The following is a 144,179-nucleotide window of genomic DNA, read 5'->3' on the forward strand; positions in this document are numbered from 1 at the left end:
CAAGAGGGGAGCACCTTCTTGACCCTCCCATCTTCTGAGGCATTTGGGGAGGCTTCAACGAATGTGTTTTTGCGTATGGGGGTGGCGGCCTCCCGCCGACTTCACTCTGAAGCCACAGTTTTTGCCACGTGATGGGGTTGACTTGGCGGTGGATCGACTGAGTTGGAGATTGAGATGCAGAGCATGGAAAAGGATGGTTTTGGGTTGGGTGGCAGGATTTTGTGCCGAGTGTGTGAGCTGTTGGAGAGGTGGACCTTGTACGTGTGCTGGTTATGGGAAGATCTTGGGCCAAGACATTGGGGGCTAGTGTTGATGATGGCTTAGGCCACGTCCTTTGGGAAGTTAGTCGAAGGATCCCATTATGATTTTGCTCATTGGTTGGCTTTGAGCTTCGACATGGTTTGGTGCATATGTGATCGTTCACATGTGCAGTTTGGCTCAGCTTGCTCTGTTGGTCTCGTCTTGCTTTGTGCCATGCTCTTTTGACAGAGCAAGGATGGGCTTTGTGGTTTGGCAATGGATCAACTGCATTGTTTTTTTAGTGATGGCCCCTTTGAGGCCAGTGATGGAGCTGCATGCTCCGCTCATTGTACGGCTGGCTTTAGTATACAGTGTTGTAGCTCTCCTAGAGGGGCGGATTTCTACTCGAGGGTAGTGTAGAATCTCGGTGGCACCCCTACAACAAAGATGTGTAGGTTACTTGGTTTCTCGAGGGTGTCTCCCTATTCAATTAGGGATTGTTGGAAATTCCTTTTTTGCTGCTAGTATCGAGGCGGCTCCTCTATCAACTGGTGTATCTCTGGATGGTTGAATTTGGATATGGTGGTGTTGCTTGAGGTCTCATGCATCTGTGGCTTGATATGAGCACAAATTTCAATGCAATTTAATGTTTTGTTTTTAATATATATCGACTCACAATATTGTGAGTTGTGCCAAAAAAAAAAAAGACACTCGACACGTACAAGGTTAAATATTGTATGTATGTTTGTAATGTTTTGATACTCTAAAGAATTTGAATCTCATGTTCAACAACTATGTTTGAAGATCCACCATTATGCTTCGAGTGAGGGGTCTCCTTGCTTTATAGAGCAACTCCATATTGCACTGGTCCCCTTGGATCTCTAAAATATTGGGGACCGCCGCAAAGCCCCTACTAGATAGAAACGGCCAGGAATGTGAATAATAAGGGGCTCGTTCGACTAGAGCAATTTTGGGATGGCAACAGGAAGTGCTGGAAAACTGTTGAATCTTTAGCCATCCAATTTCAACTGAATGGCTTTGAGATCTTACTAGTCTATAGGGTGATGAAAGAGCTTGATAAGGTGGTGATGCTAATTTGTGAATCCAACTTTGAATGGGACGCTTGGAGATGGCCTGGGAGTAGCCTCTTTTGGAAACCACATTCTAAAGGCATCTACCATGCATTAATGCACGAGGCTAATTGGTGTAGACCCCTCAACAAATTATGGAAGATGCACTGGATGGAAAAACGGTGGGAGGGAGTCATGGAGAACATCTGGAAGCCAAGGTGGCCTCAGTATATGAAGATACTTCTATGGAAAGTGATGTGGGGTGCTTTGTTGAGGCGTAAAGATGCAAGAAAGAGGAATCGGGTCCGATCGTTGCTCGGGGTGCAGAATAGCTAGTGAAGACCTAGCCCACCTTTTCATGGGATGCCAGGCAATCAATGGCATGTCTGGGAAAATATGCAAGTGGATTCAAAGGACATGGAAAATTAAGTTCTTCAAGATTGATCAGTTCTTTGGTAGTAGCAGGTTAGGAAGTCCTATTCTTCTTGTCTGCACTCAAATAATCAGGTTCTACTTCTTTCACCATATTTGGCAAGCAAGGAACTACCACGTGTTTGAGGGGGATCTGGCTATGGCAAGCTTTTGTGAAATCATACAAGAGAGCAGAGTGACGATCCACAGGATCGGAGGCAAACAAGCCTCAGAGGACTGGTCTGGAATAGTATAAGTCATGATGACATCTTCTAATAAATAAAGCCTAGGAGTAGTTGTGGTTTCTCTGTCAAGCAGAAAACTTGTAATCCTTTGACTCTTAAGGCTCGGTCTGAGCTCGAGGTTGGTGTATATTTCTTATGTTCTTAATACTATCCACTCACAATTGTGAGTTTTGCAAAAAAAAAAAGGGATCCACCATTACGGATAGGTCCAATCACATTCATGGAGGTTATTCATCTACCAGAGGACTTGGATGTAGCAAGGTAACAATTTTGATATAGTAAAGTAAATAGGTTTTTTAAAAATCTATCTAGACTAATAGCCTTTTGTTTGGTTGTAGGTTACAATATTATCCACGGTATATTTCATGTCGCATATGATCAAAGATTTCCCTGCTATATCCAAGTTGCTATCTAGAGAGGAGTTAGGCCACATATCACAATTTGTTGTAGAGTTAAGCATAACCCATTCAATCAATGATGTGTTTGCTCAAAGTCTTAGCCATGGTAGTTGGTTCCTACATGTTTGTGTTTTAGGGTGTCTTCCTCCAAGGAATGGTCGACGTGTCTTACATCATGGACCATGGGTGGTATGATATTGTGATAGGGCATGTCGCAGGCTATGATTTAGAGGGTAGAAACCTGGAGTCTCTACATTTTGGAGATTGTTATGTTTGATGGACTTACAAGAAATATAACCTACTCTTTATCTTCATGTGAAGTTAGTATGAGTTGTTTGCCTAAGTCACTCCATGCCACCACCAGATGTGGCACCGCTTTACAATGTGAACAATTGTGGGGTTTTTTTTTTTTTGGGAGGGGGGGTGGGGAGGGGCGGGGGGGGGATTTGAAAGGGAGCTTCAAGGCTTTTGGTATGTGAAGATTATTTCTTAATTAAAGAGATTATTAGTGTTGTAATCATTGTACTTTCTCTCTCTCTCTCTCTCTCTCTCTCTCTCTCTCTCTCTCTCTCTCTCTCTCTCTCTCTTCTCTCTCTCTCTCTCTCTCTCTCTCTCTCTCTCTCTCTCTCTCAATGTAGGGCTTATGTAGATAGTGTTTGCATGCCTAAGCACCGCCAGCGGTGGTGCCTTTGCCAAGGCCCTACCGTTGTACTATCGGTAAGAGTGAGTGAGACGCATTGTAAGGCAGGTCACACGAGTTAGTGATCACAGAGTCTTACCATAGCCCGAGCGAGATTTCTCGAGCGAACTAAAACCCGAGCAAGAGAGGCCGATCAACTTGTGAGTGAAGCGGCCAACTACCAACAGTAAGTGCACGAAAGAAGACTACATGTCTTGAACTCTACTGGCACAACTGGCTTTGGGTGAGAGTTCTGACTCTTTGGAATGGTGGGGTAACTGGGGTTGGATCCTTGCAATCCAAAATAGAGGGGAGAGGAATTGCACGTGGAAAAGGGGCTTCCTACTACCTCTCATGATAGTGGCAGGGTAAATGTGGGTCTCTGGAATCTGTGGGTGCTCTAGCGTGCTTTTGGGTTTTATTTTACGCCATCACCTCCTACACCAAGGACCACACGCCGGTGTGCGGTCCACTATGAACAACGCTGGGGATTTTTTTTTCAAAACTTGACAATATTGCTCACGGGTCCAATGTTTTTTAATCGTTAGATTTCAAACTTGCCTTTAAGAAAATTAAAAAAATTACAGGAAGGACGTGTGGTCCAATAGCAGTCATGTGGTCCAATAGTAGTCATTGTGTCAAGCTAAAAACCCCTTTCTAAAAGGAGTGGTGGAACGCTCCCATCAAAAAGGGTAACTTTTCCTCCTTTAAGTGTAGCTACAAATATAGGGTCCATGGAAAATAGCTATAGAGGAAAAAATTAGTATTAGAACGCAAGGGTAGATCCACACTAACAAAAAAAAGAACACTTTTGAAATTTTTTCTTATAAAAAAGAGCTCTTCATTCTCTTAGTTTTTCTATTTTGTTCAACATCATAACATTCTACGGGATTGACACATAGCTAGGTTTCATATGTGCACAAGATTGCTGCCTCTACTAATAGGGCGAGTAATTCACAAGAACACATCATTCCTCCCACTATTATTAAAACATTGTGAAGTATGGCAACATCATGTGCTTCTATTTTCTTGTCTTTGCTCAACTAGCTAGGTGTGAAATTCAAGGCAGAGGGAATATTATCCTTTATATCAATCACACACCAATGCGCCTAGCTAAGTTTGCAAACTGTAGGCAATCCAATAGAATCTAAAGATGTAGAATGTTTTTGGAGAAACTAAGGAAAAAGGACCATTTTTCCCAAAGGAAAATTTTCAAAATCTTTCTAATATCCATTAGAGAATGAGATATGGTCTAGATGTGGTGTGGATGTTCCTATAAAAAAGGACATATCAAAATGTGTAGTTGATCCATTAGGAGTACCTATTGATGGAAAAGGTGGGGCAGTTTTAGTTCATATGCAATCAAAAGAGGCATACATGGCTAGAGCGTTAGTCTCTCACCTATCTATGTGTGACTGCGAAGCTCCCACAATCTCAGGATGGTGCTATCTAAGTGCATCTATCTTCAAATGCACCAGTTGATATTGTGAAATGTGGTGAATAAAATGGAGTCACTTTGCATATCTCCTTTGTTTCATGCTAGAGCTCGAGTTGGAGGAAGCTGCATTATGTAATTCTAAACTTCTTATGTTTTTCTCACTTCCGAAGGTCATGACTGCTAATAAAAAGGGTCCAATGTTTACTGCCTTTTTGCATATACACCGTGAATACACACGGTAATTGGCCTCGATATCATTGTCACCATCATCGCACCTGTTTGTGGGAACCAAAGTAACGCAAACTTCATCACGCTAGATATCATTCCAAAACCACAATAGTGCTATCACCCACTGCCGAGTTCTTCAAAGCTCACTATGTTGAGATTGTGTTATCACGATCATTGTGGGAATGAGTGGATGAGCATGCATAGAGGCAAGTCGTTGACCCGCTACTGTGCTCCTTTCAGTGTCATGTTGGACTCTCTCTCTCTCTCTCTCTCTCTCTCTCTCTCTCTCTATCTCTATCTCTATCACTATCATTAGTCACCCCTTTTGAGAAGTTTCTACTCACATGTACACATTGGCATCCATTGTATATAATAAAGTGGTCATTAGTCTCTATCATTAGTCACCCCTTTTGAGAAGTTTCTACTCACATGTACACATTGGCATCCATTATATATAATAAACTGGTCATTGGTCTTGAGAGAGAGAGAGAGAGAGAGAGAGAGAGAGAGAGAGAGAGAGAGGCTTGATCAACTTTAACAAGAAGCCTTGCAGCCGCTAAAGCAATCACAGGAGCAGGCCAACACTTTGGATGCAACAAATCCACCTCCTCCTCCTCCATCTCCGCCTCCACAGCCACCACCGTCACCACCTCCTCCCAGCCGCCGCCTCAGCTGCTGTACACAGGCCTGTACCCCTACTGTTATATCCATACCCTCTCTTGTACCCATGCTCATACCCTACGTAGCCACGCCCCCTTCTGCCTCCTTAGAAGGCCTGCACTCAAGAAGTTGCCACTGCAGCAGCAGCCGAGAGTTTGCGCAGTAACCGCCCACGCTAGCCTTACATATGCATGTTGACTTCTGAGCCTCGTTGGCACCCTCCACGTACACACACACTCACACAACAAACACACACACATGCAGTCGAACATCAATGGAGTACATCGCAATGCTCCATTTACTAAGCAACATCTACGTAAAGGACGTACGGGCCATGGCTTGACCAGTTGGGGAGTTTTTTTTTTCCACACACAGAGATCACGCATCAGGATTGGGACAGGAGGCGCGACAGAAAATTTTCGGCTGGCCCAGAAGGGGGTCTGTTTCCAGGGTTCTGTTGGCAACCGTTGTGATACCGACGGTTGTGGTTGCTGGCCAGCTTGGACTCCGTAACTACCACGATCGACGGGCGCTCCGTCAAGTTGGCACGGTTCTCCCTCTCTCTCTCTCTCTCTCTCTCTCTCTCTCTCTCTCTCTCTCTCTCTCTCTCTCTCTCTCTCTCTCTCTCTCTCTCTCTCTCTCTCTCTCTCTCTCTCTCTCTCTCTAGCACTGCGCGTTGACGCGCGCCCTTAAAGAGAGTTTAAGTCTTGAGAAAACACACCACTCTCCTCGATCTTTACGGTCTCTTAGGATAGTTTCCTACGAAGTTAAAACTCTTGTTCTTCTCCTCTTTGTCCCTCCCTCCCTCCCTCCCTCTCTCTCTCTCTCTCTCTCTCTCTCTCTCTCTCTCTCTCTCTTACTCTCTCCGCGCACCGGCGTACACCTGTGAAGGCAGTCCAAGGCCCTGTTCAAATGAACTCGTTCTCTCTCTCTCTCTCTCTCTCTCTCTCTCTCTCTCTCTCTCTCTCTCTCTCTCTTTCCCCCCAAAGGTTGCATTAGAGACATTGATGTCTTACATAGCACCGAAGAAAATTGGCGGTTTGGCCTACGTCTAGAGTATTCTTGACGAGTACAACCTCTTCAAAAGGGATGATGACAGGTCAAGGGATGCCAACCTTCTTGAACATTTCCTCGGTTTCAATGGCCTGCAATTGCTTAAGGATGGATTTGTGGATGTCTTGAGCATTGAGGACTAAGCCATCAAGGCTTACCTCCTCCTTGCCATTAGTGTAAGTAGAAGACACAAGGGGAGGGGTCTTGTCTGTACGGTGCTTGATGAGAATTTGGCACTTGGGGTTGCTGGATTTGCGCTAAAAACTCCACGGCTAATGCAGACCTCACATCGAAGGTGTTGAACTCGATCTTCACTTTGCTTAGATGCTTCAACATCTCTCTCTCTCTCTCTCTCTCTCTCTCTCTCTCTCAACGTACGACATTGGCGTGCACCTTTTGAAGGTTTTCACACCAAATTACACTACATTTCTCCAAAATTTGTGGCTTTTCTTACCTTCAAATCTAAAATCTAGAGGTAAATCTCAAAATTTTAGGTGGGATCACACTTAACCTAGGTTTTTTGAGCATTAACTATAAATGAATCATCTTATGTCCTCTGCAAACCGAAGCTCTCTCACAAATCTTGCTCACTCTCGAGGTACTCTTTTCCTTTTACGCGGACCAAGTGCTCCACAAAACTAAGAAAAAAACATTCACTGTCGAGACATTTTATTGGGTCAAAGTAATTTCAATCAAAATTGTGTTGATGGATTGGACATAATTTATTTATTTTCCTAAAATAAAATATTTTAGCGTCTTCAAAATTAAGAATCTCGCATTTTAAAAATTGGTTTATATTTTTATATATTTTAGTGTCTTTAAAATTTAGGAACAGTAAAGCATTTTAGTGTTTCAGATGATTTAGAACCCCAATAACCCATCTTGAGCGAGCCTGCAGTAAAAAATGATTAAGGACATAACCATTTATGGACCAGATCGAGCATAGCCACAAGCTTATTTATATGAATTTGCTGCGGCAAACATGGCAATGGTCATGCTTCCGAGTGTTAAGCGTAATTTCTACCTTAAAGGGGCAAAGATGAGCAATGCCTGTGGTATGTAAGTCCTTGCCTAGAGATTATTAAAGCAATGATCTGTTGCCTTGCATGCTAGAAATTTGGTCAGTCTCACCCATTCATCGATGGCAAAAATGGGTTTACAAAGTCGATGACAGAAATGGGTTTGCAAAGTCGATGTAAGATGGCGTGTTTTGGGATTCTACAAAATCAAATAAGCAGATGTGTGCAATTAATTAATGATGGCTTACATGAGCTTAAGCACCGGGTTGTCACACCATGTTTTTGGGGTTGCAAAAAATACATCGCATCGGGTTTGAACCCCATGGGGGTTGTGGAGGATTATGTTTGGTTTTGCATTTACTTTGGTACACTATCCTCTATAGAGTCACTACTGAGGTCTTGATCTTTGCTTTTTTATTTTATATACTCGTTCGGTTACTTGTTCGCTCGAAAGTACTCGTTCAAGGATTGGGATTCCTCGTGATCATAAAGCAAAGTGAATTTGATAATAGCATTAGAAAGAGTAAATCTTTTGTAGACTGTAGTGTGAGTAGCTTGAAAAGACATACCGTTGGACAAAAGAGAGCACCCATAGAGTTCGTAAGGTGACAGTATGCGCCAACAATTCTGGACTAATTTCTTTGAGGCAAATCAGGGGAGATTCGTGATCTTTAAAAAGGAAAATGTAAGGCAGAGCCAGCTGGCGGTAGGCGAGCATGTGAGAAGGAGGTCGCAGGTGGCGAGCATTTAGCAGCAGGTGTGGTGTGTGTGGCAGCCCATCCGACCTCCACGCATCGAGGGTTGTACCAGTAATAAATTTTTTTATATCAGGGAGGGGGGCATGTGATAAGCCCATGCATGATGCTCCGAGGAGAGCACCAGTTGGCAGAAGACAGCTGTCACGGAGATGATTGGGGCAACACCTTGACGGCCCAGATGTCGGAGTGAGACGCATCGAGGCGGAGGACAGAGTTGGCGGCTTTAGGGCGGGGAGAAGCACGGAGAGGCCACAACAGCCTTTGATTTTCTTTATTGCAATGCACAAGCCCGAATGTGAAAGCATGAAGAAAAGAAAACGATATGTAAGGAAAGCGTCCGCACTCACTATTTCAAAAATTGAAAAGACGATAGCTTGATACACAGCATTTAGTCACAAGCGGGATTTAGTCACAAGCATGACTAGCTTAAGATGAAATGAGCTTGAAACTTGAAAGTCGTCCTCCTCCTAGCCCTGTATCGATAAGGTTCTAGATTTTGCAATGTGCTAGACATTCTTTCCTTCTATTAACAAGGTAAAGAGCATTGTGAATTGACTTGTTGTTTACGATCACATGGTATTGTGTTGACAAGTGTAGAACAACTTATTCTAGTCTCTTCTTCATCTCTCTCACACACACACACATACACACACAATGACGAGGGCCCTTAGGGTCATAGGGACAATGGAGAGAGAGAGAGAGAGTTGGGGGGGGGGGGGGGGGGGGGGGGGGGGGGGGGGGGGGGGGGGGGGGGGGGGGGGGGGGGGGGGGGGGGGGGGGGGGGGGGGGGGGAGATGATATAAGAAGAAGTAGAGAATTTGCCCAAAAGACTTCAAATTAGGCGTATAAAGAGAGCACATCATGGTCTCAATCTAATAGCATGATCCGTAGACGTTGGAATAGAAACTCGGAGGTGGAAGATAGAATCTCAGCAGCTCCGTCGTGTCTCGTCGTTGCATGCAGCTTACTGCCTTGTAGTGATGGCGAGCTTGCAAGCCACCGGAAGTTCTCAATGTTGGGCTACTATGATAGTAATTAGCATACCCTCTCATGCTTTTGTTGTCTTCTCTGCAACTCTCTCTTTGGGGGTGATTCTCTTTGATTGCTGAAAATGGGAGATCGGCATTGTAGCTATTTGTGCGGCTATGGCTACCTTGATTCCCGGTGCTAGTGCAATTGTTAGAAGTGTGGCTATGTCGAAGGAAATCGGATTCTGTTGCAAAGGAAGTGCGATTGGAATCAACTTGAGCCGACTCCTTCTCTTCTTCAACGTTTTTGAGCTTTTGCACTCGGCGTTTGAGCCTGAAAGTGCGCAATTTGCGCAACACAAATGATATCCAACTCACCTTCCGCTTCGTAGGCATTCCATGAGCTGCAGAGACTTTCTGCCCACATCTCCGATTCGTCTCTTCTACTGAAAGAGTCAAGTGGGCTCTGGAGCATGCAAGAGAGGAAATAGTGGGTCGCATTGTAGGGCGCAGATGCAGAGAGGAGCTGGGCGGAAGCGAAAATGGAGATCGACTTGCAGGGAGGTGGCTTATCGGAGGGGGAAGCTGCAATGGCGAGCTTGATACAGCACTGGGTACTGAGAAAAGCCTCAATGCTGGGGATGAGGGACTATGCACAGAAGCAAGCTTCAATGGAGATCTCGAGGAGGAGCTCGGGCGGGGGGTCTCCCAAGTGAAAGAAGAAGGTGAGGAGTTGTGTCTCCGAGAATTGGCCCTCAGCAAATATCCACCTCGCTTGAAGAGTGCTAGTTTAGCAGGCAGAGATTGAGGGCGTCCTTTCTTCTCATGGTCTGATCGATTTGCAACAAAGTCATGGGAGAAGTAGATCAATGAGTCACTTGAAATGCCTTGAACAACATCACATTGTGAGGAGGCCCCCTCTCTATTGCCTTCTACATCACATGAGAGTACCATATCACTCTCGCTAGGAGAGCTCTCCACACTAATATTGAAACGCCCATCCCTTATGGATGAAACTCCATCTTCATGTGTAACACTCCTTATGCAAAGAGCAAGCTTCTCCCCCACACAAAATGCACACACCCCCACTCCACGGTGATGAGGGTGCTCTGCACATGCAAACCTCATCTATGGAAGGCTGAGGAGAAATGGTTCTAGCACCACCGAACAAAGGGTAAAGAGAACTAGTAGCGTTTGCATGGTCGATTGCAACTCCAACCTCCCCATGTGCGGCTATCACATTTTGAAAGGGTTGGCCTCAAACAGTTTAGGACCATGATAATCACGACTTTCGAACAAGTAACCACGAGTTTCAAACAATGAACCAAGAATTCAAGGTGGGGTATTGAGAAGCTAGAAACACACACCAATCAAAAGCTAAGAAGCGACCTTAGACTACACACGAATTTATTGAAAACTCCAAAAATGATCATAAAGCGAAGTGACTTTGATCTACTTGGCACGAGAACGAGTAACCTTTTGGAGTGTGAGTAACTTTGAAAAGACATACCATTGGACAAAAGAGAGCAACCATTGAGGACCAAAAGAAGCTTTTGCTCACCCACATAAATAGTTGGTGAGGTGACATTATGTATTATCTATCAAGCGCGAATGTGAAAGCATGAAAGAAAGAAAATGATATGTAAGGAAATTTGCACTAACGGGGACACAAAATGTGGGCATGCCTTTGTCTAAGAGACAAAAGAACTAGTCGGTAGTTGGAAGCGTCCGCACTCACTATTTCAAAAATTGAAAAGACAATTGCTTCATACATAGCATTTGGTCACAAGGGGGGGGGGACGCATGACTAAATTGAAATGACCTTGACAAATCCTCGAGTCCTCCTCCTAGACTAGACAAATCCTCTAGTCCTTCTCCTAGCCTTATCAAGTCGTGTATGATAAGGTTCTAGATTTTGCGACGTGCTAGACAATTCTTTCCTTTTGTTAACCACGTAAAGGCAAAAATAAATAAAATCTCAGGTAAAGAGGATTTCAATTTTCCCTCGAGGTCACAGTTCGCCCCTTTGTAATGTAAATTTCTCTATTGAAATTTCATTTGACATTTTTTTTCCCTAGTGAAACGGCGCCGCCGCCAAAGACGGCATGGCCCTTCTTACCCTCAAACCCCTTGCTTCCACTCCCTATTCAAAGAGGGTTTTGGACCACTAGCCAAAGTTATGAGATAACAAGATCAGAGATGCCTTGGGCTATTTTTATTAAAGTTGCGCAAACGTGGGGAGAGCCTCTCGAAGAGACCAGACAGTAGGAGACATTCACAAAGGGCAATCACTGATTTCTTTAGACTACGTAAGTGGCATTCATATTAGCAGGCATCACAATAGACTTCAAAGGAGGTTACAGATCTGCATGTGGAGTCGGCTAGACTAATAAAGAACATTACTAATGGTTTTTCTCGAACACAGGCTGGCTCCAAATGGGATCATCGCACTAAACCTATGTATCTTTCGAGCACCGACTTTGATGCGGGCTATCAATTGGGTGGTCTAGATGGACATGAATAAGTAGGGACAGAGAGAGAGAGAGAGAGAGAGAGAGAGAGAGAGAGAGAGAGAGAGAGAGAGAGAGAGAGAGAGAGAGAGAGAGAACAGATCTATTTGGAAAGTTGGGGGATGGTTGCAGCTGCTGCAAGAACCCGTTGTACAAATGTGTAAAACGGATTCTCACAGCTACAACCATCCCCCAACTTTCCAAATAGCTCCAATCTCTCTCTCTTTCTCTCTTTGTACAACGGATTCTCATAGCTACAACCATCCCCCAAATTTCCAAATAGCTATGTTCTCTCTCTCTCTCTCTCTCTCTCTCTCTCTCTCTCTCTCACACACACACACACACAATTTTGGATGCTCGTGTACAGGTGGTCATTTGTAAACCACCAAGGCCTACACCTCACGAAGAAGGCAGCTTCCAATCGTGCCGAAAAGGGAGCCTGTCTCTCTCTCTCTCTCTCTCCTCTCTCTCTCTCTCTCTCTCTCTCTCTCTCTCTCTCTCTCTCTCTCACACACACACACACACACACACACACACACACACAATCGCAAGTGGTTGTGGCTCTCTCTCGCTTTGTCTTGCGTGGTCTGTAGTCAGTAGAACCCCAAGGTCCACACCTCACTAAGAAGGCAACACCCAATCATGCGAAAAGTGGGGACTGGGTAGCTATGGCGGGCATCAGAAGGTTTTTACACTAAATTTCTCTAAATTTCCTCTGCTTTAATTTAAAATTTAGAGGTAAATCCCAAAATTTGTCGGTGGGATTACAATATACATAGGCTTGTGGTGAGCACCGACCCAGATGCAACTTGACAATCAGGTGGTCAAAATGGACCTGCAATCACACATCGCACACCTCGATAAGCATGGACCCGCAAGGGGGGGGGGGGGGGGGGGGGGGGGGGGCTAGAGGCTCCAATACTCAATAAAAATGTTTCTCAGCTTAATATCATGCCGTTTTCAATCTCAAAAATGCCGGTTGGCGGCAAGGGGAAAATGAGAAATTCCAGCCCAAAATGGAGAAAAATAGCTTTAAAACCCAAAAATGATAACTAATTTTCTAAGATTTCCTCTCAGCAAATTCAAGGAAAGGAATTTTGTATGTTTGGAAAAACGATTTTTCCCAAACACTGGCTGGCTGTAGGTGGGATCATCACACTCAACCTATGTATCTTTCGAGCATCGAATCACATGTGGGCTGCCAATCGGGTGGTCGAGATGGACATCGATAAGCAAAATATGCATTCTCATCGATAAGCAAAATATGCATTCTCTCTCTCTCTCTCTCTCTCTCTCTCTCTCTCTCTCTCATATACACAAATGCAGGCACAGTCATAGCAGTGTTCTTCGGGAAAAATGTGTCTCAGCTTTATATCGTGTCATTTTCAATTTCAAAATGCCAGTTGAGGGCAAGGGATAAAGGAGAAATTCCACCCAAAATAGTGTAAAAACCTAAAATGCAAACCTATTTTTCTGAAATTTCCTCTTGGCAAAATTCAAGGAAAGGAATTTCGTATGTCTGGTAAATGATGTTTCCCGAATATTGGTCCGCACTCCCGAATCCACACCGAGATTCTCTCTCTCTAAATTTTGTATGTTTGGTAAAATGATGTTTCCCAAATACTGGTCCACACTCCCGAATACACACCGTGATTCTCTCTCTCTCTCTCTCTCTCTCTCTCTCTCTCTCTCTCTCTCTCTTACACACACACACACACACACACAAAGGAGAATTCCACCCCAAAAAAGGCAAATATGCCTAAAAATAATGTAACGATTCATCTCCAAAATGATGTTTCTCGAATACTGATCCACACTCTCGAATCCACACCGTGATTCTCTCTCCCTCTCTCTCTCTCTCTCGCGCGCGCAAAGGAGAAATTCCACCCCAAAAAAGGGTAAAAATAATGAAACGATTCATCTCCAAAGCCTACATAACCAAATCAAATCCTACTTTTAGCATCTTGTATTGATAGACAATCGGCCTTCTTTATTCAATCTCACAACCAAGGGTATTTTAGGAATTTTGAAAACTTTGAAGAGCATTTTGGGAATTTTGAAAACTTTTCTTGCATTCACTTTAGAATCCTAAAGTGAAGTTTCACCTTACATAATTTCAATAAATTTTACACACACACATATATATGTTTTTTGGCATGTGGAAGACCATAGGGTTCATTGTGCAAGGTTTTTGCAAGACTCAAGCCGGTGGATTCTTTGGCTGGATGAGCGCCACATGGCAAGGGTCTTTGTAAAATAACTTTGTTGTTCTTTTTGTTTCCTTACATCACTTTCTTTGAGAGACAAGTGTTCCTAAGGCATTCAAAAGTCTTCTGAATAGAAAGCTAAAACTTTGGAATAGAAAGCTATTCTCGCAGGCAGCATTTATGAGAGTTTGATCTTATGATGCAATCTTCGAGAAAGTCCTTTTTGTCTAAGCGACAAGTTTCCTCTTTATACAAATACAAAATGGAGATACTATTATAAATTTTTAAATTTACAAAATATTCAAACTATTTTCTAGTATATTTTATCGGGTTTTTTTTCCTTTGCCATCCTTTGCAACCGGCTAATCTCAATTTTCAATCGGCTTAAACTTAAGCTCAAACACATCTTTCTCAAACACTGAGGTATTGATAAACGATTCTCTCATTTGAGGATTTTTTTAAAAAATCACTTCACTAAATTGTTTAATTATTTTATATGCTTATTTGAAAGCATTAAAATATTCTTTTGTTTGATTTTTAATGTGTCTTTTTATTTTACTTTCTTTTTGTTTTATTTTGTTTCAAAATACTAATGTGCAATGTACACCCTTTATCTTATTATTGGGGCTCTTTCATAATATATAAGCCATTTGCGAGTAGCGAGTATCGACTACAAGAACATTAAAAAATGGTATGATTGAGACTTACTTTAAATGTTATTTAAATCTTATTTGTTTTCTCTCACATAGCCTTATGTAGACCATAATGAACTTTCACATTGTTTTTTGGGGACTCCATAAGACCATTGTAAAAGGGTTACATTTTGGATGCAATTGTGAACCATTGGTTAAAAAGCTTGTTGATTAGTGATACATGGCAACAAACTATCTTTTTTGGCTTTTTAAAAGAAGCCTTAGAGATGTGTTGGGTTACTATACTTTCAATGTTTTCATTGATGATTTAGACTTACCTTAAATGTTATTTTGGTTTTAAAGTATTAAATGGATATTTTTATTTCGTCTTAATTCTAGTAAGTTCTATATTACATACATACACATACACACACACACACATATAAATTAATTAGCATATATATATATATATAATATAATATATATATATATATATATATTAATGAGCAAACCATGATAAAGAGAAGAAAATCGGTGCAATGATGTAAAAAATTAGCTCAAAAATCCTACAAATTTCAAAAAATTTACTAGTATATTTGGTTTGCTTCTTTGCGAGAGGACATTCGATCGCTTAATAAAAGAGACATTCTTGAATAGTGCTTCACCTTCTATAATTCTACTTAAACTCAACCTAAAGATTTTATTACTTTCTTATTGTTTTAGAAAGCCATTGTGATCCTTTCACTTGTTTCATTAGTAAAACGGCACCGCCTTTGGCGGCGGCATGGCCCCTCTTACCCTCAAACCCCTTGCTTCTACTCCCTATTCAGAGAGGGTTTTAGAACACTGGCCAAAGTTATATGATAACAAGATCAGAGATGCTTTGGGCTATTTTTATTGGAGTTGCACAGACGTAGGGAGAGCCTCTCAAAGAGACCAGATAGTAGGAGACACTCACAAAGGGCGATCAGTGATTTCTTTAGACTACATACGTGGCATTCAGATGAACAAGCATCACAATAGACCTCAAAGGAGGTTACATATCTGCATGTGGAGTCGGCTAGACTAATAAAGAACATTAGTAATGGTTTTTCTCGAACATTGGTTGGCTACAAGTGGGATCATCACACTAAACCTATGTATCTTTCGAGCATCGACTTTGATGCAGGCTGCCAATCGGGTGGTTGAGATGGACATGAATAAGCCGGGACCTATAGAGAGAGAGAGAGAGAGAGAGAGAGAGAGAGAGAGAGAGAGAACGGAGCTATTTGGAAAGTTGGGGGATGGTTGCAGCCATGAGAATACGTTTTACACATTTGTACAACGGGTTCTTGCAGCTGCAACCATCCCCCAACTTTCCAAATAGATCTGTCTCTCTCTCTCTCTCTCTCTCTCTCTCTCTCTCTCTCTCTCTCTCTCTCTCTCTCTCTCTCTCTCTCTCTCTCTCTCTCTCTCTCCGTGCTTATTCATGTCCAATGAAGCCCCCTTGTCCGACCGCGTTGAGCCCACCATTCGACTTGCTCTATCTGACGGAGCAAGCGAGCCTAGCCACAAAGGTAGAGCGCTTGTAGGCAAGATTCTCGGCACCAGACCTAGCAGAGGAGATCTGCGTGACCTTCTCGAGGCCCGCCTTCTTGCACAGGTGGGAAAGATCTTGGACATACAGATCCTTGGACGAGGCTACTATCAGATCAAGTTTGGGACCTCCGAGATGGCGTCCAAGATCATCGCCATGAGTCCCTTGACCATCGGAGCAGTTCGAGCCCACTTTCGACAATGGAGACATGGTTTCGACCTTGCATTAGATGTGTTGGTAGAGGAGGCAGACATTCCCATCTCCGTCTGCTTTCCTAGTTTGCGGAGGGAGTACCTACCACTTTTGTCCAGGATGGGCTCAACGATTGGGACCCTCTTGGAGACACCTTGCACGACAACCTCAGTAGCGGCCAAGGCGGCCGCCATTCCCTCAGTTCGCGTTCTGGTTCGGGATATTCACACTCTCCCGAAGGTCATCCTCCTTCCTCGGGTGAGTGGGCGTTGGTTTAGACAAAGCGTGGAGTATTTGGGCCTCCCAAACCAGTGCTTCATTTATCGATAGATGGGACATCTTGCAAAGGCCTGTCCACGGAGGAGGTCCCAACCTACACCACAGACTCAACCCCAGTCTGCAAAGGCTGGCCAACAGCAACAGGTAGAGACACAGAGCCAATAGATAGAGCCACCCTCCGATCCTGGGGCTCCAACGGAGGAGGGATGAGAGCAGGTTCGTGGTCGGCGCCGGCAGGGACCATAACGACAGCTTGGCACTCAGAGTGGTTCTCAGGTGCCTGCCTAGCAGCAGCGGGTTCCCACGGGGAACCGATTTGGTCCTCTTGACCAGGATGAGGTCCTTGCTTCAACCCCCACCTTAGCTTCACCCTCGTCAGCCTGTCCTCCCCCCGAGCTCCCCATTTCTACATCAACCTTCCCTCTGCCCCATGTTCTCGCGCCGCCTATCCCACTCCTCCCCATTCTTCTGTCGACCCCCTCTGCTCCTACCCCCCCCCCCCCCCCCCCCCCCCCCCCCCCCTTCCTCCCCCTTCCAGTTCCATAGTGGACTTAGGGGCAGGGGTATCTCCGGCTGCTAGGAGATCTCTTGGCAGCACCGTTGCCACGAGACGCTTGGCGAGAGAGGGACTGCCTTTCTTGCAACCCCCTCTACAGGTACAGACTTCTCCCTTTGCAACAGTCCCTCGAGGGCTGACGAGCTTTGATATCCGGCACCGATGGGACTTCTTTGCCTACAACTTTACACGCTTTCTCGGCGACTCCTCTTCAGACCTTGAGGCAGTGTGCTTTAGGGTTCATGTTTTGTTCCTTGCAGCTAGGGGGTAAAAGGCCTTGGACTTAGCAGTTGGCTTCTCTTTTCCCCTTTGCGGCAGGGACAATGGACCTTCGACTCAGTGTTGGAGCGGATGCATACATAGACCCTAGATTTCTCTCATGACATGCGAGACCTAGGAGTTATAGACATGCTTTTTACTCTGTGGCCATTAGCCAAGTTTGCAGTGACTCCTCTAGATGCAGCAGGATGTAGACACATTATGGTTCACTTCTTTGTTGATACTTAGTGCTCACCATGCTATGTATATATTCATGAGGACTCCTGGACAGAGGAGGTTGCTTTACATATGGCCCGGGCTACTTGGGCTTGGGCTAGACACTCTCTACAGTCACACCTATCTAGAGGACGCTCGGATGCGGATTACTCCCATCCAAGACAACCTCGAAGATAGCACGTTTAGCTGCTACAGAAGCATCCGTTCTTTCTCTCTCCCTGTGAGGATCGTCTCATGGAATGTACAGGGATTAGGTGGGCTCCAGTTTTAGTGGAAGAGGGGTCGATTGAGTCAGGAGCTTCAGCATTGCCTTGTGGGAGGAGAGATTGATCTTCTTATGCTACAGGAGCATCATTTATTTGAGAGCCGCATTAGACGATGTGGTTAGCTCTTACATGGACGATATGATACTTTTTGGTCAGCTGCTTTTGGACTTGGAGGCATCCAAGGTGGGGTATGTATGACTATTGCAGAGTCTCTACAGTAGGCCATTGTGGGCAGAGGGATTATTGTGCCAGGCAGGGCTCAGTGGATCACTATGCAGGTTCAAGGTTGCCTTGTGGGCTTCCTGAACATATATGCGCCCAATGTGGCGAGTGCACGAGAAGAGTTTTGGTCACAGATTGTTGAGTCTCTACCGCAAGCAGAGCATTGGTGCATTGGGGGTGACTTCAACATGTTGGAGGACCCTTCTGACAGAATTGGTGGTAGCCACGCTACTGTGCAGGGAGTTGAGTTGGCAGCTTGGGAGAGGTTTTATATGACTCTGAGGGTTTCGGATGTGTGGAAACATTCTAGCTTTGTGAGGCCCTCAGACATCCTGGCCTTCTCTCGTTCGGACCGTAGAGTGGGAGGAGTGAATCTATTGCGGATAGATCGCTTCTACACTAGTAACTTGTTCTGTGACTTGGGTGGGACAGTTTGCATTCTGGCAGGGACTTCCTTCTCAGAACATGCACCAGTGATCCTCACAGTGACAGATAGGAAAAGGCAAGGGAGCACGATGATACGCATCCCTGCGAGGGTCTTGTTGGACTCTGCACTCAGAGAGCGAGTGGAGGCTCTTTGGATAGAGAGCTTGGACATGCAGGATTCTCCTACTGACATAGTGGCCTCAAGACTAGCTCAGCTTAGTCATTTCTTTCTCCAGGAGTCCTTGACTCGCCTGATTGCAACGAGAGAGGAGGAGAAGCATCTCACACGGGGTGTTGCTTCCTTGCAGAGGATGCAGGAGCAACATCCAGACAGTCCTTGGTTGGAGGAGCAGTTATAGCAGGTTCACCAGGAGCTTGTTAGCACAGAGGATCAGTGCATGAGTTTTCTTTTCACCGACTAGCAATTCAGTGGACGCAGGTGGGTGACAGAGTGACTGGTGCTTTCTTCAAGGCAGTGGGACCTTGGCATATGCATGCCAAGGTCAGTCAGTTGAGGAGGCCCGACGGGTCGGTTGCTTCTGAGCCAAAGGACATGCGTATAATTGCTACTGACTTTTACAATGAGTTACTATCTGCATAGCCTCAGTCATAGCATCAGGATGCATGCAAGAGTAGGTGTGGGCACAAATGCCTTGCCTTGTGACTGAGGAGATGCGTCAGAGGGTTGAGCTTCCACTTCAGCTTGAGAGTTGCACACGGCTCTTAGTGCACTCTCCCGTGGTAGCTGTTCAGGTGAGGATGGCTTGACTCCCACTTTTTTCTTGGAGTGCTGGGACTTGCTTGTCCCAGATCTCTGTAGTACCTTCCAGTATATCTTGCACACATGAGAGATGCCTAATAGCATGAGTGAGGCTCTGATCTAACTCAATCCCAAGGAGGGTGGCTCCTTGGATGAGATTTGACAGTGGCGCCCCATCACCATCCTCAACTCAGCCTACAAAATTCTTGCCAAGGCTCTGAGTTTGAGGATCCAGCCACTTCTAGAGAGCCTAATACATGGGACTCAGACTGGTTTTGTCAAGGAGCGTAGTATCCTTGACAACATCTTTACTTTTTGGGAGGCTACTGCCATAGCGAGGCACCATGGTGAGGATCTGGTGATTCTTCTTCTCGATTTTGAGAAGGCCTACGATAGAGTTAGCTGGGACTTTCTAGAGGGCACTCTACGCAAGATGGGCTTCTCAGATGCTTCGATCAGAGGGGCGTCAGCTTTCTATAGATGAGCACATAGTCACATACTTTTGTCAAGAGGTAGAGGTGATCGTTTCATTCTCACACGTTCGGTCAGAGAGGGCTACCCTCTTGCCCCCTTCCTATTTTTGTTCTATGCTAAGGTGATGAGCAGGTTTTTGGTGTCGCAGCAGGTTGGTTTACGGGGCTTAGCACTTCCTATTTGGGGAGATGAGCTACTGGACGCTGAGTTTGCTGACAACTTAGCCTAGTACTTGGACGGCCAGGAGGCCAACCTTCACATGTGTGAGCAGGCTCTTGAGACTTTCTGTTGTGCACTGGCGCAATGATCAACTGGAGAAAAACAGTGGCTTTCTCGGTTGGTAGTGCTCTTATGCCCGATTGGATGCCAGGTGAGGATTTCAGGTGGATTCCCCCAGGGACTGCAGTTCGGTACTTGGGCTGTCAGGTTGGTATGGACTTGTCTCTCGAGCAGCGGATTGCTCCCCTCCTCCTGTCTATCAGGAGGAAGTTGTTACACTGGAGCTCAGCATGACTTTCTTTGGCTGGCAGAGTAGTAGTGGCCAACTAGGTGTTGTTGGCGACTATGTGGTACATCACTTCTTGCTGGATCTTCTCGAGTTCTTGTATCAACCAGGTAGAGAGATTGGCCAGGAACTTCCTTTGGTCAGGATGTGACACTCAGATAGCCCGAGTCAAAGTGGCTTGGCAGGTCATCACTCTTCCTTGTTCACAAGGAGGGCTTCGGATCACTGACCCAGCACAGCAGAGCAAAGCTGTTCTTGGGAAGTTCATAGTCAGAGGACTTCTTCCACGTGAGGAGCCCTGAAAGGAGTTCTTGCTACAACGGCTTCGTGCTAGGGTGCCTCAGGCAGGAGGCCCCTGGAAACCCTCGACCAAATGGATCTTCACAAAGATGCACAGAGTTGGTTTGAGCAGGAGACTAGAGGACCGCTTCGCTTTGAGTTTGCTTTGATCTTGGGAGCATTTGTGGCGAGGCTTGGAGCAGCGACATCATACTTGCACGGAGGAGTGCCTACGACAACCCCTTGTCTGGAACCCCATGGTTAGCACTCAGAGAGGCCACTTGGTTGGTAGTCGGCCTCGTGTTTCCTGGGGTCCCATGGCAGCGGGTCCGACACGCTCTTTAGGTGACTGGTTAGAGTTTTCACGCTTGTAAGAGGAGTTGCAGGGTTTCCAGCTACAGGGCATGAGAGGGGTGCAGAGCATGTGCTAGGACATCTCAGAGGCAGTTCCAGCTGAGTGGCTCACACCTCTCGAGCCAGTAGCACCTAGGTGCATGGGAGCCTTCACACGATTGGAGGTTCTCAGTTCGGGCCTGCTTCGAGACTATTCCCTTCCTTTTTTTTTGAGCTACAAGGTGAGGGACGCTTACAGCGAGTTGCAATAGAGGCCCCGCAAGTTACAGAGTGCTGTTTTCAGAGGATCTGAGTGGTGGGATCTGTGGGAGGATTTGTGTCATCGATCCTGACCCATCAGCTCTTGAGACTGGAAACTGGAGACTGTGGGCTTGGGAGTGTTGTCCACTGGCACGAGTACACTAGGATCCTGGAGAGTGTCTTTGGAGGGACCCTTTCTCTTTTGCAGATCACCCATGTGTCCCTTTCTTTCAATACACTATTCGACTGGGACGTCACATACTGGTAGCACAGAGAGAGGCTCGCCCCGCTACAACACCTCATTGGAAGGAGGAGGGTCTCGTAGTTGAGTTATTGGTAGCATTTTGGGAGAGGTTGTGGGACTCCAGAAAACCGAGGTGAGTCACCTTGTTTCAGTGGGTTGGTCGCACACAAAGCTACAACAATTGGGAGCTGGCTGGTGCATAGTGGTCTCTCGGCCGCATGCGCAACTTGTGACCATCTTGTGGAGAGTCAGCGTCACTATCTTTGGGACTTGCCTTTGGAACAACAGGTGTGGCTTCGTGTTCTTTGGCTGATGCATGGTCTTTCCACGGCTCAATAATACACTTAGGGAGCAGGTGCTTGGTCCACCCTCATGGGCCTGACACTTCAGTTTGAGCTAACTTCCACCATCAGGATGATAGTGATGCAAGGAGGGTGACCTACACTCCAGCCTGCCACAGAGCTTAATCCACAAGAGTGGTGCAGTGAGAGAGAGGGGTGTTGGGAGCTCATCAGTGGCCTGGCACTCTGGTTCATCTGGCGGGCCCACTGCTTCCGCATCTTTGAGGCTCGCCCTGTGCCACCAGCAGAGATTGTTTGCGATCTTTGGCTAGAGATGATCCACACTCTCAGAGGACAGCTCGAGAGACTCCAGGGCAGCTCCGACCACATGTGGGAGCGCAGAGAGGCTTTCCTTCTGTGGCGTCCTGGGCCTTTTTACACCATGGTCCAGGGTGTACTCAGATGGCATTATCGACCACCAATGTGGCTCTTCCCTCCTCCCATCTCTTGATTTAGCCTTTTTGTACATTTGATGTTTTTTCATTGGGAGAGTCTCCCCATCATGTTTGTTTTAGCCCTCTCTCGTAGAGGTGGTTGTAGCCCTATGGGCAGTTTCATTAACTAATAGAAGGATCTTTTTCTCGAAAAAAATTGTTTCCTGAATACTAGTCCACATTCCTTAATATAGACCATGATTCTCTCTCTCTCCCTCTCTCTCTCTCTCTCTTACACAAAGGAGAAATTCCATCCCAAAAAAGGCTAAAAATAATGAGACAATTCATCTCCAAAGCCTACATAACCAAATCAAATCCTACTTTTAGCATCTTGTATCGATAGACAATTGGCCTTCTTTATTCAATCTCACAACCAAGGGTATTTTAGGAATTTTGAAAAATTTGAACGGCATTTTTGCTCGCTTGAAACTCAAGCAATGTGGTCGCTTGAAACTGAGGCTTGACGGCATGTGTGTGCCTAGGTAACTAGATTGCACGTCTCGCACACCCTCGCCCCCAACCCCCCCCCCCCCCCCCCCCCCCCCGCCTTCTCTCTCTCTCTCTCTCTCTCTCTCTCTCTCTCTCTCTCTCTCTCTCTCTCTCTCTCTCTCTCTCTCTCTCTCTCTCTCTCTCTCTCTCTCTCTCTCTCTCTCTCTCTCTCTCTCGCACACGCGCGCATGCACGTGCACTGCGTGACTTCTCTCACCTGTCCACTGCGTCATCTCATGCAGAGCACACTCGCCTGGGAAGTTAGAATTGTCGGATATAGGAGGTGATGCCACGTGTCCGCGGGGAGGGGCCGGAATCCCTTCCCCCATTATAATAGTATAGATGGTTATTTTGGCCATGATGATGCTAGAGAATCTCAGCCAAGTTACATGCTAGCATGAGACACACTCTCCAGAGGTGGATGAAGCTAGAGCCACTCTAGACAATTTGTCAGGTTGAAAACAACCTACTTGAGAATGCCTTCACGGAAGAGGAATGCTCGCTAGCATTACAAGCTATCGGCAAGGAGAGGTCTTTGGGTTGGGACGGACTAAGAACGGAGTTATTTAGAGAATTTTGGGATGATCTTAAGGTTGCTGTCTAAAGGGACTTTGAATAATATCATAAAGAGAGGACTCATAAAGCCTTTCCCGAAGGTATTATGTTGCTCTCAACTCAAGCACTGAAGCCCCATCACTATGATGTTTGTGGCTTATAAAATCATTGCCAAAGTTATTGCCCTTAAGATTTCCTCCCTTCTTGATAAAGCCATCTCCCCCCATCAACATGGATTCATCAAAGGGAGATCTATCTATGATAACATCTTGGCAACAATGGTTGGAATTGAGTATGCTTCCCACACTCAGCAAGAGTGCATCTTACTCTACCTGGACCTAGACAAGGCCTATGATAGGATTATGTGGTCCGATTCATAAAAGTTGTCATGAAATTTATACGCTTTGGGTCTCGAATATGCATACTAATCTGCTCTATGGGAGAGGGTAGCCACTCTGAGCTTCTATTTAATGATAGAATTATGGGCTCTTTTGAAGTCAAAAGATCAATTAAACAGGGATGCCCTCTTGCCCTCTTGTTGTTCGCCATTGACTCACACCCACTTATTACGATGCTCGAAGATTGTGTTGCCAAAGGGGAGATACAAGGTTTGACTCTACTCGACAACAACCAGCTCCTTACAAAGTTATTCATGGATGACTCTCTCCTCTTCTTAAATTCTTACCCTCAAATTTTTGTAAGGCTCTTGAGATTGTGCAGACTTTTGTCTCCGCCTCAAGGTTGAAGTGCAATTCTAATTTCTCTGGCAGAGAGCAAATAATTCGACCCATCTTTTTGGACAGGAGAGATTGTTTTCAAAGGAAAGATCTTTCGGCTCTACCTAGAGGGGCGGGTGTGGAAAGGGATTGAAGTTCATCACAAACTACTTGCCCCTCAGTGGACTCACTTGAAGGTGAGCGGCACTACGGCAGAGATGGTGCACAAGTGCAATAGGGAAATGGAGGTCTTAGAGTGGGGGAAGATTACCATATACCTCCAGAACTCTATATCACTTTGGTCCCCTTGGCTCTCTCAGGTAGTTGGGCTACTTTTGAATCCTTATTGGCAACAAAGGAGTGTAGTGTCTTACCCACATATGGGACAACATCAGTCTGAACTAGAGAGAGGTAGACCTAGTGGCTACCCAATTCCACCTTAATGGCATGGAGATGTTAAATATGGAGCCTAATTTATCCCTTGTAATTTTATGTGGTAAAAATGCACATTTGTAAGGCCCCCATTATGAGGAGAAGCCATCGTGCGTGAAGGAAAATCACTCACCGGAATATTATGGCCGGACAGCGGCAGGAAAGTGGTCGGAAAACAATCGGTCGGTTGGCCGCTGGCTGGTAGTCAATGGCCGGTGGTCGGTGGCCGAATTCAAAAGCGGACTTGTCTTCTCAAGGGCGGATTGGAGGGTCCGATTGGACTTATCTACACAAGGGCGGCTACACATGGCTGCCTCTCATGAGAGAGGGCAACCCTTTTGGCCTATAAAAGGAGGCCATTTCTACACACATTTTATAGTGTGAAGTTGATGCAACAAGGTGGGTGTGAGGTGGTGAGAGTGAAGCAAGGCGGAAGCTCTATTAAGGGTATAATCCCTTTGTAAACTACTTCTTGTTTTGAAGTACTAAAGCCATTGAGTGGTTGCTTTCCCATGGACGTATCCCACATTGGGTGAACCACGTATATTGTGTGTACTCTCTCTCTCTCTCTCTCTCTCTCCACTCTATAATCTCTTGTGTGTGAAATCTATCTCTCTCCATTAAGTAATCTACTCAAATATCTATTTAGCTACGTCTTATTTCCTAACAACTGGTATCAGAGCAAGGTTTGCTCGTAGCTAAATTATCTCAAGGAAAGGATTCCTTGAATTGAGTGGGAGTTATGGCGGAGGAAGGGAACCTCAAGATTGAGAAGTTCAACGGCAAAATCTACCAACATTGGAAGATGCAGATTGAAGACTATCTCTACCAAAAGGACCTCTATTTTCCACTAGGCGGTCTTGCGAAGAAGCCCGGAACAATGGTAGATGAATAATGGATTTTCCTTGATCAAAAGTCATTGGGAACAATCCGGTTAAGCTTGGCGTCAACGGTGGCCTTCAATGTTTCAGAGATGAAGACCACGGAGGACTTGATGAAGTCACTTGATGACTTCTACGAGAAACCATCGGTAATAAGGTATTTCTTATGAAGCGCTTGTTCGATCTAAAGATGGTAGAGAACGGTTCAATTGCAGAACACCTAAATCACTTTAACACAAATAAACGTCAACTTCGATTGGTGAAAATCAATTTCGATGACGAAGTGTGAGCTCTCCTTATACTATCATCTCTACCGGATAGTTGGGATAGCCTTGTGATGGTTGTAAGTAATTCTGTCTCTGGTACAAATACTCTTAAGTTTGATGATGTTGTGGGTGTTCTCCTAAGCGAAGAAATGTGAAGGAGAAGCACATGAGAATCATCAAGTGTTGCACTATCAGTGGAAACAAGAGGAAGGCCTAAGGAGAGGTTCAAAAACCAAAAGGGTCGTGATCGCTCAAGACGGAGCAAGTCACACACAAAGTCAGTTCTTGAATGTTGGAACTGCGGCAAGAAGGGACACGCCAAGAAGGATTGTTGTTCCAAGAAGAAGAAGGAGAGTGAGCCTCAAGACAACAAGCCAACATCGGAGGCCAATGTGACAGGTAAAGTAGAGCAAGATTCTCTAATTCTCTCATTAGACAATGTGTCTAATTCCGAGGCTTCATTCCATGCGACACCACACAAGCAACATTTCCAAGATTACATTATGTATACTTGGAGATGATGAAGCTTGTGAGATTGTCGGCAAAGGCACAGTTTCTGTAAAAACTGCTAACGGAAATGACTGGAAGCTTAAAGATGTTAGGCATGTTCCTTCTCTTCGGAAAAATTTGATCTCTATAGGACAATTGGACAATGAAGGTCACAACATTGCATTCGGAAACAAACGGTGGAAGATCTCAAAGGGATCTTTGGTGGTTTCCAAGGGAGAAAAGGTCAGTACACTTTTACTTGTGTACTATCAGCACGCAACCTTCTGCTTGTGCAACAACTACAGAAGTTGACAGTGCGTTGTGGCACTATCGGCTTGGGCATATGAGTGCCAAAGGAATGCAAGTCCTTCAAACAGAGAATCTTCTACTAGGTTTGAAAGAAGTAGACTTAGAGTTCTGTGAAGATTGTGTTTATGGTAAACAAAAGAGGGTAAAATTTCAAAAATCAGAAAATGAAAGAAAAAATAAAAAACTTGAGTTGGTTCATTCTAATGTTTGGGGTCTTGCAAGTACACCATCACTTGGTGGCTCATTGTACTATGTAACATTCATAGACGGTGCGACTAGAAAAACATGGGTTTATGTCATGAAGAATAAGTCCAATGTATCTTCCATATTTCAAAGGTGGAAAGCCTTTGTGGAGAATGAGACAGGTATCAAGGTTAAATGCCTCAGATCCGACAATGGAGTTGAATATTGTAGCCAAGATTTTGAAATCTTTTGTGCTAGCAATGGCATTCAGAGGAAAAGGACAACCCCAATGACACCTCAACAAAATGGGATTTCAGAAAGGATAAACAGGACAATCATGGAGCGAGCACGAAGCATGCGGCTACATGCAGGCCTACCGCTTGAGCTTTGGGCAGAAGCTGTAAGTACGTCTGTGTACTTAATCAATCGGTCACCCTCAACGGCATTGGATGGGGGAGTTCCAGAAGAGGCATGGACAGGTAAACCGGTGAATTATGCATTTCTCAAAGTGTTTGGGTGTGAGGCTTTCATGCACATAGATAGAAGCCTAAGATCAAAGCTAGATGCAAAGTCCAAAAAGTGTTTCTTCATTGGCTATGGAGAAGGTGACTTTGGGTATCGCCTATGGAATCCTGCCAAGATGGTAAAATCTTAAGAAGTAGGGATGTAGTTTTTAACGAACAAAATATGTAAAAAGATTACTTGGAAAGAAAACAAACAAAAGAAACAGGTGATGAGTACATGGAGCTTGAGGACGGTGAAGACTCAAGGACTGCAAACGGGGACAATGTGCAACAACGTCAACCAATTGAGGAGCCTCAACCTATTCCTTGAAGATCTACAAGAGCAAGTAGACCTCCAAAAATGTTTGTTCCTTTCTTCAACCATCTCTTGATCTCAGATTCTGGAGAGCCGGAATCATACGAAGAAGCTATGCAACATGAATCCAAAGAAGAATGGACGAAGAGCATGCAAGTGGAGATGGACTCACTACATCGAAACCAAACATTGGAGTTGGTTGAGTTGCCTAAAGGTAAGCGGGCACTTCAAAACAAATGGGTGTAAAAAGTGAAGGAAGAAGAAGGTGGGAAGAAAAGGTACAAGTCTAGGCTTGTGGTAAAAGGGTTTTCTCAAAAGAAAGGTATTGACTTCAATGAAATATTTTCTCCTGTTGTAAAAATGAACTCAATCAGTCTTGTCTTAAGCCTTGTGGCTGCTCATGATCTAAATCTCGAGCAAATGGACGTAAATACGGCATTCCCTCACGGTGACTAAGGTAGTAATCAGTAAAGCAAAGACATAGAATGAGAACAAAGAATGGCGGACAGACATATAGTTTCAGCACAGAGCATGATGTTTTTTTAATCTCATCCTATATGTAACTCATAGTTTAAGATGAGTTAATGTCTTTTTTAGTTCAATAAAAGTGTGGTATATACCCCCTACATCATATCTGCAAAATGGAACGGGTACCAAGACATATGTACAAAAGTTTTTTCCTAAGTGATAAACATCAAAAGGTAGCTTGTCACCTGATTTAGTACAGTACAAATCATTGTTATTAAGGTTTGCTTAGACAGGGATATTTGGTACTATTGGATAAAGTGTATTCTTCCAAAAACTGGATCTTGGAAAACATATAAAAGATAGATACTGTCTCAAGTCAACAGGTCACTTACAAATGAATAGCTAAAAACTCGTAATTCATGTAACAAGACATTTCTAATTTTCAATTTTATATATAAAATGATTGGCGGGGATATGTCCACTCATTGGGTTGTCCCCCACCAAGTGGGTATACTCACCAAGGTTGGGGTTGGGCTCTCTCTCTCTCTCTCTCTCTCTCTCTCTCTCTCTCTCTCTCTCTCTCTCTCTCTCTCTCTCTCTCTGTGTGTGTGTGTGTGTGTGTGGATGATATTGGTTGACAGTAACACCAGCAGAGAATCTAAAGAATAAGTATGTTTTTCTCATTCTCACTCTCTATCTATCTCTGTCCATCTCTCTCTCTCTCTCTCTCTCTCTCTCTCTCTCTCTCTCTCTCTCTCTCTCTCTCTCTCTCTCTCTCTCTCTCTCTCTCTCTCTCTCTCTCTCTCTCTCTCTCTCTCTCTCTCTCTCTCTCTCTCTCTCTGGGAATCCTTGTTAATATACTAAAAAATTCAAGATGAAATTCTGGGTCGATACTATTTGAAAAGCATTTTGGGGTGGTAAGATGTTGTTACCTCCCTCCTTCTCTCTATCTCTCTCTCTCTCTCTCTCTCTCTCTCTCTCTCTCTCTCTCTCTCTCTCTCTCTCTCTCTCTCATACATTAGAATTCCAAGCAAAAGATGGAAAAGAACCTAACTCAAGGAGGCTCACTTAAAAAGCACTAAACGTGGACATGGACAAACAAAAAACGTTAAAGATCATTAAGAACACTGAGAGGTGCATGCGTGATAAGGAAGGCAAATAGTTGGCACCTTATAATGAAGGCACCAAATGAGGATCCGGTGAGCTATACTTATAAAAATGCAGGCTTAGAACACTATAAGCCCACCCTACATTCCCTACACGTGGGCATAGATCTCCCAACACAATTACCTACTGCCCCACGAGCTCCCATCTTACCTACACACACAACAGAGTCCTCTCATACACATAACACACACACACACACACACACACACATGCACGCGCAAGGCTGTTGCTTCTCGATTCTTCTCATACACAATACATAAACTACACAGACACACACACACACACACACAATTGCACGCCTGTTGCGGCAAACTACCCCATCACATAATGACCTTTGATCACCCAAAATCGTGATCTGTAGTATCTTTTTGTGACGGCAAAGCAACACATAAGAAGGATTGGAGCTACTATTCATCTCAACAACGATAATCAGACACTATTTTTTGACATTTTTTTCTTTTGGCATTTTGCTTTTGGTGGATTTAAATTAGTAAAGAAACTATGATATACATGCCCATTAACTTATGATCGACTGGTCATAAGACTCTGTTTTGCATAACATTCCTTACAAGTGTTATACTTGTTGGGTATTCGTATAAGGCATAAGAGAGGAGAAATAATTTAATTTGAAAAACCTTGAGTAGAAAACATTCTGCATGGTCTAGAACACTGTATGATTAATCTACCAATTAGCATAGAATGTACCATGTGGGTCTTTTAGGTTCAAAAAATAGACAAAATTTTGGTATATTGTGAAATCTCGCATCTACATGGCATTAGACACACGCTGAGTATACGTAGCTGATAAGCGAACAAGCAAGGAGCAGGCCGAGCTAGCTCTTGGATTTCCAAAAAAAACATTCAATAATGTAAATAACATTCTAATATGAAAAAAGTTGAATTTATGTAAAAACTATCGGCATGGTATAGGTTGTTATACCATGGTATAGGTTGTTAGCTCCATGAACATGCATATGATTTACCTTGTTTTTTTTTTTGTTGTAAGACAAATTTTGAAAGTTAGTACAGATAATTTTGAGAAGGACTTGGCAATTAGATATATTCATCGTATATCTTACTTAAAGGGACTTTTGTTGTATGGTCTTTTTGGCAGCCGTACATTGGATATCATACAGGTGCAGTCTCAACACAAATCATACGAATGATGACCCTAAGCTTTCAAGTAGACCTTCTGTCTACTGAGAATATGTCCAACCAACATTTGTCATACTTTCTTTTTAGGATTTCTAGACACTATAATAAATAGGTTTATAACAAGTTGCTTTTTGAATATTAAGAGAAAATAGTTTTGAAACAATGGAAACGATTTTTTTGTACATTATGAGGATAAGTCTACGAGCTTGTGAAGAATGGGGTTTGGAAATAATATGCTGATCGGTATACTTAATGAGGAAGAGCTTTCCAAGCTTTGTTTGTTTTTTGTTTTTTTTTTTAATCCCCTCACGTGAGGCTCCTCAGAGAGGAGGACATGTTTATTTTGAAAAGTGCATCTAATTACAAACAAGGCTCTGCCAAAATGTTGGCAAAATAAAAAAACTATTTCTAGATGTTTTTTACATAGAAACAATGTCAAGTCGAGCATAAGCTTGTCCATAAATTGATAAACATATTAAAGTAAATTTTCTTTGAGTATTTCTTGGTTTATTCTTTAAATAAATTCCTCACGTGAGGCTCCTAAAAGAGGAGGGAATGGTTACTTTTGAAAAATAGGTCTACTTACAAAGAAACCTTTGCCAAAATTTTGGCAAAAAAAATTTACTTCTAGATTAAAGGTAGTATACATCTTGTCCTTTGAAAAGATCATCTATAGATTTTATGTCCCCAAACTTGATCTCTTTCCCTCTCTCTCTCTCTCTCTATCTCTCTATCTATCTATCTATCTATCTATATCTATATATATATATATATATATATATATATATATATATATATATATATATATATATATATATATATATATATATATAATCTCACGTTGTCACTCTATCCACCTTTGGTGTAGGCTTTACCACTTCGATTATAATATCTATACAATAATGTTGCTTTCTTTCGTATCTCTCTCCATATATTTTTTAGAAGATACTATCTCTAGCATAGACCATTAATAGACTATATTTGATTTATGAAAATGTACTACAGGGGATAGTGCTTTCTATCGGAAGCCCACTTGTGTGGGATATACCATCCTTTGAGAAGGCAAACCCTAAAACTTGCAAGAGATGTTATCTATCCAATGGAAAGCCTCGTCCCTCCGCCATATGTGATTTTTTGGAAGGATGCAAACCAATCTTCCTCATCAAACCAAAAACACCCATTGTACCAATCAAAACTATAGTAGAGAATAATCTATCAAGCAAGCCAGTTGTAGAAAAAATTACCATTACAAAATGGATCATGCCCGATAGAGAAGCAAAGAAGAAACTCCCTCAAAATGCATATAAGGAGAGTGAAGGGGTTTAGGGATATGGAACAACAATAGCAAGCAAAATAGGTTGTTTGGATACTTGTCTTCCCATCAAGGTAGACCATGTTCTAACTGGCTGCTTATGTTGGATGGTGATAGGTATAGGTCTATTCTTTCATGAGTTTTGAGGCCATTATATACTGTCTTTTATCTTCTGTCTATTTTAGTTCATTAGTCAATATATCGTTCTCTAAGAGGGGATATCAAATTTAATCTCTCTCTCTCTCTCTCTCTCTCTCTCTCTCTCTCTCTCTCTCTCTCTCTCTCTCTCTCTCTACCATAGCATAACGGTTTAGTATGAACCATAGCTAACACACACCACCACACTTCCATTATGGCATCTCATAAATCATACCAATAGTCTTAGTTGCATGATATAATGCCACGTACTTTGCTAGCACCATTTGCAAAGCGGTGTGGAATACCCCAGCTTTTGAGTTCTAGATTACACGATGCACCATGTGGCCAAGTAATCGAAATACTCCAACAACAAATCATCCTTGTGGGCACACTAGTGTGAATAGATGGGCAATGACAAGAGCCCTCTTTTTTGTAAAATACCATGTATTGTATTTGTAAAATATAGACATGCATTTGATGCTTGTGACTCATGCATTTTGGTGTGATATTTGGTGTAACATTTAAGGATCTCTTTCTTTCTCTCTTCCTCCTTCTTTCACACTTTCTCTACGCACGTGCACTTTATTGTCGTTATTATATGGATGGTGTGTACTATCTGCCTGGCTTTGTTGGATGAGCACGAGCATCCTAGCTCTTGTGTGTGTGTGTGTGTGTGTGTATGTGTTACTCTCTGAGTCCCTAGAGTGCGTCCTAGCCGCACCCCCTCCCCCCCCCCCCCCCCCCCCCCCCCCACATTGATGAAGTCCCTAGGCATCGCCCTAGTGTAGAGGCCATCGGGGTCGAATTTCCTGCCTCATTGTTTTTTGTCAACTTAGTAGTTTTGAGAGTGTCTTTCCACCTATCCTCGTTCGAGTGTTAATTCAAGAAATTTTTCATCCCTATCTTGGACAACTATGTACATTCTCATCCATGGAACTCTTAGTATAATATCCTCATTCATATGCTCATAAAAATTGTAGATAAATGTATGTGGACATTGAATCCATGCACAAAGAGATTGAGGTTGATCAAACCCAATGTTGGAGTAAATTTCTTATGGAATCCTTTGAATTTAGTCTTGTAGTGCTCCAATGGTTGGGTGGTCGCTCTTTTATAGGTTGAATAGTTTATTGAATTGAGCCAAGCACCTATGTCTGTAGGTGCTTTGGCTTTGAATCCATCTTTCATTGTTACTATTACTGTCATGTCCAATCCATTCAGCCATTCATCATCAGTTTCCACTTCATCTTTTGCTAAAGACTGAGTAGCCCATTGAGGATGAGTCTGAAGTGTATTGATGGGAAAAAATCAGGGATTGGCTGCATTGAAGCTTTGTGCTTTAAGATTCAAATGTGTGCTTCCTCTTGAGCCTCCTTGACTACCTACTGTTGTTTGAGCTTTTGTTCTTTAACTATGTGCATTCTTTGTAAGAGATCATTAGTCAACGATAAATAGTACTTTCTTAATCAACATCCTTTAATCCAATTTTTCATTATCTCCCCAGCTAAGGTAGCCAATTTCCCTCCCCACTTGGTGAAACCTCGGGAGTGTACCTTCAAAAAACTATTTATATAACATGCGTTCAAAGGGTATTCAAAAAACCCCTTTACTTACATGATTAAGGTAATAAAATGACCCCTTTTACTTAAAAAATGGACGGGTTTTTCTCTAAAATGAACTTAAAAATCCCTTTTGTTAATAAAATTTTGTTAAAATTTTAAATTTTTGGAAATTAAAAAACCCATTCATTTGAACTCATGTGGTAACTTACATGTCTAAGAGGTGAACTCCCCAAGGGTGAAACAATCTCTATTACTAAAGGACCATGTTTCGTTTTATTGAATTTAGGGATGTGTTGCTTTAGTGAATAAACCAAGACCAAATCTCCTTGCTTAAAGACTTTCTTCAACAAATTAAAGGATCACTTTTGTTTCTTTTCTGAGAATGTGTATGTGGTCATGACCTTTCCATTCTAAATCTTGTGAAACTTTGAGTGTTGGTAAACAAGAAATCCATCGGCAAGATAGCGTCAAGTCCGTAGTCCCAATTAGTTCTTCCAAAGCCTACAATCTTAGTAAACATTGAGATTAAGTTCTTGTTTTTATGTTCTTCTTGGCATTTTCTTGAGGATGATAGGGCATGGATTTGTTATGGATCACCATAAACTTATTCAGTAAAGTTTTTATCACCTCATGGAGACAGTGCATTCCTCGATCACTCCAAACTCAATAAGAAGTTCATATCACATGAATATGCACTCCTACAAGAATGCAACAATGGTTTGAGCATTGTTCTTCCTAGCGGCTCTAGCTTATGTCCATTTAGTCAGAAAATATGTGGCCACACACACATATTGTGCATGAGTCTTGTAGACAGGTGGTTGTAGCAATGGTTTGAGCATTATTCTTCCTAGTGGCTCTAGCTTCTATCCATTTAATCAAAAAATTATGTGGTCACAATTATATGTTGTGACTGGGTCTTGTAGGCAGGTGGTTGTATTGAACCAAGAAAGTTTATACCCCATTTAGAAAATTCTCTTGCTCCCATCATTGGTCATAATGGCATATTGTCAATTCTAGAGTTTTGCTTTTTGACAAGAGTCACATTTCACATTGTCAAAAAAAACCTTTTGCATCAAAAAATAGAGTTGGCCACTATATGTCAGTCATCAATATATCTCTAGACGTGATTTCATGGGATAAATGACCACCTCCAAGCTCTACATGTGCTTGTTCTAAGCTTGGAAGGTATTCATCCTCAAGTTTAACCTGTTGGTCTTTCCCTTGTCTATAGAGTTGCTGACCGATCATCGTATAGAGTGGTTACTTTAGTATCAATTTCTCTTTTTCATTTACTCATGTCGTCTATGAATTTTTGCTTTGTCAAATATTCTACCAAATATCTACTCCACTTTGGTGTAGTAGATACCAGGAATAACTTGGCATGTGGAATGATTGGCCTTTCTTTGCACTGGGGACAGTTGTTCACATGGGCATGAACGTGTCTTTTGATGGTAGGGAAATAAACTCCTAGCTACGTCAATTGTTGTGGGGTTTGGTCTTCAGAAAAATGGATTTTCACTATTGTGGTGTGATCTTGATTCAAGTAGTTTTCTTATTTCTCAAGGCTTATGCATAGAAGTAGAATCGCATCTTTGTTTTTCTGATACAATCTTTCAACCAATAACTGATACAATAACTCGTGTAATTCGAAGTGGGATCTGTGAATCTACTTGAGCTATGGTCATCAAAAGGATGAGATCTTCAGACCATCTAGGAATCATTTCCACTGAGAACAAGCATCTGGAAAATCATCATCACTTCTTTTGGAGGTTTCCTCAAAGTGATCCGTGAAAGGTGATCCACTCATTGATATGTGGTTCCCTTATTAACTACCACTATGAAATCAAACTCCAGTAGGCTGACAAACCATCTTACAATCCTACCCGTATTGCATGGCTTGTTGGCTAGATAGAGTAAGGCTTGGTGGTCCACAAAAATGACAAACTTATTAGGTAGTGTCATAATTACTTGACTACATATATTATTCCAAGTCCTTTACTTTTAGTTGTGGTTTAGTTCTATTATATTATTTTCAACTACCTACTAGCATATGAAACAGGTAAATCCATGGCCCCCTCTCTTGGTTGAGCTTGTATGCAACCTATAGCAAAATTTAAAGCATCTACATGCACATAGAAAACTTTGTTCCAATCAAGGGTCTTCAATATTGGTGATGATGACAAGGCTTGTTTAAGCTTCTAAAAGGAATTCTTGCATTCCTTAATCCATTCAAATTGAGTAACAAGGCCATTATTGCATCTCACAATGATAGCATACATGTAGATAAATTTATGGTAATAGCCAAAATGCCCCATGAATGCCTGAACTTTTTTGACACTTGTTGATCTAGGCATCTCAACAATTGCTGCCACTTTTTCCATATCAGTGTGGTGATACCATTTTTAGAGACAATATGTCCATGAATTTTTCCATGTCTAACCATGAATACACACTTCTCAAGATTTAAGCAAATCTTATATAGAGGACATTTCTCAAAGACGCGCTTAAGGTACTCCAAATGATTTTCTTGTTTTGTAGAATGCACACAAAGATCATCCATGTAAATTTATAGGAAATTTTGTAAATACTCCTTGAATGCATGGCTCATTAGTCTCTCTGGACTATATTCACAAAAATTGCCCTTTTCGCAACGAATACCGTTTTACGTTAATCTTTTGGATCTATGGCTAATTGATTGTATCCAAGAAATCCATCCAAGGAGTTGTAAGCCACTTTTCTAGCTACTCGCTCTAAAACATGATTTGTGATAAGAAGAGGATAATTATCTTGTATGGTAGCTGCATTTACCTTCTTGAGGTTAACACACACTCTACGTTTTTCGTTATTTTTTCGTTCTACCACAATTGGTGATACCCAATCTGTGTGTTCAATTTCATAGATGAACTCAGATTCCTTAACACTAGCATGGTAACAGGACACTTTTATGTCCTTGAACACTTTTGTGTCCTGTTAAGTGACCATTTTGCTTGAATATTTGAAGAGTATGAAAATGAATTTCTAGGTGCTATATATCCACAAAGTTGCCTTACGAGCTGAAAAAAACTTAGCATTTTTTTTGGATTATTGATCTCACCATTAACCTTACTCTTGCACAACATTTTTGAACCTAAACTGTGTGAAAAAACGGGTCCTGTTTTTTGCCTTTTCTCAATTTTTGGCAACTATACCACTCTAAACTTCATGTTTGTGAGGTTTAGATGGCTAGAGGTTAGGCCTTCATAGTTATTAACATGTTTTGATGCTTGTAGGGAGAGCTAAGTGTTAAAATTGAAAGTTATGACCAATTTACAAGAATTGAATAATCCTGTTTTTTTGGCCAAAATTAGCACTTTTATGAATTTTTTTGGTGGCTTTCTTGATATCCAAATTCAATTTTGATTGTGTAATTGTAATGTATAACATAAAGCTAATCTTCCATGAGTTTTGGGGGACCTAATATGCTATATAGCATAGTATATGATGATGGTTGAGGTTTTTGATTGATGAAGAATACGATACATTTTAGAGTAGCAAGTATAACTTTCTCAATATTGCTAGTTTCTTAGGCCAATTGTGTGTATTTTGTAGGTAGTAACCATATCTAATCATAGACTACAAACTTGGCTAGATATTGAGTAGTTTCTATGGGTTTCTAGAGGTCATAATGCTAAACCTAGTTTTTTCATGTTTGCTGTATTTAGCACTTTATCATTGCCCCCAAGGTTCCAATTGTAAGAGATCCATTATCCTCTTGACATGCTCCATGGCTCCTTTTGAATCCAAAGGCCGAAAGGGAACTAAGAAAACATGTATATAGTATCTATATTGAGCGTAACTATAGAAACTTTGATGATAGGTCCGCAGAATGGAAAAAATGCAACTTTTTTATACCTATTTTGTTTTGCCCAAAAAAAATTAGTGAGGTAAAAGCAACCATATGTTTTGGTCACCAACCCATTGAAGTTAACGGGGCATTTTATCTCAGGTCCTACAAAAATCCCCACTCTTGTTTATATGCAATCAACCATAAGAAATTGTTGTTTTGGGCAAAATGCACTGGTCCATCAACTTTGGAGGCTTGTAGTGACCAAGGGATGAGAAAAATTACAAGTTTCTCATTTTACCCAAATGTAGTAGTTATTGAACTATAAGCTCATGAAATGATTTTTCAAAATGAGTGGATCTACTATGGTTTTGGAAATTTTTCCCAAAACCCTGAAAGGACACTTTTATGTCCTGTTAGGTTACATTCTAGTGTTAAGTTTCTCGATCTCTTCCTAATTAATTTTTTTAGCGAATGTTTCCTTATAGGTATAATGCCTTTGTCTACTTGGTTTAGCATCATCTCTGATGGGAATAGTGTGCTGACTAACTTCAGGATCTACTCCCTTGAGATCTTTCTAAGACCAAGAAAAGAAATCCCTATATTCCTTTAGAGTTTTAATGAGGATTTCCTCCTCTTTCTGAGACAAATTTGTAGCTATGTAAGCTAACTCTGAGTCTTCCCGAGGCTCTACTAGGTCAATCTTTTTCTGCATTTTTAGGACCCTCATAGGATTTTTTAAGTTCCTTGGGTTGTTTGATTAGTTGCTCCATTATGATCCATCGATCTTGCAGAGTACACCTGCTGGGGACAATTGTAGCATAGCCTAATCAACCCAAGACCAACAAAATTATCAATCTTAGGATCGCCAATCTCGCTAGGGCATGTGGAAGCACAAGCATTGAATGTATCGAATGAGAGGATTCATGATTATGCTCATCCAATCCAATATAGAGATTAGCCATCAATCGCTAACTCTAATGACATCATTAACCAAGAATATCCTACACGCATTAAGCCCACCGAAGTCCGACTTACCATAGACTAGAAACCCAAAGCACACTAATGATAATCACACACTAATTGCATTGGTGTTGGCCTCTCCAATCACCACATGCCAATCAAGGAACTTCATCAAAATCTACACACACAAGGTGAATGGTGCTAGAGTTTTGTAAAACCTATCCACACACAAGCCCAGGGGATTCACTGTGTTTTTTCGTACGATACCTCGTGACTGTACAATAGGGGGGTTTTTAGATTTTGTACATAAGCATATACAATAGGGGTAGTCCCTCATTATTTCATACTCATACCGTATACATAAGGGAGGGGGGGGGGGGGGGAGGAGGAGGGTGGTTACATTGGGGATACATTCAACTACCTGAGCCACCTTAAATACATTAGTAAGCCTGTGTGTGTGTGTGTGTGTGTGTGTGTGCATCGATGAATACTTTCATGGCGTGGTGAAAGTAAGGGCAAACTTGAAATTCTCTTGTTTTCTTGGTCAAAATTAGAAGCTTTTGGGTAATTACACTAAAAATTATGTAAATTTCCTCGTAGCCAAGCTCAAACCCCTCTAATTTGTCAAAATTCCCAAAATACTCTTCAAATATTTTAAAATTCCCAAAGTACCCATGTATCTATTTTGATCGGATTGATCAAGCTTTTCTAATTTCTATTCCTTTTTTACAATTGAGATGCATGTTTGGCGGCTAAGTCAACAATGGCCAAACGGACCAGTCAAAGCTGCTATTTACTATTTTGAGTAAATACTAATGAGGTCAGATGATGCGGATGCGAAGTAAAGATGAAGATGAAGCAAATACAAGCAACAGATGCATAGAAGAGTTGGAATTGATGACTATCTATGGAATTACGATCACAATTGACGGTCACTTAAGTTTGATTAGTGATTGATTAGAGAGTAGTGCGTGATTAAGCTTGTGTGTGAGAGATTAGGCCGAATGGTAGAGTAAGTAGTGTGCTCACTCCTTGTAGCAACATCATACCTGCTCCGTAGCTTTCTTTGTGTGTAGGTTTCACCTTCTAATCCTCCATTTGGCACGCACAAGCCACTTGTGTGTTTCCATGCCCTAGCCGGATCCTAGTCCTCGGATTGACATTATGTTGATGTCCTCCCTATGCTAGGATGACGCCCCAACATTGGCGCCGCTGCCGGGGAGCGATTGCCTAAGCTAGAGGTGCCATTGGTGTGATTAGGAGACACTAATTTCCTTAATTTTTTGTTAATTTTGTTAGTTTTTAGATTAGATGTGTTGATTAATTGAGTGGTTTTTAGTGTGATTAGTGCTTGGGTTAGCATTGATTATGCTTAGAACATCACAAAACAACCCACACACATCATTAGTTCTTGATTTTGATCACTAATTTTGACCTTCAAATTCACTAATTTTTCCTAACTTTGATGCTAATTTCCCGTTGATTGATAAGTGTTTTTTGTGCTACACACAAGTAGAAAGTGAGTTGGGTGTATGGAAAACATGCCTATGTGATCCACACACTCATATCCTACTCCATGTTAGGAAATAAGACGTAGCTAAATAGATTTTTGAGTAGATTACTTAATGGAGAGAGATAGATTTCACACAAGAGATTATAGAGTAGAGAGAGAGAGAGAGAGAGAGAGAGAGAGAGAGAGAGAGAGAGAGAGAGAGAGAGAGAGAGAGAGAGTACACACGATATACGTGGTTCACCCAATGTGGGCTACGTCCACGGGAAAGTAGCCACTCAATGGCTTTAGCACTTCAAAAGAAGAAGTAGTTTACAAAGGGATTAAACCCTTGATAGAGCTCCCGCCTTGCTTCATTCTCACCACCTCACACTCACCTTGTTGCATCAACTTCACACTATGAAATGTGTGTAGAAATGGCCTCCTTTTATAGGCCAAAAGGGCTGCCCTCTCTTATGAGAAACAGCCATGTGTAGCCGCCCTTGTGCGAATAAGTCCAAATCGGACCCTCCAATCCGCCCATGTGTGGCCACCCTTGAGAAGACAAGTCCGCTTTTGAATTCGGCCACCGGCCACCGGCCATTGACTTCCGACCACCGGCCATCGGCCATTGACTACCGGCCACCGGCCAACCGACCGGTTTTTTTCTAACCACTTTCCGATCGCCGTCCGGCCATAATATTCCGGCGAAAAGGAATATTCCAGCCAAAAAAAGTCTCGGGGGCTTCCGCCCCCGAGGCCTCTAAAGTTGCCCCTGATTCTTGTCCATGAAAATTTTAGTTTCTAGTGAGTAATTTTCCTTCATGCACAATGGCTTCTCCTCATAATGGGGGCCTTACAAATGTGCGCTTTTACCACAAAAAATTACAAGGGTAAATCGGGCTCCATACTTAACACTCCATTTGTGCGCAAATCGTAGCCGAAATCACCTATTATTCACTAATTTTCACTAATTTCATTCACTAATTTTTCACTAATTATTTGGGCATTTTGCAAAGTGCTGATTTGGAATGATTATTTGATGCATGTCCATGATGATTATGTGTTTACATTCATGATAAACGATGCTACACATTGATATTTTTGTTGGTTGTGTGTAGGTGATTTTACGGGATCGACACACACACTAGTGTGTTGGGCACTAATCAAGTGCTTAATCGCTGATTTTGTGGCTAATTAAGGTGTTGAAATTAATGCTAATTTTCTGATGTTATGTGTAGGTTTGGTGCATGAACCAAGTGCATTCATCAAATGCAAAACTAGGTGCGGTTTATGCCCGCTTGAGTGTAGGCGGAAGTGCCTAATTTGGGGTAATTTGGGGTTGTTTTGGAGTCCAATTGGCTAATGAGAAGCATGTGATTGCCTATGGTTGTCAATGAGTTATGGTTATGTTTTTCTAATTCCGTAGTGATGCCGAAATGCTGTCGAAATTCGGTCAAATTTGGTTATGTATGCTTATGTGCATGATTAGATGCAGAAAGCGTGTTACTGATTGATTAAATTGGAGATTTAGATGCTCGAATTGATGTTTAATTGATGCAAAATTATGTTTTGAGTGCGATTAGTCATCGTGCAAGAGAGGGTGACTTTTGTGTTCATTTAAGCGCAGTTTCGAGACGATTTGTGTGCTTAAAGAATGATGTTTTGTGCGATTTTGATTAAGTAAGTGATCAATTTTGGTGTTTTGATTTCTTGATTGTGAACGTTTAGGTTGGTGGGCTAATCTAGAATTTTTTGGTAATTTTTGGTAGTTTTTTGCTAATTTTTACTCAAATGTGCTAATTATACTCAGAAAATTGATAAATCGCTTAATTCGGGTGAATTGTGGAGTGTCGGGGCAAACGTTTTTTGTTTTTTGAGTGTTTTTGCGTGTTAGTTAAATTTTTTTATATTTTTAGGTTTTTTTATATAAGATTTGATTTTTTAAATTTATATCTGTGTATTTTATTATTTTTTTGTGTATTTCTATTTTTCTTTGTATTTTGTGATTGTTTTGTGTTTTTTTTAAGAATTTTTTTTGTGTGTTTTTTATGTTTTTTGTGTCTTTTAGTAATTTTGTGCATGTTTTGATTTTTTGAGTGTTTTAGATTTTTGTGTTTTTTATTTGTTATTTGTGTTCATTTTTGTATTTTTGAAAATGTTTTTTGATTATTTGTGTATTTGATTAATTTATTTTGTGAGCTTTTGAATTTTTTGTGAGCCTTGTTGAATTTTTGTATGATTTTTTGAAATTTTTAATGTATTTTTTGTGTGTTTTTGTATTTATTTTGTGAGTTTTCTGAATTTATGTGTGTTTTTTTAATTTAATTGTTTGATTATTTTATTTTATTTTTTTAAATGATCACATGTCTCCGTATCTCGCCGCGTTGACTAAGGCTGGCCTCCCGGCTGCAGTTGCGCCATGATTCACGCTGGCCCGAGTCCTCCTACGCGCACATGCTATGCTCCCAGCTTGACATCCTACTCCTGGCTTGACGTCCTACGCATTCAATGCAGCGCCTAGTTCTCATATGCATCCTACGCTGCCGAGATCTCCTACGCGTTGCTGGCCTCGTTCTCCTATGCGCTGCTGCATTGACCTACGCTACGCACTAGCTGCCTGACTTGGCCCACGAGGCACACAAGCCATTAATACCTACTGGCGTTGGTTGGCGCACACACATGACTCTGTAACCTTGCTCGCGACCCCACCCTGCCTTGACTCGTAGACCCCACACACACTCGCTGTCCCTGGCCCACCCCAGCCACTTGCGACTGCCCCAAAATCAACCCGCAGAAAGTGCAGGTTCACCTAATCTTGTTGCATGCTCCGCAGAGTGCGCACCCGCTTATGGCGTTAAAACAAAACTCACACACACACACACAGCGCATGCTCCAGGGCTCGTGGTCGTCGTCGTCTGCATGTCTAACTCCCCCTGCTTCGCTGGCCAGACCCCACGCCATCACACACACATACCTAGTCACACAATCCCCGACTCATGACACCCTTGTTCCAGCCTCCAACCCATTACACTAGCATTGGCCGCCACACACACAACCCCTGGATTGGCTCACACACACAACACTTACCCACCAGGCGACCAGATACAACATCATGGCCTCGATTTCAGCCCCACTGGCCTGCAGCTAGCCTCGGCCTCATTCCTTGCCATGAATATTATGTAGGCTCACCTGCATCAGCCTCCTGTTACAACTTGCGGTCAACTGCATCGAGCTAGGTCGTCGACACGAGCCTCTCCACCTGTGGACCTCTCTGTAATAAGAATGCATACTACATTGCTCCTGAGCTACTCGCGCTGACCTGTAGCCTTGACCTGTAGCCTTTCCATGTCGTCCCCTTGCTCGTTTCAACAATGCTAAGCCTCTTGCAGTCAATAGACAATAGATATTCTTCAAAACAATTTTTTTAAAAAAATAAACATTAAAAATTCAATAGTCGTGGTTCCCACACCACCCATCTCCCTTCCCTTCGAAAAAAGAAAAACATCTTGAATGTTGTCAATTGGCGAACAATAGGGAGTAACTCTAGTTGGATTTTGAGCTGCATAGAAAACTTTGGCATGGACACGGTAAGTGATTGTTTTTTGCTTTCTTGCATGGATGTCAAAAAGTTTCATGCTTCATAAAGACATGATTCATTTATAGTGTTTGATTCACTTGGAAGGTTATCATGCACTAATGCTTGAGTGTTGCGGATGATTAAATCAAAATTTACTAGGCATGCAGGACATTTCCGTTGCTATGGATTGCAAAATCTAGCATTACAAGCTACTTTATAATTTAATCAAGGCATACATATGCTTCTGAGTTGCACTTTAGAAGCCTTGATTATGGAGAAGAGAATATTGTGCATGGTTTGATGCTCAAGTTCATTGGCATTTTCATTGCTTTGTATGAACAAATCTTTTTGGCCAACATACAATCTTCATGTGAGAGCTACATTGATGATGCATTCATGCTTGATGGAAAAGGTGCATTAAAGTTTGGATTTGGCATTGCTTGATACATTTTAGTGCTACACATGACAGCTAGACCTACACCTAATGATGACGTGGTAATACATCTGGGCAAAAGCAGATCCAGTGAATGGTAGTGACCTTAAGGAGGCTGGATAAGAGTAACAGTGAGGCCAGAAAAGAAAAAGTTGCGGACAGATACACTTCAGAAGTCGGATGACCTATGGTCACCTGCGTGATGGTTTAATTTAAATTAGACGCCATATAAAGTGTGTTGTCAACAGTCAAATTGAGGTCGTTGTAGTTCAGGTCAAAAGTGCATTGCTAATCTACAATTTTGCAGATTAAGAGCAAATCTCATAGCTAAATCAACTCGAATCGAGGCATCACAAAGGCGAGTAGTCGTTGCAGTACAGTGGTAAGTATCTTGCCAACTAGTGCTATAGCTATACAGGTAAATCAGATCGTCGAGATCACAACTAAGCTTAGCAGAGAGCTTTGAATTAAGAAAACCACTGGTCACCCGTGGGAGAGGCTAGAAAAAAGGGAATACAAGTGCTTAGTAGGTCAGTAATGTTAGGAAATAAGACATAGCTAAATAGATAATTGAGTAGATTACTTAATGGAGAGAGACAAATTTACATACACGAGATTATAGAGTAGAGAGAGAGAGAGAGTACACGTGATATACGTGGTTCACCCAATGTGGGCTACGTCCACGGAAAAGCAGCCACTCAATGGCTTTAGTACTTCAAAACAAGAAGTAGTTTACAAAGGTATTATACCCTTAATGGAGCTCCCACCTTGCTTCACTCTCACCACCTCACACTCACCTTGTTGCATCAACTTCACACTATGAAATGTGTGTAGAAATGGCCTCCTTTTATAGGCCAAAAGGGTTGCCCTCTCTCATGAGAGGCAACCATGTGTAGCCGCCCTTGTGTAGATAAGTCCAAATCGGACCCTTCAATCCGCCCATGTGTGGCCGCCCTTGAGAAGACAAGTCCGCTTTTGAATTCGGTCACCGGCCATTGAATTCGGCCATCGGCCACCAGCCATTGACTTTCGGCCACCGGCCAACCGATAGTTGTTTTCCGACCACTTTCTGGCCGCCGTCCGGCCATAATATTCCGGCGAAAAGGAATATTCCGGCGAGGGGAAAAAAAGTTGCCCCTGATTCTTGGCCGTGAAAATTTTGGTTTCCGTTGACTGATTTTCCTTCACGCACGATGACTTCTCCTCATAATGGGGGCTTTTTACCACAGAAAATTACAAGGGTAAATCAGGCTCCATACTTAACAAGTAATAGGGTTGAAAGAAAAATGGAGCAGCAGATGCAACAACCACGATCAATGGAAACATCGGCAAATCAAAGCAGTTATGATGCAGCTTCAAGCTCATTAAAAACAGTCAAATCAGTTGGCGTCGGGTTGGAGTTAATAGGTCATTTAAAAGACTTTCCATGCTACATGGATGATGCAGACAATCGCTATATAAAGTCCAAGCAAAATGCGCTGAAAAGCCCGACAATACAGGTTGTGGAAGTAGATGAAGCTACCAACATGGCTAATTCACAAAAAAACCTAATGGAAGATTGTTTAGGATCCGTGTACATGAAGCTCAAACCAGGTAGTGAGTTGGACATAATAAAATTGCACCGGTAAGATCTTCCAGAGGTTGGCAGTTGTCGAGTCACTGTGCACATGATACAATCAAATTACAAGGACAAAAACAGTAGCAGTCTCTATAGAGATATGGAGGGTAGATGGTACAAAGCAAAAACACCTCAACAAGCAACGGGAGAGCTAGATCAATGCTTCATAGCTCATGAAGATGGTTCAAAGTTGGGTTACAAATACATGTCGACAAGTGGTAATATTTACCGCTTGATAATGAGCTTACCTTTAGCTTCCAATGCAGATACAGTGGTAGCTTAGAACACAGAAATCACTCAAGAGGCGGGGCCTACTATAATCAATCTACCAAAAAATGAAGACACAGTCCTTGAAGCCATGTGTAAACGACAGTTGCCTTCAACCACTTCAGAAGTCAACAAGAAACGTGAACCAATAGCCCTTCATTGGATCCACGAAACGAGATGGAAAGATCCAATTTATGTAGATTCTGATGGACAAAGATGGGTTCAAGTCACGCGGGTAAGGACATTTAGCAAGTCAGTTCCTAGGACACTATGGGCAATGCGCATTGGGGACAGGAGCTATGATATAGATGGAAGATGCTATGAATTAGATCTTATTGCATATAAATTCTCGAAAAGAGCTGCATCTTTCATCTTGTCACCTTCAACTCCACAAGACCAAATTGAGCAACGGACACATGACGAAATGATATCTAACCAGGTAAATATTGGTCACACTGCCACTATTGCACAAAGTCAATCACTAGAAGATAGGGAAGTGCACTTTAAAATCTCTAGGCTTCCACTGACACATGATTAGACTTTGAATTTTTATGAGCACAATTCAACTCCTTTCATTACACAGATGAGTGCCACAACACAACAGTCACAGGTACAGAACACTACACATGCACCACAAAATGTACCAACACAAACACATGTACAGTCAATGGAAAAATCAGCTATTGAGTTAGCACGACTTCACAAAGACCTAGCTCAATCAGCTAAGCTAGATGACAAAGCTAGAATATCCACATCTAGCATAACAAAGATACCTCTTACAGATAGGGAACACTCTCGGATGGGGGGGGTTCAATCTCCACCTCACTTGTTGCAATCAGGACAACCCTATCAGCTGCAAACAACAAAGGAGAGTCACAATACTCTCTTACAATTCAGTGGACAACAGAAGCCAAATACAGGATCGAATCGACAACATAGTCCTAAGACTATACAAAAGCCACAGATAAAGGATCACATGTTGATAACAGACATAGAATTAAATTTGGTCACTGAAGCAGGGGCTGAAACATCCATCTACCAGGGTTATAATGGAAGCTATTACAAGCTTCTTGAGAATGCCACAGTCAAAAAAGATAAGGGCAATCAGTCAAAGCCAACGTCAGTGTTGGTTTTTAAGTATCTACATGTCATGATGATGACATATTTGATCAAAGATACTATGGGCAACAAATACCAACAATATTATGGACAGATACCTCGACCAGGTATAGAACAAATAGGAATAGATGTGCATTTCTACGAATGTGGAATTAATCATCTAATACCCAATTGCCCAGTAAAGATGCACTTAGATATGATGAAGCAGAAAAACCAAGACAGTATCAGACTGCAAGCAACAGAATCATTAAAGTAGACGTCTCCAAATAGAAAGTCGCCAGAAAGAAAGCATATCTTGTCAAAGGATACCAGAGACAAACTGATGACTAAAATATTGGAGGTCAAAGGCGTCAATGATATTTCAATTGAAAATCAAGCTGCCAAAAAAGATCAGGTACAAAAGATGGTCTCAAATAGCTTGGAATTTTTCTGGCCTGCAGCGGACGAGCCAATGTCAGAGGAAGTGGATGAAGAAATTATCTGTGACCCAGAACCAGAGCGGGTACGGGTAGTCTAGTACTTGGCACTGAAGATTTCAACAAGAAGAAATGTGGAATCAAAGATTCAACATAATAATGCTAATAGCACAGATAGTTCAGCGCTAATGAATGTACATCAGAATTCAACAAAACCAGAGATCAAGTCTCAAAGCCAAGAAACGGACATCTCAATGTGTTCAAAGGTAGACTTGAATCAAAAGGCAGAGGTGGTCATAAAGTTAGATCTTAATATTTTCTCGCCAATGGAAGATGCCACAGAATCAAAGGTGACACAAATCACAATTAACTTGAACAATCAGATGCAAATGGTGCATCAAGCACATGAAGCCTATCAAAAGATGTACAAACAGATCAATAAAGAGCAATGTGAACCAAAGGCCACGGTAAGCATTGCATCTGGAGAAAAGAGTTAACATACTTCTGTCCAGCTGGTAGAGGAAATTAAAGACTCAAATAGATTGTCAAAAATAGAGGCACAAAGGACTATTCAAGTCAGTTTAGATGCAGAAATCACCAAATCATGTCATCCACAAGCAACGAAGTCCAACAAGGAATTCACAAATGCAGCTAAACAATCAATGCGAATAGCTGTGGATTCAACACCCAAGGGAAAGATAGACCAACAATCTAGACTACACTATAAAAAGGTCTTTCAGCCAAAATACCCAACCAAGAGTAAACAAAGACACAAGCAGCACATCAAAACCTATGTTGTGGCCAATGACATCAATGTCAAAGATCCAGTTTGGGTAAATGATCCTAGTCCAAACAATTCACGTAAAAAAATGGGATGGATTGCCTCCCAGTACAACTTAGAAGAGCAAGGCTATTACAGTGGTCAACCAAATGTTTGGTTACCTAAACCAAAGATATCAGGCTATACAATAGCAAGTGGCTTCAAATCAAAACAACAAACAGGTAAATCAAGATCAATTTCAACTCAAAATAGGAGATTGAACAACAGGGCTAGAAATAGGTTCAAAAACGATTCGCAATCTAGAAGGCCTACATATCTTTGAGGGAATTTACCAATAGTGATTCCAAAAAATGGCACGGAACAGATACAATCGAATACAAAAGTACATACAAAAATATTTGTGCCATCAAATATACTTCAAGCGCAGGAATATTACAAAGGGCAAAAACAAATCTGGCTACCCAAGGCACTAAGACCAGATTTTACACAACTTGAAGATAATCACAGCTACAAACACCGACAAATCAAGGATACAGGTCCAAAACGTCAATATGTCTTCTATGAAAATAAGACAACAACAAATAGCAAATACATATGGGTGCCAAAGCAGACAAACGAGCAGAATAAGATTGAGGTCATATCCAACTTACAACAAAAAGAAACTGGCCATTCTTCTCAGATAATGGACCAAAAGTTAAAACAAGCAATTTTGATAACCAAGGTCACCCAGGCATGGCAGAAAAAAACCTACTTTGCCAATATGGTCCTTTAATAACCCTCTTTTTGAGGATCTGAGCTCTAAATGTCTAGATATATACTTTGCTGAGAGCTCCAAGACAGTAATCAAGTCACAAAAAAAAAAGAGTCAAGAGTCGGGCAGCTGAGCCGATAAATGAGCAAAGTGTTAGACCTAAGCTTCAAGTCCTAATATTTTTCTGTGGTCTATGAGTCTAGCTAATTAGGCTACAACTCAAGCTGGAAGAGTTGAGCGTAATTATATTAAGTCGCTCATTCTGAATAGGTGAGCATAGTCAATGTATTATTTTAATCATGGTGGCGAGGCAAAGTGTTCAAATTAGGAGAGTACGAACCATTGCATCAAACGCCCTTCTCAAGAGTAGTGAAAGCTACTAAAGTGAATTTAATTTACTTTTTTAGCTGCATTAACTCTGAGGAGCACCCATCAATACACTTCTCTCGCACATCATAATCTTACCCATGCATAAATCTGTGCGAGCATATTGAATGACCCATATTTGGACATTTGCATTACGCACTCTTTATTGTTCCACCCATGCACTCACAAAGCAACTCCAAACTCAAGGCAAATCATGGACCCTTTTCAAGGGATAGAAGGCTTAAACAATTCACTTTCACGTTATCTATATAAGCCCATTCAATTCAATCCCTAAACAACCATCATTGTATATTCCCATAATAAGATCACATACCTTTGGGCACTTTTTCCCATGAGGTTTTTCCCCATTGGTAATCTAGGGTTTCCACCCTAACGTACTATACCTAGCTTTTTATTTTGCTTTATTCCCATAATAACTCAAGCCAATTGCTTTTACTTGAACCCAAATGCCTAATCTCATATTACACCAACAAGTCAACCCAACAACTTACAGCTCTTCAAAACACATTCACCACCAATTTCAAATCTCTCCAGTGCCAGCCAACCAGGTAGCGCACAAGGACATGCACTGAAATCGGATGGGGGGAGTGTTTGGCGGCTAAGTCAACAATGGCCAAACCGACCAGTCAAAGATGCTATTTACTATTTTCAGTAAATGCTAACGAGGCCAGATGATGTGGATGCAAAGTAAAGATGAAGATGAAGCAAATACAAGCAACAGATGAAGAGAAGAGTTGGAATTGATGACTATCTATGGAATTACGGTCACAATTGACGGTCACTTAAGTTTTAGGATTTTCCGTCAAATGACCGCAAATGCGGGTTGTAATTATGTTTTGGGCTCATCAAGAGTTCCAAGTTGTAAACATTGAGCTATATTTAGATCTAGGCAGTGCAGATAGCAAATTAAGTGAGTTTGGCCATTTGGGTGCCCAGCCATTTCAAAAAAGCCTAGAGAGTATATAACTCAAAACACACAATGTGAAAGGGGATTATTACTCACTTAAGATAAGCTTTGTGAAGAAGGAGTGGAGTTCTTGAGCTTTCTATGCGCGTGCATGGACTCATGCCAATACCTAAACTCTAACCTCTTCTCTCTCATTTTCTCATGGTGTAATCAATGCTTGATTAATCAAAGATTAGTGGTTGATTTGTTGATTAATCTCTCTCTTTTTTCATATTTCCCTCTTGTTTAAGCATGATACTAAGTGTGGGTAGGCTTGTGTAGAGTATTGGTGCGTGGTGTGGTCATTCTATGCTTTTCTATGCTCATTGTGTGCTTGATTAGAGTCAGATTAGTGATTGATTAGAGAGTAGTGCGTGATTAAGCTTGTGTGTGAGAGATTAGGCCGAATGGTAGAGTAAGTAGTGTGCTCACTCCTCGTAGCAACATCATACCCACTCCATAGCTTTCTTTGTGTGTAGGTTTCACCTTCTAATCCTCAATTTGGCACGCACAAGCCACTTTTGTGTTTCCATGCCCTAGCCGGATCCTACTCCTCGGATTGAAATTATGTTGATGTCCTCCCTATGCTAGGATGATGCCCCAACAATGCATTTTTGAGTGGTTAGCATGTAATTTGTCACATGTTACCTCACAAAACAAGCGATTATGTCCACAAAGATAACACATAAGAATACATCATAATTCCTCTCTGTCTTGCCACACATTGGCTAGAGAGAGAGAGAGAGAGAGAGAGAGAGAGAGAGAGAGAGAGAAGAAGAAGAAGAAGAAGAGATTTTTAACATCGTAGGAGACTATCCCAAGATACGTTAAAGATCTAGCCGATGAGAAGAGTTGAACTCAAGACTTGTTATGAGAGAGAGAGAGAGAGAGAGAGAGAGAGAGAGAGAGAGAGAGAGGGATGGAGAATGCTAAAGCTGGTATTTATTATGCTAGTTCAAATGTAGTAATGACACACCTTTCACTCTATATTTGTTTCACCACCTTTCATGGCAACATGATGGTGTTCAAGCATCGTCTACCTGCACTATTTGACATAGGGGATGCACGAGATCGATCTTTTCTATCACCGCCGTTTGAATATGGGGCCATCACAAGATTAATCCAAGCATCTCTCAAGTGCATGGTGTGAGCATAGAGAAGCTCGAAGTCACCTCTAGCCCTCTTCTTTCGTTGCATCGTGTGAATCTAGTCTACGTCTAAAAATCTTCATGCAAATTTGACTCAACAACAAATCTTTTTCCCAACTTTTGAGCATTTCCAAATGTTGGTCCTTTGTTGCAGACAATGAAGAGGTTTTGTATGACATAAGAAGATTTAGAAACTTTCTCATGTAGGAAAATGGAGTTCTTCTCAATGTTTTTATACAATGCATAACATCATGAGCTTCTGCTTGAGAGGCACCGCATACCTAGCTAGGCCGGCGGTCCCTTGCCCCCAATTGTACCTAGCTAGTATGTGGTGCCTCCCTCACAAAAGCTCATGATGTTGAGGTAAGTCACAATGTGGAAAATATTGTTAGAATTTGTCCAAAACTTCTTGTGTGAGTAGGTAGTACCCATTTAGAAAATTCACAAAAAGAGGGTATCTTTAGGAGATCCTAAGCTCGAAGGAAAATTAAGAAAAACAATCATTGACTCTCTCCCCCTGTGTGTGTGCATGCACGGGAACGTGTGCATGCAACTTTCAGATAGCAGATGAAATTGATCGACAGATGACGGCATCAGGAGGCATCATGTAGAGTTGATTACCATAGGGTATTCATATCGGATTTTTTATATGTATAGCAGCAGTGAACTCGACGAGTAGGACCGGGCTAGGACAATCAATTGAAGGAGGTTCGAGTCCTGTGCACCACACTTTATATACCAATGTGTGGGATATATTGACAAATCCTAAGGTTGGTAGCAAGAGGGGGGCGGGGGGAAATCGTTTTTGCATAGTCCCTCTTTGCAGGTAGGGTTTTTTGTCTCAAAGCGGTTATGAGGAACCACAGCCTGGACAAGCACTTGCACAGAGACATGCTCGCAAGCACTTGCAACAGGTTAAAGAGAGAGAGAGAGAGAGAGAGAGAGAGAGAGAGAGAGAGAGAGAGAGAGAGAGTGGGCATGAGTGGGCATCAGCTGACAAACATAGCCGAGATTTCCAAGGTTTTCATCCTCGCCCTCTCCCCCTGCGAGTTGCAGACGAGCTTCCAAACTCCATAGCCAATCCTACAAGGCATCTCTCCCCTCCCTCGAAGCCTCCGATCTGACAAGGTATTGTGCTTTACCTCGTTTTATCATTTTTCCACCTCAGGGCCTACTGCTTCAGCACGATCTAATCGGCAAGCTCTGCCAGCTATTGGGAAGCCGTGTCACTGTGGTACTATCTGCCCATGCTCCTCTGACAACAGAAGGGCGAGCTTGGTCCTCCCAGCTTGGAGCATCCTCTATTTACTGTACACGCAGGTGCCCATGTGTGTCCTCTCGCGACCTTAGTCCTCATGGCGTGCCCTGCCTCTATCTACCAACACGTGGTACCCATGTCTTTTTAACGCGACTGTAAAGAGATTCCTTCATTTCAAAAGGGAACTCAAACTAATGTTCAAACAGGAAGGCAGATCCGAGAGCGATACATTGCAGTCCGGAGCTAAGGAAGGCCACGACCTGATCTTGCGAGCATATTGCAGCTATTACTGTTGCTCATTGCCTATAGCTGCTGCTTGTTGTGAGCCACCATGTTTTAGTAACGCTAGGAAAATTAGGAAATTGCACTAGCCATCGGCGACCATTGTCCGTCATGACTTGCCATAACGTGTCACTCCCAGGTATTTGGTCCCGTTACTGACAGTCTGAGCTTGCGAGCGTATGAGCGGTGAGTTGAGGGTGCAGGGGCGTAGGCTGGGCTATGAAGGACTCTCTCTCTCTCTCTCTCTCTCTCTCTCTCTCTCTCTCTGTGTGTGTGTGTGTGTGCGCGCGCGCGCGCGTGTGCGCAGGGCATGAGCTTTGTGATCTGCGATTTGTGTGCAGGAGCAGGGTTCATCTATGAACCATTCTCGCTGTGAAGAGGCCGTAGGAACGTTGCGCAAGGATGGAGGCCAGGGTCGAGAGGCAACAATAGTAGCACTCTACAACTTCTAAATGGAAATTAGAAATCAAAGTTTGCTCTATCGAGTCTGTCTGAGGGAGGGAATGTGCGAGGGCGATGAGCTAGAGTTCAGAAGCTTGTACATGCGGAGGTCTTGAGCTTTTCCTTCTTCATTAGGGTGTGTACTGCGTTTGAGCTTCTGTAGGGTAGGCATTCCTGAGCAAAAGTTGCAATAGCTTGGCTTTGAATGAATAAGGCTGGTTGACCTTCTGCAATAATGCAATAATCTGAACCTATTGATGATGAAGTATAGTGCAATCTTGATGGCGTGCTCGTAAGCCTCTTAACACTAAAATCATGGACCAATATCCTACAACCCCAAGCTGCCTTTTGGCTCGGCTCAACCTCAAGCAAGACCAGGTGCAAGACACGAAAACGAGGGAAAGAGGGTTCCCTTTGCAAAAGCGCAGAGGGCGAGGGAGAATCTAGAGAGATTGGCCTTAATAAAAGAACTAGGTAGGTGTTACACATTTAGAAAAATCCCTATTGTTGAGAATCTTTAGTAGATGCCAAGAAAAAGGGCAAGGTGCTGAGGCAAACAAAGGTGTAGGCAAACAAGTAGCACCGATGAAAATAGCACAAAGGCCGAGGCAACCAAGCAAATTAGGGTGAACGAGGGACTCCAAGGGAGGATTAAGCAAGTGCTCGCACAATGAGCGGGCAGCTGGCAGGGACCCTCGATGATGGTGTATTTTTTGAAGCCATAAGGAATACCTATTAATTAGGTGGTACCAGCTGCAAGATAATCGAAAAATCTCTAGAATCTTTGAAAATGCTCTCCTAGGTGAGTACGTAGGTCCTTGGAGATGCCCTGGTGGTGTTAAGAAAAAGAGAATGAAAGCAAAGGTGGAGACTACCGCAGGTGGTGTCAGGGAGCAGAATACGTCACCATGTAGCATACGGCAAGTAGTGAGAGGCTACTTGCCGTAGGTGGTGTCAGGGAGGAGAATACGTCACCATGTAGCATACGGCAAGTAGTGAGAAGCTAGGCATGACAGGCTCAGAAAGCCGGACAGGGATGGCACATGACGAATGTCTTTTTTTTTATAACAAACAAAGCGCGTTCACAGTCTAGGCGCTTTGATACAGTGGTTAGCCAATATGATTTGTTTATGAGAATTCCAGAGTTCGATTCGCATGTTAGTTTTGCTTGGAAGGTGCGCTGCAAAGGTGAGGCAAAGAACTATTATATAACTGGTTTTAGGAAAGGGGACATAGGTCAGGTACAATATAATGGTTAAGATAATCATATGAGCATGTTTAGCTCTCCTTAGGTTTAAAAAAATGTTCAAGGTATTCACTGAATAAATGGTCCAAAGATCCTACCTGAATTCTAATTCCTTGAATGCTTAATGAGATAGTTACATATCTGGAATGATTGTGACCCCTTTATGTGAGATGCACCACCTGCCTATCCATTCTTACTAATTACGATTGAAGTATTGATTATTAGTGGGGATGTAGGAAACTTTTTTTTCTTGCTACGATTGAAGTATTGCTTTATATGGATTGCAAGGAATGGGTAAGACAATTATATTTCTATAAGCTACTTAGATGGTAACAAAGGAATCAAAAGCAAGACATTTTCAGAATAGTTATGGCCTTCTTTTTAGCTTTGAGTAAAATGAGGACAAAAAACTGGCAGGCTTGATTTCATGGCAAAAATAGAAGAATGGCGGAAGCAGGTGCCCTCGACCTTAGGGGAGTGCGAGTGCACCTCTCACCTCTCTCTCGACCTCATGTGAAAATAGACAAAAAAATAAGTAAAAGAGGATAATAAGAAAATAATAGAAGTTATTGCTAAAATATCGTTGCACCCAATATTGTAAGCCAACATACAACAAGATCGACAGTGAAAACACCAAACAAACGATGGAGCAACTCTTGACAATTTAAGATGCCAGAGATTCTCGTGGCTAGGTGAGGAAAACTATGAGGTAACCAATGCACAAAGTTCACGCGGTCAAGGTATCCCATGCAAATGAGCTTGCCAAGGGCAGGACCTATGATCCACATGGCTACAAATGCTTGCAGCCATGGGATCACAGGTCCTTCCCCTACATTGCGTGGCGTAGGACTATAGTCAATGTGGCCTTCGCTTGCCTTGCATGGTGTATACAGTATTGTAACAAGTGAGAAATTCTTTATCTGTGGACAATCATGGTGGCCATGTCATTACAACTGTACATATACAAAAACAGTCCTATAGTCCAACCTTTTATTAAAAATTTTGTAGGTCATTTTTCATAAGTTGTTAGGCCTTTTAAAATTAGGTATAGCCCAAAGTCATGAGGTAATTTGTAGATGTTTTTTAGGTTTTAGTTGTCTCTTTTTACGATAAAAAGCGTTAAAGTTTTTAAGACTGTTAGTTCTTTTTCCATGTAGTTATAAACTCTATAGTCTCACTTTTCCATGGTCATATGGCTTGATTGGGTGTGTTATCTTGAGCTTTGATTTCTTGCCAAGACATGTCTAGCATACCTTGGGTCTATGTGTTACACATACACAATGTCTTTATTTTGTATATAATTACAAATATAGTCTCAATTTGTCACATGGTCATATGGCTTGATCGGGTGTGCCATCTTGAGCTATCGATTTTCACCTTCGGCTCTTTTAGCTTTCCAAGTGAAAAACCAATGTGTCACATTAGGTTAATGCAAGAGCTTTGATGTGATAGTTTGAAATAGAATCTGATAGTAAAGGTAAGGTAACTAAGTTGATGGATCTCCCTTTTACGTTTTCATTTTTTGTTTGTTTTGTACATGATCGCCTATCGATGTGGACATGGCCTTTTGGTAATCGTGTGATTAGACTATGTGATTGGAGGTTTCCTATGTACTATGATATGTAGGTCATACCACCACTTTGAAGTTAGATTACTTTGAATCTATTGAAAATGTATTTGGTTTTAATGTGTAAGATAATCCTTAAATCCCATGTGGGAGCCCAAGATGAGGTGGAGAGTTTTTTTGGAAAAAGAAATTATGTGATGAAAATCCCATGTGGGAGCCCAAGAAAAGAGTGTACTAATTTTTTTTGCGAAAGAGGTCTCTGTACAAAGGAGGCTTTGGGGAAATTTTTAGGATTTATATTTTATGTACAAACTCAAAATTAAATTAAATACAGACGTGCATTCATATCACATATAATTGTTTTTGTTCAAAAATATTAATCTTTTAATGGGATGTTTTGTAATGTGTTGTGATTTGATGAGTGAAGTTTTTCATGGTTGTTTAAGAGTATGCATTATTTGTTATTGACAGAACAATCCATTTCATATGTGTACCTTAAATCCATGTGGAAAACCTACTAAGTAGGTGGCTAGTATCATATGTTTTGAGATTGAGATTTGTATCAATTTACAAGGCAAGTGTTATTTGTTTTTTGAAAAATTACATCGAAACAAATGGTTTATTTTAATTTAGTATTCATTATATTTGTTTCTTTTCATGGTTTGTTCTCTTAACATCTATTGACAAATGAAAACACACTACAATGTACACTTCTGTTCATTTGCAATTCAACATGTATTTTTGCAAAAGCATGTGCTTTTAGAATTGTTATGTTACTAGTATACATAAAATAGTGGGTCATTACATTCCGTACGAAATCCATATGAGGGGGGATGGCTCATTGCGAGAACGTTCGTAACTTGTCCGTATTTAGGGGGGTAGGTTAGCATGTAAGATCCCGTACATAGGGGGGTTTCTCTAATTTTGATGCACGCAGGTGACATCCCCCCATTACTAATAGTGAATCCCCTTGGTACACAAGCAAACAATAGGGCACACACACTGATTACAAGATTAAGAAACAAGTTAATCAACCTAATTAGTGATGTTAAATATCGCAAATCGAATGCTCATAGAAGCATAAGAGTGGTTAATAAGTAAGAAGTCATCACACATACTCAAATCTAGAATAATGAGAAAGGTGAAACTACTTCATGAAATAATGGAATAGAAGAATTGAGACTAATGAGAAAGTAGAGATTAGATTAAGAAAACTTCTCTAATTACAATGGATTAGCCCTAGCGTCTTAAGCATAGGTATTAAGCTCAAGGCTAAGCCATCCATAGAGTGAACACTCAAGAAAGAGAAAGAGCTCTCAAAAGTGGATCCTCAAGAGTGGATACTCAAGAATGAAGCCTCCTTGCATAAAGGCTTTGTTATAAAGGCTTTCACCACATTCCCTTCTACTATGGGTTTAAGTTTAAGCCCTCTAGCTAGCATTTTTTTTTTTTTTCATTTAGTGCAATGATAATGTCAATCAAGCCAAGCACTAAACCATGTTCTGCACAAGTCAACCATTAGTGCAAAATACAATCATTTTTGCATAGAAGTTATCACACAATCAGAGCGCACAACCGATGTACATACCATGCTCATATAGCACATATGGCATTTAGAGCAAATGATGAAGTGTCTATTGAGCTCTCTTGATCACTAGAGCAAGACCATTCACCATACTCCTTCAAAATAGATCACTTAGTAGTGCCTCAAAGATTTTTTATCAAGAACTCATTGCTCTCATGTACTCATCTAGCAATTTGTTGCATAAAAAGGAAGTGCTCACTTATGATATAGCTTACCCTTTAGTGCATGAAAACATTGTATCATTCAAATCAAACACTAAAAAAGTTAAAAAGCCAATGATCCTACAATCCATAAATAAGATTTTCATGTCGTCACAATGAATGATTCAATTTGAAACAAGCTCTTGGAGTTACCTTTTCAATGTATTTCTCAGTTGTGGAAGTCAGCCATTGCTCGACCATTTGAATTGGCTCAAGGTCACAGTGGTGTGCTTTTCCATTCTTGGTGTTTTTGGGCTCGTTTCACTTAAAGCGCTTTTACAAGCTTAAGGTGAGAGTGAGGGGTGGGAACACCTTTTATCAAATGAAGACATGTTTCTTTTTTTTTTCTTTTTTTTTTTGCAGTCTATCGTCGAGAAAGGAAAGGACGTCGTACTGCTCTATTTGGAGGTGTGAGGGATGAAGTGTGTGCGACAACGAGTTGGGGGGGGGCGATTAATGAGGTGTGTGTGTTAGAGTGTTGTCCAGTGTTACAGAGGTGAGATGTGTGGCAAGAGCTGCAGCCGAGAGCAGTGGGTAGGGGCACTGGGGTAGCGCACGCATGTGTGTGTTTCAGTTTTGTCTTGGCGAGGTGGGCCTTGCAAGTGGAAAGCAAGAGGCCGTTTCGCAGGAAAACCCGGGCGCACATGTTGCGGGACTGTGGGTTGTGCAACATGTGAGAGAGAGAGAGAGAGAGAGAGAGAGAGAGAGAGAGAGAGAGAGAGAGAGAGAGAGAGAGAGAGTGGTTGTTGCAAGTGGAAAGCAAGAGGCCGATTCGCAGGAAAACCCGGGCACACATGTTGTGGGACTGTGGGTTGTGCAACATGAGTGTGTGTGTGTGTGTGTGTGTGTGTGTGTGTGTGTGTGTGTGTGTGTGTGTGTGTGTGGCCTTGCAAGTGGAAAGCAAGAGACCGTTTCGCAGGAAAACCTGGGCGCACATGTTGTGGGACTGTGGGTTGTGCAGCATGAGAGAGAGAGAGAGAGAGAGAGAGAGAGAGAGAGAGAGTGTTGAACCAACCGCAGACAACACTGTGTGTGTGTGTGGTCGTTGCGAGACAAAGTTGCCAGCTGAGGCCCGGTGAATGGCTTTGGCTGGGGGCGTTGAATCAAGATTGAAATTCAAGCTTGATTGAATTCTTTGTTGATGAGCTTGTCAAAATCTTCTCAGCTTCTCCATACATTGCAAGAACGCATTCTACCTTGAAATACGGTATGTTGTGCTTCCCATTCTTTCCTTGCATGCTTGTCTTGTTGAGCATCCACCCTTCGTTGTCATGCTACTTCCTTCTCAGCAAGTGAGTTGAGTTTCTTCTTCTCCTTTTCTAATCTCTTCTCCTCTTTTACTTTGGCAACTTCTTCTTTCTTAGCATTCTTTGCTCTCATACTTTCAATGTAATGAGAAGAGGTAAGAATAAGGCAATTGGTGTAGTCTACAAATGCTTCTCAATTTGTTTTCCTGACAAACACTTCTCCCATTGGTACCAGCAGTATATCAATAATCTGGTTTTCTTATTTGGAAGTCTTTTGTTGTATGGTTGATGATGGAGGTTGGTTCTCATCCCCAAACTCTTTTCGGGGTTGCACTTCTGATGTAGTAGGCATACACTACAAGATGTTGTGTGCTCTTGTGACGCTGTTAGCGACGGAAATACAGTGGGTTTTTATAACCCCCGGCGTCGCTAAAACCGTTGCTAATAGCGTCGCTACGAGAGCGTTGCTATATGCGTCACTATGAGCATCTCTATATAGCGACGCTCATAGAGACGGTCATAGCGACATTTACACAGAAGTCTATAGCGACGCTCATAGCGACGCTACAGAGCCATAAATAGCGACGGTTATAGCGACGCCCGAGAGAATTTTTTTTTGGTGACAGGGCATTGAATGCCCTGCCACCCATCAACCATATTGTACTTGATTCACTTTTTTAAAAAAGTGCAAGGGTAGATAATAGACCCAAAATAGTCACCCACAAGACGCATTGTTTGCAAAATTGACAAGCGTAAAATTGACAATTGTATACATCATAGGCAAAATGAATTGATTGACAAATGTGATAATGACAATTGTACAACATCATAGGCATAAAGAATTGATTGGCAAAATGAACTGCGGTGACAAATGTAATAATATACATGGTTCAAAAAGACGTATAAAATCCGTCTCATGATACATAAGCTATGAGAAACCCTAAACTAATGCTCTAAACTGACGTCGTCTAGTCAGACGTCTCATCGCGTCCAAGCGGCGCATTTGTCGGATTCTGCAAAAAAAGACAATAAGACAGCTTTCAGTAAGTATAAACATATAACGACATTTATAAAACAATACAAAAAATAGAAAAGAGTAAACCCTAATACTAACCATGTCGCCGCGAGAACTGAGAATGTCCATCAGGGCGTTTAAGCCCTTCCTGCCTGCGTACTCGCGCTCGTACGGTGTGGGATCACGTCCTGTCATCAACCACTGTCAAAACATACAAAGAATTCATTATATTAGAATTAAAAAACTCATAAACCCTAAACTATCGAACATAAAGAGCTATGCGAAAACACTTACAAAATCGGCCTCAAATGATGCCCATCCACCGCTCCCCAAGTGGTGCGAGCTCCCTGCCTCTACTCGCGCTCTGGCTGCATCCTTTTGTTGCTTCCACTTGTCGGGATTCTCGCGCGCTGCTTTCTTCGCATTCTTCCAATCTTCTTTGGCCAGCCAATCTGGCCTGTTCCACCCATGCTTGATTGCTTTTTGCACTTCGGAACGCTTGTGTTTGCAGTATTCGCGCATTCGAATCTTCATCAGGTCTTCATTGAAGCCATTAGGAGATTTCGGAGGTCTTTTGGAGGGCCTTTTGGTAGAGAGAGGAAAATAAGCTTCTCCAATGAGAGAAGAGCCCACGTTACGTAGAAAAATAGATTGATATTAACAAAAATATAAAAGGTGTCCCTCTCCTCATTTAATAATCTAGTGGTCCTTGAAGACGAGCACTCTCTTTTATTTAATGCGAGCACCTTTTTCAGAAGGTAGATGCGGTGCATTTGATACGGGATACGTCATCACTAGAACTCAAAAGGTCACAAAACTATCAAGTGGTGGAAGATTTTGAAACTTTTGATACTGCCAATGCGTCCGGAACGCACATATCTCCTAGAAATGAATGTCCAATTGCCTCGCTTAGACATCCAAAGAGGCCAAAAATGTCAAACACCCCTAAAAGAACATTTTACTAACGACGCGCGAGGGGCATTCCAAAATTTTGGAATGCCTCCTCGCGCGCCGCTAGTAAAAAGGCCCTTTTTCCCTCTTTTTAGGGAGCTTTTTGAGAGGAAAATGTCCAAAAACCTCTAAAAAGGGGCTTTTTGGAAAGATAAGTGTCCAAAAATCACTAAAAGGAGCTTTGTACTAACGGCGCGCGAGGGGGCATTCCAAAATTTTGGAATGCCTCCTCGCGCGCCGTTAGTAAAAAGGCCCTTTTTTCCTCTTTTTAGGGAGTTTTTTGAGAGGAAAATGTCCAAAAACCTCTAAAACGGGGCTTTTTTGAAAGATAAGTGTCCAAAAATCACTAAAAGGAGCTTTGTACTAACAGCGCGCGAGGGGGCATTCCAAAATTTTGGAATGTTTCCTCGCGCGCCGTTAGTAAAAAGGCTCTTTTTTCTTTTTTTTAGGGAGCTTTTTGAGAGGAAAATGTCCAAAAACCTCTATAAAGGGGCTTTTTGGAAAGATAAGTGTCCAAAAATCACTAAAAGGAGCTTTGTACTAACGGGGCGCAGAGGGGCATTCTAAAATTTTAGAATGCCTCCTCGCGCGCCTTAAGTAAAAACCCCATTTTTGGGGTTTTTTGACATTTTTTGCCTCTTCGGATGTCAGAATGAGACAAGTAGACATTCGGTTTTAAGGTATTTTGGCGTTCCGGATGCATTGGTGGTGTCAAAATCCTCAAAATCTATCACTATTTTACAGTTTGTGATTTTTTAACATTCAGTGATGACGTAAGCTGCATTGAATGCGCCACACCTGCCTCCTGAAAAAGACGCTCGCATTAAATAAAAAAGTGACCGTTTTCAAGGACGATTGGGAATATAAATCTACTTTTTAGAGTGTCTGGTTGTCCTTTTGGACGTACTCACAAGGTGCAAGTGCATTTTAAAAAAAGTTTCTAGAGAGAGAAATACAATTTCTTACAAGGCCCTCCAAATGACCTCCGAAATTTTCTAATGGCTGATCCCGTGTTGGAACGGGAAACTCATCATGAAGTATGCTGATGACTCTGTTTTTTAAATCACTTGGTACTTCACTCCATTTGTTTAGTATGTAGTGTCTAAACAGCTGAGAGCAAAGACCACACATGCGCGAGATCACCTTCTTGCCGTCATCATCCATGATGATGCCACCGCTGAAGTCGACGGAGTAAGGCAAGCCCTCTGGCCGGTGACGCGTGAACCTGGGTGTCCCGGCAGAGGTCTCTAGCGGCGTGTCGATGGGGGTATGGACGTCAGGTGTCTCCACCGGCGTCTGGGCTCCGAAGCGAGGAGTATCGAGTGGGGTAGCTCCTGGCGGAGTAGGTAGAGGTGTGTAGCTCCTAGGAACAGTCAGCCGTGCAAAACCTGGCGTAGATGGCGATGCTGTGGCTGGTGTGGGGGCGGGCAAAGCAGGGGAGGGTAAAGAGCCTCGTCGAACACGAGGCGGTGTGGAGGCATCGGTGGCGGAATCCCCACAACAACCGCCACCACCACCACTAGAGCGCCGGTGTCTAGACGAGTGTGAAGCTCGTCTCGTCGACGCCGAATCTTCGGAGCGCGCCGAATGCTCGGAAAGAGAGGGAGATGCGGATGGAGCAGGAACGCGCGATGATGCGCCTGAGCGATGACGCTCCACGTACCACTGTCTCTGCTGCGGTGATAAAGAAGAAAGAAACTCCTCATCATCCATACCTGCATTAAACACACGAATATTTAAACTTAATATTGAATTAATAGAGTAGACAATGACACAAAGACCATTAAATACAATGACGTAATGACGCATATAAATACAATGACGCAATGAATTGAGTGATAGAAGAGGCAAGTCGAAAACTCAGAATTTTCAATCAAAAGATGTGAGCGCGAGTAGAAAAGAGCGTTATACACCATGGAAGGTACTTAGAGAGCCAAAGCTTTTACAACACGGAGAAAAATTGTTCAAATACAATATTTGTGGCTTTAAGAGATCTCTCTCTCATCCTTGCATAACTCAGCATAACTTCCTATATCTATATAGAGCTCTCCGTTTAAACACATATCCTCTGTTTCATTTTGTAGCTCCTCTGCATGCACCCCATATAGAGTAGTAGCATCTTGATGCTCGTCTGGCACCACCGCAGCGGCTTGTGATTGAGCATCTTCTCTGATCTCCTCCATTGATGCCGTTGTGATTGGCACAGGGTAGCCTTCATACGTCCTTGCACTACGAGGGGCTACCTCTATGACGTACCACCAGATTTGATGTAGACTTTGTAAGATGAAATAGCCAGAGCCACATAACTTACATGAGAGCTTTCAAGCACATAACTTGTAAAAGGGGGATGTTAACTATTTACATACTTACTTGTTCACAATGCTCGGGTAGTACGAAAGTGTCTCTTAGGTCAGTCCATTTCTTAGTAGAATCCACCTCAAGAAAACCAGACTCTCCTCTACGCAGAGTAGCGTTGCGACCCTCCATGATTATCTTGAACCATTGCACGTCGAACAAGTCGACAAAAAATCCTCTGTAACCGATCCTCAAAATCTCTTGCAGCGTGCCGAAGTAAGTGAGTTCCGCCATCACAGGATTTGCATCAGAGGAACGTCGTCGACTAGACTGTTCAAATTTTGCCATGATTCCACAATCTTGAGTAAAACGCTTTTTGTCGATTCGTTCCACCCTAAAATGTCGACCTTTACACCATGCTGCTGTGTGTGACTTATACTACAACGAACAAACATTATGAGTGGCCGTTCAAACGTTTAGAAATAAAGTCACTAGCTAGTCGTACATTGCAAACTTACCTTGGTCGCGCAACCCGGAGAGTACTCCCACTCTTCCTCAGTCACTTCGTCACCGCATTGTTGTGCACTTTTCAATTGGTTGTGCAACCATCTTAAGCTCATGAAGGTTGGTAGGCTCTCCAGAACCGTCGGATAGTGATCGGTGGTCGTCTTTACCGTCTCCACTCGATTCGTGCCCTTTGTCGCTCTTGCTTTGCATCCTCATATTGTGAAATCCACTTTTGCATCACTGGATTGTGAAGCATGTAAAATCGGTTGATTTTAGCCTCTAGATCTTTCGTCATCTTCTTCTCAACACCGAGATTGCACATGACAATCCCAGATATGCGCTCATCATCTATGGTTCGCCATAGCGTGTCCCGGGCTTTATCAAATCCGTCTAGCCACTCTCCAATGTACACTAGGGACTCTGATACCAACCAACCTTCTGCCATGCTACCCTCCGGACGTGCCTTTTGACGCACATATCCCTTAAGCGTTTTCATGAAACGTTCTAAGAAGAACATCCATCTGGAATGAACTGTGCCAGCTATTTTCACCTCATCAACTATGTGAACAAGAAGATGCACCTGAATGGTTAGCATGGTAGTAGGAAAATGTTTCTCAAACATGCACACAAGCTCCGCAGCATTTAGTTTGGCGAATGGTATGGAGTCTACGTTGATCTCCTTTTGTGAGATCCATTGCACCAGCTTTGCAAGTTTGTAGATTGTGTTACGGATGTCGAGAGACAAACATCCCTCAATGGCAGCAATGATATTAAAGTCCACATTTTATGCAATGATATTAAAGTCCACTATGAACGTACCTGACACATTTTATGCCAATCGTGTGACTTCAAACCGGTAAGCTTTCCTTCTTTAGTAAAACACGTTCAGAGCGAGTGCATTACGCCAGTGGGGGTCCGCAAAGATCGAATGGTCTCTTTTACTTTGCGTTCTTGGGCTCCTGTGAAAATCCATGGTGCTTTAGGGAGTTTTATCAATCCATCAGACGCTGTTTGCGGTCAATATTGCTCCATACGATCCACATTTCTAAGGTCAACTCTGGCTCCCAAAGTATCTTTCTTGCCGGTCAGATGGTCCCATAGTAGATTACCCACATTCTTGAATATGTGCATTGGATCGAGCAAGTGATTGATCATGAGTCGGGGCCAGTATGGTAACTCGTACCATAGAGATAGTCTCTTCATCCCTGGAGGCAATCCGTCATCGCACATCTCCTTCTGCTCTAACCATGCTTGTGCAGACATCCTTGGTTGCTCTCTTCCCAAAAAGCCGTCGCGTAACACATGATTCTCTGGAAGATACGCTTGATGACCTTCGTAGATTTGCTTCTTCAGTGAGGGCGGCCTACGTGCATTCAGTCTAGGTCCACATGTCACATGCTCTGTATCCGCTTGTTTGAAGCCCTGCATGTATACACATGATAATAGATCAACTATGGGAAAAAACAAGACTTACAGTGTCTGAGTGAGGAGTGTCAATAGATCACCTGAGCATTCTGTTAGCCCGGGATAGTCATGCATGGTCCACATTAGAATGCCTCTGATCAAAGCATTCCGTCGTCCTGTGTGTCGGCTCATATCCACCACCTCTATGCCAATGCACAATTGTTGTAGCTCTTCCAATAGTGGACGAAGATACACATCCATATTCCCCACTTTATATCGCCCTGGCACAATCAAGCTTAGCCATAGGTGCCCCTTCTTCGTAGTCAACCACGGGGGAATGTTGTAGTTGACGATGACAACGGGCCATACACTGTAAGATGTTGATCTTTGACCAAATGGATTTACGCCATCCATAGCCAGGCCTAAGCGCAAATTTCGAGCTTCCCTGGCAAAATCCGACCATGTTCCATCTATATGTTTCCAGGCTGCGCAATCTGCAGGAATTCGTAGCACACCATCCGAAGATTTATTCTCCTCATGCCATGATGCTAGGGCGGCCATGGACTTACATTCGAAGAAATTCTTGATGCGAGGAAGCAGAGGAAAATGTCGCAAAAACTTTTGTGGAATTTTTGTCCCGTGGAGATCTACTCGATATCTTTCGGAATCACATTTCGGACACTTCTCCATGTCTATGTATTCCCCTCTGAAAAGAATGCAGTCATTAGGACAAGCGTGGATAGAATTGTAATCCATCCCCAAGTTTCGCAAAATCTTTCTTGCTTCATCTCGGGAATCTGGCAAGAAAGATTTTGCGAAACTTGGGAATCTGGCATCACATTGTCAGCTGGTAGTATGTGCTCTTTAAGAAATCTACACAACATAAAAATACGATACAGTCGTGTAAAAATCTATCAGATCATTATACATTTAGAGTTTTATTAAAGTAAACTAATTGTAATAGATCACCTGAAAAGCGTTGTGACGCTAGTGTCACTCCATCCAAACTTTGCCTGCATGTTGAGAAGAACCAGGAGTGCTTTCAATCTAGACATACGTGCTCCATTATACAATGGCGTATCGGCTTCACTTTTCATATCATCATAGATAAGCCTTTCTGAATCCATGATCGTCTCGATCATTTTATCAATCTCGGGCTCAAACATTGCCTCGTTGGGAATGTGCTCCGCATGATCATCCCCCGAGCTGTCAGAGGCTACATCTTGTGGCCTCACATATGCTGCTTGACCAAAGCGCCTGCGAACACGTCTATTGGGTTGCAAGATTGCTGCTTGTTGGCCAGCGTCAGAGTCCGACGAGTTATAATTGGCAACAACTCGATCTATAATTGATGGATCAAACTCGCCAAATTCGCGAACGTGCTGCAAAGAAACACGTCTTGTCCGTGGCACAGCATGCTTGCATTGATTACAAGGACATAAGACCCTCGTTGAGAGATAGGTGTTTCGGTTGGACGGTCCCACATCCTCGTCACTACTCATAATGAGGCTAAAAATCTTATAACCTGGACAACAAATTTAATATTCTATTGGCATTCTTCGTCTTATCTCTCTCTCTCTCTCTCTCTCTCTCTCTCTCTCTCTCTCTCTCTCTCTCTTTACCTCACATTCTCTAGTCATGTCCAATCCCCGCACACCTCGGTCTAGAGGTGCACGGAGATCAGAACCACCGGGTTATAATCTCGTCTTTATTGGTCAATACCTATATTTGTGGGTACAAGAAATCTACAGACCCACGTCTACATGATACTGCATGTAGTGGACAAAACCCCTTTGCCTCTTCTCTAGCTGTAGCACTTCACAGCATCTTAACATCTTTTCAGAGTAGATCTTTTCACTGTTCGTCTAACTCTAAACCCTAAACCGTAAGTAATTCTTGCGTGGACTCGATCTAACGTAAATAAGCGTAAATCTAAATAAACATAAATCTAATTAAAAATAAACCTAAATCTAATTTAACGTAAGTCTACATCTAACCTAATCTTTAACGTCTTTTGGGATAGTTTCCTACGACGTTAAAACTCTCTTCTTCTTGTGTGTGTGTGTGGGTAAACCTAAATAAACCTAAATAAACCTAAGTGTAATCTAATATAACATAAATCTAAATTTAACATAAATTATGTTATATTAAAAACAAAGAACTAAACTAACAGGGATTATAAGAACCTTAAAACTGATTTAACACATAATTTTTCACATAACTCGGCAAGAGTTGGCATTCTCATCACTAAAGATGTGAGAGTTAACTTCCGGCGGTGACGCTGCCTCATCTCCATCCACATCTAACGACAGCAATTGGCCCTTTAGACCGTTCTTGCTCTTGTTACTAACTTTGAAGTTGTTGTTGAATGACTAGAGGTTGTCTAGATGGTCATTGTGTCGGGGATGTAGTGACTCTTGCCGCCCTGAAGATCCACCTTCTTCCCTATCTCCTGAAGACATTTCACGAGTACTTTTGGATCGACGGAGCCCACCATGAGTGAAGGCAGCAATACCCTATATTCCATTGAGAGCTTTCTTCACGCGCTTCATGCAGGCATCGCAGTCTATGGAGACCTAAATCTAATCTAATATAACGTAAATCTAAATCTAGCGTAAATAAACGTAAATCTAATTAAAAATAAACCTAAATCTAATCTAATTTAACTTAAATAAACCTAAATCTAATTTAACGTAAGTCTACATCTAACCTAATCTTTAACGTCTTTTAGGATAGTTTCCTACGATGTTATAACTCTCTTCTTCTTGTGTGTGTGCGCCTGTGTGGATGTGTGTGCCAATAAAAAGAGATAAATGGTATAACCTTTCTATCACCCATGCCAAGTATGATAGATTAGTTATGCCATTTCCCTCTTGAATAATAGGTCTTGAGTTCAACTCCTCGTCGGCTAGATCTTTAGGTCTTTTAATTTTAATTAGTTTCCTACGACGTTAAATTAGTTTCTCTCTCTTTCTCTCTCAATAAGTGTGCGTTTTTTTGTTTATGCATGTTTTCTCTCTCTTTTCCTCTCTCAATGTGTGCGTTTTTGTTTATGCATGTTCTCTCTCTCTTTTCCTCTCTCAATGTGTGCGTTTTTTGTTTATGCATGCTCTCTCTCTCTTTTCCTCTTTCAATGTGTGTGTGCATTCTTTGTTTATGTATGTGTGTGTGCATTTTTGTTTATATTTGTACTCTCTCTCTCTCTCTCTCTCTCTCTCTCTCTCTCTCTCTCTCTCTCAAAAACACTGTGTGTGTGTGTGTGTGAGAGAGAGAGAGAGAGAGAGGGAGAGAGAAAGAGGGGAAGGGAACATGAGAGTGAGGAGAGGGAAGGAGCATACCTGGCTCTCCTTCCTCTCCTCGTGTGTGTGTGTGTGTGTGTGTGTGTGGAGAAGAAAGAGAGAGAGAGAGAGAGAGGGAGAGCGTTACCTGCTCTTGCTTGAGGGCGCCGAAAAACCTAGATCTGAGATCTGAGTTTTTGGGCGCTCTCTGTTATTTTTTTAGCCCAGCCGGCGACGCTATGAGCGTCGCAAATTTACTTGTAAATTTGCGACGCTCATAGCGACGTCGGGATTTTTTTTTTGAGCGTCGCTGTGTGAGCGTCGCTAATATGAATAGCCTCTTGTAGTGATATTTTCACCTCTAATTTGTTGCACTTCTGGTTTTGCTCTAGCTGATAGCTGAGCACCTCTAATGTGTTGGTGAAAGTGTCCACCCATGAGCTCAAATGTCTACATACTCTCACCTCTACTTTTTTGCACTTTTGATCTTGCTCTAGCTAATAGCTGAGCACCTCCAATGTGTTGGTGAAAGTGTCTACCCATGAGCTCAGATGTCTGCATACTCTCACCTCTACTTTTTTTCTCTTTTGGTCTTGCTCTAACTGATAGTTGATCACACCTCTAATGTTCTGGGGAAAAGTTTCCACCCATGAGCTCAGATTGCATCATATTCTCACCTCTACTTCAGTGCACTTCTGGTCTTTCTCCAGTTGATAGCTGATCACCTCCAATGTGTGGGTGAAAGTGTCCACCCATGAGCTCAGATTGCAACATATTCTCACCTCTACTTTGATGCACTTTTGTTCTCCAGCTAATAACTGAGCACCTCCAATGTGTTGGTGAAAGTGTCCACCCATGAGCTCAGATGTCTACATACTCTCACCTCTACATTGTTTCACTTTTGGCCTTGCTCTGTGGATGCTAGCTGATCACCTCTAATGTGTTGGTAAAAGTGTCCACCCATGAGCTCAGATGGCTTCGTTGCTATGGTGACATATGTTGTAATGTCACCAGCTTGTATTAATTGAGTGAAGCTTAGGAAATTGGCCATCTCCTCTTCCAGAGGCATGGTTGCTCCATCTTCTTCTAGGATTTCATTTGCCTTGGAGTTTAGGGCAAGAATAGCATCTTCTTTAATGGCTCCTTGCATGGGTGTGTTGGGATTGTGAGATAAGTTGTCAAACATTTCTATTGTTCCCTCTTGCGTAATGTTAATGTGATTACACGACATTATGTCAAACTTTATTGTTGATGTATTAAGTGGCCATATACATGTTGCACAGAACCCAACCATGATGTTGACCATGGTTAAGGATGAGTTTAGATCCATTTAGACAATCGAGGCCAACTTTGACTTGCTGGCATGAGATGAGACTGTCTTATGCTGCCAAACCTTCAATGATTTGAAAATAGAAACATCAAGGGGTAACTTATGTTTGATAAAGTTATGATATCTATATTTGCTTCATGTGCTTTGGCCCCACAACCTCCAAGGAGACATGACTCCCATCTCCATCAAGAATGAAAAGATGTCTATTTTGTTTACCCATTTGTTGAGAAATAGCATTGTCAAAATGTTGAAGCTAATCTTGGAAGAGTTCTCATGTCATCCATGCTTTCCTTTGAACGGCCATTGCTACCGCATATTCACAATGTTGAATGCTATTTCCATTAATCCGATTTCCCTTAAATTTTTAATATCCTGGAATAGCACTCCCAGCTACACTGACACAACAAAAAATTGTCATCCACTCACGACAATTGCAAGTGATTCCATAAATAGATTTGGTCCCTCTTCTTGCAGATGGATTGATTCCTTTGTCTCTAGAACCTTGAAAACCGGTCTCATCTGCATTCTAAAGATGTGAGGGAGGATAGTGATTTTGATTATACAACTTTTGAAGGTTTTCATGCAATGTTTTGACTGTCTTCGGCCAAAATTTGGTCTTTCTTAACTGATCCAAGCTTTTAGAGACTCAAAATACCAGCTTTGGTTGTCTTCTTTTGAATCCTTCCCACCCACTTCTTCCAGGAATACTTTTTGTAAATAGTGTTTCCCTGCTTTGGAAAATCTCCACTAATTTTAGCTTCATAGCTATGATTGAGACTCCATGCCTGGAATCACACTTCAAAAAGATCCATTGTAGTAATGCTTCCTCCTCTTCCATAGAGAGTACCATTGATGGCCCTTTCTTCTTTTTCTGTGTCCTGCCCTCTTCCCAATTGGATATGGTAGCTCTACTTATGCCAAATTGCATTGAGAATTTGTGTAAGGAGAGCCCATTTTCACGTGATTGAAGAGCGTTTGCCATATCGTGTGCTATCCATGCTAGGTTGGGATGATTCTTTGGCTTCTTGGGTGTCCTTGGCGTGTCTTCACTTGCTTCCTAGATTTGTAGAGTGGGTTTGGAAATGTTTGGAGTGGTGCTTTCGGGAAAGATTCTTTGGCTTGGAGTAAAAGAGGAGGACTTATTTTTGTTGTTTTGTTGGTTCTTTTTCCTCTATTTTTAACTACCTAGTCGATGAAAAAACATTGGTGGGCTGATTTGTTGAAGCATTTTTCCTCCATTTTTCCTACTAGCCCTCGTGCTTCTTGTGCTGCTTTTTGCCATAGCTAACCTACACATAAAAGAAGTGGTTTGAAGATAGAGGTTGGCATGCATCAACAAGATCTAAACAAGAAAGAGGACTTACCTTGTTCAAGAAAATGACTAATCTTTTATGTATTGAATAAGATGTGAATATTGCTTCATGGAGAATTTCCTTTTTGGGGACAGGTGGAGGGATTTCTTTGGGACTTGGACTCCTCTTTTGGGGTTGTGAGGTAGAATCAATAGGCTTCGGACTAATGAAAGGAGGCTTCTTCCTTGGAATCTTACATGTAAAGGTAGGCATCACATGAACTTTTCCACAGCAGCAACATGTCCACCATTCCTATGTAGAAGAAGTGATGTACATAATAAATCAACAAGTTGGGGATGCCTTTCTATCAAGCCTTATAGTTGTAAGGAGATACACCAATCATAGGAAATAAATTGCATATCTTTGGTCAAAATGATGTAGAGAAAGAGACTTTTAAATATTTTGCTTCAAGTAGACGAAATTGAGCACCTTTTTTTCTCTGGATTCATGCTGATTCACCTTTGTTTCTGTGAATTCATGCTGATTCACATTAAATGTAGACATATAAGAAGCTGTAAAAGGTTTTGTAGGTCTTAGTGAGCATTAAAAGTGTGACGAGGATGCTTTTAGTTATACCTGGGGTGGTCTATGATGGTGCAACTATAGGTTCATCTGAGCTGTTGATTTGGCGTGAGAAATTTGGACATTGGATTGAACCCTTTGCTTGGTTTTTATTGATTGAATGTTGTATTGAATCTTTTGTTTCGCGGTGATTGGCTAAACTTGTGTTATGTGTTTTACGAAAAGCTAGAGGCCTTGAAAGAATGGGGTGTCACGTTTGATAATGAAATTTGTTGTAGTTAATGAGCTGATCGTGTTTTCTTTCATAAATGTTTTGAACTAAGAGGAGAGTGACATGTGTACTAGTACTTAGAATATCTCTCTCTTTTTGTTTGCACGTGGAGAGCCGATTATGAGAACATGCGAGTGGAAAGACTCAACAAATTGCCACACTTATTATTTGTTCTACTATTGGAACAATGTCATATTATTTTTAGGGTATTAGTGTTTCTCTTTTAAGGCCTGGCCACATTCTGGCTCCTCTACCCTAATGGAGCTTAAAATCTTCAAGGAAGGAGAGGGCCTCCACGTGTCACTCATTGGGTCACTTCAAAGAACCCTTAGAGAACATCTAATCTAAAAGCAAAAGTAAAGGGTAAGACTGCAAGAATAAAAAACCTTTTGATATGAAAAGTCAAAAGGCTTACTTTCATTTCTTGGCCAAAAGACTTTCTACTCTAGATAGGGTAAATGTACAAGCTCATACACTATGACTCTTTCAAATCGTAAAAAACTCTAAAGGAACACTTGTACACTTTTTCTTAAAGTTCTTGAAAAATTGACACCTCCATGAGTCGAGCAGATATGTTGCCGCCTCCCCTCCCCTCCCCCACCAAGTCATTGGTTATTGTGATGAGTGTGTGTATGCATGCATGAGAGATACATTAAGGAAAACTCAAAGGTTGAGTATGTTTCTACCAACAGAGGGGGTTCACTTGCTTGGCAAAACTAGGCCATCCAACTGTAATCTCCAGATGCAGCTCAAGTTTGTCATGCACTAGGGGGGTAGAGAGAGAGAGAGAGAGAGAGAGAGAGAGAGAGAGATCACCAAGAGGTTGACTTTCAATACATTTTCACTTCAAAGTATCCTCAATTTTTAGTAAAAGTTGATTAACTAGTTTTTTCTTTGCGATGAGACAATGATGGTGCAACCAAAGTTTGTTTGTGCAGGGTGAAGAGTGCATGTGCACTGATGCATGCATGCACAGTGCGGTGTGCATGTGGAAAAGGGGAGAAGCAAGAGACTGGTGTGGGTGGAGCAACCTTTGGAAGAAGTATGAGTGAGGTGCTCCTTATTCTTTCTATGTGAAGAATAAGGTATATACACATATGGATGGGCGGCCGGACACTGGACGTCCGTCCCAAGGCAAAAGGCATAGCACCTTTACCACAACAATCTTCCACTGGAGATTGAAAATTCATCCACCTGGTTTTAGTAAAGGTGATGCGTTGATAAGTGACACCTATTAGCTAAACTACTGGTATGTACAAGAAACTAGGTGAGAGAGACTCTCAACCTTTTTCCACTTGCTCACTCTATTGATCCACACTAGAGCCTGCATGTAAATCTTGCACACTACTCTATATGGTCTACAAAACTCTACTATGCATCATGCTAGTGTGAGTCACAATTGGCAACCCCTACTGTAATGCTCCCATTGTAGCTACTAGATCGGGCTTTGATACTAACAAGTCGAACACGAAACGCCCAAATGCTGACAATATCTATGCAAACCTGGCTGTACTTTCCTCCCCCTTGCGCTATCTGCAATCACTGCATCATCAAGACTACCCATCACATATGGATGTGTCAACACCAACACTGGGGAATCTACGTCCCTCTCACCCATAGGCAAAACTGTGCATCCTAGTACCAACTCAACAGCCTCTAACATGAGCATATAAAAAAGGTCCATATCTGTCAGCTCTATCTGTGTCTCTAGGGAGAAGATCTGCTATACCTCTACCTGCACATAGTTTGAAAAAACCTACTATGTCTCACTAGAGCATTGCCGCTCTACCTCTTTCTCTATAGAGTCTACCAACACGTCTTGCACAACTAAATGCTCTGTCATCTTGAGAGCCTACAAAAGAGACTCATCTCATCTCTTACTCAAAGTATACCAGCAAACAATATTGAGACTACACCATCTTGAACCTCAGACACATGCATAGAATATACCAAGCTGTTGCAGGCTCCTCTGGAAATCACTAATGAACCACAATGCATCTCAAAAGACTGTTCTCTAAGTAGTATCTGACAACCAAAGTCTACTAATTATCTCACTGAGATCAAGCTCTATCTCAATTGAGGAACGTAGCACACATGTTGTAGTGTGTATGATGCACCAATGGGAAAAGACAAACAAATTTCTCTCACACTCTCTATGTTAAATGCCAAACCATCAACCAAGTGTAGACAACCAAAACTCCCACTAAAGAAGATGCTAAACCAGTCATGATGTAGTGTGACATGGAAAACTACATCCTCATCTAGCCACCAACGTGGAGAAGTGTCACTGCTCAAAGACATGTAATGAGGAGGAACGCTAAAGGCAAATACGACATCATTGTAACTCGCATATGAGGCCACTACTCTAGCATGTATCAAAACCTCATGTGCACCACGCATAGACCTTTGCTATTGTCTCATACGCCTGAAACAACGGCATCTAATGTGCCCCGTGTGACCACAATGCCAACAATGCAAGTATTGACAAGCACAAGACCGCCGTCTCTCAATGTCACACATGTCTGCTGCCATAAGTGAATGCCAAAATGGCAACAAAAGTGGGAGATCACTTGACCACTATGCTAATCAAGCATAAACCAACCAATAGATCATCAGATGGATTGCTAGTCCAGAGTTTCTCAACCAACATGGAATGATTGATTACATCCAATATATGACCAAAGGTTTCTTCACTATTATGTTCAATGATCATGTGGTGATTGAAAAGATCCTAGAAAAAAGCCCGTTGTACCTCAACCGCTCCCCAGTGTGCATCTTACCATGGAACCCAACCGTTGAATCCTCATAGGCTTTCAAGGATTTGTGCCCAATTTGGGTGGATTTTGTCAACTTACCAGTCTGGTTGTAGGACAACCTCATAGACCTTGCCAACACTTGAGTAATATGAGGGAGAGATACATTCAAGCCCCCAAATTCTCTCTCTCTCTCTCTCTCTCTCTCTCTCTCTCTCTCTCTCTCTCTCTCTCTCTCTCTCTCTCTCTCTCTCCCTCTCTCTCTCTCTCTCTCAATGGAAATGTAAATTAGTGCTTCATAAAACCTTAGGTTTAGTGTGTAGTCCCTCCTACAAATTCTAGGATTGACCTATATTTTTTAATTTTGAAGGTGAGAAAACCTGAAGTATCCAGAAGCTTTTAGAGGAATTTAGTGTAAAAGCCTTCAAATACAATCAATTTATCTCTAAAATTTCTCAAATGTGACATTTGCAAGTTTTGGGGAAATTTTTTTGAGCAATGTTGTAAATCAATAATAAACCAATATTCACTTGTAGAAAATAGAACTCAATGAAGTGAACTTGAAGTAATTCATCTACTCTACAATATCATCTTAGTCGCATTGCCTTTGTCATACACTTATTTGTAATATGGAAGGTAAGTAATTCTGTACCCCACTACCCTGTGGAGCACCCTATCATCAACACCACTATCTCCACCATAATTGGTTGCAGTGACCAATTACAATCAAGAATTCCCCATGAATATAGTCAACATCTTTGAGGTGCTTCGGGATGGGAACCTGAAGGGCTTTCTTACCTCGGAGCTGCCTGCCTCTCACTTAAATGGGGTAGAGAAGGACAACATAGGAGAGACAGAAAAGTATGGTTCTTCCTACGTGGAGGATTTTGTCCCACTCTCCCCTTAATGAACAACTTACATATTCAGTATCGGAATGTGAAGGCATAAGAAAATCACTCTCTTTTTGGAGGAGGTAAAAAAAGCAACAAAACATTGTAGGCTAATTCAGGAACACCACCTTGATGTTTCTTGCTTTAAGAAGCATGCTATAGGTAATAAGTTGGTGTTCTATGGAGATGGCATGATGGGGTTTAGTGGGGTGCTCTCCGTTTTTTACAGGGAGTTGGAGCCACAGGTTGTGTTTAACCACACCTCTGGTAGAGTCCTTGGGGTAAGGATCAAGTGGGCAGGCCGGTCCTTCACCATTGTCATTTTTATGCTCCCTGTGGTGATGTTAAGGGGAGAGCCAAAACTTTGGTGGATCTTAGGGAACAACCTATCAAAGTGACTAGTGCGTCATGGGAGATTTTAACATGGTTGAAGCTCGCAAGGACAAGACAAGATCGGCTAGTCTCTTGACTGGTTCTAAAAAATCCTAATGGCAGGCACTTTGCAAGAAGTGGGTGTTGCTCAATTTGTGGAATGCAAGTCCATGGAATAGCTCTACTGGCATGACATACACAAGCCTTCAATATGTCAACACGACATCCCATCTGGACAGATGTTACATCTCCCATCAGGTAGATTAGCTTCCCTCATTTGCAATGAAATGTGTCAATACCTCCAAAAGCATATCAGATCATTTCCCCCTTAAGATTCACATAGCCACGGCCAGTAAAGGCTCCCTAGAGGGGAAGAAGAAAAATTTAGTCTCTAGGAATCATCTCTTTAAGGACCCCTCTTCAAGTCTTTAGATAAGATGGCCATGTGCAAGCTAAGGAAAGATGTGGGGGTCGCTAACCCTCGAGCTTGTCCCTATCAAGTGCATAGAATCCAATCCGCGATTAAAAGAGCAGGACCCAAAGTGAAAAGGTCTCAAGAGGACACAAAGAGGGAGTTGAATGAAGAGGTGGAGTAACTAGCCAAAAGAAAGCAAGAAGTAATAAGAGCACAAAAGTTGGTTGGAAGCCAAAGCATGTCTCGCTGAGTTGCAAGTTGAGGAGATTAATAAGACCCGACTGTTGGCTAGAGATCTTGCCCTCAAACCCGAGCCCGCTGGTAATTAGGTGCAAGCTAGACGGCTTGGATTTGACACTTACTCTGTCTACAAAGCACCCTCAAAAGACCTTCTTCATCTATTTGGCAAGTGCCCTACTTTGTGGGGACTTGCAGCTAGGGTTTGCAAGTGGGTACGAACGACTTGGAAGATAATATTTTCTATGTATGACTTGATCTTGGGAGGTCATGGTATCCAAAGGCACGAAATTTTGGTGTGCACTCAAATGATCATATTCTGCTCCCTCAACCAGGTTTGGAAGTCTAGGAACCTTTGAATCGTTGAGGGAAAACTGGATGTTACCCTCTTTGATGATAGTGTGCAATTGAGCACTGAGCTCATACTGATGGTTGGAGCAAGAAGAGGGGCAGTTAACAAAGATGAAGGATGGGTGCAAGCTTTGAGCTGCTTAGAACACTCAAGAGGGTAAAAGTAACATCTCTGGTAGGTATCCTCATTATCTGTGTGTAAGTCTCTTATGGAACTCTAGCCCCTTCAAGGCACATGTAGTGTTTGAGGAAAATTGTATTCTTATCGAGTTAATATAAGTTCTCTCAACTCACAATTGTGAGTATGGCAAAAAAACAAGGTGAATAATCACGGTGGCCTGCACAAAGCTAATTGAGGTTGGTTGAGTGTGAAATGTAAATATTAAAGGTGTTAATAGGGGATCATAATGTAAGTTGAGGAGTGATTTGACCAATACATTGTTAACTGAGCCGACGTCAGTTAGCAAGAGCTGCTAAAGATCAAAGCCTTATGAATGCACATCGAAGATCAATATGAAGAAGAAGTGAATATTGGAGTTACATACTTTTCACATTTTTACTAACTGGCCGTATATTGTAATTTCTTGATTTATTTAGCCATTGTGATAATTGTAACATGTTACGGGCTCAATAAGAGTTCCAATATGTAAAGAATAAGTCAATTAGTGTACCTAGTGATAGCCGTTTTTTCGGCTCTTTGTAATTGCCACAGTGAGTTACCTCACCCTACCAAAATCACCCAAACACTGTGGCTATCCCTACCATTTCACTGTACATAGGCGTGCGTGAGTCACGGGACTTTTCCCATATCTTCTTAAAAACCCTCAGCTAGCTAGTCACTGGGCTAGGTGAGCCAAAAAAAAATAAAAATAAAAGTATATTATGGCCTCTTTGTGTGTAAATATTTCATTGTATATATGGCCTAAATATAGGGATTTTTTATAATTATTTTGGTATTTTATTTAAATATTTCTACTTAGGTGTGTGTTTTATTAAACATATGTACACCTTCTTTCATCCTCTTACATCATAAGTATATTTTTTGCCAATATGTACATACTCTAACCTTATATTTTTCCTTTATACAAATCACTCCCACATTTTCACCAATCGTGAAAACAAAAAATTGATTTCTACTCATTGGTCAAGTTTATTATATTATTTACTTGCATACCTTTTCCTCTTTCACCCAAAATAATTCAAAGAGGGACCATATCATATGATTCCAATATCTTTCCATATCCATAACTCCTCCATATTTTTATTATTATTTTTACTCATTATTCTAACACCATGTGCTCATTGAGCTAAAGTCCATGAATAGTCCATACACTAGTCCCACCATGTATATATTTCTTTATTCACCAATAATCCTCCTCCATGCATGTGTCAAGGGCAACTTGGATGCTTTGTATTATGATATGACAAAGGAGGGGCTCACTCTTGGATGCATTGTACAAATTCAACAAAGGAGGGGACCACTAAAAGACTTTTGCAGGCCTAAAAAACAGGCTTTTTGGTGAGAATTTTGGCACCTATCTCCACTCCGAATTTGGAGCGGTGGTCAAAAGAGAAAATGTAGCCCACGCTCTGAATAATCACCCCAAATTTTTTCATGATTTTTGGAGCTACCAGCTGTGAGCTATGATTTTTTTAGTGGACCCCAGTTTTCCCATGCTATGCAGCCACACTCTCTCTTCCACTTTATCATTTTCCTCTTTCACACACACTTCTCCACTCATCATCCCCATCTCTCTCACCACTCCTCTCTGCACACTACTCACCTTCTCCTCAACCTTGAAGAATAAGAGAAACCATGGTGAACTCATACCTCCCACACACAATTCCATTCCAAAATTGAGGTGTCTCATTTTTCCTCCTCCAAATTACCCATATCTATCAAAAAACCACAAAATTCAGCCTCTTCTCTTAAAAGACAGCATCATGGTGGTTGATTACTCAGCTTCAATTACCTTGTCTCTCAAGGAAGGTCAAGAGTGGAGAAAAAATGTACCGTCAAAGCTAGTGGACCGTCAACAAGCGTCAAAATTGGCCCTACTCAAGACACTTGGAGCATCAACCTTGTAAGAAATCCACCTTTTCTTACCTCTTAAGAGTTTTTCTTCCTTATTTGTATCCTACATGGATACTCCCATTGTAAATATCCAATTCCATTTGTAAATTAATACTAACTCTACTAACACTAACCCACTATGAAAAGTCCTATCACCTCCATTTCTCTCCTCTCTCTTTCCCCACCAACTTCTTGATAATTCCAAGCAAAAGAAATTAGATAAATTGCTGAAAATCTAACCCAACCATGGTTAGAGGAGTAACCCTAGCCTTCAAAATTGCTATAAAAGGAGGGTGTAGCTAGCATAAAAGGGGGGAGCCATAAGCAAGAGCACTATGCTATAGCTTGAGAAGCCAAGCTCAACCTCTCTAGAAGGAGCTCTTGAGTGGAAGCTCATTGTCTTATGCATGTGCATGTGTTGTAATAGGGGATTAGCAAGGGAAATCTATGCCATTGTAAGAGAGAGAGTGATCATTCAATTGAGAGTAGGAAATCTATCATTTCTCCTACTAGTGTAAGCCCAACATTCGCTGAATCAAGGAGGGTGGATTTGGACTAAGCTTGGATACTTTGTCTCCCTTCCAACGTGAAGTAATGGACAACAATGATGCGTAAGTGTCTTGGTGTTTTTTTTTGTTAAGTTCTTGATAGCTTGTCTCTAGTGTTGTCATCAATCTAGCCATAAATCCCACATACTGTAAGAGGGTGACAGGGTGGAGAGGACTCCCCTGGCCTTAAGACAGTGATTGGGGTGGCTTTTCTAGTGATGTGTTGTGGTGAAATTTACGCAAGCTATGTTGAACAAGTACTAATCTCACTTTGATTTGTCATGACAGATTTGTAAGAAGGTATTAATGCAACAAGCACCCCCTCCCCCTTTCTCTCTCTTTCTTAAATATATAGTTGTGTTTGCTTGATCATTGCCGATACGTTTCAAAGCAGCCCGAGCACTACGTGTTTTAGTGTGTGAGAGTATTCCATTGGTGTTAGGGTTAGTGTAAATTCCTTGCTTGTTTGTGGGTTGCTCTAACGATTCTCCTCTTTTGCGTCCTAGTTCGCTCTTAAACTAGGTGGTGCCCCTTGTGTAGTTGGGATTTGGCGGTGGGTTTGTTGTTTTGGTTTGTGTTGTGTTGTGCCCCAGCCCCATTGAGCAGCACGGGAGCCTTGAAGGGTGTCTAGAGGCCACTCTTCTTGTTGCCCGCCCCGGACCGCCTCACTAGGTTGCAGATATAGTAAGTTGTGGAGCCTCAAAGGTCTTGGGCATCGGGACATTACACATTTTAAACCTTGGCTAAGGTATAAAAGCCAACTTTGTAAAGTTTTGATTAAGTTTTTGGATAAGAAATACACAGCATGAGCTTACAGTGCTCACTTCTCTCCTTCTCATGCTTCCTTCTCCCTTGCCAGTTGTCACATTACAATGCCGTCTGTTGCGTTGCAACCATAGGTAAGAGCTCTACGCATTAATGTAAACATATCATGGTAGATCATAGCTTTTGGTGTCGCCAACCCGTGGCCTAATTTCATCATAAGTAGGAATTTAAGCTAGAAAATCACAAAGTAAGCATAGGCAGGGTATTGGGGCATCATTGTTGCTAATAAGCATTTAGATGCATTCGAGGTCAGAAACGACTAGGTCAAAATCTCACTGAGTGTTTGAATAATAAATACATAGCATGAGCTTACGGTGCTCACTTCTCTTCTTCTCATGCTTCCTTCTTCCTTGCCAGTTGTTGTCACATTGCAATGTCGTCTGTTGCATTGCAACCACAGGTAAGAGCTCTACGCATTGATGTAAACTTATCATGGTAGATCGTACCTTTTGGTGTCACCAATCCGTGGCCTAATTTCATCATGAGTAGGAATTTAAGCTAGAAAATCACAAAGTAAGCACAGGCGGGGTATTGGGGCATCATTATTGCTAATAAGCATTTAGATGCATTCACGCTCAGAAACGACTAGGTCAAAATCTCACTACTGTTAATAATCACATTTTTTGCACTTCATCAAAAGTTAGATTTGAGACCATAAGCATGTGTGCTTAGGTCTTATATACTTGTCTTAGAAGTTTCATAACATTCGGACATTGTTTGATGTTGTAACGGTCATGTTTTGTTTGCCAATTAGTAACTAGATTTTGATGACTTTGATCGTTTGAGTGTAGCTTGTGTTAGATGCAAGTTGTCTGTTGTTTTCCATAAGATTGACACTCTCTTGTAGCCTATATGCACTAGTCGAGTCAGCTTTGTCCCATGGATTGACAATTATGTTCGTGGTTCTCGCTATGTCTGCAATAAGATAAGAATTAGTTTAGGAAACCCATCCACATTTGGTGCCATTTCTGGGGACGAGTAGACCTAAACTAGGGAAAACAAGAGCATCTTGTATAGTTGTCCTTTAACTTCCTCTAGGATCACCTAGAGTTAAACTTTCTATCTAAACCGCATAGCTTAAGAGTGTCATCTTTTGCTATGTAGAGGTAGCTTGGGAGTAGATTGTACTTGCTAAGTACCTTATAGGATTGTAGGATTAGGTTAGGATTTTGAGAATGATTGAGGGACAAGACAAGTCTTTAAGTTAAATACTTAGGAAACCATAAAAAAACAAGAAAACAAGTGTTTGTGGACACCTTTTACAACCCAATTGCAGTAGAACCTAGGAGTAGGGTAGGTAGAATCCAAGGTGGGATCTCAAATCATTTCTCACTCCAAAGGAATCATCTGTGAGTTATTTATGTGAAGTTGTAGAATTTCAGGTTTACGGCTTGAAATGGTATCAAAAGACTGTCAACCACTGAATCCGGATAGAGATTATGCTCATAAAAATTGTATGAACCAGTGTTTGCAAAACTCAAATTATTTACATTTTCTTGAGAATTTAGGGCAAATTAAGTTTTGACTTGACTCAAAGGCTTAAAACATGTCACAAAAAGACTGATCAGTGAAAAATTTGTAAAAGATGTTCATTTTAGGCCAAATGTAAATAATTACAATTATTTATTTTTAGCTCAAAATTGATTAAGGTTGATACCAGAGACTCTATGCATGATTACAAACATCTTTTGTGAAGGCTCATAGAGTTTGGATCACAAAACAAACCAAAAGCATGATGAAAATTGAAATCTGTACTGATTGTCATGAAATTGAGTTTGACTTGATAAATCTTGTTCAAATTTGGTGAAACTTGTGTAAGAGGCTTAGTTTAAAGTGTTGAACATGTGTGTATGCTCAAATGATCAAAAAAATGCTAAAATTTACGAGAAGTAAATAATTAAAATTATTTACTTTTGTCTAATTTTCAAACTTTTTTGATCAACCAAGCATACCACAAGTTCTATCATGTTGTGTTAAGCACTCACATCAAATTTGGTAAGATTTGGATCCATAAAGTGAAAATTGTGGCCAGATTTATAAAGTCACTCTGCAGACACAAAACTGTTGACAAATTGAGCAGAGTTTATCCAAACTTGGTGAAACTTGTCTAGGGAGCTGAAGTTGAGTTGCTCTACTTGTTTGTATCAACAATTTGGCAAAAAGATGCAAAAAATTTCCTTAAGTAAATAATCGCGGTTATTTTCATCTGCTCCAGAATCGAGATTTTTTGCACAACTGATTATGCCACAAGATCAAGCATATTAAGTAGAGTCCATATATCAAGTTTGGTGAAATTTGGATCACAAAAGTGAGACTTAAGCCAGATTCTCGAAAACTAAGTCTGCGGACACTGAACAGTTGATAACTTGGACAAATCTTGTTCAAACTCAGTGAAACTTGTGTGGAGACTACAACAAGGTGTCTATATGGCAAACAATTCTAAAAAATGAAATTTTTTGAGAAAAGTAAATAATCAAATTATTTACATTTGGTCCAGAGTTAAGATTTTTTGCACAACTGAGTATTCCACAAGGTCAAGCATATCAAGTAGACTCCACATAGCATGTTTGGTGAAATTTGGATCACAAAAGGGAGACTTAAGCCAGATTCTTAAAAATTGAGTCTTCGAACACTATATAGTTGATAACTTGGACAAATCTTGTTCAAACTCAGTGAAACTTGTCCAGAGACTACAACAAGGTGTCTACATGGCAAAACAATTCTAAAAAGTGAGAAAATTTGAGAAAAGTGAATAATCAGATTATTCACATTTTCTCCAAAATTGACATTTTTTGCACAACTGAGTATGCCACAATATCAAGCATATCAAGTAGACTCCACATATCAAGTTTGGTGATTTGGATCACAAAAGTGAGACTTAAGCCAGATTCACAAAAAATGAGTCTTCGGACACTAAACAGTTTGATAACTTAAACAAATCTTGTTCAAACTCAGCGAAACTTGTCCGAAGACTACATCAAGGTGTCTATATGGCAAAACAATTCTAAAAAGTGAGAAAATTTGAGAAAAGTAAATCATCAACTTATTTACTTTTGAGCCCCAGAGATAAGATTTTGGACTTTTGAGCTTGGACAGTGTTAGAGCAACATAATACAAGGTCACAGGTCCAAGTTTGGGTTCCATCGAATCAAAGTTAATACATGATAACTTAGTTTTCAGGTTGCAAATTAGTGCTTTGGCTCTTTGCAAGGATAGAATTTGGAAATCTCGTTTGCTAACTCACTTAGCTTAGATTGAAGTGATATACGCAGACCAATCACAATAGTTAGCAAAAAATTGAGCAGTTTGAACGAACGATCAAAAACCTGTCAAAATGGGATCGAGCATATAAATGTGCAATTCAAAACGGGTTTTTAGTAAAATCAAGCCATTAGGGAAATTTCACGCACGGAACTTGCGAATCGGGGCACAAATCACATTGGATTGCAGGTTAGGTTATTCAAGGCCTAGATTTCCATCATTTCAAAGGCTGCAATCAATTCTGATACTTTTGAGCTAGAGTTAATCAACTCTTGTGAGTCTAAGAGCAATCAACTGCCAAAAGTACTTTGGCAAAAGAAACCTTATCAAACTCAAGCAGGAGTAATTCCTCTAATCAACATTAGGATCTGCTAAGAGATAGTTCTTAGATACCAAGACAACATGGAGTCAAGTCGAGCCGAGAGTTCAAATACACAAGAACCAAAGCTAACCAGTACCAGTAGCAACACATGGACAACTGCAATAGAGTAAATTTTATAGCTATATGGCTACATTGGAGATACATTTTTATACTTGGGGAATAATTTGTCATGTTTCGCGAAAATACATAGGAAACTATGCAGAAGGTTTATAGATACCAAACATCAAGAGTGCTACCCAAAGTGTACCTTTACAATCCCAAAAGGTGAGACTAAACTAGAGCCAGACAGTTTTGAACTCTCATAATGAAGCAGGCTATAGTGATGACCCTAGGAAGGGGGCAGCTACAAATCCATCAAGCTCAGCTCTGGTACCCAGAAATGCTACACAAGTAAGAAGCCCTAGAACTTCTAGCTAGCAGACCCCTTTAAAGCAAAAACCATTGAAAGATCATATGGTTGTTGGAAGTTTCCCATTGACCTAGATCCCATCAAAATCTGCAGAAAAATGCTTGTATGAAGATCATGAGGGACAAAAGTTTCAGTTGATCTCCACAAGTAAAATCCAAAAGCCGAAAAATCCCATAGAATTCAAGCAATTTCATGTGACCAAGCTCACATATACATATCAAGTTGCAAACAGAAATGATTATCATCAGGCTCATGACCTTGTACAAGCCCTGTGGGTAATAAACCTGAAGTTAAAGACTGTCTAAAGATGATTCAAAGTCTCAAGCTACCAGAATAGGTGATCGATAGGTCAAAATCAACGAAAAAAGCTCACAAAACAAAGAAAAGGTCACCACCAAAATCTCCTCCGAAGAGACAAATTTTGTCAGAAAGTATAGTGGATCTTTTAAGATCAAAGGTCACTCAAATACAGGTAGAGAATGCTCTGCAATTGCAAGCAAAAGGTATAATATTACAGCCAATGGAGTCAACATCAATTGAAGAAAATGGTCAAAGCAAAGAAGTTGAAGAAAAAGTTCAATCCAAGGACACTGCCACAACAAGCGTAGTCAATTCAGAAAGAAATCCTAAGAAGATCAAGTGCAACATCACCAATGAAAACGAAGAAAATATATCAAGTGAAGTAAAGCTATATTTTCGGTTAGACAAGAACCTCATGTCATTTTGCACTTGGAAAAAATGTGGCCAACCACACTTGGAAGATGCTCCTAAATTTATGAGCGTGTCTGGAGACAAACGAGCAGAATACTGGGAAATCCTCTCCACCACCATTCAAATAGGTTCACAGATCATCACAACCCAATTCCATGTGATCATAGCAAAGGATATACCATATGACATCATATTGGGAATGTCAATGGCCCAGAAGATGTTAGAGATAAGGAGTTCAAACATGTTTCACATTTTTATTAAATGGCCATATATTGTAATTTCTTGATTTATTTAGCCATTGTGATAGTTTTAACGTGTTATGGGCTAAATAAGAGTTCCAATATGTAAATAATAGGTCAGTTAGTGTACCTAGGTTGTAGATACAGTAAGTTGTGGAGCCTTTAGAGGGCCTATGGGGGGGACCTCTATTCACTCCACCATATTACAATTTAAACTTGCTTTCTTAGCGAGAGAGAGAGAGAGAGAGAGAGAGAGAGAGAGAGAGAGAGAGAGAGAGAGAGAGAGAGAGAGAGAGAGAGAGAGAGAGAGAGATATTTCCACTAGCATGAGTAAGATGTGTCCATGTGTGTGTGTGTGTGTGTGTGTGTGTGTGTGTGTGTGTGTGTGTGTGTAGCTATTAAATCTTAGATAATAAGACATAATTGAACTTTTACATTCAAAAGCCAGCTGGCAATGGAACAAAGAATAGATAAGTACAAAAACAATTCAGTATTAGAATCATTTAAGTACAATGTTTGTAGGAAAGAGATCCTCTTTCAATATGCAGATAGTAAAAGGACTTCCCAAATCATAGGTGAGTGTCTCATCTAGTGTAGGAAAGCATTGCCAAAGTCAAAAGAAACTTTCCAAGATAAGGTAGAGTCCTTACCTGCATCCATCCAAACAAGAAAACAATTCAGTTAGCCTTGGATGTGTATTACAGGTATCAATGGACCATACCAGTTGCTATGCATGTCCACCTTACAAACTTTTTTTAACTTTACAAGCTAAGTCCATAATATTTTTTTGAAAAATTATATTTCTATATTCCAAAGTTTTTTTAAAACAAATTGATTTTATAAGGCCAACACCCCTTCTAATGCAAGTGTCTGAAACACCCCTTTCCTTTTAACACTAAAAGTATCATTTTTCTTAGAAAAAAAATTACATTTATGGTTTTTGAAGTAACAAGCTATAAGGCTTGTTTCTAAGATTAGATATCAATCTTAGTGAATGGACTGCAATTCATCCTTCAACTTATTGTATCATATATCATGTATTCTTTAAGTAATCCAAGAAACAAGGATCTAAGCAAAAAAAGCTAGACTTTTCTTCTAAGCAAAAAATGATATACCATGTTTAAAGTGCCAATAACCATGGCTATAGTGGGAGCAACATCAGCCCGAGTAAATGCAAAAAAGCTAAAATGTAAAGCCTCATCTTACCAATGTAGATACCAAGAGTTGCCAAAATGTAAAGCCAAGCATACACTCCTTAGTGTCCCATGTGTACTTTTTAAAAAAATAAACTAAAACAGTGCGCTGCTCGAAATGAGAAATATCACCATCCATATGTGAAACAACCCAATCATGATTAGTGTGCAGTAAAAGACTTCGAACCCATGTAAGTATCTGTGGCAGCCCAATACTCAAGGCTAGTCAAGGCAATATTTTGATCGTACTCTAAAAATGTATGAAACAAACTGTATCAAGTTAAAAAATCCACAGCATTTTAAAAGCTCGGTGAACCCACAAGGCAGTCTCGGTATGAGCCAATTGAGCAAATGCCAGGCTCAGTAGAGCTGCAAAAAAAATATCTTTCAAGATCCAGTGTAAACATAAAATAGACCCCCTTTTTTACCTCTCCATTCTTACCATTAATAATCAACCAGTTATCAAGCCAAAACCATTGTAATGAAGCATTATCAGTACCAACATTGTGACAGTAGTTAAATCGATAGAACTCGAAAAAAAGGCCATTGTACAGAGGGTAGAGCACCCCACACCCCTTCCTTTTTTTGTCAAAAAATATACGGACCCGGCATATAGTCATAGATAATCAATCAGGGCACCAAACCTGGTCAACCTGCAACAGATATTAGCAAGCAAGACAAGAAATAACCCAAAATGTACTAGTTATCAGGGCAAAACAAAGGTATCCTTAATCATCCATATGCAATGTCCACCGGCCATAGGGTGGAAAAAACCATACACAGTAGATTTAATGCAACATTTGGTAAGCAAACAGCGCAGAAAAAAACCCTACGCCTGGTTTTATAAAAATTTGTAGGAGGAGACCACCAATAAAACCAAATACAACATCCTCCTTTCAAGCAGAAGGAGACCTAAGTATGCAAAAAAGTTAAGCAAGAAATAGCAGGGACTGACCTGAGTAACTTGAGTAGAAAGCTCCATACTTTTTAACGGACACACGGTAGCAAGTTTGAAGCCAGCAACCACAACCAAAACTAAGTGAGGGGCAGAGATGCACCCTCACCTTGAAATAGAGCAGGGAGAGAAGTCACCATAACTCCGAATCGTTGAGAACCCTAGGCATTTGGGAAGATCTTCAGTAGAGCAAGTGAAGCCGCCTGCGTGGTGCCATAGGAAGGTAGCCAGAGTAATCACGGCAAGGTTTTACCCAAGGTAGAAAATACTCAAGTGTTGCGACAGGCTAAAACCCGGTAGTATTACCCATAGAAGGTGGTTAGCACACCTAGGAGGTAAGTGAGCTCGGGCACTCCCTCAAGTGAGGTGGAGTATGTGTATTTCATTCTAGCCATTGCCTTTTCAGGATCCAAAAAAATTCCCATAGAGGAGACTTAAAGAATATTTTGAAGCTCTCTTTTAATAAGAAACAAAAATGTCAAGAATTAGTAAAGTTGCCCCGTGTGTGTATGTGTGTATTTATCAAAGAGATCAATCCCAACAAGTCCCAATCCAAGGGCTAGGTTTATGTGTGGTTCCCCCCTTTGTTTTAAAAAATCTAAGGGTAGTAGCACAATGTGTGTGTGTGTGTGTGTGTGTGTGTGTGTGTAGCTGTTTAACTTAACTCATTAACACATCAATGAACAAGAAGTTCAAAAAGACGACTGGCTAAAGATGTCAATGTAAAGATAAGTACAGAAACAACTCAGTCTTTGAATCATAACCGTACAAACATAATAAGAATGAAGTATCATTCCAAATGAATTTGTACAAAGGTATCAAAACTGTCACAATTGAATCATTAAATGCTTATGAAGTCGGACTACAAATAGAATTCTCACATGCATCCATATAGTCAAGACAACAGATATATTAGACTTGGCTACGTATGGTAGGCTTCAAAGAATCTATCAATTGTTATCCATGTCAAACTTAAAAAAATTTAGACTAGCTAATGTCCTGCATGTTAAAAATCTCCATCATATTACAAATAAATTTAGCTTCTCGTTATATAATATCTGTTAATGTAAAAACTGTCAACTATTTCGTATCATTGTAAGTAAAAAGTTTTTTGCAAGCAAAGCTTAGCTAAGTAATTTTATCCATAAAATGTGTTCCGATGTCAAGCTTTTCAAAGAAAAAAATAACCATGATTATCTTTTGACCAAGCAAGCCATATCCAGAGACTAGGTAAAAACCAGAAGAGTGTACTGTAGATCACTTTTCCCGCCAGATCTTGGCAGAATCCGTAATACGTATGATTATCCAAAAACTAACAAATCATCAGTAGTAGTTGGGTTAGTTTTCCAGGTATTCCCGGTACTATCATATTTCAATATGATGCTATCAAAGCAAAACAAGCTAGGACCAAACAACTATCATTATCAGTTGAGAGCAACTATATAACCGTTATCTTGAGTCATTTCCCACAGTAACTTGGTTAACTCGGTGTCGGTTCTAAGAAAAGAATCCACCAGAATGTGACCCATAACATTTTGGTAGCATAACAGCAGTGCCACCAAGCTTTCAACATAAAATTAACTTGGGTTATCATTCATCCGAAACATAAACCTCATGTCAATAAGTTAATCAATAGTACGCAGGAGGCAAATGCATTTTTTTATTATATTCCTATAATGAGTTTCTTTTGAAACTTTAGTATGAGCTGAATCATTAGTCCAAAGAAGTAACCCGAGAAGTATCAGCCAGAGCCTCATTATACTCATACTGGTCAGAATCATTTTTTATGCCCAAATTTAAGTGAGGTTTTTAAAAAATCAAGGAAAATAGTAAAACATCAATATTAGTTTCATGGTAATATCCTTACTACATGTATTGTAGAAGGCCAGTTTTAAGCCAGATATCTAAGTAGGATTGTAAGTCAGCACCAGAGCCATATCCGGCTATCCCCAACCATACCCAAGAGAGTAGGATCTTGTTTAGAAATAAACCAAGATCATACAAGAAATCCAGGACCCAAAAACCATCTGGTGGCCAGTAACCAGGCAGTATAGTTTACCAGACATTGGGTAAAATTTTAAAAAATTTATACATTCAGTGAGCAAGACTGGAAGCTAGCAAAAATAATCATATTCTTTCACTATGCCGAAGTAAAAAAACCTGTCATCATTCTCAATAGAGCAATAGATTTCTAAACCTCCTGAAATTTTGAAGGAATGTGGAGCTAGTGAGTAGTAGTAAACTCACAATAGTCTCCTAGGATCCAAGATAGGTAAAAATCCAATGAGAGCTACAACTATAACTATCAGAATATGGCAGCATTCCAGTAACCAGAAAATCCATGCATAACCAGCACCACCACCTGGCTTTTAGCCTTTATACTCACCATCTGATTGAAAACAAATCCAAATAGTATATATATGATGAATTTGATGTCATATTCTAGCACAGTAGCAACCAAGCAACTAGAGTGAATGTATGTAACCAGTACCATGCAAAAAGAAGGCCCCATTTGTGAAGATCATGTATATCAGTCCAGCGATGTTTAATGGAAGACCAAGAACCATCTACTATCAATCACACCTAAAATTAAGCCTGAAGATGTAGAGTCTATGTATAACCATCTAGATCAGGCCAAGTATAAGCTCCCCCCCCCCCCTTTTTTTTTGTGAATGTAACATAACCCACTGCATCAAAAAATGGCATTATGACCAGTATCTCTCCTTCCATTAAATAGAAAAAGCATGTATAACCATCACCCCCACCAGGCATTCAGCCTTTATATTCACCATCAGTGTCAAAACACCAAAATAATAACCATATGTATGAAAGATTTGACGTCATCTTCTAGTAAAAAAGCCATTAGATTCAAAATGGTCCCAACCTGTGAGGCACTGGGCGTCCAACGCCATGTATTCAAGAGATGAACCAATAGAACAAACACCATTCCTTCCAAACCAGCCAATGCAACCCAGCAACTACAAATGAAAAGAACAGAACCTCCTCTAAGTGAGGGGAAGAGCCCCTCACCGTTTTTGTTAGAGGAGGCAAGGAGGATTGCCAAAAAGTACTCATATGCGGAGGTGTTGCATCAGCCGAGAATCACTCATCCTTAACAGCTACACGTCCCTCTAGGTGAGGTAGGTAGAGACCTCGAGCCAGGTAACCCTAATATCCAGCTCGGTTAGCAGATCAGGTGTTATGCTCACCGCGATAAAATGGTACAGAAATGCAATGAATAAAATCACCACATGCCCAGGTAAGAACCTTAAACGGGTATTAAGTGAAATTGGTAGGAGCTAGGGTAGCATTTTATCAAACCATGCACAAATTAGGTTAGCAGTACCAATTCCGAGTTCTTTTTGGAATCCTTTAGGCTATGAGTAGTTATACTATGGTCAGCTGCTGTGATAAAGTGTGTGTGTGTGTGTGTGTGTGTGTGTGTGTGTGTGTGTGTGTGTGTGTGTGTGTGTGTGTGTGTGTGTGTGTGTGTGTGTGTGTGTGTGAGAGAGAGAGAGAGAGAGAGAGAGAGAGAGAGAGAGAGAGTCCCTACTTCATTACATATATATGTGTCATAAAATTTGATATGATGTGTTGGAATTAGGGTTGCAGAGAAACACACACAGCTTGGAGAAGATGAAGGAAGCTCAAGGCACACAATAGAGAGTGTGTTACTTAGTGTGCAATGGAAAGATAGATAGCCCTAGAGTGATGGGCGTATATACAATGCACGGGGGAAAAAACCTCCTAAAGAGGGAAAAAATGCCCCGGCGGTCCTAGTGTGTTCACACACATCACTACCACATGTATATGGTAACAAATCCCCCCTGGAGTGATGCGGTGAACGAGAGCTGGCACATGAGTAAAGGGAAGTGCCATGCCCTGAGGACAGGATCAGTCCACAAAGGGGAGTAAGCCCAAAGCTTTGCGGAAAGCTTCAAGCTTCTCACGAGACAATGCCTTTGTGAAAAGATCTGCAAGGTTGTCCTGTGTTGGCACATAAGCCAAGCTGATCTCTCCTGCTGAGAGCCTCTCCCTGACATAGTGGTAATGCACCTCAATGTGCTTTGTGCGAGCATGAAAAACTGGGTTCCTCGCAACTGCCAATGCGCTCTGACTGTCAGTGTAGATAGTGTTGGCAGTGTCCTGTCCAGCACCCAAGTCAGCCATAAGGCGTCTGAGCCATACACACTCAACCGTAGTTGTGAAGACTGCCCTGTACTCAGCCTCACAACTCGAAGTGGCCACAGTAGGTTGCTTCTTGCTCAACCATGATATACATGAACTGCCAAGCATGAAACAAAAACCACTTGTGGACACTCGCATGTCAAAACAACCAGCCCAATCTGAGTCCGAAAAAGCATGTAAGTCTGGCGGCAATGATCCCCCCTTGGGATAAAACAAGCCAAGATGTAAAGTGCCACTAAGGTAGCGGAAAATCCTCTTGACAGCCTACCAATGCTTAGACCCTGGGCTATGCATAAATCTGCTGACCTGCGAGACTGCAAACTGAATATCTGGCCTCGTGTTGCATACATAAATGAGGCAGCCAACAGCAGTTTGGTAAAGAGTGACATCAGCAGGATCGCCAGCATCATGTAGACTCAACTTCAAACCTGTTTCCATGGGAGTGGCAATAGGTTTGCAATCCTCAAGTCCAAACTTACATAGCAATGTCTCTATGTAACTTTTCTGACACAAGGCAATACCACCATCACACTGCTTAAACTGTATACCCAAGTAATGATGCAACAGCCCCAAATCTTTCATCTTGAAAGTAGCATTCAAATCAGCCTTAAATTCAGCAATATGTCTCTCATTTGGTCCAGTGATCAGCAAATCATCAACATAAAGAACCACAATGAGAAATACATCATCCTCACGCTTTACATACAATGTGCTTTCTGTTGGACTGTTACGAAAGCCTCGTTTAACCAAATGAGTGTTAGCTTTCTCATACCAAGCACGAGGAGATTGCTTCAACCCATACAAAGCCTTATTACATTTGCACACTTTGTCCTCTTGTCCTTTTATGACAAAACCGCGAGGCTGCGTTACATAAACTTCCTCAAATATGTCACCATTCAAGAAAGCAGTAACAATGTCTGATTGATGTACATCCCAACCAAAATGAGCTGCCAATGCACATAGAAAACGCACAGTAGTCATACGACAAGTGGGAGCAAAAGTCTCTTCATAATCTATGCCTTTTTGTTGTGCATAACCCTTTGCAACAAGTCGAGCCTTATGGCGATCGATCTCACCATCCGGCTTGCGTTTCAACTTGTAAACCCACTTCGTACCAATGGCCTTTTTGCCAGAAGGCAAATCACATAAAGTCCATGTGTCATTCTCTATAAGTGCATCATATTCTGATTTCATGGCAGCAATCCAATTTTCTGAATTCTGTGCTTCATCAAAAGACAAAGGCTCCTCAACATCATGTAAACTAGACACAGCCAAAGCATAACAATCTGATGCATAAGATGCATGGCGAGAGCCTGAACGAGTACAACTAGATAAAGGTGCATCCAATTTACTGTCACGCAAAGTGTGCACCAGCCATTTTGGCATACCTCTAGCCTGCTCATTTTCAGCCCTTTCCTCATCAAGTACATCATGTACATCTGCATCAGTAATAGGCTGTTCTAAAACATTTTCAGAAACCCCCATAGGCTGTACATTTGCCTCATTGGAACTTACATTCGTATTTCCATCACTGAAAAGAGGCAACAAAGTGTCATAAATGTCCTGTGAGCTTACATTACTGTCTCTAGTACATGACAGCAAGGGTTGAACAGAATCTTCCACAAACACTACATCCCGTGAAACCAAAATACGTTTTGTTTGCGGATGATACAACCTGTAACCTTTGCTTTCAGCACTATAACCAACAAAAATACATTTGACAGCCTTATCATCCAATTTTCTGCGTTGCACTTGTGGCACCAAAGCATATGCCAAACAGCCAAAAACACGCATGTGCTCAATAGAAGGTTTTCTATCATGCCATGCTTCATATGGAGTAATAGACTGCAAAGCTTTCGTAGGACACCTGTTAAGTACATAAGTGGCACACATGATGGCCTCAAGCCAAAAAGAATGCGGCAAAGCTTGACTTTTGACCATACATCGTGCCATTTCCGTTAGTGACCTGTTTTTCCTCTCAGCAACACCATTTTGCTGAGGTGTATAAGGCACTGTACATTGGTGTTTTATCCCACGACTAGCCAGAAATGCATTAAATTCATGAGACATATACTCCCCCCCTCGATCGGAACGGAGGGTGCCCATAGTACATTTTGAGCATTTTCAGCCATAGCCAAAAATTGTTTGAAGCACATAAAAACTTCGGACTTTGCTTTAAGCGGAAATACCCATGCATGCCTGGAGTAATCATCAATGAAAGTCACGAAGTACAGGTAATTGCCCAAGGACGGAGTTTGCATGGGCCCACAAACATCACTATGCACAAGCTGCAACCTGCATGTGGCCCTAACTGAACCATCCTTTGGAAACTTAGAACGCTGCATTTTACCCAGAATACAGCCTTCACAAACATGTTTGATAGGTGCTTCAAGAGGCGGCAAAGAAGCAACCATATCAGATTTCTGCAAACGCAGCAAACTGGCAAAATTCAGATGACCAAAACGTGCATGCCAAAGTTTTGCATCTGAAATAGCCCTTGAATCTGCAACAGCATTTGCAAAATTTTATCCACACTTGTCATACAAAGTGAGCTTATACAGCCCACGGCACAAAAGCCCAGATGCAACAATTTCATCACCAAAACTGAGATCATGAACTGTACATCTGTCATCCACAAATTTGACTACAAGTCCAAGTCTAGCAAGTGCGGATACAGACAATAGATTCTTCTTGATCCCAGGTACATAAAGTGCATCAACAAGTGTGAAGGAACTGCCATTAGCAGCAGTGAGCACAATCTTTCCAACTCCCTGAACTGGATAAGAGGCGTTGTTGGCACAAGTGACTGAATTCCCATGAGGGACAGACTCGAGAGAGGTAAACAATTCACGATGTGAGGTAATGTGCTTTGTAGCACCACTGTCGAAATACCACACATGTGAATCTGCAGCAACTGACAAGCATGCATCATGGACAGCAGGATTGTAAGTGCACTCTGCGCTAAAAGCCCATTCTGCATCAACATCAGCATCACAATCTCCTTTCACAGAAGACTCAACAATGGCTGCATTTGTAGTGGAACCAGCATTTGCAGTGGAACCACCCTCTTTCTTCTTAGCCTCTTTGGCCTTCAACTTAGGACACGACTTGATCAAGTGATCATTCGCTTTACAATAATGGCAACGCATCTTCTTTTTGCCCTTATCACCAGAATTGCCAGACGAAGTGCTGCCAGCAGAAGCATTAGGAACAGAATTTTTGCCACTCGCAGCAGAACCATAAGAAGTGGCTGCATTACTGTTACCACCCTTTCTTTGAGAAGCAATAAAAGCCTGTTCAACTGCACGCTGCCTAGTCCTGTTTTTTCTAGAAAGTGACTCTTGCAACAGCAATGTGCATAATGCATCAAACTTGACAACTTCAGGATTTCCTTGGGTCATCAGTCTCCAAGTACTAGCAAAAGTCTGGTAGGAATCTGGTAAGGCATCAAGAACAGTCTGCACAAGGGAACTGTCAGAAATGACTTCACCTGCAGAAATGAGTTGCTCATCGATATCCTTGACACTAGCAAGGAAAGTGTCCATATCATCTTCCTCATGCATAATCTTCGACTCTAGCTCTTTACGCAGCAAAGCAATTTTAGCCTCATTGCGGCTTGCATAAAGACCTGCTAGAATATCCCAAGCCTGTTTTGCAGATTTTGCTGAACGGATGTGAGGAATAATGGTGCGCTTCACAGACAACGCAATCAATGCATGAGCCTGCGCATCCTTAACATCCCAACGAGCTTGTTCTGCTGTAGGCAAAACAACTCTAACAGCTGCAATCCTTGCAGCAAGACCTGCAACATCCTCAATATCGCCTACATCTTCAGAACCAGGACGTACATCAATGCCCTGCACAATGTTCCAGACACCTTTTGACACAAGAACGTGTTGCATCATATAAGCCCACATAGGGTAGTTGTCCCCATCCAACCTGTCCTCAGCAGCAAACATCTTGAACACATCTGTGTTGTTGTTGTCAGCCATGGTAAATGCTGCACCTGATGTGAAAACTGCCCGAAAATAGGAGAAATGGAGCGAGAACAACTTGTGCTATATAGCACAAACCGTAGAAGACTATAAGGCACTTGTTATGCAGAAAACGGCACTGACAGAAAATCTGCACAAAATGACGAAATAACCTGTGCAGTACTGCCCGTAGTGGAAACGGAGGCCGAAATGAGCCCAAATCAAAATTCTGAGCAGACCGAGCTCTTCGAGCTCGCCCAAAATATTTGTCGACCTGCGAACGCTTGCCAAAGCTCACTGAAATCGGAGAAAGTGAGCAGGCGTGTGCTGGAGCAGCTAGCGACTAAGCCCGGGAGGACGTGACCTGCTCTGATACCAATTGTTGGAATTAGGGTTGCAGAGAAACACACACAGCTTGGAGAAGACGAAGGAAGCTCAAGGCACACAATAGAGAGTGTGTTACTTAGTGTGCAATGGAAAGATAGATAGCCCTAGAGTGATGGGCGTATATACAATGCACGGGGGAAAAAACCTCCTAAAGAGGGAAAAAATGCCCCGGCGGTCCTAGTGTGTTCACACACATCACTACCACATGTATATGGTAACATGATGGTCCAAAAAAAAGATGGTCACCAAAGAGAAATGTGCACATAGAGCTTGAACTTGACCTTACCTTAGGTTAAGCTTCATTAAGACCTCCAAAGGATAGTGTTAAAGACTTTAGACCTAGGACCATTAGGTGGGAACTATGTCCAATTTTGAGGTGCTTGAGATGCTTTAGGTGGGAACGATGCCCAACCTTGTGATAGCTTCACAAGTCAACATGGATCCCAAAAAACAAGCGAAAGGGTCACGACGTCTTTAAAAAACAATAAGAAAGTAATAAAATTGTAAGGTTAAATTAAACTGGTATCAGTGTTTGGGAAAGGTTGCCTCGGCTTAGTCTTGAGCCAATTGAAAATCAAGACTAGCTAACTGCAAACCATGGTAAACGAAAGAAAAACCAATGAAATATGTGAGAAAGTCGTCCAAAAAGTTTGCAAATCTCAAAATTTTTGCTAGTATTTTTTATTTTCTTCTTTGTGAGGTGAAACTCGATCAGCAGAGCTGCTTAGTAAAAGAGACTTCCTCGAACGTTAACATTGACTGGAATCAAGCTATAAAATGCAAGAAATGTAAAGCCATGTGAAGTTGTGAAATGAAAAGTGAAATAAAAAGAACTAATTAATATATATATGTGTGCATAGAATTTATTAGAATTATGCAAAGTGAAGCTTCACTTTAGCATTCTAAAACAATAGAATGCAAAAAAAACATGTGTGTGTGTAAAATTTACTAAAATTTATGCAAGGTGAAGCATCACTTTAGCATTCTAAAACAATAGAATTCAAGAAAAGTAAAGGCATAAAGGCATGTCAGATGTGAAATGAAAGGTAAGTCTCCATCATGTCATGATGTGAAATGAAAAGAGTCTCCCTAACCTAACACAACACCAAGGGTTTCTTTTAGAAAGCCAAAAAGGAAAGGGGCAAGCTCTAAAGGTGGTGGATGATAGAGAATGATAGGTGGTGGATGATAGAGAATGCACCCACACATTTCCCAAAAGTCACTTTATCAACAAGAGTGGCCTTTTTCACTTAACACATGTCAATCCACATGTCATGCCTCACCTTTTTCACTCAAAGTATTAAGAACACATGTGAGGACTCACCTTTTTCACTCAAAGTATTAAGAATACATGTCAAGCCTCACCTTTTTCACTAAAAATATTAAAACATGTGTCAAGCCACATGTCAGGTCTCACCTTTTTCACTTAAAGTATTAAGGCCACATGCCAGGTCCCTAGCCAAATTGCCTCAATTAAGCCTAAATCCTATTACATAGCCTTAGGCTTGACCAATGAGAATTAATCTTGATGAATTTATTTTAGAAAATCCCATTAAAAGAACCAATAAGAATTAAGACCCCTAAATTCCTATTCGACAGCCCACCAAAGGGTCCAATAAGAATTAAGCAACCCATAAGCCATCTAAATTCCTATTGACTAGTTGACCTAGTGGACCAATAAGAATATAGCTTCATTTAAATAATTATCCAAGCTCTCTCTTAAAGGGGGGAGAAAGGCACTTGTCACAATGCTAAACCCCTTGCTTGTTTTGTTGCAGGAGGACATTGATTGGCTAAGCCCTAACATGGATCAATAAGTATCAAGCAAGAGTTAGAAAGAGAGAGGGGTCAACCAAGCAAGGGAGGAGGCTTGTTTTTTTTAACACACAAGTGAATACAAACTCACACACTTCTTCATGTGTAGAGAAAGAACTCCATCTCGTTCTCCAAGCTTGAGCAGTAGAGAGGCTACACGACCAATACCTCTTGGCTATGGAATGCAAATCCAAGCAAGAGTTAAGCTTCAATGACATGCTCATCTTCTCTATTATCATTATTAATATGCTAAGGTAAGTTCTAAGAGTGATCTATTGTAAGGAGAATACTTCTTTCTCATTTTACACATCTTCTTCTCTTCATCTCCCTCACTCATTGCCAGCTCTCTCCACCATTTATGGTGTTTGAGGTTGGGGACAAGTTCTTTTGTTGTAAAAGCATAGTTGTGGTGCATGAATCTTTCCATTTTCATGGAACTCAAATTAATTTAAGGAACACAAAGGTTTTATTGTATACATGTCTTTCTTCATATAATACAAACCCATTTGGAGGGGGGATCGCGGCTCCAAGTAAATCTGGTCCTCAACTCTTATCAATTTCTTTATTTCTCTCTCTTTTGCAAGTATTGTTCATGCCAAGCTAACTAGATGTATTGTCTATGTTGCTACATTCAACCTAGCACTCTATCTATCGTCATTAAAATTTTTCTTAATGAAATGCTCACTACTGTCACTTTAATTTCGTTACAAACAATGCTATTATCTAAATTCCGTTATAGTATGAGAGCAAGAAAGTCCATACTTGTGTACAAGATGGTACAATGGCCAACTAATATGTATAAAAGTAGATTAAAGGAGAGAAGCCTCTATCTCTTAATTGCAACTGGAGGGGTTCACCTCTTATACATGTAAGTTACCATGTGAAGTTCAAATGAATGGGTTTCTTAATTGCAAAAATTTTAACAAGATTATATTAACAGAAGGAGTTTTTTAGTTGGTTTTAGAGAAAAACCATAAGTTTTTGAAGAAAAAGTGGTCATTTTATTACCTTGAACATGTAAGTAAAGGGGTTTTTTAAATACCCCTTGAATGCACGTTTTATGAATACTTTCTTTATGGTGCACCCCTCGAGAATTGTAATGAATAAGGTGGGTGGGTGGGTGTGTGTGTGTGTGTGTGTGTGTGAAGAGAGAGAGAGAGAGAAGGAGAAGAGAATTTTAACATCGTAGAAAACTATCTCAAGAGACCTCAGTGTTGAACTTGAGACCTATTATTCAAGAATGCAATGGCATAACCAATTTACCACACTTGGGTGATAGAAAGGTTATACCATTTTTTTCTTTTTATTAACATAGGGGGATTGAAAAAGAGTACTAGGAATAATAGCACGGAGTCTCAAGGTCTATGCTACAAGTCTTTAACAATTTGAGCACACACACAGAGTTGACATTGGAAAAAAAACTGCAAGTGCTCTCAAATTTGTATCCATAGTCTTAAACTCAGGTGCACATTGTGTGTGTGTGTGTGCGTGCGTGAGCGCATGTGCGCATGCACATGCCGTGTGTGTGTGTGTGTGTGTGTGTGTGTGTGTGTGTGTGTGTGTGTGTGTGTGAGAGAGAGAGAGAGAGAGTGTGTGAGCGAGAGAGAGGGAGAAGGAGAAAATATATTCCAACATAGTTGGAACAAACTCAAAACATTTTAAAGGTCCGCTTGATAAAACTTGAACTCAATTTTTGGAGAGAGAGAGAGAGAGAGAGAGAGAGAGAGAGAGAGAGAGAGAGAGAGAGGGGGGGGGGGGGGGGGGGGGCGGGGGGGGGGGGACATTTCGATCAACACAAGGAATGATACGCACAAGTTGAGCACAAATTTTGTGTGGTGTGTTGTGTTATGTTGTGTGTGTGTGTGTGTGTGTGTGAGAGAGAGAGAGAGAGAGAGAGAGAGAGAGAGAGAGAGAGATTCATAGGAAAATCCCTAATAAAACTTATGAATGTTGAAATTAAGAGCTATTACAAGTGATATCAAAGATCTAGCCAACACGTCTTCTTTAACTCAAGATGTGTGTGGAGAGAGAGAGAGAGAGAGAGAGAGAGAGAGAGAGAGAGAGAGAAGAGAACTTCTAAATTTACATGAACACTTCCAAGAGACCTCAAGACCTATGTGAGGAGTCTTTAACTCTAGGACATGTGTGGAGAGAGAGAGAGAGAGAGAGAGAGAGAGAGAGAGAGAGAGAGAGAAAAGGTCTTTTATGATCTTAGGTGATCCTATAGCATACTTGAGTGCATGCTATGGTGCATAAGTCCATTGTATAATTGATATTACATTAGAGAAACATAAATCCAACATTGATCTTTTAATTGTGCTTTGAAACAAAATCTAGTTTCATAAGAATAAAACAAAAGTAACTTTCATAAGAATAAAGGCCATGTTTTCTTTTTTGCCACAACAATGCACGGGTCATGTACTAGTACAATGTAAAATGCCCATATGGATAAAATTTAGGTATTCTGAACTAACCCAGATGGTTAAGGGTTTGGGTCCTTGCTTTGGTGGAGGGCTAATCCTTGTCCAGCCACGTTTCTTACTTTTGGCATGGAGTGGCCCCCCTATCAACCGATGTAACTATGGTTGTTGGCAAACATCATGGCTCGGCACAAGCATGACTAGAATGTGTAATTTTTTAAAATGCTGTTATAATTCACTCACAATTTTGAGTTTTGCAAAAAAAAACAAGGTGAGGAAGCAGGAAGACTTGCTAAGCTAAGGGGAGGATGAGATTTATGAACAGCAAATTTTAATGAGTGTCCAAAATCATATGAAATTTTTGTTTGGTTTAAATATAAATTTATATTTTCCATTATACATACATGATCACAAATGGTTTACCAAAATACCCCTCTAATTTGTGAAGATTCCCAAAATACCCTTCAAATTTTCCAAAATTTCCAATTACCCATTTTCATCCAAGGACAGAGAAACGTAGATCTCCAAAAATACCTTCACATGAAAAAGAGCCCTACATTGAATGAATTGACGAAAAAAGGCTCTCTACTTGGTAGATAATTGTGTTGTCTACAAGGAAGGAGAATACAAGGATTTAGACGATGATTCCTCATCATAGCATAGTGCCGCCAAGTTATTACAGAAATCCAAATCCTTGAAAAACCAAGATCATCTCATTGAAGAGGTGCTCAAAAGGGTCAATCCGTTTGCTAAACCGCAGGCTAAGCAACCAAAGTGGTGTGTGATAGAGAAGATATGGACAAATCAGGCAATTAAGGAGTGCTATTACAACAAGGGATACATAAAGGAACACCAATATGCCCCACAAGCCCAAGTAGCACCAACACAAGCTCCACTAGTGCCTAGCTAGATATACAGCAGAAATTCTCCCAGGGCTAGTGGAAGTTAAAAGACCACAACCTATCTTGGGACAACAACCCCCACTATCAGGGACAAGACCGGTAGGAGTTAGATATGCACCAACAATAGAAGAACCTGAGGAGAAAAACTTAGTACCAATCCCAGCATATTATGAAGAGCCTAGTGGATATATGCCAAAAGCAGGATACTATCCACCTGAAGAACAGAAAGTCTCAGAACCATGGAGCATGATTGGATGAGTAAACCACCAATTGTTGTGCATACTACAGGAGAAGGTAGATATAGCATGGACAAATGCACATTGTTGATCATGGAAATGGTGGGTTAGTGGGATTAAGACTTTCTTATCAACAAAAGGCTGCTCAAGGAGCACCTCAACAACTCAAGGGACCGTGTTATAAGTGTCGCAGAGACCACTTGATGAGAGACTATCCTCACGACAAAATCATTAGGGCAATATTTCCTAGAATGTGGAATCACTCATTTGATCCCGGATTGCCCAAAGAACCCGAACAAGGGAGCAAAAGTAATGTTGAATATACTAGAGGCAATACCATCTAGCACTAGATCAAAAAAAAAAAAGCAATGTTACCAATCCAGGTGATCACGAGAGCCCAAGCTTAAAAATCAGTAGACGAACCATCATTGAAGAACCAAAAACCGATGCACCTAGCATTGAGCAGAAAAGTCAACAAAACACATGGAAATCTAGGAAGGCTAGAATGAAATCTAGGAAGGAACAAGAACAAACTTCCTTAGCAGGCGAGCTGAAACAAACCAAAGAAAAATTAAAAAACTAGAAGGGGAAGCAAACAAGGAAAAGGGAACCCCTGAGGTAGCACCAATGCCAGACATAGTTAAAAAACCCAAGAGTGCTAGTTCAGGAGGATCCATATTGGTAGAAAAAGTCAACAAGCCATTAGACGCACTCTTCAAAGCTTATGAAGCACGGCTCAAAAATAATCAAACCCAAGAGCAAAGGTTGATGACATATCCCTATGAGGAACTTCAAAAGCAAAGGCTTGAAATGTGTCAGAAAATGATTCAAACTGCCCAAACTTTGCTAGAACAACCAGTTGGAAAACCTAACGATGTGCTCCTTGTTCCACCAACACCAATAATCCCACCGAACACCAGCAAAAAATAGAGCCAGATCCTAGTCACGAGCACGGATTAGAGCTGAAAGACCAACAGAACCAAGGATCGTACTGAATACCGCGAACAACTCTTTTGAGGGATTTCACTTAGCTATACGAAAGGGTTCTAAGGAAATAAAGAGTGTTGAAAAATTGTGGAAGTAAGTCAGAGAGGCCAATGAGGTCAGTGAGCTAAGCAAGCGTGTAAACCAAATCCATAATGAAAGAGGAGTGTTTTTTCTATTGATAGAGGAATTTGAGACAGGATCTCAAATCATATTGGGGAGACCAAGGATCTGTACAACCTCCAAAGAACACTACCGTCCTATATGGAAGAGCATGAGGTTAAATCAGAGATTGTTGCCGTCCCGTCTCAGAGACTCTCTTCCAAGAAATTCATTGACTCTAAGGGGCTATTATCAACAAGAGTGACATGCACAATAACACTAGTTGAGCTGCTACAAATACAACCAAACATGTGGATAATGCTAGGAAGCTGTCTAGAAAATTTTGGTGTAAAGGATCCTTCGTCATGAATTCAAGAGGGGATCAAGGAACTCAAAAATCCACACCTCACTACCAGGCCGATACAATTGAAAAAAAATCCTGCAAAGGAGAAGATGGCAACATGACTCTTCCTATGGAATTTCAGGGTGTCACCACCATGGCAATTCTTGACAATGGAGGAGGGATGGATATTGCTACAAAAGAAACATGAAAAAATGGGAAAAATCAAACTTAAGAGTAGCAAAAATGAAAATGCAGCATGCAAATGGGTATATGGAGGAATCCCTAGGGCTTCTAGAGAAAGTAATTGTTACCTCTTGCAAATTGAATATGAGCACACATTTGCTGTTGTCGATTTTGGCAAGAAGAACAACTACAACATCATATTGGGAATACCATTCATGAGACAAATAAAAATGGTCCAGGATTGGGGGTATGACCATATATATCTAAGAAAAATGGAAACAACAATCAAGATAAACCTAAAGGACCATAGTTATAAGGATGTGACACAAAACACCGATTGAGGAGTTTGATTCAGCCACATTAGCAGGATCTGAACTTCCAGCATAGTTAGGTAAGTCCAAGCAACTATGGATGTGCAAAGCTTCAGCATGTGGATGCTTAAAGAGAGAAGAGTGCATCTTAAAGGGTGTTAGAAGGCAAATATTACATCCCAGAACCCTTTCCAAAAGCAAAATTAGAGCCTTTGGGATGGGCACACATTTTGGCAACTCTAGATGTGTGCGCCGTGCGACAGCTGATGGTCCCACAACCAAGTTTTGCAACAAGGATGGCTATGATGCGATCCCATATCACATGGTCAATGTATTTGAGGAAGAGGAAGAGAACCAAACCCCATGTAACAGAATTGGATAAATAACATTGAGAGCAGCAAAACTAAGATGATTGTAGTGAGCATAAGAAGAGTACTTGATGGTTGATAGCAAAATAACCATAATACCTAGTTAGCTTGGCATGAATAATACTTGTAAAAGAGAGAGAGAATTAGAAAAATTGACAACAATTAAGGAATGGATTTACTTGGATCGGGTCCCCCCTTCAAAAGGCTTTTGTATTATAGATTCTCCCATGAAGAGAGACTTGGTACAATACATGCTTTGTGTTCCTTGAGACCTTGTTGATGCAATGAAGATGGTAAACTTCATGCACCAAATTTATGCATGTAACTACTTGCAAAAGCATTAGCTTCTCCCCAACCTCAATCCAAAGACCTCAAACACCTTCAAAGGTGGAGAGAGCTAGCAGGGAGTGAGGGAAGGGAAGACAAAGAAAAACTAGCATACGAGAAAGAAGTAGTTTCCTCTCATATCATTACTCATATAGCATAGCATAGCATAGTAATGAAGATGAAGAAGATGGAAAGCATTGCTTTGAAGCATTGAGGCAAGCTTTTCCATGCATGGGAACCCCCCCATATATCTTTGCCCTTTTACCAAAATATTTCCTATTATATAAGTTACTTTTGATTTTTCTTCCCTTTTTCACAAAAGTTCTAGCCTTTATTAAATAAATAAGACTTCTGCTAATCAATAACGATGTAGCATAAATAAGTAAGCTTTCTTTATTGATATCTCTTTTGACCTTAAATATTAAATATATATAAATTACATTATATAGTTTAGTATTTTCTAATATATTTTTCATGTATATATATTATTCCACCCTACCAAATATTTTATTCACTAGTTTTCATTTTCAAACCTCAACCCCACTTTCAAATTTCAATAATACCTCCATCTAGATGATTGCCAATCTTTTCAAAACTCTAGGTCATGTTTTCATACACATGAAGGAGCTTACACTTGAAGGCAAGAGAGAAGTCCACTCAAAGGGGACCACCGAAAGACCTTGGCAGCCACAAATAATACATTATTTGGCTGAATTTTTTAAGTAGAGAAGAACCCCGAATCTGAAGGAGCGTTCAACATGAAAGATGTAGCTTGTAATCTCAACTTTTAGCTCAATTGTTTTCACAATTTTTGGAGTTATGAACACGGAGATATGATTTTTGTAGTGGACCCCAGTTTTCTCGTATAATGGTGACACGGGCCATCCCCAATTTTCTTCCCTCTAGAATGGCTATGGTTCTACAAGTCTTCAAGCATGATTACAAGAGACAAGGCTCTTTTAATGAGGTCTTGGCAAGTCTAGAGTGATTCTATCACCATTTTTGGAGGATCCATCCTCATCAACAACTATCCACCTTTGACAATCTCTCTTGTAAATTTCTTACCTCTCTCTTCTCTCCCTAATAAGCTTATGTCTAGCCAAAGCTAGACTATTGTAAATATCTCCTATCCTCTACATCATAGCCACATTCTCTCATCTTCTCTCTCTATTGACTCTGGTATTTTAAATAATGAGGAGACAAGATGGGAGCCACAGTCACATGCACCCCATTTTCCTAGTCACCAAAGTGGGACACTCACCTCAAATAGAAATATTGCTAAATCCTCCCCTCCTTCCCTATATAAGGAGGCCATGAGAGCTCACTAAAACACACACACACCTATCCATACACACTCTTGTGCTACATGCTTGTAGCATGAACCCTAATCACATAATCACAACACCATCATCATCACCATCACCATGCACAAAAGATGAGCACCACACCTCCACACCACTTGTAATTAAGGGTTGAAGGCACAATTTCAAGAAGAAGAAGGGTGGACACACTCATGATATTCCTCGCCATCAACTCCCATCTCTCCATTATGCCTCCTACGATCTTGTCCCCTTCTCATTTTCCTGCCATACGCTACCTATTGTATTCATCTTTTGCAAGCAATCATCACACTCCCTCTTGACGCCATACTTTGTGTCGCTTTGGATACATCTCATTGAGAGTATGGTATATGCTTGTTCCTTGCCTTTTTTTTCTGCTTATGTAAAGGTGTGCGGATTTGCCACCATACACACACACTCTCTCTCCCTCTTATATTCCTATCATCTTGCTACTTCCATCTTGAGGTGTGCGGATTCGCCACCTCTTGTATGATAAGTGAGCATACTCGCAAGTTTCCCCTACCTCATTATCTTCCTTACTAACATGCACGAGTAGCAAGCCCATTCTCACTCATTCACCACTCCTCTCACCTTATTCTCCGACCACCCCATTCCACATTTGGGCGTGGATCTTGAAATTGTTTTCCATGGCATGCTTCATTGTGTATATGTATGCGTCCTAGCCGCATATCTTGCTAGGTGGTGCCCCTATTGTGTATCCCCCATGATGAGGCCATTGTGCATAGTCTTGGTGTAGAGGCCACCGCGTCTATTTTTCACTTCCGCCTCTCATTTGGTGCCCCGACTGAGGAGGGCTCTTGAAACCTTCAGTTTACAAGGCTGACATGTTTACTTCTCTTCATGGATGAGTGTCTTCTTGAATTCTCTAATTGGACCACTGAAGAGGAGGAGCTTCAAGAAATTTTGACTCAAGTCATCAAGACACTCTTGTCAGGGTGTTGTATTGTTAGCATAGAAGAGGTGGTAAGACCCTCTTTCCCTACTCAAATTTTTTACATTTCTCATCATCCCCGCAAGAGAAAAAGCAAGGCACAAGCTGCATCATGTTCACATTGTAGCCAAAAACCGCACCTTCGACATGAGTGCAACCCAAAGTGAAGAAAAGGCCATCATTTTCTCCCTCGACATCCGCACAGGAGTTCTCACAACGGTAGGCTTTCAAGTAGCACCTGGCTTCTCTACATCTACGTCCCCATCTTTGCCACCTATTGCACCTACATCCACAACAAACCTTCACTACACGAGGAAGCTACTACGAATGCGTGGTCCCTCCCTCTCCCTTGCACCAAAAGATTCAAGGGTTTTCCAGCGCCGACAATCACCCCGTCTCCAAAACAAAAGGGTAAATCCTCCAAAGTCTTTCTATACCTCACTCTCATCTCATGAGCCAGGAACTAGAAACAGTAGCATGGATTCTATGTCGTCTACCGAGTGAAGTGGCGGAGCTTTTCATCGACAAGGTCTTTGACACAGGTTTTGCTTGGCGGAAAGACAAGACCCTCCACCTTCAAGGGGTGTTGCTTGTGAATCAAGGCTATGATGACGACTTTACAGCTTGCTATGTATCCATCCAACTTGGATTAATACAAGTGGTAAGACTCACCACCTACCTCATCACACCTGTGTATACACTAGATGGCACTCTATCTTGCAGGAAAGTGAAGTTGCTCAAAGAGAGAGAGTTCAAGATTTTCCAAGAGCTTGCTAGAGGGGCAGTCCTAGAGCTAGAAGACGAAGAAAACCTTGTCCTGTGGTACTATAAATTTGACCTCGACTACCAAGATCTCTACACCTCCGACTATAACCTTCCACCACGAAGGAGAGAGCCTTTCCTAATTATCATGTGATGGACCCAGTGCATCAGCCTTTTGCAAGGGACCAAACTTATGCACCACAACAAATTCAATCAATCAAAGTAATCTTGGACCGCAAGATGTTTTATCAGCAGATCATTACAACCATGTTTGGTAGACAATGAATGCAAGAGATAAACACCTCTTCTCTACCCTTTATCCTCCCTATGATTAATCATGAAGTGTCTTTTGATGTAGTTATTTTCATCCTTGTATAGTATGTTTTCCATCTACCGAGCACCCATGTATTGAATCTCTATTTATTTTTAAAAAAAAGATTTCTAAGTCGAGTTAATTTCCTCACTCTCACAATGGCAAGTGTAGCATTTCCAACCTTTACTGGTAAGGTGGGTGAGGATGCTGCAGACTTTCTAGACAACTTGGAAATAGCATGTGCCATCTCTGCGAGAGATGATGATTCTTCGCACTTGCGCATCTTTCCACTTCTAATGAAGGTGGAGGCAAGATCATGGTACAATGACTTGGCACAAGCAACCAAGGAATGTTGGGACTTATTAAGAGCAGCCTTTGTCAAGCGTTTTGGAGAGGGCACAACATCAGAGAAGCTTTGGCAATTGTTGACAGAGTTGAAGCAGGGCAGTATGCTGGAATACGCATCATATGAGTCAAAGTTTGTAGATTTATGGGGGCGATGGGTTGCACCGCTAAGAGAGGATGAGGGGGCACCTGATTTCCTAAAGAAGGATCGGTTTGTGGTTGGGTTATGGAAAACTCTTAAAGAGAAGGTGAAGGGAAGGTTTTCTGCTACGTATGAGCTAGTAGTTGAAGTGGTCCGCCTTAAAGACAAGAAGTTGCACCTACAAGCCAAGAATATCGATGAAGAGGAAGCCGTTAGGACCCGACCACCTCTAGCACCACCTACAACAGCCGCCCAGAGGATTCAACCACAAGAACCAATTGAAGATCAGCAAGACCTGCTCAATCGAATCACCAATCAACTTGAGAATCTCTCAGTCCATTTGATACAACAAGGGCATGCACACAATCGCAACCAAGAGCAAGGAAGAGGACAACGAAGGCAAAACCAAGAATACCATTGCTACAATTGTGGGGAGGATGGTCATGGCATGTACTACTGTCCACACCCAAGGAGGCAGAATTTCAACAGAGGAGCTAGGAAAAACCTGCTTTCACCACCGAGGGCACCACAACAAGCACCACCCGTGCAAATCCTACAACCACACATTCAACCACCACCACCACAACCTCTCATTCCACCCTTACCCCCACCACCAGTTGGCAATCAAACAGTAAGCGTCATCAGTTTTGAAGGTAAAGGAAAGGAGAAAGTGGGGGAGGATAAGACCAAAGTTAAAGGAGTAGATGCCATAGGGGTAAAACGTGCTAGGCATGGTGAATCTTCCCAAAAGGAAGAAAAGATGAAGAGTAAAAGAGAATCTAGCAAAAATCCATCCAAGTCACGACGTAAAATTGACATTGTAGATTTCTCTTTGGGTGAATGTTCTAAACCATATGATTTGGTTCAAGATGTTTTTGTGCAAGGCCCAAAAATCACCTGGCCCCAATTACTCCACCTAGCACCTAGGGTGAGGAGACAATGGACAAAGATGGTTAGCACGAGACGACCAAAGCCAAAGATAGATGGGGCTATCTCTGGGAGGAATCTAGATGACATACTACCAGTGATGGATGCTTACATCAAAGGGCAACACATCTCCAATATCTACATTGATGGTGGTGCACAAATATGCGTCATGAGTGAAAAAATGATGCACCGTTTGGGTTTAGAGGTGAGTCGGCCGGCACCATGCCGAGCCAAAATGGCAAATAATTTAAAAGTTCAATGTGTTGGTGTCATAAATGTAGTTAGGATAAAGGCGTTCAACACCGAGGTAGATGTGGATATCTTTGTCATGCCACACAAAGGGGAGGGCTATCCTATCATTCTAGGGAGGCCTTGGCTTATGGCTATGAGAGCTAAGCAGGACTGGGACACCGGCATAATCCAGATGAAGGATGCAAAAGGGAGGCCAATACTTTACAACATGAAGAAAGGTCGGCAATGCGACATGGATCTAGAAACCTCTATGGATGAGTTTTCTAGTGGTGACTCTTCAACCACTTCAGAGGAGGAGTCAACAGTGAGTGAAGAAAGTGATAGTAGCATTGAGGTGATGGGGATCATTCTCAAGGACCCTAAGAAGATGGAGCAACCTGATTTCTCATCATCAAACCAAGGGGAGACACCAGGTATACAACCTCTGGTAGAAGCACGTAAGCTACATCAAATGCTCTCTAGTGAGTTGTGTGGGAAGGAGCGTGAAGATTATATTTTGATGCTAAGTAATTTTACCACATTGTTCATTGATGAATATGATAAAATCACTGGCATCACAGTAGTTCAACATCACACTAAGCTCAAGGAGGGAAGTAAACATGTAGTGCAGAAGCTCAAGCGGCTAGGAGTAATTCAACAAGACGCCCTGCTCAAAGAGGTTAGGAAATTGCTGGAAGCCGGTTTTATCTATCCTGTTGAAGACTTAGAGTGGGTTTCTCCAGTGGTAGTCACACCAAAGAAGAATGGTAAGTGGAGGGTTTATGTTGATTACAAGCCTCTTAATGAAACCACAAAGAGGGACCATTTTCCTCTTCCTTTTCAAGACGAAATACTCAATGAGGTAGCAGGACATGAGCGCTACACGGTATGTGATGGCTACTCAGGCTACTTCCAAATTAGCATCGCTGAAGAAGATCAAAAGAAGACAACCTTCATCACACCATGGGGATGTTTTGCTTACAGAGTTATGCCTTTTGGTCTCACTAATGCTACAGCCACTTTTCAACGATATGTAACATTTGTTTTTCAGCCATTCTTTGGAAAATAAATCCGTGTTTTTATTGATGACTTTTGTATCTATAGCTCTCGCTCTCTTCATTTGGAGAAAGTTTATGAAGGTCTAGCTAGGCTACAAGCTTTGGGGGGCCAACTCAATGTGGAGAAATGCCACATTGGTGAAAGCAAGGTTACTCTTCTTGGCCATGTGATCTCGGCCAATGGCATTGAAGCTGACCCAAGCAAGGTTCAAGCCTTGCTAGCTTTGACCTCTCCCACCATAACAAAGCACTTAATCTCTTTTCTTCAAAAAGTGAGGTATTTGAGTAGGTTCATTCACTTGCTCTCCCAAGTGGTTCTCCCTTTACAACAAGTTACCCATCAAGAGATCTTCACTTAGAGTGAAGAAATGAACAACAATTCAATGAGGTAAAACAAATTCTAGCTTCACTTCCCACCATAGCACCTCCAAAGTGGGACGAGCCATTTTATGTAAACCCTAGTGTGGGCAATGACACACTTGGGGCTGTATTGATGCAAAAGGATCCTCAGACTTCGTCCATGCGTCCTATCTACTTCTCTAGTCGAATGATGACTCCATCAGAAAAGGGATGCACGGCAGTGGAGCACATGGTGCTTGCATTAATGTTTGCTACCGCCAAATATTGCTCTTATTTATTGTCTAGACCATTCATAATCTTAACAATGGAAGAAGTATTTCCTTATGTAATGCAGCACATGGATGTTTCTTCTAGGATTTCCAAATGGCTCACACGGCTGCAAGAGTTTGACTACACAATGCAAGTGGAGAAATCCACAAGGGCCAGTCTAGGAGGTATTCTCACTCATCGCCACTATGAAAAGAAGCTAAAGATAAAGCCAAATGATCAAGATATTACACCCGTACTGGAAGTCCCTAAGGTAGAGGAGGCTCACTCTCTTTTCTTTGATGGAGCCTACAAGAGGAAAGTGGACAAAGCTGCAGCAGGCATTGTCATCTTCAATGAGCAAGGGGATAAATTTTTCTCCATTGGGAATCTCTTGGATTCTCACTCTAACAATGAGGCAGAATATGCAGCCTTAACTCTTGGGTTAGAGTGGTGTGTGACACAGGGCATTCAACGGTTAAATGTATTTGGTGATGCCATGCTTTTAATAAAACAAATACAAGGAACTTGGGCTTGTAAAAATCATAGCTTGCTAGGCCATTTGCGCAAAGTCAAGGAACTTTTAGGGAAATTTCAAGTTGTACAATTACATCATGTCCCTCGAGCAAAAAATCAAGAAGCAGATGCTCTAGCTAGAGAGAAGTTGCAAGATGTTTCAGTGGTGGGTGCTATCAAGTTGAAGCTGCTTCTCTTCCAAGGTAGCGATCCTATGCCTGACATCATGAGTTTCTTGGACACAGGAGAGTGTCCTAAGGATCTTACTAAGGGCCAAAAGCAGTGGCTTATGCGCAAGGCAACAAAATACCGCCTTATCAATGACGGCCTCTACTGCAAGGGTAAGGATCAAATTCTTACGCGTGTACCTCTCTCTAGAGAGATCACTAAAATCATTTCAAGTTGCCATGATGGTGTTTGCGGAGGACACTTTGCACTTGACATCACTAGTATAAAGATTCTACAAGCCGGGTTTGTATGGCTTAGTCTACATAGGGATGTGCATTATTGGTGTAAAACATGCAAGGAATGTCAAAAGGCAAGGTATAGGAGGCTCACATATGAGCCACAGACTCCTATTATCTCATATGGACCATTCGAGAAATGGGGAATTGATGCTATTGGGCCTTTTCCAAGGAGCCAATCAGGTAAATTTTATATCATCATGGGTGTGGACTACATGACTAGGTGGGCTGAAGTAGTTGCCACCACCCGGATTACAGCTAAGGAAGTGGCTAAGTTTGTATTTGAAAACGTTTGTTGCTGTTTTGGCACTCCTCTTGAAATAATTTCTAACAGGGGACGAGGTTTTATAGGAGACCTTGTAGGAGAGCTAATGGAGAAGTTAGGTATCTCACGATGACACTCAACTCCCTACTACCCACAATGCAATGGTTTGGTGGAAAAGGTAAATGGTATGATCTGCAAGATCATCACTAAACATGTAAACAATCACAAAAGTGATTGGGACAAGCATCTTATGGCTACACTTTGGGCTTATCGCACTTCATTCCGCACATCCCTTGGGTTCACACCAGATCACTTGGTGTTTGGTAAGGAAGCCATTTTACCCATTGAAGTACAATTGGCTAGTCTCAGGGTGCTAGCTGGGCAGGTGGAACGTCCTAATGCTCATCTCCACAACCACGTTCTTGATCTAGAGAGGCTTCAACTAGACAGAGAAGATTCTATCAACTATTATGCAGCACAGGCAGAGCAATGTTGACTTACCTTCAACAAGGGACTTAGGGCAAAAGGTCTCAAGAAAGGTATGTTGGTCCTACGGTATGATAACAGGTTTGACACTAGGAAGGATAAAAAGTTTTCACCCAGATGGGAGGGGCCATTTGTCATTAGAAAGCGCTACGCCAATGGCAATTACGGATTGATGGATGCAGATGGTAGGCTCCACAAAACACGTGTCAATGGATGGGGGTTGAAGCAATACTTTTTGAGATTTGATCAAACACCTATGATGGAAATCCCTGGGGAGGGAGACTCCTCCACCTCAATTGAAGAAGAATCAAGTACAACGCTAGAGGCATGAATACCTCTAGCCTTCGGGGGAGGGCTAATGAGGCAAGCTTTTCCATGCATGGGAAGCCCCCCATATATCTTTGCCCTTTTACCAAAATATTTCCTATTATATAAGTTACTTTTGATTTTTCTTCCCTTTTTCACAAAAGTTTTAGCCTTTATTAAATAAATAAGACTTATGCTAATCAATCATGATGTAGCATAAATAAGTAAGCTTTCTTTGTTGATATCTCTTTTGACCTTAAATATTAAATATATATAAATTACATTATATAGTTTAGTATTTTCTAATATATTTTTCATGTATGTATATTATTCCACCCTACCAAATATTTTATTCACTAGTTTTCATTTTCAAACCTCAACCCCACTTTCAAATTTCAATAATACCTCCATCTAGATGATTGCCAATCTTTTCAAAACTCTAGGTCATGTTTTCATACACATGAAGGAGCTTACACTTGAAGGCAAGAGAGAAGTCCACTCAAAGGGGACCACCGAAAGACCTTGGCAGCCACAAATAATACATTATTTGGCTGAATTTTTTAAGTAGGGAAGAACCCCGAATCTGAAGGAGCGTTCAACATGAAAGATGTAGCTTGTAATCTCAACTTTTAGCTCAATTGTTTTCACAATTTTTGGAGTTATGAACACGGAGATATGATTTTTGTAGTGGACCCCAGTTTTCTCGTATAATGGTGACACGGGCCATCCCCAATTTTCTTCCCTCTAGAATGGCTATGGTTCTACAAGTCTTCAAGCATGATTACAAGAGACAAGGCTCTTTTAATGAGGTCTTGGCAAGTCTAGAGTGATTCTATCACCATTTTTGGAGGATCCATCCTCATCAACAACTATCCACCTTTGACAATCTCTCTTGTAAATTTCTTACCTCTCTCTTCTCTCCCTAATAAGCTTATGTCTAGCCAAAGCTAGACTATTGTAAATATCTCCTATCCTCTACATCATAGCCACATTCTCTCATCTTCTCTCTCTATTGACTCTGGTATTTTAAATAATGAGGAGACAAGATGGGAGCCACAGTCACATGCACCCCATTTTCCTAGTCACCAAAGTGGGACACTCACCTCAAATAGAAATATTGCTAAATCCTCCCCTCCTCCCCTATATAAGGAGGCAATGAGAGCTCACTAAAACACACACACACCTATCCATACACACTCTTGTGCTACATGCTTGTAGCATGAACCCTAATCACATAATCACAACACCATCATCATCACCATCACCATGTACAAAAGATGAGCACCACACCTCCACACCACTTGTAATTAAGGGTTGAAGGCACAATTTCAAGAAGAAGAAGGGTGGACACACTCATGATATTCCTCGCCATCAACTCCCATCTCTCCATTATGCCTCCTACGATCTTGTCCCCTTCTCATTTTCCTGCCATACGCTACCTATTGTATTCATCTTTTGCAAGCAATCAACACACTCCCTCTTGACGCCATACTTTGTGTCGCTTTGGATACATCTCACTTGAGAGTATGGTATATGCTTGTTCCTTGCCTTTTTTTTCTGCTTATGTAAAGGTGTGCGGATTCGCCACCATACACAGACACTCTCTCTCTTTCCCTCTCATATTCCTATCATCTTGCTACTTCCATCTTGAGGTGTGCGGATTCGCCACCTCTTGTATGATAAGTGAGCATACTCGCAAGTTTCCCCTACCTCATTATCTTCCTTACTAACATGCACGAGTAGCAAGCCCATTCTCACTCATTCACCACTCCTCTCACCTTATTCTCCGACCACCCCATTCCACATTTGGGCGTGGATCTTGAAATTTTTTTCCATGGCATGCTTCATTGTGTATATGTATGCGTCCTAGCCGCATATCTTGCTAGGTGGTGCCCCTATTGTGTATCCCCCATGATGAGGCCATTGTGCATAGTCTTGGTGTAGAGGCCACCGGGTCTATTTTTCACTTCCGCCTCTCAACATGACTCTTGGTTGAATAGGCTCTCTATTTCTCAAACTTGGAGAAGGAGATCAAGTTCTTGCTCATCACACAATGAGAGTGTGTGTGGGAGAGTATATGCTACAAGCAACGCTTCTTCTTGCTTGGGCTGACCCCTCCTTTTTGCTCAAGATTTCACTTCATTGGCTCTTGCCAAGCATAGCCAATCACATGTTTTGGTCATTTCAAGCAATAGAGGTAGCACTTAGACAAGTGTCCTTCTTTCTTCTTTGAGAAAGAGGGCTTGAATAATGCTTGAATAATTCATTGATTAAATTAAATTCTCATTGGAATTCTCTCAAGGCCATCCAATAGGCTTTAGGCACACTATGAGGGAAACCTTGCTAGGGGCTTGACATGTGTCATATATGCCTCTTGTGAAAGGGGTGTCCCTTGGGTGAGTGGTAGGGTATTCTCTCTCATCCCCTACTTTTGGGGCTTGACCCCTTTTTTGTAGGCTTCCTTTGATTTCAAGCACCTTGGCCTTCAATCATGACACACACCTCAAGCACCTTAGTCATCAAGCATGACAAGCCCCTCAAGAACCTTAGTCAACTCAAGCACAACAAGCACCTCAAGCACAAGCTTATCTTACCCTAAGTCTAAGGACTTTTAACACTAACCTTTGGTGGACTTTAATGAAGCTAATCCTAAGGTCTTTTAAGCTCCATTATTTGCACATTGTTCTTTAACAGACCATCTCCTTTTGTGCCCATGTCTAGATGTAACCATCTTCTTTTTGGCCCCGTGTTGAGTTAGGTCTAACAACACATTTCTATGTTGTAGATCTTGTTTCCCTTTTACCTTCCCATATTAGATGATCAGTTTAACATGAGAAAATCATTTGGGTAAATTCAGAAATTAGATTTTATGACATTACCTCTCCCTTGAAATCATAATCGCCCTCGATTATGAGGTAGAGAAGGTAAAGGTCTTAATCATTAGTCGATGTTTCTTAGCGGATAGAGAATCCCTTTTTATCCTATGACATCATTCTAGAATGGATGACTAGTCCATTTGATGCTTGGGAGACTTAGCTGCCACAAGCATGTCTACTCTTTAGTCCATATCATAGTTCCAAAGTAGAGTGACAAATTCTACTTGGTGTTTGAGAGACGTTGTCATCACAAACATGATTCTAAGCATGCATACTACTTAAATTTATGTACAATAAAAAGAGAATTAGCCTTATAAGACAAAAAAATTGTTCATTGAAAAAGCATTTACATTGCTTACTCTAATGTAGCATTGTAAGCATTGACAAGATTCATACTATCCTTAAGCTGTGTCCTTGCATCCATCTAGCATCTTCAATATGGTAATTTTTGAACTTAATAAGATACCGTCAAATAATCTTACCATGTCTTAGTGCCTTGTCTTCACGTCAAAGGATGAATTCGAGCTAGAGCACCTCTTCTTGATCCTCGATCTATGGTGGGTCCTCAATTATTGGTTCTCTTGGTGGCTCTCCTTTGTAGAGCTTAAGTAGGCTCACATGAAAAGCATTGTGTATGAGCCAATGATTGGGCAACTTTAGTTGATATTCCATCTTGTTGATTGGTTTTAAGATTTGAAAAGGACCATAGTATCTTTTTGCTAGCTTACTTTTGGTGGCCCGTAGGATATTTGCCAGTCATTTGCCTCAATCAAGCCTTGGGAAAATTGAGTAGAACCCAATCATTTGTTGGGCATTCAAGCCTGGATTCCAATGTGTCAAGACCGTGGTGGGAACTTCCTTTGTAGCATGCATTCACACTCCAACTCCACTTTCACTATGCATGGAAAGTTTTATTTAAATATATATATATATATAACAGCTTTTTTGATCAGTGATATAGTGTTGCCTTGTTGACTCTCTCTCTCTCTCTCTCTCTCTCTCTCTCTCTCTCTCTCTCTCTCTCTCTCTCTCTCTCTCTCTCTCTCTATCTATCTATCTATCAGCACCTACACCATGGCTCATCTTCACCCACCATAGCCGGGATAACCCCATCATCATTTTCCTTGAAAGTTAAGGCCCTTCTGTGCTTGTTAGCAGCAACCTTTTGCCTTTGTTGTGAGATGGATATAGCCTCCTTAATCTTTGGAAAATATTATTGTAGGTCTCGGCTATACTCATCAACAACGAATATCTTCCTATGTACCTTAAGTAGCAAGGGACTTTTAGGTCTTCCCTCAATGATCTTCAAAGTTGCCTTCCCTGTAGTAGTATGGACACTGTTATTGTATGCATACTCTACAAGAGGTAAGTGCTTCTCCCATTGTGGGCATTGACCTACTTCTCTGACATAGTCTTGAGTAGATCCCAAATTGTAAGGTTAACTATCTCACTTTGGTCATCCATTTGTGGGTGATAGGTCGAAGAGAAATTTAGCCTTGTGCCTAGATTCTCAAAGAGACCCTTCCAAAAATTAGTGGTCATTTGAGGATCTCTATCTAACACTATGGATATTGGCAATCCATGATGTTTGAAAATTTGTGATATGAAGAGGGTGGCCATTTGATGTGCCTTAATATTATTTTTGATAGGTATGAAATGTGCTTGTTTACTAAACCTTGGTTGGAGTAATCCAGGTTGCTTTTCTCTATCATGATTAGTCTTTTAGCATACCACGCATTTTGAAACATACTCTTGTATGTCTATTTTCATGGTAGGCCAATAGAGTACATCTCTACTCCTCAAAGAGTAGGTTGAATCTCTCTATGCCCCGGATAGGGAGGAGCATGAGATTCATACATTACTTTCTCACGAAGGGAGTTAGTAACACATAACCTATTGCCAACCATCCTACAAGGTGAACGGTTCTTCTTTCTTCCCTAAGGCAATGGCTAACATTGTATCCTTGAAATCAAGGTTAGTATCATACTCATCTATCATAGAAGATAGATCATTGTGAGTTGCTATAGACACTGCATTTACTTTTGGTTGTTGTGATAGTACATCGGCCACTTGATTGTACTTGCCAACAATATGAGCAATATGAAAATTAAATTGCAAAAGGAAATTTTCCCCTCATTTGTTTTTTGAAAATCTTGGTTTGCATCATGCACTACTTTAGACTTTGGTGAAGTGTCAAAAATCCATACTTTTGTTCAAGGTTCCTGAAATTGAATCTGCAAACACATCCTCTCCATCTTCTCTAAAGCCTCATATGCTCTCATCACCCTAGTCTCTGCTACTCTCCTCAAAGCAAACACTAGGCCGCTAAAGACTACACCAAGGTAAGTGTATGCATCTGTATACTCCACTGTCTCCTGAACATATGCAAAGGTAGGTGTAGATTGCCTGACCCACTGTGGTGTGGTGTTGAACACCATAACCTTGGTCTTGCCAAGGTCCGTTGATAAGCCGCTATCACTAGCAAATGTGTGCAATGTATCCAAATGCCGCTACATTCCCTCTAGTAAATCTAAGATCAACACAATATCATCTACATATAGTAGTAATGAGATCCAAGTCTCTGCTAATTGTGCTCCTTTGCTGCCTCTCCTCTCAGTGTATTCAGAAACCTCTTACACATAAATACCAAATAAATTAGGGGAGAGTAGACAACCTTGTTTCACCCCAGTAATGGAGTGAAAAAGCATATACCCCCTTGGGAGTGCATACCTGACCCACAATTGTCGTGTACAGGGCCATGATCCCCCAAATCAACTCTCTAGGTACACCCATTTCTGTAACATGTGCATCAGTCTAGCTTTAGGGACTATGTCAAATGCTTTGCGAAAGTACACAAAAGTATAGTAAATCCTCCTACCAGATGATCTGCCCTCGTGAATAATGGCTCTGAGTGTCAATATGTGATCAAGAGTGGAAAAAATCTCTCTTGAAACCTGCTTATCCTGATGCTCATGTGCCTGCTCTCTTTGCCCATCTACTTAATTGTTGATGAAGAATAGGAGCATATAACCTGTCCATTGTGTGCTCAATCATAATACTGTGATAGTTCCCAGGCATAATTGGATCTCTTGCCTTGAAAATAGGCACAACAATTGACATACTCCAAGTATCAGGAAAACCCTCATACATGGCTCGGCAGAACATCAATGCAAGAAGTTTTGCAAGAATATCTTGGGCATTTATAAAGTGCTATGCTACCAATCCATCATGATCATATGCTCTCCTAGTCCTCATTATGTCAATAGATTTCTTCACCATCTCAACGGTAAATAAAAAGTGTGACTTTAGACATGGCATCGGAGGGTCTCGTAGAGGCAGCTGTCCTTGAATTGTGTTGCCAAAGCGAATCACAACACCTATAAAGTGTATGCACCACAACCTAGATCAACATAATGTCAATCAAGGACACAGCTGATGTGATAGGCACACAAAGGCAATCTCTTTATCTTGTTAGGTTGAGACCATCTCATGCATATAGCAGTCTGGAAGGCTAACTAAACCACAATCTAGAATCTCACTGCTCTCAAATGCACCACTCCACCCACATACACACAAACGGAAGGAAACTCACCAAACCTTGCGAGAATCATACAAAACTTAAGGAACATCATCCCCTCACTAGGATACACCTGTCCCAAAGCCTCTACACTCAAAAACCTCACTCTAGACCCATTTGCAAAAAACGTGTATGAAGACAGAGCCAAATTTTTGAAGTGCCCAAAACTAAATTTTATGAGTACCTATGCTTAGCTTATGTCGCCACGATTCTAATGACTATTTGCAGGCAAAAAACAAACATCATTTGGTACACTTATAGCAACCAATAGCTTGTAGATGCATCAGCATGCGTGCTCCATTCCGTGAGGAATGCTCGGCGTTGTCGTGTAGATCTTGCCAAGCCTAGCACAATGGTGCAATTGAATATCCAATGTGATGAACAAGTGGGGAGTAGCTCCAAGATGAAGCTCACACTCTCTCTCTTCCTCTCTCACACACAGTTGATGACAGCTTAAAACTTAGAGTATGAAATAAAAGTTCTCCTTACAAAATGACCTAGGTACCTTATATACTAAGACTACCATAGGTTAAACCTAAAATAGAATTACAGGGGTAGAGGGGCTTTTTATGTACAATCTGGAAGTGCCATTTCACCACGGCTTCTGCAAGTAGACTAACTACTCATTACAAATGATGTTTTTAACCATAATCCACAGCATTTTATAACTCTCAAAAAATAAGGCTTTGTTGAGTTATGTCATGTTGTTGACCCACGGGTCAACACTCCCCCCTTTCAAATTCATGTCGTCCGTGACATGACCTGGTTATCAATGTCACTGTGGATTTTTGAAAAGAAAGAGAAGAGAAGAGAGAGACCTTCTCCCAAGCTACACAGAGACACACACAGAGAAGAAGATACACACGGTAGAGGGCTGAACTTTCTTCTTCATCTACTTCACAAAATGAGTGTGTATTTACATAATGAAAACTGACTATATAAGTAGTACAACCAAAAGAGATATGAGGTTCATAATGTGAACCCGCTAAGTAGCTATGCTGACTAGATAGATATGCCAGCTGTAGAATCCCTACCAAGGATATGTCATGTCGGCGGTCACCAACCGTGACGGTGATGTAAATGTGGCCAACGGTCACCAAGGCCTACCAAGAGTGCTAGCTCATGGAGAGCTCGACATCTCAACACTCCCCCTCGAGCTTGACGCCAACTGCCAACTCATGGAGAGCTTGACATCTCAACACTCCCCCTCGAGCTCAACGCCAACTGAAGGAATCCAAGCATAGTCCAAAAACAACGGAGCTTCTCAGCTCCTAGGGCCTTGGTGAAGATATTCGCTACATGCTCCTCTGTGCTGAAGTAAACCAAGTTGATGTCGCCTGCCAGAACCTGATCTCGAACAAAATGGTAATGGACCTCTATGTGCTTGGTCCGCGCATGAAATAATGGGTTCCTGGACAACTGAATACTGCTAAGGTTGTCACAGTAAATGAAAAACTCTTTGTCCACCTGCAGCCTCAAATCCATAAGTAGCTTGCGTAACCAAGATACCTTACATGTTGTGCAACTGCAGCACCTCTATACTCAGCCTCTATACTAGAAAAGGCAACTATGGGCTGCTTCTTGCTGTTCCAAGTGATGGAAGCACTCCCAAGTGTAAACATAAACCCACTAGTAGACCGTCGATCAGTGGTGCTACTAGCCCAATCTGCATCTGTGTAACCATGCAACTCCACTGGAACATATGCAACATAAAATAGTGCATGGTCCAATGTAGCCCTCACATAGCATAATGTACAGTGCATTGCATCCAAGTGCGGCTTCTGTGGAAGCTGCATAAACTGACTCTGAAGTCCCACTGTATAGCTCAAATCTGGTCATGTGATAGTCAAGTAAATGAGACTGCCCACAATCCTGTGATACATAGTGAGATCCTCAAGTACATCACCATCATGTGCATAGAGCTTTGTATTGACATCCAAGGGCAGAGAAAATAGGCTTGCAATCAGCCATATCATATTTGGATAACATATCCAATGCATATTGTCTCTGAGACATCCATATGCCCTCTGTTGTACAAATCACCTCAAGTCCATGAAAGTAGCGCAGCTCTCCCAAATCCTTCATCTCAAACTCCTTCTTGAGAAGACCCTTAACATGCTCAATCTCTTTCTCATTGTCACCCACAATAATCAAGTCATCTACATAGATGGTAATAAGCACAAATACAACATCACTCCGACGTACATAGAGTGAGTGATCAGCATGTGACATACGAAATCCAATGCACAAAAGAAATTTTGTAATTCTGTCATGCCACGCTCTAGGTGCTTGCTTCAACCCATACAAGGCCTTACGAAGATGACAAACATAATCTGGATGCTTACCATCTTCATAACCAGGTGGCTGCTCCACATACACTTCTTCTTGTAGCTCCCCCTACAAGAAGGCATTTTTGACATCCATTTGATGCATAAACCACCCTTTTGATGCAGCCACCACAATGACAGTGCGTATTGTAGCCATCTTTCCTACTAGAGCAAAGGTTTCCTCATAATCTATACCATAAGTCTATGCATACCATTTGCGACCAGCCTTGCGGCCTTATATCTTTCAATTGTACCATTAGCCTTATGCTTTACTTTATACACCCATTTGCACCCAATGGCTTTCTTGCCCTCTGGTAATGGCACCAACTCCCAATTTTGATTTACATCAAGCACAGCCATTTCTTCATCCATGGCATTTTCCCAATTCTCATTGCCAATTGCAACCTCAAAACATGTGGATTCTACATCTTGAACAACCTTTGCCATGTAAGCATAATGATGAGTAACATACCCCATTAGGGCCAAAAACAACTCAAAAAGGGCTGTGTAAGGAATTGGTTAAATTACTAATTAGCAGAGCCATTTGTGGTCAAAACGGCTCCAAATTTGTCCGTTTTGGTCATTTAAAGCATATCTACGCAATCTAAAGCGTATCTAGGTACATATCTCTAAATATTCAAAAAGATATCGTTTTCTTCACATTCCTTTGTGGCTCACCTCGAAATTTGTTTTCATTTACTTCACTTGGCGGCAAATAGTTGTTTCCACTTTTGAATCTCTCTTTTTTCTCTCACCTTTCGCGAGCTTTTTCTCTTCTTCTCTGATGCTCCTTCTTCTCTGCTGCTACGTTATTTTCATTATACTTTCTGCTCCTTCATTACTTACAATGACTAATACATCTTCCACTAGTGATAACCGCAAGTTTCACTTCACTTGAACATTAAGCTAAGCCAGGAATATGTTACTACGCGGAGTGTCTATCAAAGACCAGTTACAAATGCAAATGAAGCACAACAGCTTTGCAACGAGGGAAAGAAACACATTGATATATGGACAGATGGGAGCTTGTATCCACCGGATCCTAGCACTGGAAGGTATCCATCTTTTAACACTCCTCATGATTTGATGAGATTTGTTGGTGATGGGGTTGATGGCTTACTAGGATATAGTTCTAGGTTATCTCATTTACACATTGATCATACACATTACATTCAATATCTCAAAACTGTTTTGTCTTCAAATGCAGTAAGAATTTTAGAACTTGAAAACCAAATAGCATCTCTAAAACAAGAAAATCACCAACTTCGGACTTTAAAAGAAACTCCAATAGGATTAAGAGCACGAGTAAAACGAATGAGAGATGTAGTAAACTTAACAGAAGGTTCTGGACAAAGAAAAAAAAGATTAAAGATTACTAGAGAACATGTGACTAGTCTTTTAGGATTTTATATGTCCAATGGTCAAGAAAGGGTGAGATTTTTGAATGAGGTAATGAACAAAAGTGATATTCTTAAACTTTTGAAACTTCCTGAAAATCAAACTCAGAAAAAATTGGTATTTCAAAGTTTACTGAAAGATATGGGTTTACTGGTCCAACCTTCTCAAATGCAAGAAGTTTGTGACACAGTGGGGGTGAGTAGAAGGGGTTACAGGGCCATCTCTAAAACCTGGTTTCAGGTTTTAAAGTATTACAAGATTAAAGCTTTTGGGTTGCCTAGGCCTCATAATTTTGGGAAAGTTAAGACTCTATTAAACGAAGAAATACCTGAACATTTTGGAGAGTAATATCATATAGAAGGAACGATGCCATATGAAAAACAGAAAAAAAAATCTTCTTTTGAGTATAATGTTTTTAATAACATTTGGATGAGTATAAAAAATGTTCAATCTGCTATGGTGAGATACTATAATATGCAAGAAGTAGATTGTGAAGGAAAACTTATATTTGTTCTGAAATTGGATGAAGCTCCAATTCAAAAATGTCAAAAAATGGAAAGAGTATCCATATCCCTTATGAATAGAGCATTGGACTATAGCCAGGGTAAGCTTGATTCCCCATACCACAAAACTCAATCAGAAATGGAACTTTGGTGGATCGAAGCAGCTCAAATACCAGTAGAAAATCACGATACATTGAAATGGTTGTTTTTGCAGACCGATATCCCTTCTGTTATACAGGACCAAAATGCAGGTTAAAAACTCTGTGTAGATGGCATGGGTGACTTTTTTGTAGAATGGCACTTGAGTGCCGACCTAAAAGCATTAAAGTGCATGTTTGGTGTATGTGGAGGTGCCAATACCAAGTATCCATGTCTATATTACATGGCAAGCACTGGAACAAAAGGATGGCTTGCAGAACACGAGGTTGGAAAAGCACCATCGAGGAATAGTGTTAACGTCATCGACTACCCATCGTCTTCTATGATTTGGGCTCCAATTCTAACAATAGATTTAAAAAATGTACATATATGCACAATGCATGCAGAGATTAGAATCTTGGACAAATTGCTTCGACTCCATCTTGACTATGCATATTCTATTAAGCCAACTAAACTTGCAGACGAGTGCATAGAAAAATGCGAGGCTTTGATCTCTCAAATGGGTTTTCATGGTGGTCAAGTGCATCTAAAAAAAGATCCCACTCTTTCAAAAGGAACCGGTGATGTTTTGCAAGATGTTTCAATGGGTGGAGCAAAAGCCAGAAGATTTTTGAGTAACCATGACAACAAACAAGTTGATGCTATGTGGAACTGTTGGAAGGATCTTTGTGTTATAACAACCAATGTCAAAAGTAGACCAGATGTAGCCAACAAACGCATGGAAGTGTGGAAGAAGCTCAACAGTTTTTTGAAAGTTTTGAGACAACAAGTTAGCTCTGCTACTTATGCAGATGACTTTAAAAAGACAATAAAGCTTTTAATAACTGCTATTACAGATGCTTGGGGAGCAAAAGACATCACATATTACTTGGTGAGTATTCAATTACTTTCTAAAGTCTGGATAGTATTTTACTTTACATCCTATTGAGTTCAACTAACTTTTTTTTTATTTTTAGCATATTTTGTACCTGCATGGACCATATTTTGCAAAACAAGGACCCCTTGCAACATGGAATACTCAGGGAATGGAAAAATCTCACTATCAAGCGAGGACTTCTTTTTTCAAATGTACGAGAAAGGGAGGTGGACAAAGAAGGAGCAATGCACTAAAGGAATTATTCAATTGGTTCTATAGGAGGTAATTACAACGGATGAGATCAAACAACCATGTTGTTCAACCACAGATCTGAGATTAATGCTTCACTTTGAAACATTGTACTTCTTTCTAAAGAGATCCAAATTCAAAAAAGATATTTTGGTGCAAAAAATTGTCAAATTTACATCAGTTTTTGATTTTCTTTATATCTCCAGGCATGTCACCCCTATATCTCAAAAACTTTCTTCTTTTATAGCCCCCAAGAAGGTTGACATTTGTCTCCTCAGCTGCTGCTGCATAGCTAGAGTAGCAAAGAAAGTATCCTGCTCTTGAGGCATTGAATCGTGCAGCATATCCAAACATTCGAAGTGCTGCTGCTCTCTCAAGTAGCATAATCTTGTTTGCATTGATTTGAAGGGGAGTGTACCCTAAAAACTGTGACAATATCTTCAGTGCAAACATTGGCAACTCAGGATCTTCAGAATATTGCATGTGGAAAGCACAGAAGGTGGCATTGTCCAATGTAAGCATGTAGTGCATGAGAGAGGAGGCATACCTTCTTGAAGAGCCCTCTATTGCTTTCCCTCTAGAGCCTTTATCTCTCCCAAGAAAATTGTCTTTGTCAAGGAGTTCAATCTGCAAAACAAGACAATGAGTAATTAAAACTAACTTGGAAAAAAAGAAAGTTTTCAGTAGGGAGATCACCTTTTGCAATTCATCTTCGGCAATGACTTTTTCTTGAAGGAGATTGCATGATCCGGTCATCTCTCTTATGTCAACTTCCTTTCCAATTTTTTTCAGCTGAAAGTCTCTGCCAAAAGATTGGATGCCAAGCTCAAAAAGCCTCTTCTCAAAATCCTCATCTTTGAGGGAAGGTTTTTCCTCTTCCACTCTTCTCATGCATAGAGCAAGTGCATCAGGAGCAGGAAAAAAATCTTTATTGGATGTATGAAGATCAAGTGCCAAAAACTCCTCTTTTGACTCTTCTTCTGTGTCAATAAAATCTTTGGCCACCTCAGAAGCTTCAGAAATGGTTGCAATACAATAGTCCTCCCTCATATTAAGAAAACACTGGATATGATGGAGAGGAATATACTCTTTCCCATTGATAAAGAAGTAGGGAAGGTTTGGAATAGTAAGGGAAGCTTCAGATACCTCTACCTCATCTGTTGGCTCATCAATGACAGTACTAGCTCTAAATTGAGCAACATCAAAATTTGCACTCTCCTGCTCCTCAGCTGCAACATCAACCTCCTCCTCTTCTAGAATTTCACTTTTCTCAAGATGCAAAACTGTGGAAACATTTTTATTTGTTGCCTCATTTGTATCTTTCACCTCATCATCTTTGCCTTGCATGTCAACTTTAAGGAACAAAAAGAAAAGAAAAGCAACTTCTTTTGGAACAAAGTTACAAGGTTTCAAATGTAATTGACAAGAAATGGTAGGTGGACAAACAAAGGAAGTCTTCTTAGAAAATCTTCCAAACCTCCTTGTTACTTTGCTCTTTTCAATTGAGTTTTTAGTATATTCGGTTAGATGACAATACGCCTTCCCATCTAAAACCAAACACTTGCCTTCAACTGCTTCTTCAAACTCTTTGAATTCTTCTGCCAAGAAGTCTTTCAAATGGTCTAACAAAGCTGCAAGATCAAACACAGGATTGAATATTTCATATGCTTTGGTGTACACCTCCATGTCACCACCATCCATCACAGCCACCAATAGTTTTTCACTTGGACTCTCCTCCAAAATCTCCTCCCGGCCTTCCATCATAGTAGAGGAAAAGTCGACGGGTGAAGCTAGGTACAAGTGCCAATGTACCACACCAAAACAAAACCGGACCACGCGATAGGCGCTTGATCCAAGCTCCGGAAATGCCTCCCTGCGCGTCGTGTGGGATAAAAGCACACAAACACCAAACGTACCAAACGACGCGATAGACGTTGGACCTGGCCTTTGGAATTTCTTCCCTACGCGTCGTGGGGGACAAAGCCAACCAAAACCGTAAAACAACACCAAACAACGCGATAGGTGTTCGACCCAACCTTTGGAACTTCTTCCCTACGCGTCGTACGTGACAAGGCAAACAAAAATCGATAGCGTCCACCATGTGCAAATTGCAAAGATAAGATTGTGCGAGGCGAAAGGACTACACAAAAATAGATAATATCTCACGTCGTATGCGACAAGTGAACGTGGAACATTTTTAGAATTCGAGACCAAGCTATATATATATCCGATATATGACCGTTAGTGACACGTGTTATCCATGCACACGTGCCACATGGCATGCGTACAACGGTCATCGTACGGACGGTTTTATGTATATAAACACTTGTCACGTGCTCATTTTGTGCTTTCTCCTATAGTCGATATTCGCGTCGTGTCGTCCTCAACTACCCGTACACTTGTCATCCGTCCACTAAGCCAAACCAAGTTTCCTCTCATCGACGCGACCGGAATTGTTGGGCATGTGGGCACACTTTCTACTTTCTACCACTTCCTAAGCGTCCCTTACGACACGATTAGCGCAAGTCCCAGAGTCTCAATGAACCCCTCATCGCGTCGTGCGGGAGGTCGACACTTCATAAAAATTTGACCTGGCATACGATGCTCTATACCATTTCCAACGGTGTTTGTGTGCCTTCTACAGCGTTGTGGTAGTCTCTACCTCCAAATATTCATGGCTTCCCATATGACGCGATAAGCGTATGTTGCAACTTCTGGGTGGGGCTCTCATCGCGTCGTGCAGGGCTTCTCGGCTTAAAGATTTCACCTCGCATACGGCGCGATACGGCGATGTTCTAGGGTGTGGTTGCGCCCTCTATCGCGTCGTACAGGAAGTTCTGTGATATTCTTTTCGCACGTTACGGTGGTCACATACGATGCTTTCCACAACTTTTGTCAGCCTTCTATCGCGTCGTGTTATCCTTCTCATCACACACGGCGCGATAGAAACATCTTGAAGGTTGTGGCCTACCCCTCTGTCGCGTGGTGTGTTCTTGTACCCAAATGGCCAGGACTAAGCAAACTGCAAGGAAGGTCTACCAAGCCCCAACCGATCCAGAAGTAGGTGATGCTGAGAAAGATGCAGAGAAAGCACCCCCTCCACAACCTCGTCAGAGGGCCAATGCTAGAAAGAGATTGAATTATGAGGTGAAGTCCCTAAGAGAAATAAGGAAGGCACAAAAGTCTACTTGTCTACTAATTCCAAAGCTCTCTTTCATGAGGGTTGTGGAAGAGATATCTGATAGACTTGTAAGCATGATGAATATCAAAACTTTTGTCTCGGTGAGGTGGCAGTCTCAAGCTGTGATGTGCCTTCAGGAAGCTGCTGAGGATTTTCTCATAGACTTTATGAATGATAGCTACATTGCAGCTGCATTTGCTCACAGGGTCACACTTATGAGCAAAGATTTTGTGCTTGTGTCAAGGCTAAGGTACAAGTTTGATAAGGCTCTTGAGCTCATTCCTAGTGAGGATCTTAGAGCCTTCCAAATTTTTAACATCCCTCCTTCCAGGCAGCAGAAAGATTCTGGGGTTGTCATTGAGGATGTTACACATAAATACGAGACAAAAAAGTCTCAGGATATTAAAGCAGTTAAGGAAGTTGAGAGGGAGCAAGACATGATATCCGAGGACGCTATCCTTAAAGAGCAAGCTGAAATTTTAAGAGCATCCAACTCTCTTCTTTATGAAAAAGTCATAGGCCAAATGGTGGTGGATGTTTCCTTGTTTGGAGATACTGAGGCATATTTGGACATATTCCCTCAAGACACAAGTATGCTTGTAAATCCCAACATTGAGCTTGGTGACACTGTGCTCTATATCTCTCTCAGGTGTGTTGCTTTGCTAATTATTATAATGTGCATGTGCATGGCAGACAGGCACAAAGGGGCTCATTGTGGCTTGTGTTTCCTTTTCCAGGTGTCTTATGAGGGATCTTCCAGAGGCTCTAGCTATCCAAATTTCCATACTTGACCCTCTAGTGACACAGTGCCTTTTCAACAAGCAAGGAACCCTTTCAAGTTTTTTTGATGATTTTAACATGCTGACCTGCAATTACATATTATACCCTTATGTTGAAGGGTAATTCTTAACTCCTTACATGTTATTTTTAACATTTTGTTGTATTCTTAGCTAATTTGTTTTTTATTTTGTAGAGGACATTGGAGTCTTATTATCTTCAATCTTTTGGAGAAAGATATTATATTTATGAATTCATTGTCAAGTATCCATGGGAAAAGTAAACTGTAAGTATGAAGCATAATCTATTCTTGATGATGGCCCATTGTTTTCTATTAGTAGCTTTTTGATTCAATGTCTTCTTGCAGTGCTGCCAAACTTATTGTTGGTCACCTGAGTACCACAAACAAGGATTACAATATAGAAGCTTTCAAGTACTACAATCAAAAAGTGCCTTTACAGATAGACTCAACATCTTGTCGATGGAGGGTGCTTGCAAATGCATGGAGATATCTTGAGTCAAGGTGCCGAATGACTACACTCACTGTAAGTGTGGTTCATGTATTTATTTTGATGTTTTATGTATGTATGTCATGTCCTTTAGTTCCTTTTTCTATTTTTTTCAGTTGCATGACTATCCAGAGTCTTAGGTCATGTGGATGAGAGAGAAGGCTGTTTCTATGGTTTTGGAAATATCAATAAATCCAAATGATCCAGATTCTCCTTTGCCACCAAAGAAAGGTAGAGCCACCAAAAGTTTGGATGCAAAGAAAATGGATCAAAAGAAGAAAAGTCCTGCAAAGATCCATACAAAGAAAAAGGATCACAAGAAGAGTCCTACCAAGGTGAAGAGTCCTGTCAAGGGGAAGAGTCCCAAGAAGAAGATCCCTGCCAAGGGGAAGAGTCCTACCAAAAAGAAGATCCCTGCCAAGGGGAAGAGTCCTACCAAAAAGAAGATCCCTGCCAAGGGGAAGAGTCCCACTAAGAAGACTGCCAAGAGGAAGAGTCCCACTGAGAGCCCTGCAAAAAAAAGAGCATATACAAAGGGCCATCCATTCCACTCACCATTGAAATTCAAGGTTCAAAAGCGTCGTACACTTAAGAACAATAAGGGGGAGGCACCTAGCTCACCTTTCAAGCTAGCATTTATGTTGTCAAAGAAAGCTACCAAATCACCCAAGACAGCTAGTCCTAAGGAGCCCAAAGCACCAACCCCTGCCAAGTCACCCGTGCCAAGCCCTAAGGGGTCCAAAGCACCAACCCTTGCCAAGTCACCACCACCACCCACTCCTGAACTTTCACCCCCTTCTGAACACAAAAGTAAAAGGGTCTCTGAGGATGCAGAATCCTCTCAGGCAAAAAGAAAAGTGGAATATCATGATTGAATAGTCCACAAAAGCTATGTACACATTTGTTCATTTTGTCCATATGAACATATATATATACCCTTTGGTGATTCATAATTTTGTACTTCAAATACTTAATACCAACTCTCGATTCTTAAATGTGTATCATGATGTCATGTAAGTTTAAAACAACATAAGTAGAGAAAAGATAAATATATTTGCAAAATGATTACAATATTGAACTTGTGTTTTCAAGTCCTTGCAAGTGGCTCAAATACAACTCTTTTTGGGGGAAGGCATGTGATGCAAGAGGTTGAATTCTCCATCCTTGTGCTCACCACAATTTCATCCAATTTGAATCTATACTCGGAAGATGTTTCATCAAGAAACTCAAGAGATTCTCTAACATCATTTAGTCTCCAATTTGTTGTTACTATCAGGCTTCTATACTCGGTGTGTGGATGTACTGTGACCTTTAGTTCAAACTCTGGACAATTTTCCTCAGAGTCGAGAGGAACCCAACTACCTAATTTGCTTCTCCATCTCCTATAGTCATAGCCCAGAACTAATGATTGGCGACATAGTTGATATGAGATAGACATAGAATTTGGGCTTACTCTACAACTAATATTGTCACCAATATGGAAAGTTTCTTTGGTGCTGCATCCGTCTCCGAGAACATTATCAAGTTCATTCATAGAAAGTCTTCTATTAAGCCACATCGTCTTTGTCCTCTACAAATCCATTGTTTTGAAACATGCCACAAAGACATGTATAGGCAAGAACCATTGAACTTTAATCCTTCTTGATATCCTGCCCGGAGACATAGCTTTAAGGATGTCTTCTTTGATCTTGGATTTGAAGCTTGATATAGTACATGCATCAAGAGCTTCCCAATCAAGTGAACTTATGGTGGGAACGGGTAACTGATGTAGCTCTCCATATGAACCTTCTCGTGATGGAACTTTGTATTCTGCAAAATAGACAAACAAATCCATTGTTTTGTAAAAGGAAGGTGGCTTGTCAGCATACATAGCATCTGCAATCCCTTTATGCATTGCTTTGAACGTCCCACTCAGACTCTCCACAGGCTTCCATTCCACAGCTGTTGAAGGAAATATATCTGGAATGGAATCAAAAAATGAGAAAAACAATGGGATAATGAAAAAAATTCACTGTATCAAATAGTTTTTTTTTGTACTTATAGTAAGAATGCAGTGTGGGATGTTCTTCCCAGTCTAATACCATATCCTTGGCCATGTACACATGTTGAACCTTAGCTAGCCAGCCATTGTCGGTCACTTTGAAAGCAAGAACACGACCTTTCCAATGTTTTTTTACTTTATCGCGTTTAGTTCTCTTCACTCTGTGTACACCTTTGCATGAAGGAAGCATTGTTACCCAGTCATTCACACGAAAAGATATGGACTTCCAAAGACCATCCTCTCTAACGTTATGAAAGTCACAAGAAGTTATGTTATGTGAAGGGCAAAGTGCAAAAGATGCCATGGAAACTCAGAGATTAGAGAAGAAAGAAATTATAGACGGAAACTAGAGAAACTAAAACCTCTCACAAACTAGAGAGCGAGAAAGGTATACGTTTGAAAAAAGTAGGTGATTTATCATTAATGCTCTTGTTTTGAGAGCCTTCTGACATAGATTTCGTATCTTTTGACAACGCTTTTGTGAAATATAAAATAGAATAAAAGACGAGACTTCATTGCTTTGAGCCGCAAATTTAATGATCTCTCTCGCCGAAAGCACCTTAATATAGCAGTTTCAGCCTTGTGATCAAGACATTTAGCGGTTCTCCGTCAAAATAGGACCACCAAAACCCACAATAGAGGAGACAAGAGTGCCATACTTTTGTATACGTGTCAAATAACTATTGGACTATTCCTTAATCCTTAGATTAACAAACAGCCCTTTTTGAGTCGTTTTTGACCCTAATGCATCATAAGTCAACCTATCCACAGGAAATTTGACCCTATTAGACCTACGTGCTCCTGAATCACTGCCAGGTATCCTTGCAATCTGTTTTCTAACACCTGGGGTCCTGACTACTGGTATACCAAGCTCCTCATCAAGACTCTAATTTGAACCATCAGAATCTGCATCAATGTGTGAGGAACCTGAAGACACACTAGTCATACATGGGGTTTCACCTACCTTTGCGAGAGACTTGTGGTGCACATTGCGGTGTAACCTGCATGCGTAATCTGCCACTCCATGGCATGTCAATAGAACCACTAGAAGAGGACTCTCCTGGTCCACTTAAAGTATGTGACTCTTGCTTCCTACTTGAAGCATCCACAGGCTCTTTTACATCAGCCCCAATATTGTCCTTTACATCATTGTACCAGCCTGCCATCTCATCAAAGACAACATCCCTGCTTACAAACACTTGTACCCTTTTTGCTCATTTGAGTAACCCACAAAAATACATTTTTCAGACTTGGGATCTAGATTTTTGTGCAACTCATCTAGAATGCGCACATACGCAATGCACCCAAACACTTTTAAATGTGACAAATCTGGTTTCTTGCCACTGTACTTTTCCTCAGGAGTGACACCGTGCACAGCAGCAGTAGGAGTCCTGCTCATAATGTAAACACCTATATTTACTACCTCATCCCAAAAATGATGAGGCATATCCTTTTCAGCCATCAAGGCTCTTGCCACCTCTGCAATATGTATGTTCTTCCGCTCAGCAACTCCATTTTGCTGTGGAGTGTATCGACATGAGAACTGCCTGCGTATACCATTTTTCTCCAAAAAATTAGAAAACTCTGTGGAGAAGTATTATCTCCCTCCATCTGATCTTAGTGTCTTTACCTATTCACTTGTTTCCTTTTCAACAAAATCTTTGAAGCTTTTGAAATGATCAAATACTTCGCTCTTCTGCTTCATAAAATAGGCCCACACTTTTCTAGTATGGTCATCAATGAATGACACATAATACCTGCTTCCATGAATGCTGGCAGTCTTTGTTGGGCCCCATATATTTGTATGTACCAGCTCAAGTGGCCTCTTACATACATTACGTTCTTGTGGAAAGGAATTATGCGATCGCTTACCAAATTGACATGCCTCACATACTTTATGCATGCCATCAACCTTAAACTTTGGCAAACCTGCAACAATCTGTTTTGATTGCATAGAGCGCAATCGCTGCTCATTTACATGACCAATGCGTTTATGCCATATATCTACATCAGCCACAACACTTGCACCTTGTGCAAACATAGCAGCTTTTACTGCAGGCATATTCACATCCAAAGTAAACATCTTGCCAACACCTCTTCCTTTTGTAATCATCTTGCAGTCATTCTTGTAGTCTTCTGCATAGCAACCATCTAGATTAAACCGGACCTACACTCCCTGTTCTATCATTTGCTCGACTGAAACAAGATTCTTTGTAATATTTGGAACATGAAGCACATTAGCCAAGTACTTCATTTTACCATCTTGCATTTGCAAGGGAACTTTTCCAACATGTGCAATAGGATGAGCTGAATCATCACCTGTTTCTACATAACCTGGTCCATCTAGTTGCTTCATCTCTTTGAACCACTCACCATGGGATCTCATGTGGTTAGAATCACCTGAATGCACATACCATACAATGTCACTAGCATGTACATTTGTAGTCATAGCATTTACCATATGCTGCATAACAAATAACTTCTCAGACCGATCATCATCATTGTTGTTCTTGTTTGTTGTAGCATGATTGTTTTGTTGCCTTCTCTCTCTACCTCTATTATTTGGCCTCCTTCGTGTTGTTGGACATTCATTTGAGTAGTGACCCCACTCACCACATGTCCAACATTCAACATAGACGCATTATTTTGATCTCTGTTTGCATTCTGATTTCCACCTCTCCCCTTGCCTCTATAATTTTGTCTTCCTCTTCCACGACCTTGACTCTAATTTTGCTACCAATTCTGATATTGACCGCTGTGACCACCACCTGTGCCACGACCTCTGCCTCTGCCTCTATTTGAATAGAAGGCTTGTTGACCAAAACTGATATTTCTCTGAGAAGAGGATGCACCAAGACCAAGACTCTTCTCTTCACAAATTAACATGGTTTTCAATTCTGTAAAGTCAGGAACATCTACTCTAGTATTCATAGAGGAATTGAAGTTTTTGTATTTTGTTCCAAGCCCCTCTAACGTTACAGCAACAAAATCATCGACATCAATTGTGACACCAATAGATCCAAGAGAATTTGTTATTGTCTTGATCTTTGAGGCATAGTCATTGATAGACATGTTGCCTCACTTCACTGTATTTAGCTCTGTTTTGAGCTACAACATCCTGACTCTGGTATGGTCTACATTGAGCTTCTCTAAGCTCTTCCATGCTATGGCAGGAGAGGGTGCACTCTCTAAGTAATCCATCATAGTATCTGAGACACTCATAGATAGCCAATACATAACTTTGCTTTTGCCTTGCTTCCAATCTTTCAAGGCTTTCTTCTCTTCTGAAGTAGCGTTCTCTTCGGGACACCATGGCGCTTCATCATTTTCACCTTCAATGTAATCCCAATAGCCCTTTCCTTGTAGGAAGTTTGTCATCCGAAACCTCCATGTAGGAAAATTATTATTGTCCAACTTCTCACTAACAATTTGGTTGAACTTGTCTGCCATATTCCTACACAGCTCCAAACCTGCACAGAAACTAGCAAATGCAAATCTGGTCGTCCCTGTTTGATTACCAGTACCAGAACTCTATCTCTCAGATAGAGCCTAAATTCAGCCTAGTACCAAACACTGTGAGAATTAGCCCAAAAATGACATAGCATTAAAGAATCAAGAATCACATAACTAGCGATAACGTGATGTGAGAGTAGGTATTCCAGGCTGTGTGTCCAAGGAGCCTCGAATGATTTCGAGTAAGTGTCTAAAGTTCATTGTGCTAAGATCCTCTTGATCAACACACAGAGTGTGCTTGAAAAGTCACGTAAAAGATGTCCAACCGTGTTTAAAGATTTTTGTCTTATTGATTTGCAAACTTGCTATCTTAAGAAATCCAGCGAGTGCAGAAGTGCATTAAGATGAAACATGTAAAACACAACCATAAGAACATGAAAAAAAAGCTAAATCACACGAAGTATACTTGTTCATCTGCGTAATCCTGTCCCTTATCAGTGAACACATGCCGTGCCAAGACTCTGACGCGACTTAGAAATTTTTGCTTGTCACTGATCTGACAACCTCGATTGTGGAGGTGCAACAGGGACCTCACTCCAAATCCTTTCAAATTCTAAAAACCTGGCAGGTGCATCTTGCTGTGGCATTGTTGCATGTGCACCATTCCAATACTCTTAAAGCTCAGAATGGTGACCATGTTATGGCCCCCAAGTCTTTAGATCACGCTCTGGCTCTATATTCAGCGACTGCAGAAGTTCATATACCTACCATAAGATGAAACTTGTCGGCAAAACTACTCCGTTTTCAAATCATAAGAACCAAACACAATTCTGTAGTTGCAAAACCTGGGCTTCTACGTGCATACAAATGGCATATCATTAAAAAACAAAGAATCACATAACTAGCGATAATGTGATGTATTAAGTAGGTATTCAAGGCTGTGTGTCCAAGGAGCCTGGAATGATTTCAAGCAAGCGTATAAAGTTCTTTGTGCTAAGATCCTGTTGATCAACACACACAGTGTGCTTGAAAAGTCACGTAAAAGATGTCCAACCGAGTATAAAGATTTTTGTCTTACTGATTTACAAACTTGCTATCTTAAGAAATCCAAGGAGTGCAGACATGCATTTAGATGAAACTTGTAACTTAAACACAACCATAAGAACATCAAACAAAATCTAAATAACACGAAGTTTACTTGCTCATCTGCGTAGTCCTGTTCCTTATCAGCGAACACATGCCGTGCCAGGACTGTGATGCGATTTAGAAATTTTTCTTGTCATCATCTAACTGTTTCCAACAAGGCGGTGCAGCAGGGACCTCACTCCAAATCCTTGCAAATTTTGAAAACCCGGTAGACCCATCTTGTTGTGGCATTGCTGCATGTGCGACATTCCAATACTCTTGAAGCTCAGAATGGTGACCACGTTGTGGCCCCCAAGTCTTTAGATCATGCTTTGGCTCTATATTCAACAACTGTACAAGTGATTTTACCTAGCATAAGATGAAACTTGTCGGCAAAACTACTCCGTTTTCAAATCATAAGAACCAAACACAATTCTGTAGTTGCAAAACCTGGGCTTCTACGTGCATACAAATGACCTATCACTAAAGAACAAAGAATCACATAACTAGAAATAATGTGATTTATTAAGTAGATATTCAAGGCTGTGTGTCCAAGGAGCCTTAAATGATTTCATGTAAGTGTCTAAAGTTCTTTGTGCTAAGATCCTGTTGATCAACACACAGAGTTTGCTTCAAAAGTGACGTAAAAGATGTCCAACCGTGTTTAAAGATTTTTGTCTTACTGATTTACAAACTTTGTATCTTAAGAAATCGAGGGAGTACAGAAGTGCATTTAGATGAAACTTGTAAATTAAACACAACCATAAGAACATGAAACAAAAGCAAAATAACACAAAGTTTACTTGTTCATCTGCGTAGTCCTGTCCCATATCAGCAAACACATGTCGTGCCAAGACTCTAACGCGACTTAGAAATTTTTGCTTGTCATCATCTGACAACCTCGATAAAGGAGGTGAAACACGGACCTCACTCCAAATCCTTTCAAAATTTGAAAAATTGGCATGCGCATCTTGCTGTGGCATTGTTGCATGTCCGCCATTCCATTACTCTTGAAGCTCAGAATGGTCACCATGTTGTGGCTCCCAAGTCTTTAGATGACGCTCTGGCTCTATATTCAGTGACTGCAGAAGTGCATTTACCTAGCATAAGATGAAACTTCTCGGCAAAACTACTCCATTTTCAAATCATAAGAACCAAACACAATCCTGTAGTTGCAAAAACTGGGCTTCTATGTGCATACAAATGACATATCATTAACGAACAACGAATCACATAACTAGCGATAATGTGATGTATTAAATAGGTATTCAAGGCGATGTGTCCAAGGAGCCTTGAATCATTTCAAGTAAGTATCTAAAACTCTTTGTGCTAAGATCCTATTGATCAACACACAGAGTGTGCATGAAAAGTCACGTAAAAGATGTCCAACCGACCGTGTTTAAATATTTTTGTTTTACTGATTTACAAACTTGCTATCTTAAGAAATCCAAGGAGTGCAGATGTGCATTTAGATGAAACTTGTAAATTAAACACAACCATAAGAACATCAAACAAAAGCTAAATAACACGAAGTTCACTTGTTCATCTGTGTAGTCTAGTCCCTTATCAACAAACACATGCCATGCCAGGACCCTGACGCGATTTAGAAATTTTTGCTTGTCATCATCTGACAACCTCAATCAAGGAGGTGCAATAGGGACCTCACTCCAAATCCTTTCAAATTCTCAAAACCTGGCAGGCGCATCTTGTTGTGGCATTGCTGCATGTGCGCCATTTCAATACTCTTGAAGCTCAAAATGGTGACCATGTTGTGGGCCCCAAGTCTTTAGATCACGATCTGGCTCTATATTCAGCGACTGCAGAAGTGCATTTACCTAGCATAAGATGAAACTTGTCGGTAAAACTACTCCGTTTTTGAATCATAAGAACCAAACACGATTCTATAGTTGCAAAACCTAGGCTCCTACGTGCATACAAATGACATAGCATTAAAGAATAAAGAGTCACATAACTAGCCATAATGTGATTTATTAAGTAGGTATGCAAGGCTATGTGTCAAAGGAGCCTTGAATGATTTCAAGTAAGTGTCTAAAGTTTTTTGTGCTAAGATCCTGTTGATCAACACGTAGAATTTGCTTGAAAAGTCACGTAAAAGATGTCCAACCGTGTTTAAAGATTTTTGTCTTACTAATTTACAGACTTGCTATCTTACGAAATCTAGGGAGTGTAGAACTGCATTTAGATGAAGATTGTAACTTAAACAAAACAATAAGAACATGAAACAAAAGCTAAATAACACAAAGTTTACTTGTTCATCTGCATAGTCCTGTCCCTTATTAGTGAACACAAACCATGCCAGGACTCTGACGCGAATTAGAAATTTGTGCTTGTCATCATCTGACGACCTCGATCAAGGAGGTGCAACAGGGACCTCACTCCAAATCCTTTCAAAATTTAAAAACCTGGCATGCGCATCTTGCTATGGCATTGCTGCATGTGCTCCATTCCAATACTCTTGAAGCTCAAAATGGTGACCATGTTGTGGCCCCCAAGTCTTTAGATCACACTCTGGCTCTATATTCAGCCACTGCAAAACTGCATTTACCTAGCATAAGATGAAACTTGTCGGCAAAACTACTCCATTTTCAAATCGTAAGAACCAAACACAATTCTATAGTTGCAAAACCAGGGCTTCTACGTGCATACAATTGACATATCATTAAAGAACAAAGAATCACATAACTAGCGATAATGTGATGTATTAAGTAGGAATTCAAGGATGTGTGTCCAAGGAGCCTCGAATGATTTGTGCTAAGATGAAGTTGATCAACACACAGACTGTGCTTGAAAAGTCATGTAAAAGATTCCCAACGTGTTTAAATATTTTTGTCTTATTGATTTACAAACTTGCTATCTTAAGAAATGCAGGGAGTACAGAAGTGCATTTAGATGAAACTTGTACCTTAAACACAACCATAAGAACATGAAACAAAAGCTAAATAACACGAATTTTACTTCTTCATCTGCATAGTCCTGTCCCTTATCAGTGAACACATGCCGTGCGAGGACTCTGACCGGATTTAGAAATTTTTGCTTGTCATCATCTAACAACCTCAATCGAGGAGGTGCAACAGGGACCTCACTCCAAATCCTTTCAAATTCTCAAAACCTGGCAGGTGCATCTTGCTGTGGCATTGCTGCATGTGCACCATTCCAATACTCTTGAAGCTCAAAATGGTGACCATGTTGTGGCCCCCAAGTCTTTAGATCACGCTCTGGCTCTATATTCAGCGACTGCAAAAGTGCATTTACCTAGCATCAGATGAACCTTGTCGGCAAAACTACTCCATTTTCAAATCATAAGAACCAAACACAATTCAGTAGTTGCAAAGCATGCGCTTCTACATGCATACAAATGACATATCACTAAAGCACAAAGAATCACATAACTAGTGATAATGTGATGTATTAAGTAGGTATTCAAGGCTGTGTCTCCAAGGAGCCTTGAATGATTTCAAGTAAGTGTCTAAAGTTCTTTGTGTTAAGATTCTGTTGATCAACACAAAGAGTGTGCTTGAAAAGTCACGTAACCGATGTCCAACCATGGTTAAAGATTTTAGTCTTACTGATTTACAAACATGATATCTTAAGAAATCCAGGGAGTGCAAAAGTGCATTTAGATGAAACTCGTAACTTAAACACAACCATACAAACATGAAACAAAAGCTAAATAACACGAAGTTTACTTGTTCATCTGCATAGTCCTATTCCTTATTAGCGAACACATGCCGTGCTAGGACTGTGACGCGATTTAGAAATTTTTCCTTGTCATCATCCGACAACGTCAATTGAGGAGGTGCAACAAGGACCTCACTCCAAATCCTTTCAAATTCTGAAAACCTAGCAGGTGCATCTACCTGCAGCATTGCTCCATGTGCGCCATTCCAATACTCTTGAAGCTAAGAATGGTGACCATGTTGTGGCCCCCAAGTCTTTAGATCACGCTCTGGCTCTATATTCAGCGACTACAGAAGTGCATTTAGCTAGCATAGGATGAAACTTGTCGGTAAAACTACTCTGTTTTCAAATCATAAGAACCAAACACAATTCTATAGTTGCAAAACCTGGGCTTCTAGTGCATGCAAATGACATATCATTAAAAAACAAAGAGTCACATAACTAGCAATAATGTGATTTATTAAGTAGGTATTCAAGGTTGTGTGTCCAAGGAGCCTTGAGTGATTTCAAGTAAGTGTCTAAAGTTCTTTGTTCTAAGATCTCGTTGATCAACACACAGAGTGTGCTTGAAAAGTCACGTAAAAGATGTCCAATCGTGTTTAAAGATTTTTGTCTTACTGATTTACGAACTTGCTATCTTAAGAACTCCACGGAGTAGAGAAGTGCATTTAGACAAACTTGTAACTTAAACACAACCATAAGAACATGAAACAAAAGCTAAATAACACGAAGTTTAGTTGTTCATGTGCGTAGTCCTGTTCCTTATTAGCAAACACATACCATACTAGGACTGTGACGCGATTTAGAAATTTCTGCTTGTCATCATCTAACAACCTTAATCGAGGAGGTGCATTAGGGACCTCACTCCAAATCCTTTCAAATTCTTAAAACCTGGCAGGCGCATCTTGTTGTGGCATTCCTGCATGTGCGCCATTCCAATACTCTTGAAGCTCAAAATGGTGACCATGTTGTGGCACCCAAGTCTTTAGATCACACTCTGGCTCTATATTCAGCGACTGCAGAAGTGCATTTACCTAGCATAAGATGAAACTTGTTGGAAAAACTACTCCGTTTTCAAATCATAAGAACCAAACACAATTTTGTAGTTGCAAAACCTGGGCATCTAGTGCATACAAATGACATATCATTAAAGAACAAAGAATCACATAACTAGCAATAATGTGATTTATTAAGTAGGTATTCAAGGCTGTGTGTCCAAGAAGCCTCGAATGATTTCAAGTAAGTGTCTAAAGTTCTTTGTGCTAAGATATTGTTTATCAACACACACAATGTGCTTGAAAAGTCACGTAAAAGATGTCCAACCGTGTTTAAGGATTTTTGTCTTACTGATTTACAAACTTGCTATCTTAAGAAATCCAGGGAGTGCAGAAGTGCATTTAGACTTGTAAATTAAACACAACCATAAGAACATGAAACAAAAGCTAAATAACAAGTAGTTTACTTGCTCATCTGTGTAGTCCTGTCCCTTATTAGCAAACACATGCCGTGCCAGAACTCTGACGCTATTTAGAAATTTTTGCTTTTCATCATCTGACAACCTCGATCGAGGAGGTGCAGCAGGGATCTCACTTCAAATCCTTTCGAATTCTGAAAACCTGGCAGGTGCATCTTGTTGTGCAATTGCTGCATGTGCGCCATTCCAATACTCTTGAAGCTGAGAATGGTGACCATGTTGTGGCCCCTGAGTCTTTAGATCACGCTCTAGCTCTATATTGAGCGACTGTAGAAGTGCATTTACCTAGCATAAGATGAAACTTGTCGACAAAACTAGTTCATTTTTAAATCATAAGAACCAAACACAATTCTATAGTTGCAAAACCTGGGCTTCTGTGTGCATACAAATGACATATCATTAAAGAACAAAGAATCACGTAACTAGGGATAATGTGATGTATTAAGTAGGTATTCAAGGCTGTGTGTCCAAGGAGCCTTGAATGATTTCATGTAACTGTCTAAAGCTCTTTGTGCTAAGATCCTGTTGATCAACACACACAGTGTGCTTGAAAAGTCACGTAAAAGATGTCCAACCGTGTTTAAAGATTTTTGTCTTACTGATTTACAAACTTGATATCTTAAGAAATCCATGGAGTGCAGAAGTGCATTTAGATAAAACTTGTAACTTAAACACAGCCATAAGAACATGAAACAAAAGCTAAATAACATGAAGTTTATTTGTTCATCTGCGTAGTCCTGTCCTTTATCAGCGAGCACATGCCGTGCCAGGACTCTAACGTGATTTAGAAATTTTTGCTTGTCATCATCTGACAACCTCGATCGAGAAGGTTGAATAGGGACCACACTCCAAATCCTTTTGAATTCTGAAAATCTCGCAGGTGCATCTAGTTCTGGCATTGCTGCATATGCGCCATTCCAATACTCTTGAAGCTCAGAATGGTGACCATGTTGTGGCCCCCAAGTCATTAAATCGCGCTCTCGCTCTATTTTCAGCGCGACTGCAGAAGTGCATTTACTTAGCATAAGATGAAACTTGTCGGCAAAACTACTCCTTTTGCAAATCATAACAACCAAACACAATTCTGTAGTTGCAAAACCTGCGCTTCTAGTGATACAAATGACATGTCATTAAAGAACAAAGAATCACATAACTAGAAATAATGTGATTTATTAAGTAGGTATTCAAGGCTGTGTGTCCAAGGAGCCTTGAATGATTTCAAGTAAGTGTCTAGAGTTCATTGTGCTAAGATGTTGTTGATCAACACACAGAGTGTGCTTGAAAAGTCACGTAAAAGATGTCCAACCGTGTTTAAAGATTTTTGTCTTACTGATTTACAAACTTGCTATCTTAAGAAATCCACGGAGTGCAAAACTGCATATAGATGAAACTTGTAACTTAAACACAACCATACGAACATGAAACAAACTCTAAATAACACAAAGTTTACTTCTTCATCTGCGTAGTCCTGTTCCTTATCAGCAAACACATGCGGTGCCAGCACTCTAATGTGATTTAGAAATTTTTGCTTGTCATCATCTCACAACCTCGATCGAGGAGGTGCAATAGGGACCTCACTCAAAATCCTTTCAAATTCTTAAAACCTCGCAGGTGAATCTTGTTGTGGCATTGCTCCATGTGTGCCATTCCAATACTCTTGAAGCTCAGAATGGTGACCATGTTGTGGCCCCTAAGTCTTTAGATCACGCTCGGGCTCTATATTCAGCAACTGCAGAACTGCATTTACCTAGCATAAGATGAAACTTGTCGGCAAAACTATTCTGTTTTAATATCATAAGAACCAAACACAATTCTGTAGTTGCAAAACCTGGGCTTCTAGAGCATACAAATGACATATCATTAAAGAACAAAGAATCACATAACTAGCAATAATGTGATTTATTAAGTAGGTATTCAAGGCTGTGTGTCCAAGGAGCCTTGAGTGATTTCAAGTGTCTAAAGTTCTTTGTGCTAAGATCTTGTTGATCAACACATAGAGTGTGCTTGAAAAGTCATGTAAAAGATGTCCAATCGTGTTTAAAGATTTTTGTCTTAGTGATTTACGAACTTGCTATCTTCAGAAATCCAAAGAGTGCAGACGTGCATTTAAATGAAACTTGTAACTTAAACACAACCATAAGAACATGAAACAAAAGCTAAATAACACAAAGTTTACTTGTTCATATGCGTAGTCCTGTTCCTTATCAGCAAACACATTCCCTGCTAGAACTGTGACACGATTTAGAAATTTTTTCTTGTCATCATCTGACAACCTCAATCGAGGAGGTGCATCAGGGACCTCACTACAAATCCTTTCAAATTCTTAAAACTTGGCAAGTGCATCTTTCTGTGGCATTGCTGCATGTGCGCCCTTCCAATACTCTTGAAGCTCCAAATGGTGACCATGTTGTGGCCCCCAAGTCTTTAGATCACGCTATGGCTCTATATTTAGCAACTGCGAAGTGCATTTACCTAGCATAAGATAGAGAAAGCACCACGAGCGCGATTTAATGACTTTGGGGGCTCACAAACCATGGTCACCATTCTGAGCTTCAAGAGTAATCGAATGGCAGAACATGCAAGCAATGTCAACCAGCAAGATGCGCCTGCCTTTTTTAAGAATTTGAAGGATTTGGAGTGAGGTAATGCTGACCTCTTGATCGAGGTTGTCAGAAACGACAAAATAGCAAAAAGTTTTCTAATTGCGTAAGAGTCCTGGCTCGAGCCATGTGCTCGCTTGAGAAGGGACATGGACTACGCAGTTGAACAACTAAACGTCATGTTATTTAGCTTTTTGTTTCATGTCCTTATGGCTGTTTGAGATTACAAGTTTTCTTCTAATTGCAATTCTGCACTCCCTGGATTTCTTAGATAACAAGTTGTAAATTAGTAAGAACCAAATCTTTAAACAAGGTTGGACATCTTTTAGTGACTTTTCAAGCACCCTGTGTGTGTTGGTCGACAGGATCTTTAGACAAAAGAAAACTTAGACACTTACTTGAAATCATTCAAGGCTCCTGGAGACTCAGCCTTGAATACCTACTTAATACATACATTATCGCTAGTTATGTGATTCTTTGTTCTTAATTGTTGTCATTTGTATGCTCATAGAAGCCCCAGGTTTTGCAACTATAGAATTGTGTTTGTTCATATGATGTAAATGAACTAGTTTTGCGACAAGATTTTCATCTTATTGTAGGTAAATGCTCGTCTACAGTGCTATATAGAGCCAGAGCGTGATGTTATTTTAATGTGTTCTTTGTTCTTTAATGATATGTCATTGGTATGCACTAGAAGCCCGGGTTTTGCAATACAGCTTTTTGTTGGGTTCTTATGATATGAAAACGGAGTAGTTTTGACGACTTGTTTCTTTTATCTAGGGATAATTGGCACTTCTGCAGTCGCCTAAATATAGAGCCAATTGTGATCATTAAAGACATGGGGGCCACAACCATGGTCACCATTCTGCTAAGCATGAGGAATGGCGCACATGCAGCAATGCACAGCATGAGGAATGGATTCAAGAGTATGGGAT

The 144,179-nt window shown here is 41.2% G+C and overlaps 1 protein-coding gene and 1 pseudogene across 1 annotated transcript; both read right to left on the reverse strand.

Moving 5' to 3' along the window:
- Positions 1-9,016: 9,016 nt before the first annotated feature.
- On the reverse strand, positions 9,017-10,447 carry LOC147430678 (uncharacterized). Its single transcript, XM_086493265.1, has one exon. It carries the CDS (start codon positions 10,293-10,295, stop codon positions 9,072-9,074), a length of 1,224 nt encoding a protein of 407 aa, XP_086349391.1. The 5' UTR covers positions 10,296-10,447; the 3' UTR covers positions 9,017-9,071.
- A 6,210-nt stretch (positions 10,448-16,657) lies between these two features.
- Positions 16,658-69,391, reverse strand: LOC147430679 (uncharacterized; annotated as a pseudogene).
- Between the last annotated feature and the right edge of the window lie 74,788 nt (positions 69,392-144,179).

The sequence above is a fragment of the Adiantum capillus-veneris genome, chromosome 21 (genome assembly GCF_014529385.1).
Source record: "Adiantum capillus-veneris isolate H3 chromosome 21, ASM1452938v2, whole genome shotgun sequence".
NCBI classification, from domain to species: Eukaryota; Viridiplantae; Streptophyta; class Polypodiopsida; order Polypodiales; family Pteridaceae; genus Adiantum; species Adiantum capillus-veneris.

Bases quoted from the DNA above. Each gene is read 5' to 3' on its own strand.
- LOC147430678 (XM_086493265.1), bottom strand. From the start codon at position 10,295: ATGAGGTTTGCATGTGCAGAGCACCCTCATCACCGTGGAGTGGGGGTG.